The sequence below is a fragment of the Desmodus rotundus genome, chromosome 5, assembly GCF_022682495.2.
Source record: "Desmodus rotundus isolate HL8 chromosome 5, HLdesRot8A.1, whole genome shotgun sequence".
Taxonomy (NCBI): domain Eukaryota; kingdom Metazoa; phylum Chordata; class Mammalia; order Chiroptera; family Phyllostomidae; genus Desmodus; species Desmodus rotundus.
The window spans coordinates 142,047,004-142,186,104 of NC_071391.1; the positions used below are offsets into that span (position 1 = coordinate 142,047,004).

Here is a 139,101-nt window from a genome sequence, read left to right on the forward strand (position 1 = left end):
ACAAGATATTTTTTACATCAACTTTATCGAGGTATAATTAAAATACAATAAAATGCATTCATATAACTGTGCAATTCAATGAGTTCTGGCGAATGTGAGACTGTTCCAATCAAACCATAAAACTTTTCTTGGAAAGTTCACCAATGTCCCTTTCCAGTCAATCTCCCCACTGGTTTCCTAGGCAACCACTACTTTTCTATCACTTGTAGATTGATAGTGGGGAGTCAAAATTTGCACATGGATTTTCTACTGTGGAGACGCCGCACTCCTAACCCACCCTATTGTTCAAGGGTCAACCATAGTCTGAGGACTCTGCTTAAAAATGTTGCGCAATACTCTCTTAGCAGTGATGAGCGTGAATCACAGAAAGAAACACGTTCTACCTTATGACCCATAATTTATGCTTGACCAAGGCCATAGTTTGATAAAATAATCCTTACTATTTGCAAGGAACTCATTTATTCATTTGCTCCTTTATTTGTTCAGTCTGTATGTATACAATTATATAAAAAGGTGGAGTAACATCTACTTAGAGGACAGGAATATAGAAAAAAAGAGCAAATACCCCATTTGTCTCATCTGATCTTTCTGGCAATCTAAGTAAAATTCTCTAGAGGTCATAGTTTCTTTTCTGCCACAGAACAGTAGGTAGCCCACAAACCTAATATTCATGTAGATAGTTTATTACAGAAAAACCTTTAAGCATTTACATCACCAGTTTGTGAATAGGGAATCTTAGACACATATAATTTAGATCCTATGACCGGTCCTTGGTAAAAATGCATAATCCTAAAGGGGCCACAGGACTTCTGCCCCAGGGCCCAGGTCTTTCCACTCAGGACTCTACACTGCCCTCTCCTGGTGAGCGAAAGTGCTCATCCAGGCAGCTTAGAGTCCCAAATCCTAGACAATTAAATGCATCCTTTACTCAAGCAGTAGACAGACATACATGAACTTCTGTTCATCTCTGGCCAAGAAGAAAAAAGAAAATTAATAAGGAAAAAAAGAGAAGAAAACATTTGGATATGGCCAGCTTTGGTAACTCAAATCAGAATTATTCTTCATCTACCACTTAGTTTTTTAGTTCCTTTTTCTTTTCTCTCTTTTTTAAAGAAATAAACACAAAATAGTTCATTAAAATAGCAATTGACTAAGTGATTGGAAGAAAGAGCCCAAGTCTGATGCCGCCTTGTTTCTAAAAGAATGAAAAAAAATCCTAAACCCAAACCCTATAATTCAATCCAACTTGTCGCTACCCTCTGATTAAAGCATGTTTTAAAATAACAGATAGAAAGCTGAGATCTGCATTGAGATAAAGATGATTAGCATAGATCAAAAGGAAGTGTACAGATGTCAGATTAAGTGACAGGATGTGGGGAAGCGGTGGTCCCATATCCAGTTACTTTATGCACGAGTACATTAGCTGAGCGCAGGTTCTCTAACGGGCAAGGCGCGCCTAGACGGAAACCGGGGAAATTAATGGAAGGCGGTCTCTAATGGCTAGAGTGTTTGTTCTGACATGGATCCAAGACCACATTTCTCCTAATTAGTAATATTACTGTAATTTTTTATAACTGCCTATTTTGCCCTGCCCAGGACAGTAAATTATCTTTGAAACTTTCATCTGACATTTCTGAGGGGCATCAGCACTATGCTGGAAGGACGCTACGTCCCACATACATAAATCTCGTAATTACATATAGACAGACTATTTCCCCAACCCTAGGAGAAGAAAAAAATATAAAATACCCCCCAAGAAATTCCACTTAAGACATTTGGGGAGGGAAAAGGGGCAAATAATGTAGAGTAATGTCAATATCTATGGAGCCCAGAAAAGACTAGAAAGTTACTTTGGAGGTAAAGAGGGAATAAGTTGACTTGCTACATAAAGTGGAGAAGTCACACAGTGGTTCTTTTTCCGGGAGCGTGAGTTACAGGAGAAGACTGCTGGAAAGACTGCAGTTAAAGCCACATGTGCCTTTGGGATTTCATTCATACGTTACCCTTCACAGGGAAGGTGATGTTGGCTAATCAAGGCCAGGCTGTAAATCAGAGGATTTAAAAATCCATGTTAGGGAAATTCTATACAGTTAACATGGGGGTTAACTGCACAGAGGGGTTACCTCCTTAGTTAACATAGTCACAAAAATCTAAAGCTCTAGAGCTGAAAAAGACTTTCTCATTTGCTTTCACTAGGCTTAATTACCCCCAGTTTAGTAATAATCACATGAAATAACCTTTTAGCTAAAACGATTCCATAGTTGATAATCCAACAAGCCAGGACTAGGATGAGGAGACTGAATTTAGGGGGTGAGAAAGATGCCCAAAACCTTAATAATCAAGATAAATAATATTTTAACTCACCCTACCCAAATCCCATCTCTGCTGGATGCTATCCTTATTTAAAATTTTGATATATGGCTCATCAGGGATGTTTTGCATTGATTTTGATTTTTTTTAATATTATTTCTCTTGAATACTGATGTTTTGGCACTCTTAAATTTTGCATCTGAGGCAAGTGCTCCACTCCCCTCACAATAGTCTTGGACCTGCAAACCCTTTCAATATTTATATAAGTTCAGGTTCAGAAATTTCTCACATCTAACCTGAGGTTTCTCAGCCTTGGCACTGTTGACATTTTGGATGTCAGATAATGTTTTGTTGTGGGGGGTCTGTCCACTGCAGCACCCCTCACCCCCGCCCACAAGAGGTCAGCAGCACCCTCGCCCCTCCTCCCCCTGCCATGATTGCCACATCACCCCTGATTAAGAGCCATTGATCTAACCCAAATTTCCTATGCTGCAAACACCCCGTTCCTTCTCACTGTGCCCTCAGTAGAGACAGAAAGTAGCATTTCATCAGTTTCTAAATAACAACCTTGTGAGAGTCTTTGCTCTGTAGGGTGTGTGTTTACATCATAATCTGATCAGAGTGATGATAATCAAGTTAACTTGTCTAGACTTACCAAGGTCAAGTCGCTGGCCTCTGTAAGGGCCATTCCTGTCTAATATCTGACATCCCAGTAGACCACGCGGCTGGCTGAGTCGGGAGCTTCTTCCAGAAGTTCTGAGATGCCTTGTAATGATACCCCTTTTGTCAAACTGCAAACTGAAGTCCCTTGTCCCATCAGGTCGCAGAGACTCATTACCCCCACCCCCCAACCACATTGCATTCCCTTCAAAGTGAATTTCATCTTGGACTTTATCAATAACCTTTACTTAAGCTGTTGTATCTTTTTTCCATCTCAGAAGCTACGGCTCTAATGAGTCGGATTAGATTAGATAATTTAGAAATTCAACATTCTCTCTGATCTTAGTTTTGAAAAACACTACAATTTTGGGAAGGCATTTTGCCTATAATGGCCAGAGAAGATTTAGTAAAGTAAAGGCCAAATTCTTTACAAAAATGTTAAAGCCCAGAGTTAGACTTGGAAATCAAATTCCACTTGGAAGGTAAAAATCCATTTCTGGATAGTATTAGTAGTTTTGCAACATACTGAAAAGTCTCATAATCACCCATGCAGCAGCAATAGGAGTCATAAATAGGTAGTCTGACAGATGAGCTAGAAAGTGTCCCCAGCGATACACAATCTGCCACCTTCGTCCTCCACTCCGCTGAACTTTTATAAAATTCTGGGTACAAATGTGCTTTCTCTTCTACATAGGCATGTGGTATGGGGCGGGGGGGGAGCGCCAATTTATATTCAATATTATAGCAGTCAGGGCTGTTACCTGCAAGCAACAGAAACTAACTCCCGCTGATTAAGCAGGGAAAAAAGTGTTTGCTGTTGAGCTGTTGAAGCGTTCGGCATGACTGGCACCAAGCTAGGAGAGGGACCAGAGAAGGAAAGCTGGGCCCCAGGTGAAAGCCAGCCAGAAACAGCCCCCCAACCTCGCTAGTGAGGAAGCCACCACCACTGCCTCTGCCACTGAACAGTGGACGCTGCAGGTTGCCCAGCAGACACTGACACTGAACTTCGGGCGACGCCGCTCCTGCTGCCATCACCTTGGTGCGTCTGGACTCCCCACTGTCTCTGCCTGTTCATGTCATCAGCTCCCAAGTCAAAGTCACTTAGCAGGTACATCTGTTTAGTCAACCCTGAGTCACGTGCCTGCTCCCTGGCAGCAAGGGAGGCTGTGACTACGTCTGGACTTTCCAGCTTCTAAGGCGGGAAGCAGGTAGCTAAGAAAACAACAGTTGTCCATTGCAGGTGTGATAGCGGGAGGTAATTAATAATAACAGATGAAGTCTTGGGCTCCAAGTCAGACTATATGAATGGGAATTTACGCTCTATTACTGTCAGTGTAACCTTGGTCAAATTACTTCAGTCCTTAATGGTTCCCATTTCCTCACCTCTAAAATAGAGGCATTACTGTTACCCGCCTTGGAGGCTCTTGTGAGGATTAAATAAAAATACCCTGGTAAAATTGCTTAGCACGTGCATGGTACACAGGGTCTCTATATATCTGTATACGTGTGTGCACACACCTAAATATTTTTAAGTGAGTCTGTGTGTGCGCCAGCATGCAACCTGGGGAGCAGGGGCAGAGTTTCTCTACCCCGCGTCTCTTCCCTCCTACCAAATGCTGAGAGAGCCCTTGTGTATCTCAGACTGTTTATTTAGTTTAACGAAGGATAAAGCAACTCAGCTTAACTCTGGCCTCCCTGCGTAGAGCATATGTGATCTAGCAGAGTGAGAGCAATGAAGAAATCATTATAATTCTGAATAAGCTAAAGTAGCATAAAAAGGAACGTTCAGAGAAGGAGAGGATTAGTCTTCTCTGGGGAGTTGGAAAAATTGTGATTGAAGGAACTGAGCAGGGAACATGAAGAAGAGATAATAAGATATTTTCAGAGAGTGGAGAGAGGGGGCGTGCCCCAGGCAGCATAAGTGCAGGCGTGCCTGGGAACGGGGAAGAGCTGGGAAGGGCAAGAGCAAGGGGTTGATGGGAAGGTGGAAAAGGATGAGCTGCGAAAGGTAGACTGGGGCCAGATTGTCAAACCCTTTGGGTCACTCCACAGTGGTATGTTTGCGTCTGCGAACACATGTGCCACTGAGACCGCTGAGAACTGACCGATGGCCCTAGCAATGCACCACATCTTCGGGATCAAGAGCTGAGGTCATTTATTTCTGGTAAGAGTTTTAATTCATGATTCAGCAGTTAAATCCCAGGGATTAAGGTTGGCTTAAGCAAAACAGTGGCACAGGCAAAGCTTGCCCCAGTCCTCCCTTTTGCTCAGTCTCCCTTTTCCTCTTAACCTCTATCTCAGGTACAAAGGCCGCCTGGATGCCTCTGCCTGTCAATCACCCCAGTGCAACGCTAGCAGAGGCTGTTGGCCCTCACTAGTGCTCCCAGCTCCACACCCTGCCATTCTTCTTCCTCCACTCATCAGAGCCCCAGTTGCTGTTTAATTGATGAGACTGAGAATGGGCTAAACAGATACGCCTGCCTCGCCTGCTGTCCTACTCCACAGCCCTTCTTAGTGACACATCGCCCTAATAGTTGCAGTGGACTCCCCAGAAACAACGTAAACACTTCCCCCACCTCAATTTCTGTTAGCTCCAGACCTACATCTTTCCCAACCTCCCCACCCAACCCCCGCCACAGTTAGAACACATGCTCTAAGAAGGACAGAGGAACCTTCACTGACAACAAAATGAGAGCGCTTGACACAGAATTGCTCCAGAAAGTCTGAGAGCAATTGGTCCCATGAGCAGCTGGTCACTATGAAGTCGGTCATGTTGAGCTGACTCAGTTTTTCTCAAGCCTTCAAGCGCGAACCATCGCAAACCTTCCTATGCACACTGGGGAAAGAAAGGAAGGGGGAAAGGAACTCCGTGGCGAGGCCTCAGAAGAACACGGCAAGATAAAGCAACATGATTTCACATCCTAATCTCCTGAAACGGTGCCTTTAAAGCGGCACTTGCCCCGTTTCTGACCGGGGCCCTTCAAGACTCCGCGTGGAACCACGTGAGAACCCGCTCCTTCTCTGCCAGGGACAGCTTGCACGGGCCAGCAGTTCCCCCGCTGCGGCGGGCAAGTCCACGGTGGAGACTGCGCACCTGACCAAGCTTCCCGCACTGCTCGTTGTGGACAGCTGGCGAAGGGGCAAGTTCGTTCTTCCAGAAGTAAATCCCACAACTGCCAAGGACGCAGTCTGGAAGCAGACCGGAATCCCTCACTGGGTCAGATAACCTAGAGGACGACGACTTACATTATACTCTTCACTTCTGTCCAATAAAACACACGGCCGAGTAGAAAGTCCTTGCATTTTTTTTTTTTTAAGTAAAAATGGACAGACAAGATGTCATCCGCGAGGGAGAGCTTTTGGGTACCGTCTCCTCTTTGGCACCCTTACCCTGTCACCAGAGGTAGCCCGGAGCTCTGGGCACTGGCTGGCTGGGGGGTGACCACAGTGACACGAGTCTAGAGAAAGAAGAGACACTGAAACAGCCATAGCTGTGGAGAGAGGGTGTCATCTGCCATGGGAGGGTGGGAGGCGACTCGCTTTGTCTCCTCTTCCAGCCGCCTGGAGGCACTCTGATGGGCCTGAGGCTTCAACAGGAAGAGGCAGGCGTGATAAGCTCTGAGCGGCATCCTCGGGCCCATGGGTCACAAACCCAAGTGTCAGCTGGGGCCAGGCAGCTAATGTCAGCGAGTGAGCAGGCAGGCGTAAGGCTAAACAGGGCTGGGGGCTAAGGAAAGGAAAAAAAAGACATCTATATATGATTTATTTCTTTTTAAAATAAAGATAGCTTTCTTTACTAAAATGAAGACAGTGGTCTGAAACAAAAAGAAAATTAGATCCTTCTGGCAAAGTAACATAGTTTCTTGTATTAGGCATGAGATCTATGGTTCCCTTTTCCCCTTGACTGTCAAGAGACTCAAAACTGTATTTTGTGATCCCTTTTGATTTTTTGGCACAGCTCCCTTTCCTTCCCATCCTATCCTGTCCCAACTCACACACACACACACACACACTCGCCTGGTAGTCTGTAAAAATGTGACCTGGGTAACATAAGTGTAATACTGGTTAATATTTTAGAGTTCTTAATTTATTATTATTAAATATTGACATGCGTAAGGTCCCATTTTTTATTTTCTTCTGATTTATGTCTTTTCACATAAAACCCTCTACTAAATGTCCACACTCAGTGGAAAGGACGGTTAGATTAATTCTAAATTCTGGCTGCATCAGTGAAATCCTAGGTATCCTAATTTTAAAAGTACCTTGTTATTCTCATTTAAGGACTTTATTTATTTTGTTTTGTCTACACTCTTATTTTTATTTTCTTTCTTTTTTTTACTCACTATCTTCTCTGTCTGCAAGCCAAGATTATGAATTGAGATAATAAATTTTAGGAAGGTGCCATAGATCTAAAATTAATCTCTACCAAAATTAATTCCTGCATAAATTAAGCTGAATGTGTTTCAACACCACAAATCACGTGTAACGGGTATAAATAAAACACGAATCTGGGGTTCCTCATTTATAACTTCATATCCATGACACATCAGTGTGGGAAGGGCACAGTTGTTTTTTGTTTCTTCCTTCTTTTTTAGAGCCGTTGGGCTAGCCATCTCAAAGATTGTAGGAGGTATTCTAAAATCAAACAGATTTCCTCTCTATGGCTGACACTGCTAATAATCGGAAGTCTACAGAAAAATTCCCTATTGTACTCATGCAAAAGATCACGACCCTCCTCTTGAGCCCACAAACCAGGAGAATTGCCAGTGAAGGATTGAGAGTGGTGTGGGAGAGGAGCCAACAGCTTGGGTGGTAGGAAGATGATCCTGCTGCACGAGGCTCACAGCCAGTTGTTGGCGCCGGTTTATTTTATGGCTAAAATTTAGTTCTTGGAGAAGTCTATGAGGTGGGATGAAAGTAGGATGACAAGATGACCCAGGTGAGAAATAACCTGTAGTGGGCGCTGTAGGGCACCCCACCCCCTTTACTTGACCGGTACACACACCCTTCAATGTACGAAAGTCCTGCCAGCCTTGCCTGGGAAATCGTGCCCTGCCAAGGCCAGGGAGGCCCGTAGCCAATTACAGTACGAGAGGCCAGCCCCCTCACCTCAACTCCGTTTTGAAGTTTGTACTCTTAGAACTACATTGTCTGATATGGTAGCCATTAATCATATGTAGCTATTTAGATTTAAAATTCAGTTCTTCAGCTTGCCGTATTTCAAATGCTCAATGACCATAAATAGCTGGTGGAAACTGTACTGCACAGTGCTAGTTATCTGGAACATTCCCATCGCTGCAGTAACTTTTATTAGACAGCACCACCTCAGGGCCCACCCCCAGCAGATGAGGCCACGGCTAGGTTTCGCCTCATGCAAAGTCCTTGCTCGCTCTTTCCCCTTCCCTATCCTGCTTCCCTGCCTCTTTTATTTGTTTGTTTGTTTGTTTGTTTTGTTTGCTTGCTTGCTTGCTTGTTTCTGAAAAGCACTCCCTCAATAAACTACATGCACATGAATACCTGTCTCAGGTTCTGCTTCTAGGAGTTCAGTCCACACCCTTTCCCCATACCTTGCTTTATGCATCTCTCCCATCTGGCTGTTCCTTAGTTATATTCTTTTATAATAAACCAGTAATCTAGTGATTATGCGGATTTCGTGAGTTGTGTGAGCTGCTCTAGCAAATCAACTGAACCCACGGATAGGGTTGTGCGAACCTCTACAGCAAGTCAGTCATCAGAAGTGCAGGTAACAACCTCGTGGGCCCACAGACAACCTTTGGGAGTTTCAAGAGGGGCCATGGGGTGTGGGGGCAGTTTTGTAGGACTGAGCCCTTAACCTATGGGATCTGAAGCTATCTCTGGGTAGTGTCAGAATTGAGCTAAATTGTTAGGAGACTCAGCTGAGGTCCAGAGCATTGCTTGGTGGTGTGGGAGACATCCCTTCCTCACATTGGAATTGGTAGCAAAACTCCCTTAGTAACTAACATACTATTTAGAAGTAAGTGTATCCTGTAATTCCTGATGTTGCAGATATCCCACTGCCACTGGGTTAAAAACGCAGACTCCCGAGCCCCACTCCAGACCTCCTGGAAGGGACATTCTGGGAGGGTGGAAATTTGCCCCAGGCGAGTCTTGCTGCAGACGGGCTGCCCAGGCTAAGGCACAGCTGTCAGCTGGGACAGGTTCTGAGGGTGCCCACAGTCCAGCATCTGTGATGGTCCCCACAGCAAAGGGGGCCGGGAGCAAAGCTCTGAAGTCAGATTTGCTGGCTTGAATCTTGGCTCTCCCACTTTATGTGGGTGACCATGGACAACTGACTTAAACTCTTAGCCTTTGTTTCCTCATCTACAAAATAAGGCTAATGATTGCACCTAACTTGTAAAGTTGTAAAGATGTGTGATGGTTAATTCTGTGTGTCAACTCGACTGTGCCACAGGATGTCCAGATAGCTGGTAAAACACTACTTCTGGGAATGCCTGTGAGGCTGTTTCCAGGAGAGATTAGCATTTCAACAGATAGAGGGCATAATGAAGACACACCCTCACCAGTGGGGGTGGGCCTCAACCTCAATCTGCTGAGGGCCTGAATAAAACAAAAAGGGGGAAGGAGGGGAAAGTTGCTTTCAGCCTGAGCTGGGACGGGCATCTTCTCCTGTCCTCACGTATCAGCGCTTCTGGTTCTTGAGCCCTCAGACTCTGTCAGGGACTTACACCAGCAGCTCCTCTAGCTCGTAGGCCTTTGGGGTGGGACTGGAACTACACCACGGGCTTTGCTGGGCCTGCCCGCTTCAGACTGTGGGACTTCTCAGCCTCCATACTCACGTGAGCCAATCTCTCATAATTAATCTCCTTCTGTACGTTTCTGTTTCTCTGTTTCTCCATCTAGTAAGGACTTCAACATATCTTTTCAGGGGGACACAAATCAACCAATTACATAATACAGTGGCCGCAGCCAGGGAGGACAAAAGCCTGAGAAAGAGTTGGGAGCTGGCCGCCGTGGACAGACGAACCACACACGGCGTCACCCCGTGGACTGTATTCGCTGGGAGTCAGGGATCTGGTGGAGCATGACGGGAGCGAGATATGAGCTTCTCTTCCCATCTCTGTTTCCAGCCAAGGACACCAACTGCAGTTCCGGAGAACGCAAGGGGAAACACTCCAAAACATGCTGCGAAACGCCTCGTTCCTGAGCCAGACTCAGTCAGTCTGTGCTGTACTGACGCTAAAAAAAGCAGAAAGTGGGGGAAGAGGGTGACTTTATACTTATTTCTCTCCAGTCCCGAGGGCACAATGAAAACAGACACTTTCAGCTTGAGACTTTTGCTGCCAGGATTCTAGCAGGGCTTGTTAAAATGTCCTAACCAGCTATGAATTCATTATTCCTTGGGAAGCCCCGTTCTTTCCATGAGCCAGTCGGACCCCATCAGCATTCAAATCTTCCCAGAGGGCTGTTTCTTGATAATTTTCCATCAGAGTTATCCTTGCTGGAGCCCTCAGGATGCCTCACTTACACTTTGCACATTCAGAATTTTATAAAAGGCCAAAGACAACCATCCAAGCGCATTTGGAAGCAATAGCCACACCCACTGGGCCTCACACAAAGAAGATTCTGGCCCTTCATGTTTAGGGTCCCCTTTCTGGCATCCACACAGGTGCTTTGAAGTGACCTGTTGGGCAAACCTGGACATGGCTCCTGTTTACATATATGAGGTGGGAGCAGAGAGAAGAAGGTAAGGATTCGGGCATAAAAGGTGAGAGCACTGGGCAGGTGGGGGGGACCGTGAGAGGGCTACACCCTCCGCAGGATGCTCAATAAACCTGACCTCACACAGGGACCAGAGGGAAGTAAAACCATAATAGCAAGTGCTCCTGAGCACCTGCTTGACCAAATTTATTATCCACGATCACTTTAAGTATTGTCTGTCCTCTGTTTGCTCATTCGTCTTCCAGACTGTTTAACTGATTGGTCAGTGTTTTTGTCTCCCTCTCTCGGTTCAGTGCTGTGGATCATTTCTTTAGCTCTTTTCCATAGTTTACCAAGTCTCCCTTCAGCTGTTTCTAATCTGCCGTTGAGCCCACCCATTGTCTGATGAATATCAAGGTTATACTATTTTATTTCTGAAAATGGAGTCTGTTTCTGATTTTCAGGTCATTTTTGATAGTCTCTTCCATGCACACTTTTAAAGTGAATATTTTTCATCTTTAAATTTTCTTCTAAATCTTCGGTATCTGATCATGACAATATCTGAATTTGGGTGGGGGGGCTATATTTCTTTTTGTCTCTGTCGACTCTCACTCTTCATTAGTTGCTATGACTGCTATAACAAATTACCACAAAGTGGGTGACTTAAAACCGCAAATTCATTCTCTGACTGTTCTGGAAGCCAGGAGCCCAAAAGCACTGGGTTAGAGCCAAGGTCTTGGCTGAGCTGGTCGTTCTGGAGGCCACAGGGCAGAATTCGTTGTCTCCCCTTCTCTAGCGTCTGGAGCCTGCCCTCATTCCTTGGCTCATGGCCCCTTCCTTGCATAACTCCAACCTCTTGTTTCCATCCTCACATCTCCCACTTCTATAACCAAATCTCCCTTTTCTTCCCTCTTATAAGGGTACTTGCGATTACATTTACACTCCACCTGGCTCATCCAGGATAATTTCTCCATCTCAAGACCCTAATCACACCTGCAAAGCCCCTTCTGCTATGTGGGGGCCCTTTATCCAGCACGCCATACACTGGCCGTGTCAGAGACTGCTGGTTGCCAACAGTGTCCATCCTCCGGTTCTTTCCTAGTAAGGAAAATGCTACTTTTCATTACTAATTACTTCTGCCTTTATTCCAGGCTCATTGCCTGCCAGTTAAAACTCCCTAGTGGGGTTTTGGTTTTGTTTTGTTTTTTTGATATCTAGGTGTGGCATGGGATTACAATTTTGCCAATGCCTTGTAAGTAGAGGTGCTGTGTGCAACTTTCAGAATATGTTTTTAAAGAGAGTAGGCAGCTCTTCGTGCCCTTCCTGCCACAGGGAGCAGGAATGTGGATAATGGGAGCTCCAGCAGCCCCCTTGCATCACAACAAGGGCCGCACCTGAGATCTTGGAGGACTGAAGGACTGTAAGGAAACAGGTCCCTGATAAATTTGTGCTGGACCTGCCCTGGACACCTACTTCCTGACTCCTTTTACATGAAAACAAATAAAACTGTAAGTTTAAGCCACTGTTGTTTTGTCTTTCTGCCAAGCGAGGCTAAATTTAGTCCTCAGTGATATGACCAAGGTGTCTTGTTTCCTTGTGTGTTTGGTTATTCTTTATTGGGATCTTTCATTTGGTTTTGCATAATCTGTAAGAATCCTAAAATCCTGAATTAATGACACCTTCCTCCAAAAGAGATTTGTGTTTATTTATCCCTGGAGTCACGTGTGCTACCAACAGGGAAGGTGTGACCCTTCTGAATGAGGACGGCCGGACAGGCAGCGGGCCCAGAGCTTAGCTCCCATCCTGCATTTGGGGCCGGCTCTGGCCTTTGTCCTCCAGGCCTCGCAGTGCGTTTTCTTCTCTCAGCTCTGGGTTAGCTCACTATGTACGTTTGTATGTTGTTGTTATGTTTGTTTTGTTACTATTGGGAAGTTCCCCTCGTTTCTGCTGAGAGGTCACTGTACTAAGACCGTTCTCATCTGGTCATTCTGGAGGCCATCATAGCAGACCATTACGTCCGTCAGGGCATCTGCTCACGGTTCTGCCAGTCGCACCCCAGTTTCACCATTAACATATGCTACAAAGGCTTTACATCTATCTGACTGGCCCATCCTAGATTTGGGTGCAAATTTGGTACAAGCAGACCTTTCCTGGAAACCAGGTTGGTACCACTTTCTCTGACCATGGACTTGACTTCTGTTATTAGTATCAGGGGTTCAGCCCACAGTCATTAATTCTGATTTTGTCTTTTAGAGGTTCTGGTGGCTCTTTCAAATCACACAGGCTCATTCCTCACGGTCCACAAAGATTTTGATGTATTACATCTCTAAGGAACATGTGTCATAAAATTCTACTCATCGTATTGTACTTCTTATAGTATGTAACATAATCTGCAATTTGAGTTTTTGTTTCATAATACCTTAGTGTTAATAAACATCTTAATACTAATAGTCATAGTCACCTCCCCTTCTTTTCTCATAGCTGCATAACATTCATATGAATTGTGAACTTAGGGACTTTCTGGCTATTGATGGACACTTAGACTGCTTACAAGTTTTTGGTATTAAAAATAGCACTCTGCTGCAATTATTTGTGTAGGTGAGAGTAAATATATTGAAAGGATTAAAAAAAATTTTTTTTGTTCAAATAATATCAATAGTTAACATTTTGATGGGTGTGGCCAATTTGTCCCCCCCAAAATCATGCTAATATAACGGTGCTTGTGACAGAAACTACTAATGCCAACTCAAGATCCACCTTCCCTAACTCCTGAAGGGGAGGTTCCCTGTTTTGTTTTAGAGTGGTGCTGTGCCTTGCTAAAGACTGTACTTCAGAGCCTCCCTTTCAGCTACGGGTGACCACATGACCACGTTCTGGCCACTGACCTACGAGTGGAAGTGTTGGGGGGACGTCCTGGAAGACTTCCTGCTGGAAGATATGCCACTTTCTGCCTTTATTCCTCCTTCAAACCCACATCGTGCTTTGGTGGCCAGCGTTCCAGCAGCCATCTGGGCCCATGAAGTGATCTTGAGGATGCAAACCATGTACTAGGCACTGCGGAGAACGGAAACAGGAGGCTGAATCATGGAGAGTCTCCACATAGCCTTAGACTGCCTACCCCTTGACTTCCATTACAGGAGAGAATAAACCCACCGTTTTCTGGGCCTTTCTTCAATGCAGCTGAATGCAATTCCTAAACACATGGTGCTCTTTTCAATCATTTAAGCAATAAACCAGTCTTTGCTGAGTACCTGCTGTGAGCCCGGTCACGTGCTCTGGATTACCGCCCGGCGCCCTTGCTCATGCCTAAGTCGGGCTGTCCTTCTTTTGGAGGCTCAGTGCAACCAGTATGTGACCTTGTATGTTGACTCCCCATCTCTCCTTCCCCGAATGGTGGTCTCAGTTCACGGGACTAGCGGGGCGAACGGTAAATTCCCAGTCTTGGTCAGATCACCGAAGGGAATCAGTCCACGTGCACACACACCGGTGCACACGAAAGCCGTCTGCTTCTCACAGCACCCACAAAACCTCCTTACTTCAGGCTCAGGAGTTTTTTGAAATAAGAGAAGGCCTATCTGATAAAAAAAATGTAGTATGTCTATGGAAAAAACTCCCAGCAGAATTAATAATTCAAAACTGCTATTAAATCAATGTGCTTCCTGCCGGTTTATCAGTATGGACCTTTTCAGTCACAATTTTATGATAGCGACAAAGACCAACAGCACAGTTTAGACACTGCTGTCCTAAGTCACAGCGAGTTTGGCTGAGAATCCCTATTTGCTGTTGAATAAATGTGAAGCCGTGGTCTTCCAAACATCAACAGGCTGTTTATTGGCAGCCGAGCCTGTTCCTGACCCTGGTGAGGAGTGACTCTCCTCACCTTCCCCCGCAGGATCCCTCCTGACTATTGCCGTGGCCCATCACTCCGTGCACTCTGTGTCGGGAACCCCCACACTGCTGTTGGGGGGTTCCAGGTGCCACCGACAATGCCGAACAAGTGAGTTCTGACCCCAAACCAAATCCCACTTTTCCTACTTTTCTTGGTAAATAAGGAGAGCAAATAAAATTCCTTTGTAATCTGTAGGAGGTCCTGTAGAACTTGTCAAATGGCAATTGGCTGTGGCAAAAGTTCAGTCCCCTTGGGGAGGCCCAGGGGATGTCTGTTACGAGTAATCTGTCACTGGTGCCCGGGCCATTGAGGCTGCACAGCCACTCACTGCATCCTAGCAGGTCACTGTAAGCGATTCGCTTAAGGGCCTGAGCCTGGTTATCTCTTCAGTGTAATGGGGACGATAATCTCTACTCTCTAGAGTTGGAATAATTACAGAGAAACGTGCATCTTAATTCCGTTCGGAGAAGTCAGTTGGCTCTGAATCTACTGAGTACGTTGGCAGGACAAGCCCTGTGCCCCGAGGAAGGTTTGCCCCAGCAATCCCTCTTTGCTATCTGTCTTTGCCAGCCCCACCTCGCCTCCCATGACAGCATTTCGTTACTTCTTCTCCTCCTTCTCACGTTGGAAGCCCCTGCTTTTTGGCTCATGAATGATTGGCAGGCAGCACTTTTGCTTCCCTTCTGAATCTGCTTATTGTAGGACACCTCTCTTAGCTGGCAAGTTCTCCATATTTCAGGGCAAAGATGGTGTCACCTGCCTTGAAGCTCGTGACAAGCCACCAGAGGGCAGACGACTTGGTTTCTCTCCCTGTTTTAAGGCCACCCAAGCAGCAGCAGGCACCATCTGAAATGGCCTTGTTTGTCTTCCCCTCCTCACACATGCAGGGACCCATTCTGGAAGGCTCCTCAGAGGTCAGAGGACAACTCAGGCCTAAGGAGGTGGGGTAGGGTGAGAACACCTCCTGGTCTCCCTGGGACTTCTCCGGTTTTCCCATGAAAAGTCCAGCAGTGGGACAAGTGGTCCCTCCAGTGGGGCAGCGCTGGCACAAAGGTTGAATGGCTCCTCTTGGAGGCCTTTGCCTGAGCTGGGTACCTGGCTCCCTGGATTTCCACTGCCCTCCACCTTGACTTCAGCGATGGCTCTTCCCTGGTGACCAGCTCCTGCCTCAGGCCTCACGGGGCCTGGTAAATAACAGCCCTGCTCGAGGGACCAGCTTGTCTCAGGGACCCGTCTCCCCATGGCTGGCACGCAGTTAGACATGAGCCACACCAACTGGCAGGCCTCCCTTGGTCCTTGCTCTCCCAGGCAGGCACCGAGAGAACTGAGGGGAGAGGGAGGCCCCAGGGCCCAGAACTGCAGCCCTGTATGTCCCGCCGGTTACTAATGAGAGTCCCTGAGGGCTGAGGCCTGCACCTGGGACTCTGTTGACTCTTCTGCAACTTATTTATCCTTTGGTGATACTTGGCCCATGTCCAACATGACACCAGCACTCCGCACCGTGGGACACGCTCTGCCCTCGGGAGCTGCGTCTCGTTTCTCTGTGGTCCTCTTCACAGCCCCGCCCAGTCCTACCCTGGTGTCCCTGTTTCCCGTGTTCTCGCCCTCAATATCGCCTCTCTTGTCTGACCAGGCTGGTTTCTTCTCACCAACAGTCGTTTAGGTTTGAGGGGGCATCTCAGTTCCAGAAAGTCTATGCATGCCGTATCCCATTTGATGCGTCCATTTCATAGGTTACAGTTGCCGACCCCGAGCTAGACCCAGAGCCCCGGGGAAGCAGGACTGTGTGTGACCGAGCCTTCTAAAAGCACCTGCTGTTCTGGCCTGCCGCCCTGCCGTCGCCCTGCTTCTCGTGGCAATGGTGGTCTGACTCCACTGTGGGAACCACCCCAGCCTTCTGGTGGTGCTTGGAGTTTGTGGGCCTGAATAATGAGACACCCTTTCTCCCGAACCACCACGATTAGCTCGGGGAAGGGACGGGCCCAGCCACGCTGGAACTGTCCGGGGAACATGCCCGTTGGGTCTCTCACCCGGGATGACACATACTCGGTCCCTTTGGCCATCGCATGGGGATAGTCCGCCTGAGAACGCAGTCAACCAGAGGGAAGAGAGCGAGGACTCAGAGACACTGCCTGGCAGCCGAGTGTGCGTTTGGGCGTCTGTGGTTCAGCCACTCCCGGAGATAATTTACCCCCAGACTTCACAGTCACACGCCTCCCCTTGTTATTAATTAACCGAGTGTGAGTTGAGTTCTTGCGTCTTGAACCCCAAAACGCATAACTGACCTGCTGCAGCTTTCGGTCCGGGGCTCAGTGTTCCACTCTCCTGTGCCATCTCTCTTTCTCCCCATCTGCCACACACATCCCAGCATCAGCATCCTCCCCTGGCCTGTCCCACATCCTTCGGGGCCAGGGCAAGACTTCCCTCCCTTCTGTCAAGCAGCGTTGTGGTTTCTCTGCTGGCTCACCTTATTAACATGAGGCAGTGGCAACAACCCCACCTTTCCCAGTAGCCTCATTCGGCATCTCCAACTTCCGGGCCAGGTATATGTCCTCAGCTCCAGGCTGAAGGGTCCTGATTTAAGCAGGATGTTTATGCCACCAAGGTCAGAAGCACCGGGTTCAGCCGATTCTCACGGTTCCCTGCTGGTGTGTATTGGTCCCAGCTGGTTCTTGCCTTCCCCCACTTTATATCCATCTCCCCTTCCCAGCTGTCTTCCCTGTGGACTCCAAGCTCCAGCATCGGGCCTGAGGACAGCAGCCTTACAGAGCTGCATAACCAGCTCCCACGATCTTCTAAAATCAAATCCCTGTAATAGATCCCTTGTGACTTGGCTTTTCTGATTGATACAACGCCCTGCATTCTCCTAAAAGAGTCTCCTTTAGTATAAATCATCTAGAGTCTATTTCTGATGCTTACAGCCCCCAAATCCCATACCATACACAGTGCACAGTATTCACATAGGAGAGTGTTTTCAGATTACAAAGCACTACCTGTAATTGTGGCCCTATTACTTTTACTAGTACAGACAGTCCTGGAAAGACAAAGAACTCTGGGGTCAAATAGAAGAATTCAAATTTGAATTCTGCCAGATGATACTTGTGTGACTTTGGATCAAGTTACTTACTCTTTTTTGAGCCTGTTTTCTCCTCTGTAAAAAGAAAGGGAATAAAAAGCAGTTAGGGCCAGAGACCCATGGCTACAAGAGGAAATCCCAAGCTATCATTGCCTTAATTAAACAAGAAACCAGCTTGTCTGTCTGCCACATACAGGCAGTGCAGCTCAACCGCCTTGGGCAGGCCTGGAGGCCCACAAATCTGCAGGCACCAGGCACCTCACGTCCTAGGGTCTGCCATCCCCAGAATACAGGCTCATCCTCACGGTCCATGTGGCCGCACTCAGCCAAAAGGGAGGCTGGCGAATGCAGTCTTGATTATGTGCTGCGGTAAATGCTGGGCTCTGGTTATGAGGACGGGGGAGAGTGGGCATGGGGAGGCCCCTGCTGCCCGCCATAATGGAAGACAGCAACGAGGCTGTCAGTGCCAGCCCGGGCCGGGCCACCACTGAGGGTCAGTCTTCCTCTCCTTTCCTCCCTTCTCAGTGCTCCCTTGCTCTCTCCTGACTTCATCAGAGTCCCTCCCAAATCAATAGGATTCATATCCTTAAAGTAGTGAAATTAATGGGGGCAAAGCATCAAACAGCTGCCACCTGTATATTAAAAAGGTGAGGTTCAGAGCCTGGCAGGTAGCTCACAGCGCAGTCCTGATGCACCAAGGTTGTCAGGGCACATACATGAAGCAACCAATGAACGCATAAATGGGCGGAACAACGAATCAATCTCTCTCTCTCTCTCTCTCTCTCAAAATCAATCAATAAAAAAAATTTCTTTTACAGAGCTTGAGGACTAGAGATGGACAAACGACGTTTCTACTCCCGCGTGGGTGGTGGGGCTTCCCGCAAGTCTTTCAACCTCTCGAAGGTTGTTTCTCAGTTGCCAATGTCAACAACAATAATACCGATCTCAGAGTTTTGTGGGGAGGATTGAAGAATATAATGCAGCAGACACATTCAAGATAGTGCCTGGCACATAGTAAGTGCTCAGTAAGTATCAGCTGCTATCACTGTCAATGTTATTCTCTTCCGTTATCCTGGTCAAGCCTCTCTGGAGACTCGCTAAGGGCTTCACTGCTTTCAATCTCAGCTTTAACCACTTGAAGAGTGGGAAAGAGGATGAGGCTTCTGGTGTTTCTTTTACCGGAGGAGCTTTGCTAACCAGATCAGGACAATCCATTGCATGCCCCCACGGCCCGCAGTGGATGAGTGGGCTGTGGCCACCAGGACCCTTCCACTAAGATTTCTGGGTCTGTCTTCTTCAGGCTCTTTGATCTCCCAGGAGCTCAGGGCCCCCTAGTGGGTAGTAACAATTTCCCGTGTCCATTGTTGGAGCGCTGGTTCAGTTAGTGTGAGGGCCAGGCCAGCACTCAGATGCCCTGGAGTGTGACTGTTATCTCTCACCAGATAAGGGTTGTGCTCAGCCCAGATCAAACACTTGTTTATCTGCCGGGTGCTAAGAGCCAAACCTCTGCTTCTATTCCTCCTGGGTTGTTTATTTGCTTACCCTTATCGCTTCTGAGCTGTGGTGTTGTTTGCGCACCTGATCTCTTTCTGGCTCTGTTAGACCGAGAGGCGCCGCGCTCCTCGGGGGAGAATGGAGTGTGGAGTGGCCCCCTCGGGTGGTGGTGCGGCGGTGGTGCGGGGAGGAGAGTGCTGGACCAGGGGTCAGGAGATGCAGCACCAGAGTCTGTCTCACCCGAGTCTGTCGCCAAGGGAGATTGGCCTCAGCAAACTCCAAGGTCTCTTCCAGAGCTGACATTCCGATTTGCTACAAAAGGCCTAGTGTGAGCATTCTTAAGGATAAGAAAAGTTGAAGACTTAAAATGAGGAGCAGAAAGCGTGCGTGTCTTCAGCCCCCTGTGTGAGCAGAGTTGTGAGTCTCTGATCACACTGTTTGTTTTGTGTTGCTTATTTTAGCTGTGTTGTCCGCTGTGCCAAAAGTGGCCAGATGGGAGGCCTTCTGCTCGCTGACCTGCTTGTGCAGAAATAGCTTGTAAAAAACAATGGCCATATCCCGTGCAAGTTCGGAGCAAGGTGTGAAGTGAAGCAATGGTATGAAAAAGTTCTTACTTTGAGAACTATTACTTCATATTACAATCAGAACGTATAGAATAAATTGTTGGTGGAAGGTGAAGGCATACACTATTTTAGTTTACAAGATAATTGCTCACTTTATAAGAAGCTGAATGTTTCCTCCTGGAAGTCAGCTCTCATGGTACATTAAAAATAAGGTTGAATCTATAATAAAGTGCATCACACAACTTTTAAAGTGTTATTGTATATGAAGTGTTACTTTTCATAAACACTCGTATTTTGGGAAGTAATTTCTCTAAGATAATGTCTGTTTTTTCCCATCCATCACCTCTTGCACACCCCTAACCAGGGACCTGGCCTGTGACCCAGGCATGTGTCCTGACTGGGAATCGAACCGGTGACCTCTCGGTGCATAGGGCAGCGCTCAATCCACTGAGCCACACCATCCAAGGCGTCCTTCCTGAGGTTCAGATGGATGCGGCTGCCTACTGTAAACTGAACAGGGAAGATTTTACCAGTTGCATTTTAAAGGCAAAATCCATTTTCTTCTGTGATGAAAGGTCGGCAATGCCCACATTTCCCCACAAGGGGTCAGTGCATCACAGGGGCTTTCGCCTTCGGGGAGCATGCCTCCTTCCTGAGCTAGGAGGCAGATCTGACAGCGGGTTCTCAGCATAACTGAAACTTATTTGCCAGAGACAATATGGCTATTCTCATGGAGTAAAAGGATGAAATCATTTCGTGTGATGGGCAATCCTTGGACATTAACAGAGACAAATTATTTTTCCTATACAAAGTTTATCCACTTAATCACCAATAGAAGTGACTTTTGTTTTCCCTTCACGTTTCTTGTGTGAGTTTATAGAAATGCGTGAGGAAATGTGTTCCTCTCGTGTTCTACGCACAGGTCTCTGGGCTGCTCCTGGCTGGACATAGTGCTGAGGATGTGAAACATATTATTAAGTAAAAACAAATTTCTCCCCGCTCCCCACCCCCCGCCCCCGCAAGTAGACTTAGGATAGAGCAGCTTGCGTACTTAGGGGGAATTTCCCTCTCCTATTTCTGCACTGGGCTGGGCTTTCATTGAGTACACGTGATGGCTAACAAAAGTGACTCAACAGGCCAGGAGAGCTAGTGATGCCACTGCGCCTTGCCTATAGCTGCTGAAGGAGAAGCCATAAGTGCCTACTGGGTGCCAAGACCCAGATTCAGCCAAAGCAGCGCGGATTGACCCCCTCCTAGTTTTCACCTCAGAGGAGAACTCAGCCAGGGAGACTTTATGCGATTCTATCGCACTGAGGCAGAATCCACTAACGTCTCCTGATGTCCATTTCCTGTCTTCCTCAATATCAGGACTGCGGATGCACATTGAGTGTATCACCGCACAGAGCAGTGAGTTTTCCAGACTTACTATGGCAAGTGTAGTCACATGGCCAAACCTCGGCTAATAGGACAAAAGCAGAAGTGGTATTCTTTAAAGTGGTAGGTGATCCTGTTGCTTTTCCTGCTTTCCAGATGGCTGAAGTGTGGACGTGATGGTTGGAGCTGGAGCAGCCACGGTAGGTGATGAGGTGAACGATACATGAGGAGGACAGTAGAGAAACAAAACTGAGAGAGCCAGGTCTCCATCATCACGGAACCACCACGGCAGCCTGGACTGCTTACCTTAGATTTTTACGAGAGAGAAATAAAAGTATTTGCAGGTTTTCAGTTGGCTGTGCTGGAAGGAGTCCTAATCAATAGAGATCTCTTGAGAAAACAGGTGAGAGGTAAGGTGGGATTTTTTTCTAATTACTCGTTTTGTTAATCATTTCATCATTTTAATCACCGGTCAACACTTACTAAATGTGTTTATACTATACTGCTGAGTGATCTGACTTTGCACTGGCTTAAGGAGAGAGCTGGATTATGACAGCATGAGCAAAGCCCAGGCGTTAAAAAGTCCTGATGGAAACTGCTCCAGCGCTGCTGCACAAACGCAGCTCTTTGGGTCACAGCTATTTCTGACATCTGTGTTTTCTCTGGGCGCAGAGGTGGTGTTTGTCCTGCATTTCCCTTTATGATTTAAGAAGACAAAGTAAAAATCCTGTGCCTTCATTCAAGCTCGATTTTGACAGAAAACACACAGAACCTTTGGATACGCGCGGTAATGGCATAGCACGGCCCGTCTGCGTCCACTCCGCGGTGCTCTGATTGGGAACGGCCTTTCTGGCGCGAGCTTCGGGAGAGGGAGGTTCTCTTCCCTCTAGATCCCGACACAGACACGCGGATTCGGAGTCGAGATGTAAGAGTGTTCGTGCTGCCATTTGTCTACCCTAGCCCCACAGGGAAACACGGAGGGGAGAGCCCACTGGCCAAAGAACCCCTCACCACTCCAGGCAGCACTCCGGGGCATGGGGTGGAGTGGGGTAGGGGCATGTCCTGGCAGCCCGGAGTCTCCAGCTGGCTGGGTGAGGGATAGGGCTCTGGCTGCAGGTCCCCACAGGTCTGAGAGCAGCTGGGCCCAGTGCCCCAGGCTCGACGGGAGCCTGGCAGCCGAATTCCATCCAGAGTGAGGAGGTGGGGCCATACAGCACCATGGGGGTGGCCAACATTCAGGGGTGCGGGCTTCCTGAATACCAACCAGTTTTTAGAAACACAGCTAAAAGCCAACTGCCCCCTTACTTTCCAAACCAGCCATAGCACCCAAATACAGACTGCCGCGTCCTACCCAGATTGTACAAGCCAGCTTTCTATCCAAACCGACCTCCTTCACCTTCTGCAGGGGACAGTCTGGTGTCCAAAGGAAAAGTATTTCTCTGCAAAGTGACGCTTGCCAGGAAGGGCCTAGGCCCCATCAGGGATCCCTTACCAAAGCACTCTGTAATTTACCACCACACCCAGCAAAGTACTCTGCTAATGAAAACTAGCAGTAAAAAACGTGCGAAGTACCAGCCTCACTGCTCTGAGATGGTTGTCCTAGGGCTCACCGAGGCCTGCGTGAGTGATTTCGGAATGCTGCCAACCTGCCTCTCATTCTACCCTCACAGGAAGCCTCCGGAACCACACAGCACCTCAGACAAGTTGACAGGAAGAGGAAGGTGCACCAGTTGGCAAACCTAAGCATTATGGTGCCTAAGAGACTCATCCTTCACTGTGTATGAATAAAGTGCCATTTTGGTGTTTGTATTTTTTATTGAAATGGTCTAATGCAGGAAGTTCATCATTTTTTGGAATATTGAAAAACAAAACCAAAGATGTGGGGGTCCACATTAAGGTAATGACACGGGGCCCAGGAGGCCAGCTAGCCCCCACAGGGCATTGCTCCCTAGACTCAGGATAGTAAGTTTGCACTCCCTGCCAACCGCTGGCAGTGGCTCCTAGAAGAGTGTGGAGGCTCAGAGAAAATGAGTACCATGATTGATTAGTAATGTCTGCAATGGATTGGAGGCAGGGAAGGGTGCAGGCAGTGAGGGGGATAGGTGCACCTGCACTCAAATAATGTATTTCACCAATTCTACCAGGCACGTAACCCCTCCACTCCCAATTTTTACGTCTTCGAAATTGGGATGCCTCATAATCCTGTGCTAGATTGTATTCCCCAAAAATCAATATTGCAAGTCCCAGATGTTCTTCTAGAACCTAGCCAAGAAGTGGGGGAGCTTGATGACTGCCTCAACTAAGAGTGGGGCCGCCCTGGCCAGGCAGCTCAGTTGGTGAGAACATCGCTCCAATACACCAAGGTTGCAGGTTCAGTCTCTGCTCAGGGCACTTACAGGAATCAACCAATGATTGCACAAGTAAGTGGAGCAACAAATCAATGTTTCTCTCTCTCCTTCTGAGAACTCAATTTTTAAAAATTAAAAGAGGACTGTGGTAGAAGGGATGCTAAGTGAATTATGAAACTAGGCCATTAAAAACTGATATTGCATCTGTATGTCTTCCCTTTTGGGACGCTCACCCTGGGAACCCAGTCGCCACATTCTCAGGAAGCCCATACCCTGGGGAAAGACCCCGGGTCCCCAGCTGACAGCCAGCATCAACTTCCAGGCCATGTTGGTGGAAGCAGAGGCTCCAGCCCAGCTGACTGTGTAGAGCACGGATGAACCTCCCCTGCAGAGCCCTGCCCAAACCGCAGATTCCTAGGCCCCGTAAATGCCTGCTACTGCTTTAAGACACTGAGTTTTGCGACAGTCTGTTATACAGCAACAGCTGTCATGGCCTGCATGAGGGTACAAAACTTGTAGAGTAAGTGTGTGTTCACTGAAAGAAAACCCTGAAGACAGCAGAGAAGCGTGTTTTCAACAATGGCTGTATCATCAACACTTTCAGTGGCACGAAGGAAATACACCACTAAGGAAAACCATGAGCAGTGATGAGTCAATTCAAAATGTGACTTAGAAGGACCAGACTCTGACAGGAAGACATGTGATGACTGCCACACCAAGTTTATTTTGTGTGTGTTTTCCTTTTTAAGGATGCACAAGAGTAATGAATAATGAAAAAAAAGTGCATATAAATAAGGTTAATAGGACATACAATGAACATTAAAGAAATGCTAACTGATAAGAAAGCATTGTAACGGTTTCGCTGGCAACATTTTTCCTTCTCAGTGGTGTAATTCTGCAATCGATGACATCTTAGATCTAGTGAAATACAAGTATTTACTGTTCTTAACTCCAACCTCTCTAATTATACCACCAAATACAAGTGGTGTAAGAAAGAATTTCACAAATTTTTCATGTTTCCTTCGAAAATTACAAAGAAAAAGTCAGCAGGGATAGGCATTCTGAAAATTCAATCTTATTTTCACTTTCATAATTACGTCCATAGTATTGTTCTATCCAAGATTTGGGGATTTTTTTAAAAAATTAATTTTCTGAATTTAACATTCCAAACAAATGATTTTCCAAGAACCCCACATGAATTTCACACATTACGAATGTTTCAGGTGGCTCTGTGTCTCCAGTGGAAGAGGGAGGGCAGGCTTAATGGAAGTGTGAAATAACTAATACCCCTCTGAGCTTAGCCACAAATTTGGTGAGCATCGAAGAAACGGTGATTAAGGGTTACTTGTAAGCATATATATAGAAGTCAAAGTAAGTGGTGGTGGTAGTTTTATTACTACTAAGTTAAAAGAATCAAATCTACCATAGATTTCAAACACAAAAATTTATTTATAAAATGTATTTCACAAGCTTGACAGAAAGTAAGGCTACAAACCCCCCACAATCTTGCACATCTCAACATCACTTACCATGGTCAACAAACAAGTCTCATTAACTTAACTCCCGCTTTTAGTAAAAAAGAGGTCTGTAGATCATGGTATCATTTTAGGAGTTATACTGCTAAAAAGAGTTACCCAGATCCAGTCTCACCATGCTACTTTGGTGTTTTTATGAAGTAATATTTTGTACTGAAACTCAGTGACTGTGAAATCTCTCAAAGTGTGAAGGTTAATTCACAGCAGTTTCCCCACAGCAAACCATTTTAAAACAGATGAAGTGACCCTCCACGACTATGGAAACGCTGAAATGCAACACAAGCGTTTATTGTAAGATACGGAACTTTGGGGATGCAGAACAAATTGAAATGTCTTTAAATACTGACAAGTATCAACTTTCCATCTGAAGTGGAGGGAAGGAACAGAGCTGCTCTGGAGACAGCGTGCTCCCATGGGGGGCCGCGAGCCCGCCACCAGCCAGGCGGCTGGAGCACACTGGGCGCTGCACGCCCACACAGAGGCTGGCCTGGGGGCTGTGTCGGGGCCTTTTCCATCAGTCAAATCCAGCTCTGTTCAACGAGGGTCAGAGGATACGGAACACATTCTAAATTCTATGAGTGTTCTGCTGGGTGGTTTCAAAGTCCAAAGGCTTCAGATCAGATTTTATGGAGTTTTGTAATAATCAGCACTCTTACCATTTGATCAAATGAACTACAAATGCAAAGGCCCCTCTTATCTGGACTCCAGTCCACACTGGAGATGGGCTGAGTGGACAATGTAACATTCTGCAGAAGGCTGACCGAACCCGCAACTCCCATCTCCACTCCCTCGGAGTCTGTCTTTGACCGCTGAACGGGGTATTCGCTGCGAACAAGAACAAAGAGGTAAAAAGAGGCAGAGCGTGCGCACAGGCAAAAGCTGTAAGTGACATGGGCAGAGCCCCATCTACACGCTTCCAGAACAGATGACAGGCACCGGTTTCCACCCCAGCCCCGTTATGCAGACCCAGCCAAGGGCCTTTTGTGTCCTGCTCCTACGGGAAGACACTGCCGGGAGGAGATTTTAGACCTAAACATCATGCTTCAAGAGAGAAAAAAGCCATTCTGAAATGTGATTTTCTTTCAGCTGAAAATATAAATTTATAAGAAGACCAGAAGGTGAACTACTATAAATACTGTTTGGTGTAGATTCAAGAAAAGGGGAGAGAGACCCCCGAGGCACAGAGATGGCCCCTAGTGAAACACTGCTAGCGGAGTGAGCACTGCTCCTCGTTAGAAGGCCTTTTAAAGCCTGTGAGGTATCAACTGTGATACTGCCTGTATTTTATAAATGCTAACAAAGGCCCAGAGTTTCAGGATGAAAAGCAACTAGAGGCAGAGCTGAAACAGAAGTGATGGGCAGATAACCTACTATTCTTTCCTCCTCTCAGACCCTACAACTCCTCTTGATTAAAAGGAGTAAAACAGTCAGATGAATAAACAGCCTACAGATTTTTCCCATGTCTCCTGGTAAAGGCTGCAATAATTTAGTATTTACAAAATAGCAAAGATTTTTTTAACCCCTCCATACTGTTTATTAAAGTTTTGATATTTTATATGTTTCAGATACACAAAAAAATCAGCATGTTGGAGCCCATTCATTCACAAAACAATTCCGGAATAACTAGATGAGTTTCCTTAGAAATTCCTGGCTAGGGCTCAAGAAATATTTGGAACTTAATTGCATTACTACCAAGAGAAACTAGCAAATGGAAATACAGCTAAATATCATTTTACTTAAACCAGTTCTCCTTTGCTGGTGTATTACCTCACACAAAGCTCCAAACCAATTTGAAGATTAGACTAGATATCTGTTATATTAAGGATTATAGGTAATTTTGAGATAAACTACAAATTTCTAATTGCATACAGACCCAACTTCATGATATTAACTAAATCCACAACAGTCAAAAATTCTAGGTGCAAAAGTGTTCGCACATCGCATGGGAAGCATCCACGTGTGGATTACAAAGTGGCACTCAGTGCTTCCAGCAAGCAGCAGAACAGTGCCGCACCGCTGTGGGGCTCAGGGCTCTGCAGTCTCTCCCAGAGTCAGGCCGGGGCTGGGGCCAGGGCCAGGGCTGGAAGGCGCAGGGCAAAGGCACTAGCGGAGGAGAAATTACCCAATGAACCATCTACCAATCAGTCTCCCAGGTCTCTTAACATTTTTCCTCTGATTTTTATTCACAGAAGCTATATGGTTTCGATCTAGAGCTTTCACTCCCAGTTTTTGGTCAGCTATATCCTGAAACACTTTTGTAGCCCTATTTTTCAGAACCCCTTCTAGCTTCTAGAAGGAGCTAATAAATAGAAAAGTATTTTGTAAAGGTGAAAATCTCAAAAATAATAAAGATGGTGTTTTTCTTGTATTTCTTTTTTTCAAACTGTATTACTGAAATATCTTTCATTTATGGCTTGTTTTTTCTTTTTTCTTGGGTGATGTTTACAGAAAGAGATAACCGCTAACACACTTTTTATCAGGCCTTGTAAATGAGCAGCCAGTCTAGTACCCGCCACCTTCTGGCCCTAGGCCCCGAGTGTGGGCGCAGTGAGCTAGCTAGCTCCCCCTTCACTCACCCTGCAGAGGCACGCAGAAAGCAAGCTCACTGACAAGGCTTTTGCTGGAGACCAATCACGGTCCTTGGGCTCTGCTCTGGTTCTGTCATAAGGATGGTATCTGAACTTGCACTAGCGAATTATTACCATCTAAAACTAACAATTCCAACCCTTTTCCTATCTCCGCGAGGTATGTTCTAATGACCTGATTATAATATTTCACAAAAGCCTTGGTGAAAAAGCCTTCCTATTTAAAAAAAAAAAACAGCAAAAACCCATGATTTCAAATCTATGAAAAGGACTGTTCCTGACCCACTATAATATATGGAAGACAACTAAATAACAAACGTCAAAAGGTTAGTATCTAAGCCTAAAATAAGCAGATTTGTAAAAAATGCTCAGAAAATACTTATGTAATACCATAAAGTTTAAAATCACATCAAAATGAACTAAGTCAAAGGACAAAAAAAGACCAAAAAGTTCAATCTAATTCTACTTCACGCCCACAAGTAACTTAAAAAAAAAGCCAGGTGCGCCGGCAGACTTACTACTTCCAGAGGTGAAGGCCGCCGGCGCCTCCCGCCGTGAGAAACAGCTCTCGGTTCTGCGGCAGGTGTCGGACCTGCCACACCGTGGACTTGTGCGCCTGAACGGGGGGAGAGGATCACGCCAGGTTTGTAAGTTTATATGGGAAAGACTGCCCTAGGAGAGGAACCCTGTAAATAAAGAAATCTTACTTCTATGATTTCAACAACTGTTATAAAAGTAAATTATTTTCTGGTAATTCTCTTTATAATGGCTACAGAGATTTATAGGAACCCATCAGATATCAGGAAAAGCATCATTTTTCCTTATTGCTTCATTGAAAACAAAGTTCTAATGGATTTTTAAAAAGTTGTCATCAGATTAAAAGTCTAAGTTTATGCTACCATATACATTATGCAAATAGATTTTATACATTTATAGCTCTAGCTCACTTTGAAGAGGAAAAAAAGATACCTCAAAATACAAAAACACGTACTTCTTACTGAGGAAAAAATAAAGATGGAATTAATTTTTAAAAAATAAACTTGGGCCCTGACTGGTGTGGCTCAGTGGGCCGGGCGTCGTCCTGCAACACGAAAGTTCGCAGGTTTGACTCCAGTCGGGACACGTGCTTGGGCTGCAGTTTTCTCTCACACACTGACGTTCTCTCTCCCTGTCTTTCTCCCTCTCTCCCCCTTTCTCTAAAAATAAATAAATAAAATCGTTTAAGACAATAAATAGACTTTATTTTTGAGTGAAGTTTTGGGCTCACAGCAACACTGAACGGAGAGTAGAGAGAGTCCCCACGTACAGAGTGAACTGGAACTTAAAGCTCCGAGAGCTGTATTTTCAGTCTGCACTACTGGACTTGTCCGGCCTTCACGGGAAGGGCCACAAGGACTTACAGACCGTGTTTATGGTCATAATAAGCCAAGGCCTTAGCACTCATATTAAACTGAAAGATCGAAATGGCAACTGGGGAAAAGTTAACAGCGTGTCGGCACATCAGCAGCCAGTGAATCAACCCTAATAGTGCTCTATTCACTGTGGGGAGGAGGGGGACCAGGGCAGGGAGGAGGGATGAAAGACTCCGCTCCCTAGAAGCAGGAGACCGGCTAACTCCATCTAAGCCACACCTAGGACACTTCACGTTTTAGTGAGTGCTTAGTCTTGACATTTGATTTTAATAGTCTCTTTTAAGAGAATTACCATTAGCAGATAAAAACACATCTCAAATATACACTTTAATGTGTGAGTCCTCTAGTGGCTGGATTCAAGGTCTTAACACTTAATTTGTTTTGTGCCTTAAACTTCTCTTTTTCTTCTGGAAGTTTATAAAAACACAAAAGGCAAGAGGGGATATGGCCTCTTAAAATACAACAGCCATTTATGTGTCAGACTTAGCAATTAACTAGATTAACTAAATGAAAACATTAATTTTTTTTATCATTTATTGATTTTTAGAGAGGAAGGGAGAGACGGAGAGGGGCAGGGAGGAGAGAGAGGAAGAGAGCGAGAGAAACATCTGCTGTTCCACTTATCTACGCATTCACTGGTGGACTCCTGTATGTGCCCTGACCGGGGACCAAACCCGCAACCACGGCACATCAGGACAACGCTGTGATAACTGAGCTACCCCGCCAGAGCCTGGAAAAAGTCTTTTTGATGATAACACTATAATTTACTGATAATAAGAAACATGTTGCAAATGTATATAAAACAATCTAGTAAAGTGCTTTACGTTGGTAGATACTTAACATATTCTGAAACAACAAAGGCAAAACAGTACCAACGTCGTTAAGAGTTGGTACTCTTTTTAAGAGTTTAGTTCATCAGGCAGTGAATGCAATTTACATGCAATAATAATTACTGTAATAATAAAATAAGACAAATAGGAACATTTGAGAAGTACTACTGAATCCATGGTAGAGTGAGAAAAGAAGAATTTTTACTTCCTGAACAATGCATATATTTTAATCTTATGGAAACTGCAAATCCGTAACCGATCTTTATTTTTATACTGGAGGAAGCTCACATTTCTAACCCATTTCTTGCAAATGACAGGATGTTTCAGCATGAATTTTATGCAATCCCCTTACTGCAGATATCATCTTATTTTCTTAACAAGTATTTTCCCTTTGCCCTGCTTTCTTCACCCATTTTTCTCATGCTGTAATACCATGTTTTCTTCAAAGCTACATCGAACACTATCTGAAACAAGGCAAGGTATGGATGTGTGTGAGTATGAAGACCTACTATGTACCAATCACAGTAATTAACATTTTAAATAATTTTATTTAACGTAGCCAACTGGAATATAAAATAAAATGTGGTTAAATGACGTAATGCATGTTGGTACATTTTGAAAAGTGTAAGTAGTATACTAAGGTATACATTGGTATACAGCTAGAAGTACCTAACTAGGTATTAACACTAATATTATACATTCATTAGGAAACACAAATTCCTATCATCAGCTAGTTTCCCTAAGATTGCTCCTTAACTACAAAATAAGATTCCTGGCCAAGTGAAGCCTTTATTATAATTAAGAAGTCTAAAACTGATAAACTTTGGGAAAAGTACTCTTTGCACAGAAAAACTTGTCAAGATCCCACAAGAATATGACAAAAATAGCTCCCCTCACATAAAGATCTGGAAGGCTCCTTGGTGACTAAGTCTATTTATTAGTCTGAAACAGCTACGAACACTCCTCTTCACAGAAAGACATCTCCCTCAGATTTACCTTTTCTGAAACAGAAGCAAAACCTTTGGTTGGATGCTGTGTCCTCATGTCGAAAACGTGAAACTTTCCTTCCAGAGATGTAGCTACTAACTTGTTCATGCTTATATCTTTTCTGTCGAACTCCAAGCTACATACCTGAAAATAGAGAATATTTATTATGATGGTCTCATAATTATTATTCAGAAGGTTCTTTCAAACAAAGGGAAACAACTTTAAAATTATTAGTGCATGTGAAAGCATTTAAACAATCATTTTGTGTTTTGAATCAATGTATCAAATACTTTTACACCATAGAAAAATTTCTTCTTGCTTAATAAGAGCAAAACATCTTGAGTCCCCAATTATCATATGTACACAGACAAGTGAAGGCTGACTCTAGGAAACAGGAGGGAGCCACATTCTTCACAAGAGGCACACAACTCAGGATCCAAAACCGTGACAGCACTGGGGAAGCTGTGACTATTTTCAGGCTTTCTAACAGCAGAAAAAGGCCTCTTACTCGCTTGTTTTGGCATCACAACGCCCGGCCCGCAGGTGTGCACAGTCAGGCTGCGGGAGTCGCCACTCACCCGGCACTGCTCTACCACCTCGGGGTGGTTCACTTTCCAAGGGAGGGTCTGTGGTTTTCATCAGATTCCCAGAGGGCTCCACAGCCCCCAAAGGTTAAGACCACTGGCACAGGGGGTTGTACCGAGAGGAGTTACAGAGTCACTTTCCTTTCACAGCAGCGCAGAGGGGGATGAAACCACGCTCAGAGGGACTGACAAGAACCCACATGCACACTACCCCGTTCTTTATGTTCGTCTCCCACCGCAGGGACATGCTTCTGAGGTCGAACAGTTTGATGTCCCCGTTGTCGTAGCCAGCACAGACAACTCGCTCCTCCTGATTGTAAGCATTGCCTGCAGATCAAGACACGCCATTTCAGATCTTTCTAAATGCTAATCTGAAGACTGCTAAAATAATTTTATGAAGCTATGCATATAATTCATAATGAACCAAATTTTTAAAAATCACATTGGGTAGAACCTCGTATTACCAATCCTGACAGGACATCAGAATTATTAATTTGGTATTTGATATATTGAGGTTTTTTAAAGATTTTATTTATTTATTTTTAGAGAGGGGAAGGGAAGGAGAAAGAGAGGGAGAGAAACATCAATGTGTGGTTGCCTCTTGTGTGCCCCCAGCTTGGGACCTGGCCCACAACCTGGGCATGTGCCCTAACTGGGAATTGAACCAGCAAGCCTTTGGCTCGTAGGCCCGTGCTCAATCCACTGAGCTATACCAGCCAGGGCTGATATATTGTTTTTTAAAGCTCATTCTAAACGGATGGGATGTGTGAAGATGTTCATTGGATTCTACGTTGAAAGCAAATGTTCTCTCTATACTAGATCTGCAGAGACAAAAAGGCCAACTACCGTCCAGACATACAGGGTTTGGTAGAATAAATCCAGCTACGCTTCTATTGCCTTCTTCGGTAGTAACTATATATGAAAGCAAGTAGAAACTACTTTAAAACTTATTTATTCTGCAAAAGTTTGCTCTGATGTTGCTTCCCCCTTATAAGGAAACCAGAAATAAGTTGTAGCACCCTGTGATACAGTTTTAGTTACATGACCCCACCTGTAAATTCATAATCTGCAGTTAAATTCATCCTGTTTGGTTCCAGGGGTTTCTTTTGTAGTACCTTTGGCCAAGGAAATGTTAAGCGAGAGGAAAGCCCTTGTTAGGAGTGGTGCTAGGCTATCTGGGCACCTTATCCCAATGCCTTTGTTCTCTACTCCCTCCACCTCCTTAGAGTTTTGCATAAACTCTAGCCCTGCATTTCCACTGTGGGCTCCACCTAGATGATACAATAGCATCTTAAACTCAGGATGTCCAAAACTGACCTCACCATCTTCCTTTATAAACCACCACACCCTTTGTGGGACTTCTTCAATTAACGATATCCTTCACTCCACAATCAGCCTCCAAATCTAGTCACCTTGGACACAATCCTTTCCCTTGCTCACCTCCAAAAACTTCCCAGATTCTCTTTATTTTGCCATAATATTATGTTTTGAATCAATCCCCTCTGCCTCATTCTCATTGCTTCTAACTTATGTCTTTCCTGGAATAATGCAAAACTTCAGAACTCATATTCCCTCTGCCACTCACCTCTGTCCCACTACGTAACACCAAGTTAATTCTCCTAAAATTGTGATCATATCTCATCCTTGAAAAATCCTCCAAAGGTTGACAACTACCTCCAGATTCTCCCCAAGTGTGTATGTCTTAACTTTATATATTATGGCTCGTAATATACATACACAACGTAATTCCCATACAATAATTCAATTTTTAAATTGGAAGTCTAAAACTTTCCTCTAATTAAATAACAGTCCAATTTAAAAATGACATAAAAAGTTGAAAAGTTCACACATATTGTTAAAAATCCCAGTTTTAATGTCTGTTATCTCCACAGGGTTATACTAAGAAAAAGGGGAAAGAAAATAGAGGCTTAAAACGAACTATGGCCCTGGCTGATGTGGCTCAGTGGAATGAGCCCCAGCTTGCGAACTGAAAGGTCGCTGGTTCAATTCCCAGTCAGAGCACATGCCTGGGGCTTTAGGCCTGGTCCCCAGTTGGGGGCGTGAGAGGCAACCAATAAATGTATCTCTTACACATTGATGCTTCTCTCTCTCTCTCCTTCCCTTCCCCTTTCTCTAAAAGTAAATAAATAATATAAAATAAGAAGATTTATTTAAAAAATTAGTATGACCCGTCTCTCTTACTAACAAATACTATTTTCATTTTAATGCTTAGCAAGAAATACAAGGTAAACATCAATTAGTCCTACAAAATCAACATTTACCTTAAAGATATTAATAGAGGAACACAGTTATCCAATTTAGAAGAAATAATTGTGTAATGGTATAACCATTTCCTACAAAATAAACATACTTCATGCAGAGTATAATTAACGTAAGATTTGTTAGGTTCCATTCCCCCTTCAGGCTCTACTTAGCTCCCTCACTGGCATTTGGTTCCAACTAAGTCCGTATGACCTGGTTAAACACAAGTACATAGTAATAGCAAATTATTTGTGAGCACTTAATCTAAACACAATTCTAAGTACCTTACATGTATTAACTCATTGAATCCTCATAACACTGTTAAGTAAACTCCACTATAACTTCCATCCAGCACCCAAGGAAGAGAGGAGCTTAAGAACCTGCCCCAGGTCTAGGAGCCAATAAGCAGCACAGTGAGAATTCAAACCCAGGCCGCAGAGGGTGACGTTAACTACCGAGTCTCTTTGACCCAATAAGCTGTCAGAATAATCCTCAAAACAGACTACAAAGAGACTACCAGGACTTCCTTGAAGCACTGTGCTTCTAACCACTGGTATTTCAAGTCCGAGAGTCCTTCAATAACTTACCAAACGCCACGGTCCAACAGTCTCTCTTGTTTTCTCCTTGTACAGGCTCCATGTTAGCAACAGGGTCATCTTTTTGCCGTGGGTCCCACACCTTCACAGTTCCTGTCATAAATAAAAGGGAGCTGGCAAAATGCAATAGTGGACAACGACATTTCTTTTCTGCATTCTCTTCCTATGGCTTCCTGTGTACATGGTACTATTACAGATGTTGTAACGTCTGAAAAATATCCACGTTTTCCTGACTTCTCATTGGGCAAGTTGCACTTAATATAACTTAATATAGAGATATTACTCATATATCACTGCCTGACTTGTATTTCCAAACAGATAAACAGAAAACGCAACACCTGTTTCTAGGTTATCAACAAAGTATATGATTGACAAGGCAAATATAAACGTTATGTAATTCAAATCATGCTTTATTTTCTTTGCTTAAGCTTAAAGCTAATGTATTACATATTTAGAATAATACCAGTGCCATTTTAATTATTTCCTTGGTGCCTACATAATCACTGACATTATTCTTATACAGATGAATAAACTAATTTTTACATCTGTGATCTCTTATATTGGCTTTTACAATACTATTTCATATATAATTAAGTTTAATTTCCCTGTGGCAATAGAGAACAGGGAAACATTAAATAAAATTAACAAATAATTCTTCTCAATTCGATTTCTACTTCCTCATTTTAATGCAAATTCTAGGACTAGTAACCGAATGGTGTCACTGTCTATGAGTACAGATGCACGTAACAGAACGGCTAAAAGCCAAGTGCCCGAGAGAGGCTAGGAAAAGGGTTAAAAAAAATCCTTAAAATGGACAATAAACACAGAAAAGGGCGGCGCTCTTCCACGAGATTTATCTCCAAGAATAAAATATAAAATTGCTCATTGAAAAGGTTGCTTGAAGCAGAAAAAATTTCCTGCACATGTGACAGAGGTTTGTATTACTCTATAGGGCACTTACAAATAGATAAAATTCCTATTAAGTTTGCAACAGTTAAATGAACAAAGAACAGAGACAATTCACAGAGCAAAATTAACTAGCAAACAAACAGAGAAAGAACCCAAGGTGGAATGAAGTACCATTTTTATCTGTGAAATTAGGGAAAAGGAAATCACCGCTGGTTTTTTCAGAGATAGGAGGGGCGGGAGATCTGCCCACCTACGGCGGACAGTACGGTCGAAGATACTCTGGGAAGTGTGACAATGAATTTTAAAAACCACAAGATACATTTATCCCAAAAGAATTATACACGTGATCATATTTATTCCTTCATTATTTTTAAGTCACTCTCCCCAAACAATAAACAAAAACTTAAGGTGAACTGAAGGCTTCTAACAGAGGCGTGGTTAAGGACGCTGTGACACACCCACGGGAGGGAACGTGACAGCCGAGGAAATGGCAATTACGGGAACCACGTGGAAACGGCAACACTTACTTACGACAAAACATTAAACGGGAAAAGCAAGACACAAAAGCACACCACACCGATAACTACAGACTGTCGTACAAGACACACTAACAGTGACGCTAGCGTGGTCGACTGGACGTCGTTTTTCTTTCTATATTCCATACTGGTTTTAGGACTGGAAAGAATATTTGATTTCTGAAACACAGCCACCCTTGAGTAACCATCAGAAAATTCCACTTCACTCTTCTCTGAAGACCTGTCCCTCTGTAGAGACTGCAGACTGGGAAAGCAGAGCCGGGGCGCTTGGGGCGTGCTGCAGTGCTCCCTGGGGGGGTCCCCAAGCCTCGGCGCTCACCCAGCTGTCACTGTGACAATTTTCACCAGTACTGATCCTGATTCTTACAGAAAGAAAGTGAGAAGCTGCCACCCACATTATACTGTCAGCTGCCTTGAACACCTATAAGGAAATTTTAAATCCTTCAAGGCTCATGGGAAACTATGGTTAGTAGTTGAACTGGCTCAAAAGTAAAATAGGAAGTGTCATGCCTCGAGGTCAAAATACTGGAGAATGAAACAATTTAGGGACATGCAGCCAAACTTGCCTATTAAGAAACTTGGTTGTTACGTTTAGTCAGTCAAGGTTACGAGGATTCCCGCATAGAGAGCACGTACTGTTGTAGAGCGATCTATCACTTAAAAAATTAAAATACACTGACTTACCATCTCGGCTGCCAGTCACGATTTCGGGTGCTCCTTCGCCAATTCCTAGCCCACCTACACCATCGACAGTGTTTATAATTTCCTTATGGCCCTTCACCGAGTACACTGGGCTCTCTGGAGCTTCCAGATTCCTAAACGACAGAGGACAGTTTCTTATTCACACGGCGAGTCCTAGACTTAGGTCCGCCACTGAAATGCAAGAATGCATACCATTCTTAGATTTTCGTTTAAAAATAAGGGCTTGGCTATGAATTTGTACAATGACTCCCAATTACTTCTCTCCACTTTAGCACCTTTTGAGCCCTCAATGCAAACAGTCATTTATGCAACTTAGAATTCAAACTCGCAAGTCTACTTGACTTAGGGTTCTTCAAAGGCGGTCTGCCTAGGACCTCTGGACATGAATTGCCAGGTCTGCTTATAATACATGCAGATTCGCAGGCTTCTGCCCAGACACAGTTAACAAGGATCTCCGGGGTGCAGGCCCAAACCTGCTGGCTCTTCGCCAACCGAAGTCTGATAATCACTTCTTTAAACACAGAGTAAATTCAAAGGATTCAGAATGCTTCCGAAGTAGTTTCACCTTCTGAGGTTTATTATGTGAGCAGAGTGTACTCTATACACACTCTCCCTTTAAAGTTGTTATTACGTTTTCTCACTGAATTCCGTATTGATTTTCATCTAGGTTTGTATTTTTCAGTTTATCACCATGCTGGTCACAAACACGTCAGTCAAACTGGCTGCAGTCTGCCCAGGTTACGGGAGAGAAAGGAACGCAGGGAAGCACCTGCTACAATACTGCGTGTGCTGGAGTCCACAGCAGACGGCTGGAGGGTGGGCGGCTCAAGCAGGTTATGTTAACACACCCCTCTCCTTGCTTCTCCCCTTTTGCTTTCCTATTTGAGCTTCTATCCACATTCAACAAGTCAGTTTTCAAAAACTTACACTTAAAAAAAGAGTGTAGCTTTTCATGATGTAATCCCAACTTATTAATGAGCCAAGATTAGTAAAATCTCACTTAGCAGATTCGAGATAGTTTAATCTAGTTTAGAAGTGATGTTTATCTTTGTGGCATTACTGTGAAAGAATCAAGATACTAAACAGGATTGAGGTTCTACTTAAAAAACTATTTTACTGCCCCAACCAGCGTGGCTCAGTTGGTTGGGCATCATTCCACAAAGCAAAAGGTCGCTGGTTCAATTCCGGGTCAGGGCACTTGCCTGAGTTGTGGGCCCAGTCCCTAGTCCAGGCGCTTACAAGAGGCATCCTATCTTCTCTCTCACATCGACGTTTCTCTCCCGCTCTTTCTCCCTCCCACCCCCCTCTCTAAAGATACATGAACTTTTTTTTAAACTATTTTACAATTTTTACAGATTTCTAAAAAACACTACTTTTTTAAGTGTAAAATTATAAGACTCATCAATGAAAATAAGTCAGTAATACTGGTTCTATATATATATTTACTTTAAAACATAACATTCAGACTGGTCTCTCTCCCAATTTCTTTCAAAATATACAGCTGTACATGTAAGAACTAACACATTGTAATAAATACTAACTTAATTACTAAGCAGTTAAAGCAAGGGTCAGTTAAAATAGCTTCATTATATTTTATTTTAGGAGTCTAAAACAGATAAATAGGTCAAAGTAACTGAATTACAAAGTAGCAGATTCCAAGTGAGAAATCCGGGAAGGTTTCATCAGAAAACATGAAGTAAGGAAGACAGTTTCTCCCAAAACATTACTGTGTACTTCGGAAGATTAAGAGATATTCCTGAAAAGTAATTACAGAGAAATCTGAATTCACTCAGCTTCAATTTAAATATGAGGAAATAACTCTTGGTAAAACATGAAAATTAAAAGCAGCTGGCACAATTGTGATTTTGCTCATTCAAAACAGGCTTATCTTGATTTGCTCAACAGATGTGTTCCAAATAAGTTGTGCTCAGATGTTAGCTAACACATTAAACAGGTTTTTTTTTTAAAGAACTGGGAGTTCTACATCAAAAAATTAAAACAAACGGCAACTTAATGTATCATTTTGTAATGCCAGAAGTATTGCTGAAATGCAAACAACATCTAATTTCCCCCACGTTCTACATGTGCATTTTCATATACTGTACCCTTCAAGGGGGAGGGGGGCAGACCTTATTTACAAATACAAGGCATTAAACACAAGCACCAAACAGTGTATGTCGAAATAAAAATTGACAGCATTATATGAAATACCTAAAGAAAAATTAGAATTATCTCTTTCAGAGGAAGAGTAACATGACTATCAGAGAAATTGCTTGTCTCATATCTTAATACTAATGAAGTAATCTTACCATATATGAAGGTTTCCAGCAAAATCTCCAGTAGCTAAATATCTCTGCTGTAAAGATGTTGCACCAAATGTTCCACATTTAATGGGTTTGGCCTTTTCAATCTTGATAAAAGGGAGGGAGGATACGTTATTTCTGTAAGCAGCTAGGTATTTATAATCCATGATATTTACGCCTTTATTATGGGATTTAAATATGGCACATAATATAAAGAGCAATTAAAATGTTTTCTGATAAAAATTATCACACTTTTCCTTCAGTCATTCTTCTATAGTTTAACAGTATATAGCTGTCTAAAAAATGAGTTTTAATTTTGCCTTTCCTCTCATCTCACTAATAAGACATTCAAACGCCGACAACCATCTCTACCGGTTTGTAAATATGAAAATTTTCAGCATTGACTGTGGTATTCCTCTCTAAGATCCTCTGCAGAACTGAGAACGTAATGAAGATATCGTACTTTCCAGATGGCTGCGGGAACAAAAATGTTTATGAGTCTCTTCCGGTTTTCCCTGCAGAACCTCTAAACTGAGAATGTTTACGACCCATTCTCTGTGGGACCCTTGCAGTGCACAGATTTGTGTACCAGTGTGCACCAAAGGCACTGCTGTTGGTGTGGGTCAGCCAGTCTTCTCAGGTTGCTTTCATTTAAAAGTCTACTGCTCCAAGAATTATCTAATCACAAGTCTAAAATAACCATATACCAATGCATGTGGCTTATGGAAGTCACCTGAAGAAGACTGTATCATTGAAAGGTTCCTTGGAAATTATCTAATATAATATCCCCGTCATAGATAAAGATATACAAGCCTAGAGCTTTACAGATTCACCCAGCTCAAGCGTTCAACATGCAATGATTTTCTACTACATGCAAGTCAATGACCTGGGCAGAAGATACAGAGGGAGTAAGGTTGGCCATGCCCTCAAGGGGTTTGCAACCCCAATACAGTGGGGGACACATTCCCAGACCCCCGGTGGATGCCTAAACAGAAGAGAGTACTGAACACTACATACGCTATGTTTTCTCCTGCACACACCTATGATAAAGTTCAATTTATAAATCAGGCACAGTAAGAGATTAACAATAACTACTAATAAAACAGAACAATTATAACAATGTACTTACTACCAGTTACGTGAATGGTTTGGGGCTGTTATGAAGTAAAACAAGGATGACCTGAACACAACACTGTGGTACTGAGATCCTGGGACCATGGATCTGATACCAAAGCGGCTTCTAAGTGACAACAAGCAGGGAGCTTCTACAGTGCGGATGCCAGGGTGGGACAGGGTAGGATGGTGGGACATTTCATCACGCTGCTCAGAATGGCACGCAATTTAAAACTTAGGAATTGCTTATTTCTGGAATTTTCCATGTAGTATTCTCAGACTGTGGGAAGTGAAACCGCGGATAAGGGGGGATACTGTATCAGTGCCTATCGAACTCCTATACACATGCAACATGCTACTCTCCCTACTCCCACACCTCTGTGGGTCTTTCATTCACCTTTTACTTTCTGATGCTTCTAATTTCTCCAAAGTCCTCGCTGACCCCCACTTCACCTGCCCAGGTCACTGACCTCCCGCCTGGAGTCTGCTTTTCCTCTGGCTCGGCCCCTGGAAACCCTGGACAATCTGGAATTGGCTGAGGCCAGGATTTGATGCCTGTCCCACACCACTCTCTAGCCTTATACTACCACCCTCCGTTTACTGTCAGCCTCAATAGGGCAATAATTCCTCTTAATTGGTCTCTATAATCTTTACAATTTTTTATTCTTAACATTTACATAAGTAACACATTTCCCTCTAAAAACTGAAACAAAACTAAAGACCACAGGGAGAAAAGTGAGTCTCCCTTTGACACTCCCCAGCAGTAACCCCAACCCTCTAACCCTCCTTCTATACATTTACAAGCGCACCTAGGTTTGTTTTCATATACAGAGGGGCATCATGCATTGTCCTTTGACTCAGTTTTTTCCAATGAACAACACATCCGGGTACACTGTGTCCCGACACAGAGCTCTCCAGGTGCTGGGGCATCTCCCTTCGTAGCCCTTCAGGTCCTATGCCAACTCTTCACCCTGCCCTTTGGGGTTGGCCTGTTGCCTATCATTTAAAAAACATTTTCCCTGCCATTCTCAATGTTTGGCTGGACATTTCCATATAGAATATACACAACAACTTTCAAAGAAAAAGAAAATAAAGTTCACTTCACACAAACTACAACTGAAGTTTTCCCTCATGATTCAAAAGATATGGTTATATGGTACAAAGCTTTGGAAACCCTCAGCTTATTGAGCTTTTTCATGGCTTGGGGTCTGTATACATTAGCAGTTACTATGTAGCCGAGTATAAAGTAACGCATTCACAACCCCCTTGGAATTGACCGGTAAACAACATTAGTCATCCACAAAAATATGGCTGTAAAAGACAATGAGAAGCACAGAACCACAGAAGGTTTACTGTATCAGGCTGGTATTATTTCAGTTGCTTTTCCAACTTTATGAAGAAGAGAAATCTTATAATGGGGCAATACAGAGGATCAAAAGTTTTTGTCCATTTAACAAAGCAGACAGTTTTCAAATCACTGAGGTCCTCCCCACCTTCCCCTCCCCTCAAATGAAAGTGCCTGGAATAACACTGCGTTACTACTGAGCAGCACATTACCACTGTTAGGACACAGTGCCCATGGTTAAGCTAATTCAAAGTTCCAGCTCAGGCTACCGAGGGAAGCTACCTGCACCCTCCTCCCCTGGGTTTCACAGGGGCCTGGGCCCGCCCCAGCTCTGGGTCTTGGTAACAGCTCCCACCACCTGAGGCAGAGGGTGAAGCCAGCCCTCCCTTTAAAAAGCCAGGTGGGCCCTAATGGGCAAGAGTATGGCTCCAGGGACTCAGAGGATTAGGCCATGGGGAGCTCTATCACATACTGAGATCTCAACTCTGGAAATTCTCTTCACCAGCTAAAGTGTTCTGCTACCGCCCGCAGGCTCTGATGGAGTTTCCAGTCTTCCTCCCAGGCCACGGGAGAGAGAAACGCTCAACCTCTACTTTTCAGTGCCTACAGTGAGCACACAGTTCTAAGATTTTAGTGCTGGGCAATAAAAACTTGGGAAGCACGAAGTTTGCTCCCGTGTTATTCCTATACCTTTCCCCTGCAGACCCTTTGGAATAGAGAATCTCAAACCATGCTCCTGGAATATACTAATCTTCTGGTGCCGACGTAAGTTTTTCTCTTTAAAAAAAAGATGGAATGCTGCATGAATTTGCACGTCGTCGTGCTCAGGGGCCACGGTAATCCTCTCTATATTGTTCCAATGTTAGTATACGTGCTGCCAACGCAAGCACAGGTAATAATGTAATTTTTTAAAAGCTGTTATTGTTCCAGAAATTGAGATAGTACTAGCAAATGAACACCAACAAGAAAACCTGGAACCGAGGAAAAGAAATCTCCTGTGATGTGAAGATCACAGTATTTATAATATGGTCAGATTTTCCTACTGGAAAAAACCCTTCCCTGTGAGAGGTGGAACTGACTATTCCAGTGTTCCATGATATTTCACAAACGGCAGCACAATGTCTGGCTGTTCTGACGCCCGAACACAGAGATTTGCTGCCTAAGAAGAAACCGCACTGAGAACTACGTGTGCCACGTACCCCCATCTCATGTTGGCCAGCGCACTGCTTTCGCTTTGTCACTTCACAGATTCTCAAAGTGGATGCTTATTGCAAATATGATTGATGGAATGAGATAAAATGTATCTACCCTTAGAGGGACAGACTCATAGGGCTGCCACCTAATCTGTGGTATATACAAAGTACACAAAACCCTTTTGGAATCTGGCCTTTGGCTCTCAGGCTTCTCCCCTTCCCCAGCTCTTTGTCCTTCAGACACACCCAAGTCACTTCCTCCTCAGGGCACCTTCCTTCACTCTTCCCACTGCGGGGCTGCTCTTCCTTTGGATGACGTCTTCCTTCTCCCAATTCGATTTCATTTTAAATGTCACCCTCTCCAAGAGGCCTTCCCTGCCTCTCCAACTGATGAAAAATTCTTAAGATTTTTCTTGCTAGAAAACCTGGCCGGGTGGCTCAGTTGGTTAAGCATTGTCCCTTACACCAAACGGTTGTGGGTTCGACCTCCAGTAGGGGTGGGTTTGATCCCCAGTAGGGGCATGTGTGGGAGGCAACCGATTGATGTTTCTCTCTCTCTTTCCTTCCCTTCCTCTCTCTCTAAAATCAATAAACACATTCTCCGGTAAGAACTTAAGAAAAAAATGAAGCTCTCCTTTGTGAAATTGATATACAATGATAATTAGTATGTATTAACTTCTGCTACACCATAGTGAAAATGACTGTCCCTCCTGGTCATACTGCACCCAGATGTTTGTTCCCTTTGCTACACTAAGTCAACATGATTAAAAAGAAGCCCTTGACGGGTAAGGCTAGTGAGAGCTATTTTTGTTCTGTCTGTGAGTGAGTCTAATACAGCTTGTCAGTATTTCCTCCTCCACATCCTGGCACTGCTTAATTAACATTAAAAGGTCTAGTCAACCAAATGCTAACGAGCAGTGAATGCAGTGCCACAGGGGCTAAAAAAGCAGTACTGTATTAGCTTATTACTAAATTTTAAAGTATAAATATCCCCAACTACAGTTCCATTTTTCAGCACTGCCCCTAGTCCATTGTGCCAATTAGAAAAAAAAGGTGCCTCTAGCTGGTAAGGTCTCACACGGGAAGGCCTGAAGAAGAGATGGATTTCAGCTCTCGCTGAACTCTTGGCCAGACGCCCTCGGGTGACGCAACAAACCGCTCCACTGCACAGGGAGGCCTGCCCTCATCCCCTGTCTATCTTTAGGAACAAAAAGGGAAGGCACCGACGACAAGGACCTGTTTTCTTCCCTCCTTTTTATCTTGGATGCATAAGCTTTGGAGTACAGGACTTGAGGAGGCCCCCCAATGATACAATCAGGTATGCTTCCTAATATTTTAATAAAATAATTCACCTAGCCCCATTGTAGTCAACCCCGGTACTCATTAGAATCACCCGGCAGAAGCTGAAAAATACTGATTTTCAGATTTCAGTCTTGTCTAGATGCAAGAGTGCCCGTGCATCAGAACTTTTAGAGACGGGACCAAGGCACGAGTATTTTAAAACATACACACACACACAAAACCGACAGCAACAACACGCATTCAGGTGTTCAGGATGCACGGTAAGAGTTGAGGACCGCTGAGCTGGTACTTAGCCTGTATTCTTTTCCACTGCATCACCGCAGCCACTTCCAATGTAAATTCTTACATGCTTTTGCGTTTGGTTTATCTGCTCTTTACACAGCAGGCCCATTAGGAGAAAGAACACATCTTTCAAATACCTTTGGTCCTCAACAGAGTTTACAGTAGAAAAAAGAAGACCCAAAAGATACAGATGAAATATAAAAAGTGGTTACTCCTAGGGCTGAGATCATGGGTGATATTTTTCCTATCTATATTTCTAAAATATTTTACAATTAACACGTTACTTTTGCTAAAAAGCAAAATTATCTCAAAAACTTGTTAGGATCCTCCCGAATCTCTAAGAGAGACAAAGAGCACTACTTCACTTTATGGAACAAGTGAATCATGCAGTCTCATAAAAAAGTAGTCACAAGTCTGTAGATGCTCCCTGGCTGAGCTTTGATTAGTACTTGTTCCTAATACTTCCCCCTTAAATTTCTTTCTGCTATTCTGTTTCCCATTTGTTTAAATTCCTGACCCCAATCAAATGATCAATAAGTTGATATTTAAATTACTCAAGTTATACTATGTAGAGTATGATTGTCTAACCATTGAGCTGTACACCTAAAACCAATACAAATAAAATTGAAAGAAAAAAAATTACCCTTTTTAGATACACATTTACTCATTCTTTTAACAAGTAACTTATTTTCTGCTTCTTAGATGCCATATAAATAAATACACTGTCCTTACTCTCCAGGAGCTTACAATCTAATTAGAGAGTAATGAGACAGAATGGCATATTTCAGGCACAGATAGTAAGCACCAGAGGAGTGCAATGTAAGAAAAGTTACTTTGTGTGGGGATCAGGAAGGGACTTCATACCAGGGGGTACCCAACCAGAACATGAATTTTCTTCTGGAGGGCAGGCCCCTTGTGGTACAAGCTTCCCCCACTGGGTGAGTATTCTAGGAACCCATCTGTATCAGTGTACCAGCTGACTTTGTTGTGAGAGGGTGCGTTCAGCTTCACGTAATTCTTTTTTTGAAGACTCAACGTATTTGCCCGTTTCATGATAGGTGATTTATCAGCGCACCTGCCCACACCATGTTGAGTGCTCACCAGTTTTTGACCAAAAAAAAAACCAAACAAAAAAAAACCCAGCATCACCCTCCCACCGTGTACCATCCTCCCTATTCACCTGATCTCACCCCCAGCGACCTTTTTTTGTTTCCCCGCATGAAAAAAGTCCTAAAAAGGAAACATTTTGCCAAGGTAGAAGCAGTGAAACAAAAAATGGCAGACACACTAAAGGGCATCAAAATTGAAGAGTTCAAAAACTGTTTCGAGCAGTGGAAAAACATCTCACTAGGTGTGTTGCATCAAATGGGAGGGTGCATTGAAGGTGACTGAAGTTTAAACATGTGAGGAATAAATACACATTTTTTTAATAAATAAATTCCGGGAGTGTTTTTGGTTCCCCCCTGTATATCAAACAATCTGACTGGACCTTAGAATTGCGACAGGAGACTTGGCATTAAGTGGTGAACAATTTAAGGAAAGAGAGAAAAGAACAGGCCACGTTTACTCTGCGTCCCTGACTACAGAAGACATCAGACCGAACAAGAACACTGGCACTCACAGAAGCTGAAAGCAGGATGGGGCCCAACCTACCTTTTAATCTAAGCTTTTCTATCTCATATTCATCCTTTACCTACCAGTTCAACCTCCGATTCCTCCAAACAGATTCTCTCCGTAGCTTTTGACCCCTGGACTTGCCAACCTTCCCTGCAGGACTGCGACCCTGTCACACACCCGAGTACGAGCTTTATTTTCTCAGGCAACCCAAGTCAAGGCATTTTTAAAACTGTAAGTAGGTATAAAAATGTTAGTTAACAACAGTATTCTTAAATTCTTTCACTAGCGACCTTTACAAAACTTGTAAAGCTTATCATGCCACACACGGCTTAAAGCCCTTCAATGATGTCTTGTATTTCTTAGGGAAAAAAAAAAAGGCATTGATTTTAAATGACTTATCGATCTTGCAACGTTTGGTCCTTGCTTCCACTCCTGTTTCTTAAGAAGGTAATCTCTCCCCCACCGCTGAGCTTTCCAGACCATTTCCTCTGGAAACCTCCTCCGCTACTCCTCATTTGGCCAGGACAGTTTCTTCCATCCCCAACCTGTTTCTACTCTGAGAGAGCCGTGCTCTTATGTTTGAGGATTCATCCCGGTTTATATTCATGCATCGTTGGTTTATTTAACTGATTCTCTCCCACTAGAAAAACTCCATGAGATCGGGGATTGTCATCACAGGCCTGGGAATCCCAGGCAATCAATTGATACTTGCTGAAAGAATAAATGGCAGGTGGCCTCCTCCAATCACACTGTAGGATACCGGTGCCTGCTTTGGCTCTGCTTGTATGAAAACGCATTTTACTAACAGGGTCCTATTAACAGACTTTCCACAAACTGCGCACCGCCCCGAAGGACCTCGAATTTACTGCCAGGGTGGCTGGAGGAGGGGACCAGGAGGGCGCGGGTGAACTAGCCCGCTGAGAATTCAGGACTCGACCGTAAGTATTTCACGTCCGAAGTATTACTCAACCTGCGATCAACTTGGCTACTCCCGCGCAGCTCGAGCTGTGCTTTTGAGGGACACGGTACGAAGGTTTTGGCAAAAAGGAATGCAAACCGCCAGGATCCACACGCGCTCCCCAGCGGCAGTCCCAGATCCCGGAACCGGGCAGTTTCAGCCTAGCACCCACCTCCCGAAGCAGCTTCAGGTCCCCGTGCTGGATCTCGTACAGCTGAATGACGCCGGTGCCCCGTGCGAAGTTGCCCATGGTCACAAATTTGGCGCTGCAGGGCACCCACTTACAGTCAAACACTGTGTAGTTGAGGCCCTTCTGGATATGGGCAATGATCTGAGGCTTTTCGAAGGCCGACATGGTCCACCCGGTTTCTGCTCCGCTAACTGGTACTTCCCAACCCGGACAAAACCCTAACCTAGAAACCAGACTCCAAACATTAAAGACAATTTGTCCTTCCCGCTTGCCGTATCCGCCCCCCCTGCGCCCAAGTAAGTTGGATTTAGTTGTCTCAGATAATGCCAGATGCACTACTGAAATCACACAAGACATTTTTCCACAGGTGGCACAAACTTGATTTTCGCCTTTACAGACTGCCTTTAGCATATATACAGATTAGAGATCACGAAATGCTTTGGCTGTGGCAGGGCCAGAGGGAGACCATAAGAATACGGCATATTTTAGGACAGCCCGTTATCCTACACAGCGAACAGACACAAAAATCCGGCTTCAAGTCCCCCGCGTGGGGACTTCTTAGAAAGGGGGCGGATCCCTGGGACTGGTTGGCGGACGCTGGAACCGACGAGAGGTACGCCTGCGCACTGCAACCGCGCACGTGTTCCAGCCGGAAGCGCCTGCTGTGGCTGGAGATTCCTGAGGGTGGCCACCGAGATGGAGTTGCAGGACGCCGCGGCCGAGGACGGTTTCACCCAGGTCACTCGCAAGGGTGGCGGACGGGCGAAGAAGCGTCAGGCTAAAGAGCTGTCTGCGGCCGGGGAAGGCGGGGATGCGGTTCCAATGGACACGGTGGAGGCCCGGCCCGCCAAGAGGCCCGTCTTTCCGCCCCTCTCCGGGGACGGGATCCTGGTACTGGGGGGACCCTGGGACGGGAACAGGGTAGGGGCCAGAGGGAGGTCAAGTTGGAGGTTTCTGGGTGATGTGGATACTGCAGGGGGTCTTCTGGCGTGCAGTTCTTAAGTGACTCCGGTGAAGTTTGATTCGTTTAGGTGTAGGTTTTTCTTGTGGTTCGGTGGTTATTTTACAGCTCCACTTCCCATTTCTCTATAGACAGTTCAGTTGTGTGTGTTTTACTGCAGGACGGGAAAGAAGAAACCAGGAGAATTCCAGTCCCAGCTAACAGATACACACCATTAAAAGAGAACTGGTTGAAGATATTTACGCCTATTGTAGAACATTTGGGACTTCAGATACGCTTTAACTTGAAATCGAGGAATGTAGAAATCAGGGTAAGGAGAATGCCGACCATTTCCAAGTGTACTAGGGTTCCTCGTTCGGGGATGAAAATGGATGCATAGACTTTCCTCAGTGGGACTTACTTTGTTAAATGGTTTTCTTCCAGCTTTCTAGTTTAGTGAATTTGAACTTTTCAAATGCCTTGTATTTGCCTTCAGTGTCAGTATTTAACACAAATAAGAGTTGAATTCCTAAGTTGAGTTTAGGATGATACCAAAATACGGGCTATGCCTTTGCATATTTTTTATAGTGTTTAGTGTTGAACTGAGAAAAGGCCAAGGAAACGGAAGTTTGTAAGGAATGAACTGAGTGAAGTTCTTGCTGCGATACATGCACTATATGTTTAGTGGTATTATTTGGGGGGAAAGTGTATTGTTTTAGGAGTAAGTTTTACATGTACATACCCATGTTATACCTTTACTTATATTTTCTTACCTATATCTCTCTGCATATATATTCATTCTATGGCGTCAGCCCAGGAGTTAGACAGTCAAAATTAGTTGACTTTGGCCTTCTTCTTCTGAATGCTGATTTTGTATCAGAATCAAAGACCAGCATTAATTATAATCTTCCTTTTTGAGGATTGTTATGCTGCCATTGGATTGGTGTATAGACTCATCTCTGCCAAGGGGCTAGAGTAATGGGATAAAGTTGAGAGGTGCTACTCCAAATAGTTGGTGAGATTTAAAATGTAGAACTAGACAGTGGACTTCCTTGCCACTTTCGTTCAGGTTTTCATGTTTCGTGCCAAAACTTGTTTCCTTACAGGTTTCCCCTGTTTCGTTGCATTACATCAGCTTTCACCACTTGCCCTCAGTGCCAGAGCCAGATACACTTTCCCAGACCAGCTGCTTTTATTCCGGTATCCTGGTACCGTCAGTGTCACCGGAGGGTAGGAGTTAAGATTGACTGAACTTTTCGAGTAGGAGTCCCAGTCCCAAGTTTACCGTACCGCCTCTCTGAACATTTTTCTGTCCATACACATGGGCAGCTTTCCTCTCTGACGAACGCCCTCTCCTCCCTGCACCCTTTGTCCTACCTCTGTTCCGTTCATCTTTCAAGGTCTAGCTCAAGTTCTTTGTGATCAGTCCATTTTTCAGTCATGCCTTCAGTGTCTAAACTCTTAGTGTGCTTAGCTGTCGTAGGTATTGCAGCATCGTCAGTTTGGGTTCCACTAACATCTGTTGATACTGTCGTACACCAAACACAGAGTGGTGCTTTCGCACTCACGCGCTACCTCATTTTGGTCTAAGGACAGCCCTGTGAGGTAGATGGCAGAGCCCCATCTTATGGATGTGGGGAAACTGAGGGTCAGAGGAGTTTCTTGGCCAAAGTCATCAAGCTGATGAGTGACTCTTGATGCTAGTAGGGATCTCTCAGGGTCTCCTGTGCTGACCTCTTTATTGTACAGATGAAGACCTATAGTATCTATGGGACTTGCCCAAGGTCGCATACAGGATTAAGACTGGAATCTAGTTTTAAATGTCCCATTACACAACCCTGTATGGTTTCAAATTTGTCACATGTATGGTTTCCTCAGTTAGATTGTAGGTCTGTGTGGGATAGAGGAAATGACAGTTTTGACATTAGACCTGTGTTCGAATCTTACCATTTTCACCTTTTATTACTTTAAGTACCTCAAATATAAAAGCCTTTGTATCACTCAATATTCAGGGTTGCCGTGAAACTTAGAGCTGCAGTACGTAAAGCACCTTTGTAGTACCTGTTACTTACGGTGCTATGCAGCGCATGAATAGCTGCTGATCCCGTGACTATCAAATAGATGGCCGAAATTGTGCTTGGTAGTTAGCACTGGAGTTACTGCTGTGGGAAGCATCAGCGCAAATGATGCTTGGAGCCAGGAGATCACGACTTGCAGGGAAGACTACGAACGAGAAGAGAAGACGGCTGACTAGCTTGGGTATCGGTGCATCTACAGGACGGCCGAGGACAGTGAAGTCCAGTGTGTGCGCAGTTGGGCTGTGCTGGAGGAGTCTTGTGTCAGCCCCCGTGTCAGATCAGTCTTGGAGTACAGTCGGTCACTTGACAGTCTTTTGGTGGAACTGTCTACCTCTGGATCTGGGAAAGTGTTGCTTTGCAGATTAACCACAGTACTTCAGCAAAAACTGGGTCATAGAGAATACTTTGGGGCAGGGTGGTGGTGAAGGAAATTACGGTAAAGGAAAAGATCGTTCCTGGTATTCTGTTAGAGTATTTTTCATCCCCGCCTGTAATCTGTGCCTTTCTTTAAAACAGACTTGTAAAGAAACCAAGGATGTTAGCGCTCTGACAAAAGCAGCTGATTTTGTGAAAGCCTTTATTCTCGGGTTTCAGGTGGAGGTGAGTGATTTAATGACATTTGAAATGGAGGCTTGAAAAATATTTAGTATGAATGTTTCAGTGGATTGGGGCTTTTTTCAAATTTGAGTTTTCTAGTTCTACGGTTTGTGAATTTCACCTTGACACTCATTCTCAGGTATCTAAATGGAAGGGCCTCACAGTATTTGTTTTTATATTGTAGGATGCACTTGCTCTAATTAGGTTGGATGACCTCTTCTTAGAGTCTTTTGAAATTACAGATGGTGAGTATATAGCAGTCTTTTATTATGAAATACTGTACTTTTGAATTGCTGACTTTGTTGTTTGTGGCACAACTTTCTAAAAGCATCAGTTGAGCTGTGTTATAGCAGCTTTTTAAAAATATTTGTGTTTTATGTTTGTTAGTGGGGAAACTTTGTTAATGATTGAACTTCACATGGAAGTGGGTGGTGTACTGGAGTGGCTTGCCTTGAGGTCTTCCTTGTCTCATTTAGTGAAGCCCTTAAAGGGAGACCACCTGTCAAGGGCAATAGGAAGAATCGCTGGCAAAGGAGGAAAAACCAAGTTCACCATAGAGAATGTGACACGGACGCGGATAGTTTTAGCTGATGTGTAAGTATGTGATCTTGAGAAAATCATTGTCATAATTTATATTTGCTGTTTTGCTGGTTTTAAAAGGTCATAAGGATTTTTTTTTTAAGATTTTATTTATTTTATTTTTAGAGAGGGGAATGGAGGGAGAAAGAGAGGGAGAGAAACATCAATGTGTGGTTGCGCCCCCTACTGGGAACCTGGCCCGCAACCCAGGCATGTGCCCTGACTTGGAATCGAACCAGCAACCTTCTGATTCACAGGATGGCAGTCAATCCCCTGAGCCACACCAGCCAGGGCAGGATTGTATTTTTTTATAACTCTCCCACTAAATCTTTGTCAGTATTTGGTTCTGGATGAATAGGTAGTTACCTACTTTGAAAGCAGATTAAGTTAGGAAAATCTTAGATATTGTATCTTTTTTCTCAATTGGCAAGGAAGGAAATGTTTAGAAACATCATTAAAAGAAATCACATGACAGGTGAAAATCTAAATAGTATCTCATGGGAATCTATTAAGTCAGGGGAGAACAAAGAGCGGGCGTTTCTTTTTAATTGGTTTTTAGAGAGAAGGGAGACAGTAACAGCCACTTGCTCCACTTACTTGTGCATTCATTGATTGCTTCCAGTATATGCTCTGACAGATGGAACCCACAACCCTGGCATATTGGGATGACACTAACCACCTGAGCTACGTGGCCAGGGCACAGAGTGGGTGTTTTAAATGCCACTGGGAGGCTTTCCTTTAACATATGTATTTAAAGGCCTTTCTTAAAAGGAAGGTGAGTAGCGCACATTGGGTGAAAACGAGACAACGGTCAATGTAAACATAAAAGAGGATACTGACTTAAGGGTGCGGGACGTCAGGCTGGGATGAGGGTCTGCGAGGTCGAGCTGCACCGCGGCCAGGTTGGGAGTACGTTGGCTCGGAGATGGTGTAATGCCATGAAGCTGGGAAGCAGAGCAGGTGACCGAGAGGAGGGCGGGAGGGGTCTGCCTGCTTCTGAATCCAGAATTTTATTTGAAGTCATCTCATCTTTGCTCTAAACTGAGGGGCTCTAATATTTTTTATAGCCTAGGAATAACTACTACATTGGTAGCCCTCTTCACCTGAGGAGAGGTGTGTTACAATTTTGATCTTTTATGAATTGAGTCTAGAGTTGGGAGTAAGGAGCGGGGGCAAAGTTTTTTAAATACTAGACATAGCCCTAGCCGGTGGGCTCAGTTGGTTAGTTGAAGCATTGCCCTGTGTACCAAAAGGTCATGGGTTCCACCCCTGGTCAGGGCGTGTATGGGAGGCAACCATCAATGTTTCTCACATTGGTGTCCTATCCTCTCTCTCTCAAATCAGTCAATGGACCCTCAGTCAAGGATTTAAAAAAATAATGAAACATATTTAGCTTTTTAATTTGGAAATCTAAAAATGTAACTGATTTGCCAGTCAAATTACGGGTAGTGTATCATTAAATTTATAAGTGTATTTGTAAGTTAAAATTTACTCGTTAATTTTTTAAACAGCCTTATTGCGGTGTGACTTATGTAGAATTAAAGTTACCTGTTGTTAAGTACCTAGTTCAGTGAGTCTGGGGCGGGGGTTCTAGCCCTGCAGCCCCGCTCCACTCACGCAGCTCTGCCACCCCAAAGGTCCCTCGCGCATCTTCGCAGCCCCGCCCCTGCCCAGGCGCTACCTTGTACCAGTGTTTCGTGTCGCTGTGGTTTTGCCTTTTCGAGAAATTCACAGTATATAGTCTTCAGTGTTCGGCTTCTTTTAGTTAACATATGTGAGTCTCTCCCTTTTTTTTTGGGATGCATCAGCAATCCCTTTTTATTGCCAAGTACCAGTCCATCGTGTGGATGTATGCATTTTGTTTATCCATTCATAGTTGGTGGGCATTGGGGTTGTTTTCAGTTCGGTACTATTACTAATAATGTTACTTTTGAATTACTTCTTATATCTTGTGTGGCTATGTGGTTTTTTTTTGTTTTTGTTTTTGTTTTACGAATTGAATTACACTACTCAAAATGAATGTACTGTTTTGTAGTTTTTGCTATAAATAGGCTAATTGGAAATCCATAAATTGAACAATTTATATTAATTATAATAAAGCCATAAAGTGGACTATTATGTACCTATAAGTGTTATTTTTTATAAGCTGCTAATCTGGAAAAATACAGTACGATGTGAGCAGGACATAAAACTAAAAACTCTGTGTTCCCGATACATTCGGTGTAGCGGAAGGGAAATCACGCTGCCTGTGTGTCCCGAGACTCCCTCCCTTCCCACCGCTGCCTCACTGCTTTGGTGGGTCCAGTAAGAAAACTGACACATGCTCATGCTGCTCGAGAAGTGATTTGTTTGAAAACCAAATCATACAGGCGACTGATCATACAGATATCAGCGTGGAAGGGTTGTCAGGTCAAAAACCTAAGTTTTGTTCAACAGCCGAGACTTTTTCTCTGAACAGCTTGGTCAAGAACTGAATTGTTTGACATGTGAGACATTAAAGAACCAAGGTTTGACTATTTTTTGATACAATAAACACACCATCAAATTCTCCTTTCAAAGTGTGGGTTTCAAATTCTCCTTTAGCATATTTGCAGAGTTTTGCTCCCATCATCACAACCTATATTGAGGAGGCTGTATCCTGATTTTTCAGTTTGTGGATTACAGGGCTTAGTTTAAGAAAATGTTTTTTGTTGCTGACTTGCCTCACTTTTTTTCTTGCAGGAAAGTTCACATTCTTGGCTCTTTCCAAAACATCAAGATGGCAAGAACTGCCATTTGCAACCTCATCCTGGGTAGTAGCAGTTTATTTCTTTGGTATTTTCTCTGGAAAGTAAAGGATGGGGGGAGATAGATTCAACCCGATTTGCAAGTCAGTTTAGGGAACTGTGAGAGAGCGCAAGTGGAAACTCTGGCGGGTCGGCCACTTTGTGGGACTAAGAGAAGGTGGTAGGAATCCTTTTACTTGGATTTCACGTCTGTCAGAGAAGAGAAAGGGTTTATTAGCTTGTATAACTTAAATCTTTGCTGCCTTCCCCCGACGAGGTGCACAGAAGAGCCATTCCGGAACGTCAGGCAACACCATGTTTTAGGTGCAGCAAAGAGGGAACTGCTGATCAGCATCAGTCAGTTTAATCCACTTGGTCCCGTTCCACATGGGGCAGTAGAGTCAGTAATTTGTGACAAGAGTTACAGGGGTAGCCATTTGCTCCTTGGTGACCAGGTCTTTTTGAAATATTTTGGCTCTTAAGATTTAAAATGATTTTTTTTTTTTTAAGAATATTTGTGTGTGGTTTCCTTGTAGGCCTTCTGTTGATTTAAGGTAGATCCAAAAGAAAATGTTCTGTTCTTTCAGAGTTTTGAAGACTATTTTCCATGTAGCTTCTATATACGTATTTTTCTGTAGATAAATAAGCTGTCTTTCCTTCACAGGAAATCCTCCGTCAAAGGTTTATGGCAATATTCGAGCTGTGGCCAGCAGAGCAGCAGATCGATTCTGATTTCAGATCAGACTTTTGTCTTTGCACTCTAGAGAAGACCTTCCCCGTCACCAGTGGTCACTAGAAGCCACGTGAAGGGTTTTTCAGGCACTTCAAGTCTCCTTCCCTTCTTCAGTTCTCAGCGGGAAGAATAAACAAAAAGGAAAAGTTTGACAGTGTTCACTCAGCAAGTTTGAGTGTAACTTAAGTATCCAACTTCAGTACCATGATTATATTTAAACATTAACTATAACTTACCTTTTTAATTTTAAATTACATGTAGCAGATTTGCAGTTTCTAACTCATTTGGAGGGAAAACTCTTGCTTTGCTGTATGAATTTATAAGTTTTTTACTTTTAAATTGAAGAATATTTCTTCTCCGAGTTGTAATTAAAGTATTGTCTCAGAAAACCTCTCTGAATCATGGCCCCGAGTACTGGGTGATGTGTCACTATTTTACAGTCGGGTCACTCGTAAGCAGCAGTTTGGCCAGAGCGAACCAAAAAGGCTACTCTTGTACCTGTTTTGTGACTTGTGAAATTAAAATTAAAGACCTGTATCAACAGGTCGACATGAGGAAAACAATGTTATTCTTTATGTAAGTGTGTATGTAGGGTTTCTTCTAAGTAGTAAGATGATAAAAGAATGTTCTTACTCCTAAGAAAATATATTCTTCAAATGGAATAGAATGTTTTAACTGGTGTCTGGCTATTTAAATATGTTTGATTCGGTTTATGCATTTTTTAAATGAAAGAACTCACTTCATTAAACTTGTGACGCGTGTGCTTGTACATCTCTAAAACCCGACCAAAACTTGGTAACTTTAAAGATGGCAGTACTTGAAAGTTCATGTTAGCACTAGAAAAAGTATTCTTCCTCAGCTTGTTTCCCTTACATCAGTTACGTGTGCCGCGGTCCCAAACAGCCTTGTACATTGCATGGGATTGGATGTATTTATAGATTATGGTTGGAATCCAATGGGAAATTGCTGGGAAAATTTCCAAACCAAAATAATTTTTATGCTTTGGCAGCACAGCAGCATGAAGAGAGTATGTGGATGACGGTAGTGAATCGCTTTACTCATAAATTTAGGAGACTGAACTTTCATTTAGCACCTTGAGTCTCGGGCACCTCCCTGGTTTCGCATTTATTTCTCCCCCAAGGGGAGCAGTACTCTTTCCGTTTTGAAAGGGAGACAAAATGTTGGAGGAAAGCCAATGGATTTTTGGAATGGGAATGATGATGAGGTAATCAGACAAAAATATGTCACAATGATAGTTGATCTTAACCTGGACCACAGCATTTTGAAAGCATTCTGTACCGCCCAGACACTGTACCACCTCACCCTCAGCCGTGCATAGTCATGTTTCTATGCCATCCATCACACTACACTGTAGTTATGTCTGCCTCTCACCGTGAAGCCTCTTGCCTTCGGATACTCAGGATCTTGCAGTTTCTGACACAACGATTTACATGTTGGCTGGAGAATGGGCCTGAGGATCTGCTTAAATATTCAGTGGCTGATAAGGGAAAAAGACCTAGATGTTTCTTAGTTATTCCAGATTTGGGCTTCAACTCATGCTACCCAGAACTGGGATGGTAGAGAAGAGAGATGTTCACCAAGCATCCGGGAAAGAGACCCAACTTTCCTCACCTCAGCCACGATAAGGTTGGGCCAGCATGCTTAATGTTAGATTACTGAGTACATGCAACAACGTATTGTACACAGTCACCCTGCAACTTGTAAAGTACGCATTCTGTGCAAAAGTTAATTACTTGGTCAAAGAAACCTAGTAAATCTTTAGGTTTGAGAGAGCAAGGACTTGCTAATTTGATCTGGTTAGCTGATAGATTCATATGCCCAAGGGAAGTGAAAGGTTGAAGTGGCAGAAGACTTCAGCTATAATGTTAGCTAATGCAATGTGCTTTTGAGCATGTGGGAATTTTTTAAGACTAATGTTTCAAGACACACGAGCTTGAACAATACTGAAGTCCTGGAAACTATCCAGAGAGATGGATTCTTTTTCACTCTTAAGTTGTAGTAAGTACATAAAATTTACCATTTTAACCATTTTTTAAGTGTACAGTTCACAGTATTGTGCAACCATGACCACCATGCACCTGCAGATCCTCACCTTCCCAACTGAAACTACCCGTGCAACACTAACTCCCCATCTCCCCCTCCTGGCCCCTGACACCGCCATCTCCTTTGCCTCTTCAGCAGCTGGAAGCAGAGGAAGGGTGAGGAGGAGTAAAACAATTAGGTAGGGCTTTGTAAGTTGTAATGACTTCTGTTTTTACCCAGTGATAAAGCAGATGTATTTTTACCTATGGATTACAAAGATCAAACATCAATTTACCAGGTTTTTAAAAACTATCCCCCCAAAAGACCCCTAATAGCTGTGGAAGCCCACCAAAAACCACTGAATGTGTTCAAGTTCCAAATATTTTATTTTCTTATTCATACAGTAGGAAGTTTTCTAAAGATTCCCACAACATGATGTTTCATGCAGAAGAAAAAACTAAACATTCAACATAAACCACCCCTCCCCCCCACCCATACACACTAAAAAAAAAAAAAAAAAAAGGAAAAACCCCATTCCCCAGTAAGGAAATATTGTTTGCACTATTTTTCTGTAACGCCAGCCAAGATATGCACAAGCAAGAGAAATAGAAAGCATTTGCTAAAATATTTGTAACAAATACTTATGTACAAAAAATTCACAAAAGACTAGTTCCCCCTTGAAGCAGAGCACATGGCAGTTGACACTGGAACAGATCAAACCACTGGCTGGGATTATAAGCCACGTACTGATCCAGAGGAAGAAAGTTACATGTAGTGGAGATTTTTCAGTTTGAACATGAACATTTCCAAAGTTTGGCAATATTTTCTTTTAAAATTATGCAAATTATGTAAACAAGAGGTACATTTTTAAATCGATCTACATGCAAAACTCCATGTCATGCAAGGACACCAAGCACCGAGATTTCTCTCTCACAGACAGAGCCCATGGTGTGCAGCACTCAGTTGAAGGAACAGCAACGGCAAGCAGGTGTGCCCGATTTAAGGTTCATTCACCTTGACTCAACCTGCCCCTTTCCACTCCTGACTACAAAACCAGTTTTTGCTGAAAATCTATATAGGGAAATACTGTCCTAGAAAGCTAACCAAAATGTTTTCTTCCAGCCAACAGTACCTTTGCAGAAAAGGGAAGGGACAATTACAAGTGGTAGAACATGATACACTACTTTTATATCACACAAATTTATTGTTATCCATTACAAACATGGGCAAATCAAGAAAGAACACCTCATGTTCTCTTTATGGTTTATGGTAAATTCAAGAGGTGTAAATTTGGATAAAATTTCGCTCTTCTGTGACATACAGATGAGTAGGATTTCTTCCATTTAAGTCACAAATACATGTAAGTGTTTAGATATATACATGCACATTAAATATCACCCGTTTTTTATATTAGCTGCAAATCTTCTGAAACACAGAAGGGAATTTTTATGGTTCAAACATAGGTTTAATGACAAATTATTTACCCAAGTCATAAATGGATACCCTATGCAGTTACATGTTTACTTCAGGTACTCTTTGTTAAGTAATGTCTAAGTTAAATTATGATTGCCTCACACAGCTTCAGGCCTTTATGAAATCACAACTGAAACTTACAAGTACTAGGGACATTTAATAAACGTAATGGCTCCTAGTTACCAAGTAACTGTAACAGAATGAAGCAGCCTTAAGCTTTGTGCAGGTACTATATGAACACAAGAACAAGCTCTTGGCAGTAGCACTGAACTATACTTTCTCCTCAAGCAGAGATGTAGTAAAAGCTGCTCAGCAATGAGACTTAGTCCCTGGAAATATATTCATAGGTATAAATAAAGTTACAAACTCCCTTGTTACAAAAATGTAATTAGGTAAATAATAGGACGTTAACAAATGCTTTGTCAATCTCTCAAAGGAGAAAGCACAGGAAAAGGAAAGTAGCTGGCCTAACACCCGGCTCAAATTGTACAATCTTCTACCTATATATAAAACTGTGTGAAATAAAAGTAAGGATGCTTTATGTTCTGCTTGGCACTTTTGTACTCATCATTTTGTTTCTGAATCAAGTATATTAAATTAAAGCCAACCTACTACACATATAGAAAGCTACATATATCTATATATAAATATTTACATATGTATATATAGATACTTTCTTGTTATAAAAGATGAAGAAAAATAAATTAAAAAGCCAACCCCCTCCCTTTCTTCACCACATTGATATGCTCTTTCGTGTTGCTGTCCTTCAGACTTTAAAGTGCTACACTGAGTTATTGAGAGAATAGAGTTCAATAACACTTAGTTGGCTTCATGAGGCTCATGTTGGAAAATGTGGCTTCACAGAGAAAAATACTTCCATTTAAATACACAGAGAGCATTGCTGGACGTCTTGAGCAGATCTTCAGAGATGGAGAAGAAAGCAAAAGTGTTGGGCGGGACTCTTTAAGGAGAGTCACACATCTACCACCATCTTTTTGTGGATATCTAGGCCACCTACAACCTGTAACACAACACATCAAGCTCAGCCATGCTGGAGACATTCCTTTTTATTAGTTTAAACATCTTACCAAAACTATAATATAAAAACATACTATTTTAACCATTTTCAGAAGCTGTGTTGCTTTAAAAAAAAAAAAGTTAGAATTTTCATGGCTTCTTTCTTCCAGGAACAGGCAGCTTCTTGTGTTCTAGATAAGGGTTGGCAAATTTATTCCATAAAGGGCCTGATCATAAATATTTTAGGCATTGTAGGCCATGTATAATTTTGCTTGCATTCTTCTTTTTCCACTTAAAAATGCAAAAAACCATTCTTAGCTCAAAGATGTGCATAGTAGGCTTTGGGCAGGACCCCTAGCGTAGTCCTTTCAGTGCAAGTAATTACCAGGTTACCGTAGAAGTTGTCCTCAAAAACCAAACATGGCTTCAGTCAGTCTATTTTGGAAAATATTAAAGTACCACCAGGTGAATAAGATTTTCTGGACATTACTTAGCCACACTCGTGACTTTAACACTATGGATTAGTTAGGTCTTTTATACTTACTTTTTTAAAAAGTGTTTATACTTCTTAAAAAAGGATAGCATTTACAATAAGTATTTATACTTTTACATACTTTATAAATCAAATCTCTGCCTGGCTTGTTTTAGTCAACATTATGTTTGTTAGATCAATCCATGTTGTCATTTATAGTATTATTTTTTTTTAAGATTTTGTTTGTTTATTTTTTAGAGAAGGGATGGGAGAGAAAGAGAGGGAGAGAAACATCAATGTGTGGTTGCCTCTCACATGCCCCCCCAACTAGGGACCTGGCCCAAAACCCAGGCATGTGCCCTAGACCACAAATTGAACCAGCAACCCCTTGATTAACAGGCTGGGGCTCAATCCCCTGAGCCACATCCGCCAGGGCTCTGTATCATTTTTTAATTCAAACTTACTGCTTAAAATTTTATTTGAAAAATACAGGTTAAACAGCCAATTACTTGTACAACTTCTGCTATGAAGGTCCGCTACCCTGCCCTCATTCTCTATTATTTTTACCAGGGAATCATTTTCAGCTGATTTTCAGTATTTACCTACAAATAACAATCCTACATCTTCTTTTGTTGTATTCAAGGTTAAAAGCACTATATTTTGACTTCCCATTACAGAAGATTTAGCTCTTTCTCACACATCTATCCCATCTATCTCCCTACCCCATATACTTCCCCCCTTTTCAATAGTTGTATCTTTATTTTTTATTAGACAGAAACTCAGCATTTTAATTATGACTATGTAATACTATTTACAGCAGAAGAGAAGCACGTACGGTAATTTTTCTTCCTGAACATGTCTGGCTACAGTTAGTAATTACCTGATCTTTCCCTTTGCTGGGTGTTCTATGCATTTATCAAGTCAACCTCAAGCTTCTGTTCTAAACACATTCATATATAATTCTATCCATTTTATTGTCTTTAGATCACTCCCAGAGCTTTCCAACCTGCTCCCACCTAGGCCTGTCATCTCTGATCTCCCTTCACCATCTTCCTGGAGATTTCCTTCTCTCTCATGTTAGACCCTCTGCTTCCTGGATCCCACATTTTCTCCTTTTTTGACTTACAACCGCACTGCTAGTGGGAGCACATGCTCCAGTAGTTTCCCAAAAAGAGAGACCTTGCAAGGTCTCTTTTCCCAAAAAGAGAATACCTGAAAAGGTCTTTATTCTTCCATTAGATTGAGTTTGTAGAGAATTCCAGTGTGAAAATAACTGTCTCTCAGAATTGTAAAAGCCGTGCTCCACTGCCGTCCTCTTTCCAACTGACTTCCGGGGACTTGCCACAATGAAGCTTGAGTCTCTGTATGAAGCCCCTCCCCCTCCGCTGTACCCTAGCTCTTTGGAAATTTATAGAACCACTTACGATTCCACTAAAACTTCATGACAATGTGCCTTAGGTCCAGATTATTTTTATATACCATGCTGGGTACTTAGTAAGTCTTTTCAAGTCAATAAGCTCACTACTTTTGGTTCATTAGTTTTTATTCATTTTTGATGATTTCCTTTCCTCCCCTCCATTTTCTTTCTGGAAAACTGAGCATTTAGGTATTAGATCTCCTACAGTGATTCTCTAAATTTAAATTTCCTACAGCTCTTATATATATTACTCAATTTTTGTTTCAAAAATTCAACATATTATATTCCTGAGAATAATGACAGATTTCCTTTTATTTCTCAAGTTTTTACTGCGCTTGCAAAAAATTTTTCCAAGCTTTGTTTCTGGGCTTGGCTTCACATTTCTATTCCATATTACAAGTTCTCCTCTAATGTTTGGTGATCCTTGGCTCTCTGCTTCTGTGGTGAGGCCACTGCAATCTTCATGTATATGGTGGGGCTGTTGATTGTGGGCTACACTGTGAGTTGACTTGGTGGGACCTTTGCTTTGGGAAGATCAGAGTTCCCAAAGAGGGCTTTTCCTATCTTTTGACTGGAGGGAGTAAGTACAGTTGCCAGGGAGTCTGATCAGGAAGAAGGCTGGAGTTGTCAAAATGCAAACATGCTTATCTTCACTGAATTTGCACTCGCGTGCTTGCGCGCGCGCGCTCGCTCTCTCTCTCTCACACACACACATGCCCACACACACCCACACCTATGCCTCATTTCCCTGCCTAGAAACTCTATTTCACCCTTTCTAATCTCCCACTAAAAGGCAAGAGAGTCTGAACACAGTAGGAAGGAGACCTAGTGTTCTCATCTCTTAAACAGACTGTAAGCTGTTTCCTTGTTTAAAGCCCCACCTTCACCCCCACTTTCAGTTATCTTGTGCCACTAATTTTTGGGCCTCTCTGCATTATAAACCAGGTTGCTTCTACGCTTTCCAAGCTGACAGCTTAGAATTCCTCTTTTCTCCTGTCTGCTTAGTCGGTTTAGTGACTTATAAATTGCCAAATTAAGTTGCTATCCTCTCTGCTGTTCACTTTGTCCTTATGGGTTCTTAATCTTTTCTTCTTAATCCATTTAATATAATTAGCATTTTGAGAGGAAGTAAAAATGAATACCTATGTTCAGTCCACCAACTTCAATTTTGTCACTATTTATAAATTTATTTGTATATGTTAAGTAATCTGAAAATTTTAAAGTAGATACATACTATACTATATGTGATCTTTTAAAAGCTTTTCCATCTCTTTCACTGTTATTGCTTGAGAAATCAGAATAAAAAGGACTCAATAAAGCCAAAATTACAGGCCTGATCAATCAATGTTCAGAAAGGTTGATTTAAAACACAAAGAAAAACATTTCTCCCTTCCTGACCTATGACCCTCAAAAATACAAATTTAAAGCAATTTAACAAAAATACTGGAAAATGAACTCAAAGCTTAGCTCATGTCTTCAGTGTGAATAGCATCATTTCTATGACCAAAGACCTAATTCAATTTCCATCCCCTACAGATGATTTATATGTAATTTTAGGTTACATTTCATATTTAATTTAAGTACTCTTCACTTATCCCTTCCTTATCACTCCAAGAGGTTTCCATTTCTGTTCTGCTCCCTCAAGGCTTGGTATTTCTTCTTTTCTTTCCTTCTTTTGAAAACTGGCTGCTCTCTATGATGCCACTACCAGCCTGGTTTCACGCCCCACACCATCAAGAGGCCAATCCATGGGAGTCCTTCAGTGATCTCTGACAATGGTAAAGGACCTGGCAACACCTGTAGCAGCACCACCTTTCAACACTTCAAAATCTCAAGTCTCAAGCCTAACACTCTTCTGAAAAGACCCAGCCCATTCTTTAACTAGAGCAACCACCCTACTTTTTTGAAATGAAATGGCAAAGACCATATTCCCCTGAGATGAAGGAAGATACTTTAAAAAGGATAGTGTGATCTTCTACTTAAGAGCCAAAGTAGCTACCTCAGTCCTTACATAACATACAATCAAAGTAATTCCTTCTTCCTTGCATAATCTAAATTTAAACAATGGGAAAGAGAGAAAATCTACCTCCTGCGGCAGGCAAAAGTAGGTTTACAGTTGTGCATATAGAAAATAATGCAGTAATTAGTAACAATACAATAACAACTTGTTTCGCCTACTCACAATTGTAGACATACTTTTGTCCACCCACCCCTATATTAACTGTTGAGACTAATCATTGTTATTCACTAACAATTACAACAAAAACACTTCAAAAGTTTAAATGGGGGCAATTAGGAAAAATGAGATACATAAATTTCTATGGCAAAATAACTGTAAGGAATTCTCTATTAAGTGGTTTTTAAAATGCTTTTTAAATGAAAACTAATTAAGAATCAGGTATTTTGTACGTACAGCACAGAATTCTTCAAAGGATATTCTTCCATCTCCATCCTTATCTGCATTTATTATGGTTTTGTCTACAATTTGCTGTAACTGTGTATCTTTCAGATTGTTCCCCACCATCATCTTCAGCACCTGGAAGAGTTCCCCATTGGAAATATAGCCATCTTTATCCATGTCATAGATCCGGAAGGCAACTAAAAAAACAGTAAGAAAAGAAATCAATGGCAAGTATAAGGCAATCACAAGTGAATACTTTCACTGAGAAAGAAAACAGTTCAGTTGCCAAACACCTAGATTTGTAACTATGAGGATGGCTCCTTTCTACACACAGATGTTGCTTTTCAGCGTACTTTAACATACCGTAACTGGCTAAGAGCACGGGCAATGGAATCCAGGGAGTTTGGGTCCCTAAGTGTAGTCTAAGGTAAATTATTTAAACTTGCTAAGCTTTAGTTTCTGCACATATAAAACTGAGGCTAATAACAGCTCCTAGTTTCCAGGTTCTTCAGAGCACTGAATGAAATTATACATGTAAATTGCTGAGAACAATGTCTGACACGTGGTAAAAGCTCAACAGATGGTAGCACTTGCTGTTATTATTATTCTCATTTATATCAAAAGTTCATTTGCAAAGGATATTTGCATATATCCCATGCTTCAGAGAATGTTACTGAATAAACTGTCTCCCTAGTTAAGAAATGAATAATCTAAAAAGATATCAGATATTCACTATAATAGAGACTACCTACATAAACCAAAATAGTAGGCTTCTGGCTAAATATTTCTGAAACAGTATATATAAAACTAAGTTAACCTAGTCACATTACAATATTTTCCCCCCTTTCATTAAAAAAAACCTCTTATCCAAGATATGTAGTTTATATGATTATTTTCAATAGACGAAAATTCTATTCCTTCTATCCAACTGAAAAGCAACTATGACACATTGTTAAAAATAACTAATTACAAATGTCCTAAAAGGGTTTTCTCCAGAATATAAAATTTCTATTATGTCTACTAAGGATGAGGAATAAAAGATATCTTTTAGAATATTTTAAAAAGAGGTTATAATGCAGTATGGGGTAGTTGTGGTATAAGAGAGAAAAACTCAGTGAAGAAAAGTACTTACACCTCAACTTCTGCTCCTTATCACCTTTGACACTGAACTGAGAGACTCCCTCAATAAATTCTGAATAAGAATAAAACATGTTCATAGGTCAGAAGTTTCAATTTTTTAAATAGAAAAATAACACATACCCAATACACACACAAAAAAAAAACATGCCCACAAGAGTGTATTTTCTTGTTGCGAAAGAAATACTTAGCAATGTTTAAGATGGAAAGTGCCAAATTTGAAACCTCAACAAAAAAGGTTCTACATTTTTTTGAAAACTTGAAGTTCTCTAAAGTCAACTTAACAAATATTTATTATGTATCCCATAGCATAACACTCAAAACCATGTTCTTTAAGCTATTTAACTTTATTCTTTAAAAATATGACTCCTAAAAGAAGGTTTTATAAAAAAATTATACCTGGTTTTCCCAACAAAAGTAATTTTGGATTTCTGGTTCCAAAATTCACAATTACTTAGACAAACTGTTGGAAGTTTTATGAAAATGGTGATTTTCTTCACTGCCCACTAAAAGTTTATTGTAATCTTTTTTAGATCACTTCACTTACATAGCTCAGTTCCTGAAACTGAAATATCAAAATCTATTGATTCCCCACTGGAAGGAAATGTTAATTTACTTTAAAACAGGGATCCCCAACCTTCAGGCTGCAGACCGGTACAAATCCAGACCTGTTAGGAACCAGGCCGCACAGCAGGAGGTGAGATTGAAAGTAATACACTTGAATCATCCTGAAACCATCCCCAACCACCTGGTTGGTGGAAACATTGTCTTCCACGAAACCTGTCCCTGGTGCCAAAAAGGCTGGGGACCACTGCTTTAAAGTACAGAATCAAGTATAAGATTATGCATGGTGTTAACATCAGCAAAAGCACCGCCATGTGTCTTTGTGAAATCTAGATGAACTAAATTGATCCTTTTTATGGTAATGCCCATACCCTTATTATTAGTTTATTTTTTATTGATGACTTAGTGTATGCCTTGTTCTGTATAAAAGGCCTAAAAAAAATGCAGCTTCTAATGTGTTGTCTCCCTAAAGCGAGACCAATTTTCTCAAAACAAAGGAAATACTAAATCTCATTTTTTTAAATTACCTTATAAGGACAATTTGATCATTTATTAACCAAAAACTAAAACATCTTACTTCATTAAGGTTCATATCCCACAGATTTTGAGATTTTAACTTATCTATGATTATAAGATTACCAATAATATAAAGGCATTGAAACACTAAAATTTTTCAAACATTCATGTACATACAGCTGTAAGACTGTAATTTATGATGTCAAACTATTTCCTTACCTTTAAAGTCTACCTCTCCATTCCCATCCGTGTCAAATATATCTATTACTCGCTGTACTAAAGGGTTCTGTTGTAACTCTGGCAGAGACATGAACTCTTCCACACTCAAAGAACCAGAATTGTCCAAATCAAGCTTCTTAAATCTCTTTCCTAGCCTTTTAATTTCATCAGCATCAACTAAAAGCAAACAAAAAGAGTACAGTTTACAAAATGATTTTATAATTAGAAGGAAAAAACATCCAGCAGTTAACCATTTAATTTCCAATTAAAGCATTAAATACACTGTTGACTAGTTCCATATAACAGAGAAAGTACATCATACATATTTTTATTTAATTACCCTTTTGTCTGTCTGCACCTGCCATAACATACAGCCAACAATATGCTGAGTACACCAAAGTATCAAATAGGATTGACAATGCTAAGCTGATCGTGGTAGTCAGGTGGCTCCTACCAGGCAGGCTAAACCAATCTCCGTCCTGTGCCCAGGCTAAGCACCTTGACTTTCACTTACCTGTTTACATTTTAATTTTACCTTATTTCTAATAGTTCATGTTTCAAATTTTGAGCATGGTTCAAAATTCAGCGCCTACCTTTCATCCCACCTTTTAGATATACAATTCCCCTCCTTGGAGGCAATTTTGCCAGTTTTTAAAATATTCTTTCAGAGATATTCTTTTCTAAAGCACAAGCAAATTAAACATAGCTTTGGATTAAAAAAAAAAAAAGGAAAGAAAAAAGCAGCCCACAACCCACAAAACTAAACTTAAAAACGTCTGCATTAGTTTATAATTAATCTGTCAAAATTATCAGGTCTCTTATCATAATGCATTCTTGAAAAAGGTTTCTTTACTTTCTTCTAAATTACATTATTATTTTCATTCCTTTAAAAAAAATCAGACTAATTCACATAAATAACTTTGATCATGGCTTAATAGAAATAATATATAGAAAATTAAATTTATTTCTTACAGTTCTGGAGGCCACAGGCCCAAGACCAGGGCGCTACCATGATGGTGTAAGGGCCCTCTTCTAGAGCATGTATTATGTACTAAGTATCCATGAATTACGGTCCACGATATTAGAGACTGAGATTGAAACTGTTTTGAAACTTCAAATATATACGGCACCCTCATTATAAGAACTTAAAAAAGGTAAAGTATGTTTTTAAAACCTAAAATTGTTTAAGTGGAGTAGGAACTTAATTTTATCTGCACTACTGAAGCACATACTGTACAACTACAAGATGCTGCTCCAACATGAATTTGTATCATAGCAGTTGGTAGAGAAGAGAAGTGGTACCAGCAGAGCACAGAAATATCATTGATTCACAAAGTTTTTTTTAATCCTCACGTGAGGACATTTTTTTCATTGCTTTTACGGAGACAGGAAGGGAGAGAAAGAGGGAGAGAGACACAGAGACATCGACCTGAGAGAGAAACATCGACTGGCTGTCTTCTCAGCATGTGACCCAACCAGTGATCAAACCCACAACCCGGTTATGTGCCCAAACCAGGAATTGAACCCATGACCTTTGGGTCCACAGGACAACGCTCCAACCAACTGAGCCACACTGGCCAGGGCTATTCTCAGATGGTTTTTCCTGCAATGTTATAAAGGAATCAGGTACAAGTATTCTCAAGCTAATGAGAAAGTCTTAATAAAATATGAAAACCTTAAAAAAAAGAAAAATAACAAGTATCTCTCTTTAGAGAAATAACAGCATGTTTAGTGGCTTTAAGAACCCTGAGGCTTTTCAACATTGTTATCTGGTGAAAACTAAAGGTGCAAATGAACAAGCTGCAAAGACAACTTCTCATCTTCCACTTCTGCTGGTCAAATGTCCCCCGCCCCATCCTGAAAAAGCAATTAACAAAGGTGACTATATCCTGGTTCATTATTTAATTTTTACAAGATTAGTTTCTGCTGAAGCAAATGCCCTCAAGAACCTGTATCTCAAAATAGGAAGCACAAGCCCCAGTTTAAGGCTAATAAGTGAACGGCTATGGGCTTCATACAAATACCAGAGGTAATTTGTCTTAGTATTTAAAGATCAAGTTGGTTTTTGTTAGTACTCTGTTACAAAGCTACGTAAGGAGTGGTCTGCCCTATCCACATTTTTCCCAGACATGATTTTGCAGCATGTCAGGTTTTCAGGAATTTATATACTGTATCCTAGCAGAAATGCCTTTATGTTCTTTAACGGTTCATCTAAATCCTGCTTCAAACAGCAAAATACAGATATAATAACCCAATCAAAACTTCAAATATACACTTCATGAACACATTAACTTCATAGAGCATTTTATCCTTTTACTAAAGAATATTCCTTCTTTAATGGAATAAATAAATGGATAATAGCAGAACTGTTCAAATAAACCTTATTTTCCATGATACTATTACATACTCTTACTCCTGGAGGAAACAAACTTAATAAATTAAATCCTACACATGCTTTGGACTTACATACGTGTCTCGCCCACCTCAAGGCAGAGTCCATGACTTTTTCAACGGTGTTCTGTACACTGTATAAAAGTGTAACAGGTGCCCAAAAGATATTTTAATTTTTTTAAAGATGTTATTTATTTTTAGAGAGAGGGGAAGGGAGAAAGAGAGGGAGAGAAACACAAATGTGTGGTTATCTCTCAAATGCCCCCTACTGGGGACCTGGCCCACAACCCAGCCATGTGCCCTAGACCAGGAATTGAACTGGAAACCCTTTGGTTCACAGGCCCTCACTCAATTCACTGAGCCATACCAGCCAGAGTGCTCAATAAAGGTTTTAAATGAGTATTATTTCTGAGTGTTTTGGATTTTAAACTTACTGATCAAAATGACATCAGTATGTAAAGCAAAACTAATTATCTAACCAGACACCAATCGGCAAACCTTTCAGAACGGTTTCTCAAAGTTCACAGGTGTATCTGAAAGCTACCTCCTCTTCAGGCTTGCCTTAATTTTAGGTACATACCAAGGAAGGGTTTACTATTTTCTTCTAGCAATCTTTAGTTTGCCTTAGTTTAAAACTACAGACTACAAAAGGTGATGAGGAAATTGAACATAACAAAAGACTAAAGTAGATTGCAAGTGGAAAGGGCAAGATGACAGTGTCACAACAAACAGCATGTGGACAAACCAGTCATTTCATTTAACAGTAGCTGGAGTATATCATGAATGGAAAAGAGGAAAGGCAGAAATGCAGTGCCGCAATATTTATGCAGACTATCTGTGAGATTCCATTTGCTGAGGAGGGGACATGAGTAAGTTTAGAAACTTACATTACAAAACTGAAACCGAAGTGCTTAAAGCATTATCTTTCAATTACCTGAAAAACCCCACTAATTCAGAAGACAGCATTCCACAGTCTTGATGAGTAAGGAATATTAAAAATACCAATAATAATAAAAATGAATCATAAATCATCAAATATACTTGGCTCAATCCACCCTTCCTGCACTGTCGAATAGTAATCTTTCTAAAAGTTATATTTACACTCTGGTTTCTCTTCAGATCGTATAAATCTTTCACCTGTTACTAAAAGTTATATTCATCCAAATTGCTAGCTTACAGGATAAAAAGTCTTAGGCCCTTGATAATATTTAGCCTCAATTTAAATTTCCACCCCCCCCCCACTACCTTTACCTTAGTTGCAATGCTCTTGGCACAATTCTTCGACAGTATAAATTTTATGCATGCATTTCCTTATAAATCCTCTGCTGGAATGTCCTTACCTTAACACTCCATTTATGAAACCCCTATTAATTCTCCTCATTAAATAAAAGGAGATATTAACTATATCCTGCTGTTATGAGTATCATGAACGCAATCTCTAGCAAAAGCCCTTAAAAAGCAGCATTTCAAATCTATTCACTTTCTTCTGCTTTAAATATCGTGTGAAATAAACTTGTTGACACCTGTTCTGGATGAGTTGTTTAAACCTTCCTCAAGGCAAAGCAAGGTGCCAGTGATGATACTTAACTTGACGATAAACTGGCTTTTTTTTTTTTTTTAAATGAGGGTTTTTTTTCCTCTTTTTAAAATTTTTGTTATTCAATTACAGCTGTCTGCATTTCCTCCCCATCCCTCCACCCCACCCCAGCCAATCCCACCTCCCTCCCTCACCTTTACCCTCCCCCTTGATTTGGTCCATGTGTCCTTTATAGTAGTAGCTCCTGCACAGGAGCTACAATAACTGGCTTTTTAAAAAGCCCCTGAAGTATGACTTGGAGGGAACAAGCGCCATCTAATCTTCTATTCACCACCATTCTCACATATCCCATGTAGTCACAACTCACCTTGAGCTTCCTTAAGAAGTCAGCATAGTTTGAAAAATGGCAGTTATCTATTCTCCAACCCCTCATTTATTTCTCCTTTTTGTCCCTTCCTTCCTGCTTGGACTACAATGGTGATGAGTGAAACACACTAGATTACTCAGTACTTACTATCTTGTTGCGGCTAGCTGAGCAATGAAGGAATCTGCACCTAAATAAAATGAGTATTTTAAAAAGCCAAGATCTGCCCTGGCTGGTGTGGCTCAGTAGATTGAGCACCAGCCTGAGAAACAAAGAGTCGCCAGTTAGATTCCCAGTCAGGGTACATGCCTGGGGTGCAGGCCAGGTCCCCAGTTGGGGGCATGTGGGAGGCAACCACACATGATGTTTCTCTCCCTCTCTTTCTCCCTTCCCCTCTCTCTAAAAATAAATAAATACAATCTTAAAAAAAAAAAAAAAGCCAAGATCTAAGAAAGCTAGCTTTCTAAAACGAAAGGTAAACACTCCTTTTTTAGGAATGGAACAGTGACTTATTTGGTTGTTACTGTCGGGACAGAAGCAGTTATTCAGCACTCCCACTTGCCAGCACCGCAGACTAGACATGTTACAGAAGTAAAAGCACCCTGAAGTACAAAACAGTCTCAGCATTTCCAATCGCCTACAAATTAAACGCAGATCTATCTCTACGACAGATCTAACCCATCGTGGCAGCACCATTAAATGTTTCAGATCTTCACGTAGTACAAGTTAAATAGGAAAGAACAAATTCCAACTTTTGGCATCAAATTTCATCAGATTTTTCCTACTGCTTAGGACCATACTCCATTAAAACAGATGGACCAACCCCCGCCCCCCAACCTCACCCTCCTGACTCATCTTATGACTCAGACACTGTTTTTCATAGGTTTTGCCAAGTTGGAACACATGTTATTATTCTAGTTTTTGTAAAGATACCTTTGGAGGACCCTTTTGTAAGGATACCTTTATTTTGCTACTTTAAATATTCAATTTAAATTAAACAAAGTAGTGAAATAAAGAATCTCATAAAATAACATATGGGGGAGGCAGGTTTACAGTTGTTCATATGGAAAATGATACCAAGAATAAACTGTGTTCCATGTACTCACAACTGTAAACCTACTTTTGCCCCACCTGTGTGTGTGTATACATATATATATATAATCTAAAAGTTAAGCAAGAGATTAAAAACTTAGATCTTTTAGCATGAGTTCATGAAGTAGTTATTAAGAAACTGATGAATTGCTTCCACAGAAAACACCAAATTAAATTGCTGACACCTTACCCACCATGACATATTGTATTTTGCTAAGTATAATGCACTCCTGTGTATAATGAACACCCATGTTTTCTGGCCCCAACTTTCAGGGAAAAAATCTTTTAATTTTTTAATTCAATTTGTTATTTATTTATATTTAGATATTTAGTTTTGGTATTATAAAGGAACTTTAGCATTTACTTTTGAACATATTATGGTACAAGAAATTTTATGTAACAAATAATTACAAAACACAAGAACAGATACAAGGTATTTCATGTACTACCCATGTGTAATGTGCATCCTTAGTTTTCCTTCAAAATTTTGGGCAATAAAGTGTGCATATATACAGCAAAATATGGTACTCAGAGATAAATGTGGTATCTAGATGGTTACTCATTTTGACAAGTGATTTCAAAAATCTTATTAAGAATTTACTTTTAGAGAGCTCATGTTGCCACAGTAAATTTTAATAAATACTTTAAACTGGGACATATTAATACTAGAGCAATATAATATTAAGAAATAAAAGGTTGCATATTCATTCATTACCCTCTCAGCTTAAGAAACAATTATCTCTGTTTATTATATGTACATTTTTCTCATTTAGAAAAAGGAATTTAAGAGATTCCAAAATAGCAGAGATCTAGTCTCTGGCTCTTAAGGTGCTGTTATTACTAAATTCACAACAAGATGCTTTTCTACCCTTAATAGTTAAAAGTAAAAATAACTGCCCTGGCCGGTGGCTCAGTTGGTTAAAGTGTTGTCCCAGAAACCAAAAGGTTGTCAGTTTGATCCCTGGTCAGGGTACATACCTAGGTTGCAGGTCCCATCCCTGGTTATAAGGGAATCTCTCTTATGGGAGGCAACCGATCAATGTTTCTCTCAAATCAGTAAACATATCCTCAGGTGAGGATTAAAAAAAGAAAAAACCATGGTAAAAGCAATTTGTAAGTTTTTTTAGGTGATTTCTAAGGTTTCTCAAATCAAAAGGAAAATAATAAGCTGAATAGTAGAAAAATAAACTTTCCTCAAATTTTAGGCAGTCCCAGTAATTGTGTCGTAGCAAACAGCACCAAGACTATTATTGCTCCTTCAGGAAACTCTTTTAATAGCCACTTCATAAATAATGTATTACCTATTAGTCTATTAATATTTAACAGGAAAAACAAAATATAGCAAGTCTTTTTAAATCCTTCTGTCAATTATAACATCTAGAAAAGATAAACAACTAAATGTAATGGGGAATCCTATTTAGAATCCTGGAAAAGAAAAATAAAACTTTTAAATGTTACCAGGTTTTTTTTCCATGATTTTGATAATTGCATTATGATTCTGTAAGATGTTAACATTATGTTAACATCAGAGGAAATTGTGTAAAGAATTATTTGAGAACTCCATTATTTTTCTAACTTTTCTGTAATTTCTCCTTAGTGAACTCCAATTTATGACGGCTCTTAATTATTCCCTTGTCTTTTATGACCCTGAAACTTCTGACCCAGTGTCATGTACAACATTCCTCAGTTTGAGCTTGCTTATGTTTTCTCATAATGAGAATCGATTTGGGCATTTGGGGAAAGACTACTACAGAAATGGTATGTCCTTAATGCATCGTATTAAGGGGTTCATGATGTCAACGTCTTTTTATTAGAGATGTTAATTTTGATCACCCAGTCAATGAGGGATCTGGCGGATTCTCTACTATAAAATCTACTATCTTTCCCTTTGTATTAAAAAAAAAAAATCAGGTGGGGGGGATACTTTTAAAACTATGCAAATATCTTATTTCTCCTAAAACTCTGGCCTAATTTTAGCATCCACTGGTAGATCTTATCTGCAAGATTTTATTATTATGGAATTTGCCTAATAATGACTTTCTTTTTCCTTCTACATTAATTGGAATGCTCCTTTAAAAAAAAACTGTTCCTTTTCCTATTTATGTATGTAGTCAAATTGTTCCACCTTGGTCTTTAAGTTGGTTCCCATGTGACCTTTCAACAATTGCCATTTTGAGCACTTCCTTCATTTCTGGCACCACAAAATGTTCCAGCCTTATTCTGACTATTTGTATTATTTCTAAAAAGAGATTCCCCAATCTTTTTGGTATGACAGGATACTTAGAACTATGCAATAGAATGAACTATTAGGAAAGGTTACTCTAATAAAGGATTTCAAATATGTATCTTAAAGGTATCTTGGAAAGAGCCACTAGACATAACAAAATTATCTATGCAGAAACATGTATTAAGCGACTCTTGTAACGACTACCACAAGCACAAAGGTTTAGTGTTGTTAACAGAAGTTACTGGGTAGTTTTTTCTTTTTTAAATGAAGATTCATTTACAAGTTTTAAAGTCTTTTGTAAAATTTAACTTACAAAAGTGAAGACTGTATTTACATGTTACCCCAAATAAGAAATAAAAACCACCAGGGGGTGCAGTAGAGACAGGTCACAAATAAAACCTTCCTAAGCAGATCCAAAACCTCCCACAGTAACAACGTTCTGTATACACTAGCAGTTTAATATTTATATTCTGAGCAGCATAGTTTGACAACAGAACAAAGCCAAAAAGCACCTAATATCATAAGATATTATGAGAGAATTAAAAAAGTGTATTACAAAATATGGACACAGGCACATCGGTATGTATATTCAATATTTGGGTCTATAACCTCTACTCTGTTCCTCTTTTCCACTGATTTGTCTATCTTATGCCAATATCACAGTCTTGGGTTTTATAGTAAATGTTTAAATCAGGGAGAATTTTTTCAAAATTGTTCTGGCTCTTCCAAAACCTGTGCATTTCCACATGAAATTAACAGTTTGGTAATTTTTACAAAAAGCCTGAAGATAATAAGATAGGCACTGTCTTGACTAATCTGAGTAGAACTGATACCTTAACAGAATCAAGTCTTCCAATCTATTTGTTAAGATCATAAAAATACATCTTTAAGTTTTCTCAATATTATTAATAAGCTAGCTTAAAAGTCACACTTTATTTTTTAGAAAACCTAAGTAGAGTGTGTTGGTCAATAACACATCCTATTCAAAAGACATGGCTCTTAATGACTTGTTCCATTGTTTGTAACAAGATAAATTCAACCCCAACCTATTATATAAAGTTCTTCAGGTTTTTCTCTTATCTGATCCTGTTACGTTGCATTTAAGACGTTAGTTGAACATTTCTTTTAGCTTTTTATCACTCCCCATCCCCAGCTCTCAAAATATATGGTATTCTCACAAGAGAATGCATATTCAAGAGTCTTCTTTTACTTTGTGCACCAGTTATTCAAGACTCATTTACAGCTGCTCCTGAGTTCAATCTGGTTTACCACCAAGAATATCACACTGTAACCCCCACCAGTCCCTGCCTTTTCTTTCTTACTGATTTGCCTTTCACCTTACTTAACACACCAAGAAATGCCAGCACACAATTTATATAATGGCTTTTACTTTCTTTCTGAAAACATTCTTCATAAACACTTCGACTTCCTGCTCTAACCTGAACCATGTCCATGGCACAGTTATGATCCTGGGATTTTTAGTGGTGTCTTAAGAGATCCAGTTCTCGGATCTCATTTCATCTTTATCTCCTATTTCATTTTTCTAGGTAAAAACTCAAGAAGTTAAAAAAGGTAAATTTCCCAAGTCCTTAAATTTCTGGAATTGTCTTTAATTTGATCTCACACTTCAATAAACATTTGGTTGGTAAAAGTTCTGGATTTAGGAACTTGGAACTCTGAATGAACTGCCTAACTGCTTTCTAATAACTACTGCTGCTGCTAAGAAACCTAATGCCAGTAGACTCCTGTTGTTTTTAGGCAGCTTTCCCCCATTGTTTAAGGGGTTTCTTTTTACTCTTAAGAGTTTTCAAATTACAAAATAGATCAAGACTAAATAAATATAGATCCTTTTCATCTAACCTTCTTCACTATCAGAATGCTCTTTCAATCAGAAGATTAGATTTTTCAGGAGAGGGAAATTCTTACCCATTATTTCACTATTTGTGCTTCCATTTTACCTAATACATTTCCTGAAATTTCTTTTAGAACAGATGCTATTCCCTGTATTTGTTCCCAAGTCCTTCTCTACTTATATATTTGTTCATATCTTTTGCTCTGACACTCTGAGTGAGATCCAAGAATTTATACTTTGGAAAATGGTTAGCTAGGTTTTTACCGGCTAAAAAAAACCTGACTTCTACATCACAAATAATAAAATTTTTCAAATTTGTGACAGACTATCAAATTACTACATCATGGACTTCACTGCTGCAATGACAAATCAGTAAGTGCTGCCATAATGTCAAAAACTGACAGTATGAATAAAAAAAAAGCTACCACTTTTCTTAAGGCTACTTACCTAAAAACCTGAAATATTTAGACTACAATAGACAATCCAGGTACTTAAAAACAGGTACTGTAACAGCAGAACAAGGTAACAACTCAAAGCTTAGGTGTTCAAGTTCATGCATACTTTAGAAAACCTTTCATCCCTCTTCATTACAGCTCTAAAACTTTACTGAAAGGAAGCAGAATAGAAGTACCTCTCAGCGAATGAGGTAAACTGGAATTCAGGATCATTAATTACTAAGTAAATGATAAATCATGGCTGGTAGATTGTTTAAAAAGCATGAACTATGTGATACATTCATGAAGTTTTTAATCTAGAGTAAAAAATGCCTAAGTCAATTTCAAAGTTAATGACAGAGTTTTTTCATGATAAATGGCATTTTAGGAATAAAATGTTTAAGAACATTTTTACCTGTTTACATTCAAACTGAATTTTTAAGGATATTAATAAAAGCTTCCTCCAAAGATTTCAGAAATTCTGAATAAAGGCTTGGGAGTAAAACCAGAAATTACTTTTTAGAACACACATTAAGAAATGGAGTTAATCTAGTCCACTTAAGAAAGGAAACATAAAGAAATGTAGATATAAAGGAAGTCAAATTATTCTCTGAGAAAGTTTTGTTTTCACAACAAAGAAAAACCCTAGTCTAAGAATATAGACATGAAATAAGCTGATTGAGAGCAGAAATTAAGAGCACAAAGTTAATCTCTTTACGCTTTCAAGTCACCTGTAAATATTCAAACCAAAAACAAAATTGCTTGAATGTGAGTAAGTCTATTTATTTAAAAACTAGAGCAGTGTCCTATGGCTAAATATGTCTTCAAGATTTCTACATGTAGTTCACAAGCAAAAGAAAACACTCTAAAAGTCTACCAAGCTCTTCCTGGGTCACCTTCTAATGAAAAAAAAATTGAGAAATCTTTTTAGGGAAAAGACTATTATTAGTCTTTCATCTATGTTCAGTCTACAAAATAGGCCCTGTACTTCATTTTATCAAATCTCTTCAGAATTATACTGGTTTTATCAACAGTAAAAGAAAAAAAAATAGTTGAATCTGATTTCAGACTAATACTTTCAACGGTGCCCCAATCTAGTCCACTGCTTAAACTATCTGAAGTAGTATCTTGCACAGTCACTTTTCCAACTTGCCATGCCAGGTTACAAGTAAGGTCTCAACTTTGAGCAAATCACCCCAACAGAGTATACATTTCCATTACAGCCCAGACAGGTTAGCCAACAGACAGAAACAAAGTCACGATGGCCTAAAATAATTTAAGGCAAGAAAAAGTGAACGCTAAATTGAGAAAACAAAAAACAAAAAACCTTAATGTCTTAGGTCCAGTTTGCCAAAAATCATTCATGTGTAGACAAACATAACATTAATCCTGTCAGATTTATTAGAGAGGCTGCACAGGATTGGGGCTGAAAACAGGAATCTGAACGCATGACTGCCTGAGATCAAATCATGGCTTTGTTACTTCACCTGCTGCTGCGTGACCTTAGGCCAGTTACTGAAAATCTCTGTTTCTCATCTATACAATGGGTGAAGTAGTAATACCTCTCTCATGAAGATTTAAAAGGTTGACTGATGTATGTAAAATACTTAGAAGAGTGCCTGGCACATATGTTGTTATTATTTATAAAAATAAGTGTGGTGATTGTTAACTACTGAGTTTTCCTAAAGGTAGATAGCCTTTAAAGTGATCCAACTAGCTGTCTGTCCAACACAGCTAGCCCAGCTGTGAACTCTTACTAGCTTATTCAGTCAAGACATACTCGGCCCATCTGCTTTATGCCAGGCACTGAACTTATAAATCATTTCCTTGTAACTGTTCAGAATTTATTATCTATCTCTAAAATATACTTTTAAAAAACACAGTAACATTATACCTACTATTATTAATAATTAACTACTTGATATTAAATAACCAATACTCAAATTTCCCCAAATGTCACAAATGATTGTACAGGTTTTTTTAATCCATCAGATTTTAAGCAACTGGCAATTAAGCAATGAAGGTGCTTAAAATGACAGTGACCTTAATAATAACAGCAGTTTCGTTAGAGTAGTAAAGAATGAGTGCCAGACTGCAGAAGGCCATGAAATTAGCAGAAATAAGGAAATGGAGATAACTATATAGGCTCTTCTTTCAAAGAGCTCAAATATGAAAAAGAATGAAAAAAACCTGGAAGGTGTATGAATGATCAGGATGAAGGAGGAGTTCATTATGCCTGCAAAACTGAAGAGAGATGGAGCAGCTGGGAAACAGAGACCCTAACAAAAACTACGGTCCTGGAGAGGAGAGGGGATGAGTTCAAAACCACAGGCAAAGAGGTCAACCCTAGAATAAGGGAGGTAAAACCCAAATTCCGACACTGAAGGGAAGGAGTCAGTAAGCATGAGTACGCCACGGGGAAAGTTTCTGTGTGTGGGAAGGAAAGTGAAAAGTAGGGAGGGGGGCAGTAACGAGGTAATTACGTTAACACTTAAAATGTCCTCAGTTTTCTTAAAAATTAGGAGAGAAATCATTGAGTAAAAGTGGGGTATTAAATGACTGTGCAGGGTGTCTGGACCGAATGCTGAAAATCTAGATGCAATTTAAGGGGAATGAAAGGGACAAATGAGCAGAAAGGTGAAAGAATTCCCCAGTACTGAAATCTAACATAGCTTTCAAAAACCATTTCAAGTCAGTCCTTGAAACTTTTCTTAATTTCCTTATCCAAGGATAGTTCTCCCTCCCTGAGATATTTGTTTTCATTTATCTTAATGGTTTAGTTCCATTATAATAATTCATGCGTTTCTCTTTTTCTTAGTAACTAATCCTTAAGCACTTTGTGGGTGCTTCCCTGTGCATCACAGGACTGAAGACAGTGCCTTACAGCACATGACTTAGAATCTAATTAATTACCTTTTCAGAAAGCAGTACAATTAAATACTGAAAGAACAAAAGAGTTACTACTTGAAGACCTGGGAGGACCACTGCAAGCTGGACAGAAGGCCTCACCGAGAACACAGAATTGAGCTGGGTCTTAAAGGGATGAGAAGACATGATAGGACTTAACCTGAATGGGGAAGTATAAATATTAAAGTGCCTCAAGGACTGGTTTTAACATTCTAACGTACAGAGGGTAGCTGTTTACAGACAGCAGTAAGCTCTTCCAGTAATGGGGGTTTGTAAATGAGGGGAAAAACTTACTAGAATGTATGAGTGGAAGGAAAAAGTGGTGGTTTTAATGTGGACAAGTTCATTTGGGGGAAGTTAATCCAAATCATGTATAAAATATGATAAAAGTACACTGTATTCTAGTGAACCAGGAAGGGAACAGAGAAAAAAAGATATCTACTGGGTAACAGAAGAAGATAGATTCATTGCAGGTTGAACACTCACTGACAAGTACAAACCTTTCCTGACAAGGTTCAAGTTTCACTAAGGCACAGATGTAATCATAAGAAAGACCTAAGTTCTGAGGATAAAGCGGAAAGAAACAGCTGTAACAGTATATGGCATTTATTTCAAATACTACACGTTTTAAAAACTTGGCTTTTGCCATCCGGATGTGCAGATATTAGAGAAGTAATATCCACTTTTGCCTTTTGGCCCTGATATGTCTTCCTTTGCAACAAGGTAAAGGAGGAGAAGCTAAGAACCTGGTAAGTACTGTCCCCCTAGGGCCTCTATTCTTGACCAAGACACAAAAACTACTATCAACACCCTATCTCAATTCCATTTGCGCCTGAAGCCTGGCTAATCAGACTGCCAAATACCTCCTTCTTGCCCACCAGCAACTGGAAGAATACCATATTTCACCATGAGTAATGCACTGCCGTGTAAAACACGCACCCACGTTTTTGTGCACATTACACAGGATTATTAGTCCCATGGTATGGAATCACGTTTTGCTAAAAAAATTTGGGCGAAAAAATGAGCATTATACAGGGCAAAATACGGTAATTATCACCTGCTCAAAATGCATAGTAAGTAGCAAGGTACAATTTTATTAAGAAAACCCTTTCAATTCTAAGGAAACTATAATACTGACAACTTGGCCAGAGACAAGAATTCTAGATCTAGGTAACACCCAGAGCACTAGCCTGTAACAATTCTATCTTGACCATGTTTCAGATAGGTCAGGCATTGGTAGAAGTGATAGTTCTCAAATCCAGAAGACCACTACAATCTACAACAGGGTCCCAACAAACTTGTTCTGTAGGAGGCCACAGAGTATTGTAGGCTTTATAGACCTTTTAGTCTCTGCTGCAACTACTCAACTCTGGCACTGTGGCATAAAAAACAGCCATATGTAAACAAATGGGCGTGGCTGTTCCAATAAAACTTTATTAACAAAATTGCCGAAAGGCAGTAGTTTACCAACCCCTGGTCTACAGAGTCATAATTAGGTTTGGTTTTGGTCAATTTCAACAATATGCCAGATGCAACATTTTATCTTCATGTTAAAACAGAAACACACCTACATATGATCATAATTAGTAAGAAATTCATAAAGGAAAGCCTGAGAAGATACCTTAAATAAAATGAAAACAGTAGTTGGGATGGCAGAATTGTGGGTAATTGATGATAGAGTATCACCATTTAAACAAATTGTAAAAGTTACAAAATAGATAAAATGGATTAATAAACAATATCAGCTTATGGTAGCTGCTACAAGGAAAAAAACCACGATGTACTACCTATGACAGAGAGATTCTAGGAGAGGAGAGAGAGAAAACATCCCCAAAGAGTAACATTTAGGCTGATAGCTGCAAGACAATGAAGTCAGTTAAGAAAAGAACTTGATACAACTCTTCGAGGAAGACAAGGCTGCAGGTGCAGCGGACCTCCATTCCACCCGCTTCTGCTCCTGCCTCACCACTGTTGATTCTCACCGAGGAACAAGTCCCCCAGGAAGCTGTGCCTCAGCCATGGCTTTTAAAGATACCAGAAAGACACCCATGGAACCAAAGGTGGAGATCAAGCAATTTAGAATTACTCTAACCAGCAGCAACATTGCCTTGGGAGAAGGTATGTGGAGACTTGATCAGAGGCGCAAAGGAAATGGATCTTAAAGTAAAAGGACCAGTTCAGATGCCTACCAAGACTAAGGATCAGTATAAGTAAAACACCTGTGAGGAAAATTCTAAGACTTGAGATCGGTTTCAGATAAGGATCCACAAGCAACTCACGGACTTGTACAGTACTTCTGAAGATTGTTAGAGATTGTTAAACAGATTACTTCCATCAGCATTGAGCCAGGAATTAAGGGTGAAGTTACCGTCGCAGATGCTTAAGTCAACCTTTTAAATAAATTATCACTTGTTAAATTTAAAAAAAATCTACTATACAAGATCATCTATCCAGAGATCATAAGCAAGCACAGGTGTTGATAAGAATGAAATTGACAAGTATTTTTGGTAAAAGAAAGCAAACTAATGAAACATAATGAGCAACAAGGAAAGTGGTTTTAATGAGGAAAAAAGAGAGTAAGCACCTTGTTGCAAGGTAAGAGGTTTCCAAAAAAAAAAATGCAGGACCAACTCTATCAAATAGGGATGGAAAGGTCAAGAAAGATTCAGAATGGCTTGGGAGTTCTAGGACCTCCTGATGATACCTAAATTTACCAAATGTCCCCATTCCAATTCTCAGGATCTTCCTCTCCCTGATCACTAGCCTTCCACACAAGAAACCCTATGATTTTTATTAAGCTCCTTGGTCCTCTCACTGATCTTCGAATCAAGCATATCTAAGACTGTCATGTTCTGCTTTTACATTCCCCAATAGTTAGAAATAACCAGCCCACCCACACTTCCTCATTCTCCCCAGGAACATCTTTGCAATAATAGCTACTTGTTCTACTTGCTTTCTATAACTAATTTATTTTATGTAAACACAAGATAACTACTGGTTTAAGAAACTGAGATTTGAGATTTGATTTATAACTACAGCATACTCATACCTAATAATAAAAGTCTATAAAATATTTCTCTATTCTGATTACTTAAGACTATAGGTCAAATTCATTACCCATTTTAGATAATTATGGGCTAACTTTGCTATGCAGACATATAGAAGAATATGATATACACACATAGGGACATGTGAATGTGAAAGAAATTCTTGATAACAAGAATATTTGACTTACAGTGTGAGCACATTTCCAAAGGGTAACTTGCCTCATTTCCCTGCAGGAAAAAAAAAAAGTTGTTAGAAAAATTAGTATAAATTTCTTTACAAAGTTAAACATTTTGAGTCACAAAACAGAGAAATAAGCCAGAAACTAATGTATCTAGATCTAAAAATTGTATTTTTTAATTAAAAAAGCACACAATAGGAAAGCGCTCTTGAATCAAACAGGCCTAAGTTATGTCTGACTCTTAAGACTTATGCAGACATTTGATTAAAATTTATTTTCAATTTTTTAATAGCATAAACATACTGTATACCAAATTATAACACACTAGAGACTACCAATGCTCTAACTTGTCTTGCTGGGGTAGAGCTCAGAATAAGGCTTCTCCTGCCATCTCTATTTAATTGAAGAGTTTCCTCAGGCTGCAAAGTTGTTAAGAAAAAACAGCAAAAGCCTGTTACCATTTATACTTGCACTGAAACATAATTTTCTACATGCTCTGCAACTAAAATAAGAAAAATATTAATAGGGAAGTGGGTCCAGTGTTGGACAGCCAATTCAAATTTTTCTTTTCATGGGACATCCTATCCCATGGATAGATTCTAAGTTAATATAATTTCTCTGAACTCCTAACTTATTAAAAAAATATAAAACCAACTACCTGTTTTTTATACTAGGATTCTACGTGAAATTTATTTATGAAGAAAAATGCTCTAGAAAAACTATAGCCCTAAGTCAATGCTTACAACGAATAAATCTTGATAACTAAGCCCAGGCAGGTTATGTACCTGGTAGAAGATCACACCATTTTGATTAGTAATGGAACCAGGAGTACTTCTAAATCTAAAATGGTCAAAATTCTAAGTATAACAGATCCACATGAAGCAAAAACCATGAAGATCTTTTTTAAAAGTCCACAGACTTTAAAGCAATGGAAATTGAGTTTCTAAAGTTCAGTGATGAAATTGAGTACCATGCATCCTATACTCTTATTAATCTAATACTGACAATAACTGTACAATATGACTAACATTTAAATACATGGGTGGGCAAAGGTATATTTACAGTTGTGAGTACATGGAACAGAATTTAGTCTTGTATTATTTATTATTAACCTATTTTTGTTCTTTCTTGTATTTACTTATATACATTAAGAAGTTACTGAATACTCCAAAAAACCATTTTAGTTTGGCTGGATGGCTTTCAAACTCTGAAAAGTATCTCTTATTCTATGTAAATTTAAGGTCTAAAAAAGTTTATTAGTAAATTAGTATCTTGAAATCTTATCATGTTGCCAATAATTGAAATTTATAGCAGATAACTGCAATTTTCCAGAACTGGTTAACTTACTAAATCACTTTAAATATCAAATATATATTAAAGATAGAAGAAATTCTTACCATGATTCCTATTTTCACTGCCTCATATATTCTTTCATGCCTATGTTTTTAAAATACACTTAAAAATTTTTATTTTATCTAACTAAAAATTATGTTTCTTGCAGGCCTCTAAAAGGAGTATAATGATACTTTGGATCATCACTGTGAGTTTCTAAAATAATTAATGTTATAATTGTTTTGTAAGTGAGGGCAAAACGGTTATATGAATTTCAGGGAGGACTTCGAAACCAGGTTTTTGTTTCTCTACCTCACCCACCTTTTACAGTGTTATCAATTCTTTATAAATGATACCATCCATCATATATCACTCCCTGCTAGCCAGCATCCACTAAGTGCCAAGGAGCACCCTGGCAAGGGCTCCTCAGAACTTTTCCACCAACACTGAATGTCTCATCTCTCTTCTAAGCCTAGAATCCATATATCCAAAAGGTTATTTCAACCTTAACCTAATTTTACACCCAGCGAAAATATCTTTCAAACATAAAAGGAAAATGCTTTTTCCAGGTACATATAAGATATTATTCTCATTTGTAAAGGTCTTTAAAAACACAACTATTTAACACAAACATGGTAACTGCACTGTGTGGCACATAAGGTGTAAAAGTAAAATCTTTGATAGCAGCACAAATGAGAGACGGAAAAATGGATGTATACGGTCAAGCTCTTACACTAGGGGAGAAACATTACATTATTTAAAAATAGAGCACAAGGGGCTGTATGTTGAACCAATCACTAATGCCAATGATTCAATCAATCATACCTATGTATTATAATAAAGCCTCCATAAAAAGCCAAAAGGGCAGGGTTCCGAGAGCTTCCAGGTTGTTGAACACAAACACTTAAGAGATACAGGGAGAGTAGAGCACCTAGGGTAGGGCATGGGAAGCTCCCCGCCCCTTCCCTTGTACCTTGCCCTACGTGTCTCTTCCATCTGCTTGTTCCTGAGCTAGCTCCTTTATTAATAAACCAGTGATCTACAAAGTAAAATATCTCTCTGAGATGTGAGTTGCTCTAGTAAATTAATCATACCCAAAGAAGCTCCTTGAAACCTCCAATCTGTAGCCAGCTGAACATCTAGAACCCCAGGTAACCACCTGAAGTTGCAACTGGCATCTAAAGGGGAGAGAGAGGAGCAGTATTGTAGGACTGAGCCTTAACCTGTGGAATCTGGTGCTATCTCCAGGTAGACTGTGTCAGAATTGAGTAAAATTAAGGATACCCAATTGGCATCCCAGAATTGGGTGGATATGTGGATATATGGGGGAAAACTACACACACGCACACACAGTAATTGGGTCCCAGAAGCCTTTCATACATTTGAGAGAACTGAAAAGAAAATAAAGCAGTCATAATAGATTTTAACATTTCTCTCACAGTAACTGACAGAAAAAAAGGAGACCCGAAAAATCAGTAACACTACAGAAGGTCTGAACACACTATCAATTAATGTGTCCTAAAATAGCAAAATTTTCTTTTCCAGTCCCCACAGAACACTGACAGAGACAGACATTATTCTGGGCCTCAAAAAAACTCTCAATAACCCTGACCAGCATGGCTCGGTTGGCTGTGCATTGTCCCACAAAGCAAAGTCACTGGTTCAATTCCCAGTGAGAGCACATGACTACGTTGCAGGTTCCGTCACCAGTCAGGGTGTATACAAGAGGCAACCATTCAATGTATCTCTCCCTCTCTTTCTCCCTCACCTCCCCCCAAATAAATATATAAAATCCTTAAAAACTCTTGATAAACTTCAAAGGTTTGAAATATACAGAATATATTATCTCATTACAATGGAATTAAACTAGAAAGATATCTGGAAATAGCTAAGTATTTGCAAATGAAACAACACAATTCTAATTACCTGTAGTCACAGAGGAAATGACCAGAAATCGGAAAATATTTTGAATAGAGTGAAAACAGAACCTATCAGAATTTACAGGATACAGGTTAAGCAGCATTTTGAAGAAAATGCTATTTTACAAAAGTCGTCCAAAACACAAATACTGGTTCCCACCTTAAAAAGCTAAAAAAATAAACTAATTAAACCCAAAGCAAGGAGAAAAAAAGAAATTAACAAAACAGAAAGTAGACAAAGATAAATCAATAAAACCAAAAACTTCAAAGAAAAATAAAAGACATTCTAAACAATACATGAAAATCAATTGTACAATTTAAATGAAATGGATGACTCTCTTGAAAGATAGATTCTACTGAAACTGACTCAAGAAAGAGAAGAGCTGAACCCCTCTATAGCTGTTAAAATAAACTGAGTTTGAGTTAAAAACCTTCTCACAAAGAAAACTACAGACCCAGATGGCTTCAATGGTCAATACTATAATGTATTTGAAGTTCAAAAACATACCAACACTACATAAACCCCTTCAGAGAGTAAAAGGGGAGGAAACAGTTCTTAACTCATTTTATGAACATCATTATCCAGACACCAAAAACAGGTAATGACACTACAAAAAAGAAAACTATACTTCAACATTCCTTCATGACCATGAATATAAAAATCCTTACAAATATTTTAGCAAATTTGCCCTGGCCAGTGTGGCTCAGTTGGTTGGAGCATCATCCTGGATCTAAAGGGTTGAGGGTTCAATTCCCAGTCAGGGCATATACCTAGGCTGAAGTTTTGAACCCCAGTCGGGGCACAGATGATCATCCCTGGTCCCGCTATAGAGGAGGCAACCGATCAGTGTTTCTCTCTCACATCCACATCTCTCTCCATTCCTCTCTCTCTAAAAAAGCCAAAGAAAAAAAGGTCCTCGCGTGAGGCTAAAAATAAAATATATATATATATATTTGAGCAAATTAAATCCATAAAAAAAAAATCATGACCAACTAAGAATTATTCCAGCAATGCAAGGTTGGTTTAATATTTAAAATCAACATGATTCACTACACTAACAGATTAAAAAAAGAAAAACACAATATGGCCATCTTAGATACAATAAGACCATCTGACAAATTTCAACACCCACGTGTGATAAAATTAGAAAAACTCAGCAAACTAAGGATTTTGCTTAACCTGTAAAGGATACCTGCAAAGCGCCCATAGCTAACATCGTAATATGGTTTAAGACTAACTGCCTTCTACCTAAGATCAGGAACAAGATAATGACATCTGCATCAGTACAGTAAGACAAGATGCAAGAAATTCTGGAAGCAACTAGAAAAGAAAATTAAGAAAACACATCCATTCAGATAGCCATCAAAAATACAAAAATCTAGTGATAAAGTTAATAAAATGTGTGCAATGATTATACAGTAAAGGTTATGGAATACCACTGAGAGAGATTAAAGATGACCTTAAAAAAAACAAAGTTCTATTATCATCACGTTCACAGATTAGAAAGCTAGTTAGGATGACAACTTTCTCATACCGATCTACTCATAAAAACAATCCCAATCAAAATCCCAGTGAAATATTTTATAGAGATCGATCAATTCTAAAATGTATATGGAAATACAAAGGACTTAAGTAGCCAAAAATTTTGAAATTCAACAATGTTGAAGAACTTGCTCTCTCTGACTTAAAGAATGACCCACACACACACACGCACATACTTATATACACACATAGTCAAGTAATTTTTGACAAAGGTATTCAAGTAATACAATGGGGAAAAAATCTCTGCAAAATAATGATGCTAAAATGAATGGATATTAATATAAAAAAAGACAAAGACCTGAACTTTACAACAATTGTGTAGCACATGAAAAGATGCTTTACATCTTAGAGAAATCCAAATTAAAATCACAATGAAATGCCACTATATGTGCAACTAGTATATGGCTATATATATGGCTAAAAGTTGCCAACATGTGAAGTGTTGCTGAAAATGTGTAACAAATAAATGATTATGTGCTGGGGCAGAATTCAAAGACGGCCTTCTGAAATTCCCAGCCCCTGGTATGTATCTTCTCCCAGTTATTCAAACAATAACCTAGGTTCTGCAGCAAGAGGATTTTGTGTATGTACTTAAAGTTCCAAAATCAGGGCAGACTATTCAGGTGGGTCTGTTGTACTCACAAGAGCCTTTTAAAAAAATAGAGAAGTCAGAGATGAAAAGCATGAGAAGAATTCAACATAAGGGAGATGAAGTGGGCCACATGCCACTGAATGCAGGCAGTCTTTAGGAGCTGCTGAGAGTAGCCTCCAGCTGACAGTGAACAAGGAAACAGAGACCAATCCTACAAGAAACTGAATTCTGCCAACAACCTAAAAGAACTTGGAATAAGAATCTTACCCAGAACCTCCAGACAAGAACTCCGTCTGGCTGACATCTGGATTTCAACCTTGTGATACCCTGAAGAGAATCTGTCCTGAACTCTGACCTACAGACCTAAATATGAAATAATAGGTGCTGTTTTAAGCTGTAAGTTTGTATTTTGTTTCACAGCAATAGAAAACTAACAACCAGACCTACAATATATGTGACTAAAACCAAAAATGTTGACATACCAAGTGTTGGTGAAAATGTGGAGTGCCCCTGAAATTTTTCCACACTGCTGGCGGAAACTCAAAATGGCACAGCCATTTTGGAAACATGTTTGGTGAGTTCTTAACATTAAGTTTAACGTAACATTCAGCAATAAAAATATGTCCACACAAAGATTTGTACATATATGTTTATAAAAGCTTTACTGTTAACAATCCAAACAAGGAACAATCTAAATGGACAAACTGTGGTGTGTATCCTGACATGGAGTACTACTCAGGAATGATTAGGAAACACTACTGACCCACGACAACAAAGCTGATTTTTTAAAGACTCGACAAGAGGGCCCAAGTATAATAGAATTGCTTCTTAACACTTAGAATTGTCTTTAGTTAAGAAAGATAAAAATCTCATCACTTTCTTTAAAATAATAGTAAAGTTCCCTGTCATGCTATTAATTACAATTGAAAAACTATATCGATTTTTATTTTTGTATAATAAATATAAATTTCAAGGCTGTAAATTATGTATTTTTCAGATTAACCTTGCAGTACCATGAGAAAACAGAAACCACTTAGTAATCTTCACCACTATGATCCTTTCATCCCTCATTTAGTCCCCTCCTCAGATTTTAAACTCCATAAAGAGAGTAACTGTTTCATCTTTTGATATCCCTTGACAGATTTAACACTGTCCTAAATTTCTTCAAGGAAGGATTTAATAGGTGCACGTAAAAAGCTAGATAACCTTAAGGAACTTGGTTTAAGGGATATTTTAAACAGCAATGTGTTAAAGAATGCGGTTAGATTAGGGGCATGCTAGCAGACTCAAAAAATTCTTCAAAGGCCTGTTATTAAAGAACTTTAGGACTTCCTGCCTAGATGGAGGCACTGTGCCTCCTTGCACAATCAAAAGACGGACAACTAATTTAAAAATAAAATATAACCAGAACTGCCAGAAAATCAAACTGCATGGAAGTCTGACAACCAAGGAGTTAAAGAAGAAACATTCATCCAGACTGGTAGGGGGGGCAGAGACCTTACAGGCAAGAAGGGGCTGGAAAAAAGTATTCAAAGTCATGAAAGGCAAGGACCTTCACCCAAGATTATTCTATCCAGCAAAACTATCATTTAGAATAGAAGGGCAGATAAAGTGCTTCCCAGATAAGGTCAAGTTAAAGGAGTCCATCATCATCAAGCCCTTATTATATGAAATGTTAAAGGGACTTATCTAAGAAAAAGATTGAAACTATGAACAGTAAAATGACAACAAACTCACAATTACCAACAAGTGAACCTAAAAAAACAAAATCAAACTAAGCAAACAACTAGAATAGGAACAGAATCACAGAAATGGAGATCACATGGAGGGTTATCAGCAGGGAGAGGGAAAAAGTACAGAGAATAAGTAGCATAAATGGTAGGTACAAAATAGACAGGGGGAGGTTAAGAATAGTATAGGCAATGGAGAAGCCAAAGAACTTATGAGAGAAAGGGAGAGAGAACACAGTAACTTAAAGCATCTTGTTGGTCCAAGAAACAGTTTCCCAAATAGCGTATGCTTAATTTTTTATTTTAGTTTGCAACACGACAGTTAGCATAAAAAAGGGGCAGCCAGCAAATCTCAGAAGCAAACGTTGTTGGCAATATAAATCAAACGTGACCCATAGTTACAAGCAACAAATCTGGTACCAGGGATTTTATGGATACTTTACAAAAATTAGTTATGATGCTATCGCATAAGAAGAGTATTAAGACAGTATACCACTGTTAAACAGTGACTAGTTTTCTAATAGAAGTAAAAAGCATATGTGTACTTTTCAAATGATTTTAGGAGGGAAAAAACCCTAAAAATATCTAGCCTGATAAATGCTGCCAAAATCACACTCTTGCTTGGACTTATCTAGTGAATGTTTAAAGATACATAATATGCTATATTAAAGATCCTATTACTGTGTAATCGGGCCAGAAATAATCATACCTAATATTCAATCTTACAGTTTAAAACTTATCTATTAAATCACACCTAAACAAATCGTATTTTCCTCTACTACTCAATATTAATGTAATTTCTGTATGTTTATCTTGTATCCTGAGGTCTTACTGAAGTCATTATTAATTCTAGGGTTGGTTTTTTTTTGGGTGGGGGTAGGTTTCACAGGATTTTCTATGTAGGCAATAATACCATCTGCCTACATCTGCCTAATTGTCAAAAATTAGGACAATTTTTCTTTTTTTTCCAATCTGTATACCTTTTGTATTCTTTTCTTGAATTATTGCACTACCTAGAACTTTTAGCATTAAGCTGAAAGAGTGATGAGAGCCCATTATCTTTGCCTTGTTACTGATCTTAAGGGGAAAGAAAGCATTTAGTCTTTGCCATTAAGACAATGTTAGCTGCATCTTTTTATAGATATTCCTTATCCAACTAAGTTCCTTCTGTATATCTTACATCTAAGTTTTTTTAAATCATAAATGGGTACTAAATTTTATAAAATTATTTTTCTCCATCAACTGATGTGATGTGATTTTTCTTCTTTAGTATGTTAATAATGCAGATTATTTATATTGAGTTTCAAAATAGTGAACCAGCCCTGCATCCCTGCAATGAACCATACTTGGTCATGGTATTTTTTTTTTACACACTGCTTAATTCTATTTGCTTATATTTTGTTAAGGATTTGTATATCTACATTAATACTGGAATATGAATCTACAGCTTCTTTTTTGTCTGACCCCCTTTTTTATTTCTACTATAGAGGCAACGGGGCTATTGAAATCTATTTCATTCTGGGTGAGATGTGGTAGTTTGTATTTTTCAAGGAACTGGTCTATTACATCAAAGTTGTCAAATTAATATAGTTATTCACAGTACTCCCTTATTACTGTGTTTTGTCTGCAAGGTATACGGTGATATCCTCTATTTCACTCCTTCCTGATATTGGTAATTGGATTCTTTTATTCCTCTTGGTCTTGGTCTTGGTCTTTTTCAATTCCCTGATAATTTTGAAGAACCGGCTCTTTTTTCATTGATTTTCTCTACTGTTTTTCTATTTTCAATGTCAATTATTTCTGCTTTCATCTTCATTCCCTTCCTCCTCCTTGCTTTGGTAAATTTTTTGCAGTTTTTTTTTTTTTAAGGTTCTTGAGGTGGGAACTTAAGTAATCGGAGATATTTTTCTCTTTCCTAAAATGTGCGTTTAGTGCTTTATATTTCCCTCTCAGCGTGGCTTTAGCGATGTCCCACCAACTTCAATTGGTTGCATTCTTATTTTTATTCAGTTCAAAATATTTTTACTACCATTGGGACTTCCTCTATGAGCATGGATTATTTAGAGTTGTGCTGTTTAGTTTTCAAGTGTTCAAAGATTTTTCCAGTTATCTTTCTGTCAGTGACTTTAAGTTTGATTCTTCTGTTGTCAGAGAACACATTTAAAATGATTTCAGTTCTTTTATGTTTGTTGAGGTCTGTTTTTATGGCCCAGTATACAACTTAGTGGTATAGTTCTATAGCCACGTGGAAAGGTAGTATACACCGTTATTCAGTGGAGTGTCCTGTAAGTATCAATTACATACTAATGGCTGACTATAGTTGAGTGCTTCTATATTCTTGCTGACTTTCTGCTTAGTTGTTCTATCATTTGCTGAGAAACAGGTGTTGAAGTCTCCAGCTATACTTCTGGACTTGTCTTTTTTCTCCTTTCAGTTCTATCAGTATTTGCATCACAAACTATATTTTGCAGCTTTATTGTTTGATGCAAACACATTTAAGACTACTATATTTTCTTGATGGATTTATCTTTTCATCATTATATAATGGTCATTCACTGTTTTTGGTAATTTTCTTTGCTATGAGGTCCACTTTTTCTGCTATCAATATAGTTATTCCTGCTTCCTTAGGATTAATGTTTGCACGATATACCTTCTTTCTTCCTTTTACTTTAAATATGCCTATATCATTACCTTTGAACTGAGTTTCTTGTAGACATCGTAAAGGTGGGTCATGGTTTTAATCTACGTGGCCAATATATGTATTTTAATTAGTATTATTTAGACCATTTATATTTAATGTCATGATGGGTATGTTAGGGTTTAATGTGCCATTTTTTACTTCTTGTTCTTTGTTTTCTTTATCCTGCTTTCCTGTGGGTTACCTGAACGTTTCTAAAACTCCCATTTTGATTTATCTAGTATTTAAGTATATCTCTTTATACAGCTTTCTTAGTGATTGCTCTATGTATTACATTATATATACCTAACTTACAGCTGTCCTAAATATTCCCTTTACAAACCTTTAGAATCACATCACACAATGTTACAATTTTTGCTTAACTGTCAAACATAATTTAGAAAACTCAAAGGCCTATTGTACTTACCCAATTGTTCTTTCCTCCTTCCTAAAGTTCCAAGTATTCCTTCTACTATCATTCCTCTTCTTTTTTTAAAACTTCCTTTAGCAATTTTTTTTTTAGGGTAAATTCAGGTGGAGACATATTCTCATAATTCTTTCATCTGAGATGCCTTGATTTCCCTTTTATTCCAGAAGGATGTTTTCTCTGGATATAGGGTTTTGGACTAATAGTTCTTTTCTTTCAGCACTTGAAAAATGTGTCATTTCCTTCTGGCTTCCATGGTTTCTGATGACACATCTGTCATTTGAACTGTTTCTCCCATCTATATAAAGTATCATTTCTCTTGAGCTGATTTCAACATTAATTTTTCTTTAGTTTTTAGAAGAATAACTTTATGGTATCTTCTTATAAATTTCAATAGGTTTATCTTGTTTAATGTCCACTCAGCTTCTTTAATCTGTAGGTTAAACATCTTTTGCCAAATTTGGGAACTTTTCAGCCACTATTTCCTTAAGTACTTTTTCTACCTTGCCCTCTTTCTTCCTCTCCTGGGAATGCAGTGATACAGTGTTAATCTTTTTTATAGCCCCACAGTTCCCTGAGGCTCTGTAGATAATTTTTTTCAATCTACCATATTTTGCTATATGGTATAGTATAATGTGCTCCCGTGCATAATGTACACCCATGTTTTTGTGTGCATTATATACAGGATTATAATCCCATTAGTTATACCCATAGTATGTAATCATTATACTTGTGTATAATGCGCATCCTTATTTTCCCTCAAAAATTTGGGCAAAAAAGTGTGCATTAAATATGGCAAAATATGGTATTTTCTTTTTGTTGTTCAGATTTGTTGTTCCTTGTATTCTACCTGCCAGTTTAGTAATTCTTTCCTCTGTCTGCTCTATCTGCTCACTAACTGAGCCACTTTATCCATTATTGTATTTTTCAGTTCCTTCTATTTGGCCTTCTTTATATCTTCTATTTATTTGATAGTTTTCTATTTTTTCATGTTTCCTATGTATCAGTTGTTTTCCTTGAAGTGACAGGCTCACTGCTTTTTTGAGACTATGTCTGCCAAATATTCAAGTGTGAATAACCAGTTTGTCAGTTGTTCTCAAGTAGTTTTGGTGTTCTATGAAAAAGCTCCTTCAGCTTGCAAGCCACATAAATTCTTGGTTTTTTTCCTCAAAACAACCATCTTAATTTCACTATGCAGAAGTGGTGTTTTGCACATATATCATTTCACAATACAGAATATTAAGATATATGCACACAACGATCAGATTTAATAAAATACTTTTTACTGCTTTACCAAGGATATTCTTAAGCAAAGCTGGTATTTTTTCAAACTGCAAATGCATGGCAGTGAAGAATAAAAAAAACTACAAGTACAGTATGTTGTCACTGTTTGGATTCATGTAAGTAAGGCAGGGGTGTCAAACTCATTTTCACCGGGGGCCACATCAGCCTCACGGTTGCCTTCAAGGGCCAAAATAATTTTAGGACTGTATAAATGTAACTACTCTTCAACTGTTAGGGAGCTGAAATTACATTCGGGCCTCTGAAGTCAACTGCGAGGCTGATGTGGCCCCCCCAGTGAAAAGGGGTTTAACACCCCTGATCTAAGGTTTCAGCAGTTACACCAACCACTGGTTTTGTATCACCAATGCAAATGTAAATGCAGTGAATAAAACAAATAATGTTTAGTGTTATTATGAAAACAGTTTTGACCTTGTGGAACCCCTGAAGTGATATGGGGATTTTGAGGTATCCATGGACCACTGTGAAAACTGCTGATACAGTTTAAAGATTTGTTTTAAATTTTGTCAATAGGGAACAACATTTAAGAAAACACCCCAATACAGCAACAGAACCAGTACACTATGGATATACTCTACTAGTTCTAATATTGCCATGGTTCCATAGTAATACTCTACGTTATCCTGTAATATATATATATATTATGTCCTAATAGCATTCTTTATAGCAAAAAAAAAATCTTGGATTATGTTGTATTCAATTGTCATGTCTCTCTTTAGCATGCTTTCAACTGGAACAATTAATTCTTTGGTCTGTTTATATCTTTCATTACTTGGACATTTTTAAAGATTACTGCCCAATTATTTTGTAGACTGTCCCCCTTAATAGATCTGCCTGATGTTTCATCATGAGTAGATTCAGATTATACCCTTCTGGTAAAATAATCACCAAGTTAGTGATACATTCTACCCAGATATCAGGAGGCAGATGAAGATTTTTTTCATTACTAGTAACGTTTACTTAACTAAGGTCTGTCAGGCTTCGCCACTGCAAAATTATTATTTTCCCCTTTATATTTAATAAGCATCTCATGGCAAGTTAGTTTTAGACTACTTAAATATCCAGGTTACTCCTCAAACTTTCACCCATTCGTGTTAACATCCAGTGATGATTTTGTCTGAGTCCATTACATTGTGACCGCTGGGGTCAGCCAGCCTCTAACATGATCCCCATCTCCTGGTATTCACAGCCGTGTATAATCAATCCCCGTCTCTTATGTAACTTGCTTTTTAACCAACCGAATACGACAACATTAAGGGGCTATCACTTCTGTGATTAGGTTTCAAAAGACTGACTTCTGTCTTGCCAAGAGTCATTTCCTATAGCTTTTTCGGTTTACATGCTTTAATGAAGCTAACGTAGCAAGAAACTGAGGGTGGCCTGCAGCCAACAATCAACAAGGAACTGAATACCACCAACAACCAACGATTGAGTGTGGAGGTGAATCTTCCCCAATCAAACCTCCATATGGTACCTCAGATACAGACTGGTAACTTGATTTTGGCCTTCTGATAGAACACGAAGCAGAGAACCCAGCTAAGCCCACAGAAACTGTGAAATAATGTGTGTTATTCTAAGCCACTACATTTTGGGGTACTTTGTTACGGAGCAATAGGTTAACTCATATAATCGCCATATGGTAGTTTTCTAATTCTGTCATTCCTTCAACATTTATTATTTGCCTATCTCCGGTAGGGAAAGGCTTTCTTTTCTCCTCCATTTCTATATGTATTTTGGTGTGAACTCAGGGATTTTATTTTAATGAGTTATAATCTTTTATTATCATTATCAAATTTGATGCTTAAACTGTCTCACATTTGGCCAGTGGGAGTCCTTCCCCTTCAGTCTGGTTCCTGCGTCCTTTTAACATGTCCCTATCATCCTCTGGGCACTTATTATGTCCCGGGCACAAGATGTTCCAAGCAGACACTGTCCTTGCTCTGTCCCAGTCCTGAAATCAGCTATATCTCCAAGGAGCCTGGGTCCTTCGAGTCCAGAATGGTGTCACTTGAAGAAAGGCTCTTAATTTTAATGTAGCCTAATTTAATCGTCTCATTTTAAACTATGATTAATTCCAAGCACACCTGATTATTTTATTGACCTGTCTAAACATAAGTTTTACTATATGATTCTGTATTTTATATTGGTTATTAATACTCTGAATCAATTTTCTGCATGTAAAGGAGCCAAGAGCCTGCTATTTATACCCTTTCACAGAACCATTAGTGAGAGGGAGCGGGGGGAATGCTTTGTGCATTGCAGTATGTTAGGCATAAATCAAGTAATAAATATTACAGATTCTCACATTCTTCAAAAATACAATTTTTAAATTGTAGGGGTCTATGGACATCCAGGTAGACATATCAGCAAGTACAGAACCTGGGCTCAAGGGAAAGATCATACTAAAGATACAACTTGAAATGGTCAGCATACAGATGGGTAGTCTTCACCACTCAAGAAAAAGTTCATAAAAAATGGAAAATGAAATAATAGTAGAAAACTAATACAAGAGAAATTCATCAAAAACAAAATGAATGATTAAATACAGAAAGAGAATCAGTAGAATACGGTTCTAGTCTAATAACAGTATTTTATTATAGCTTTATCATGATCTATATTACGCTATATCTCACAATGGAGCATACATATTACTTTGGTTCTATTATGGTTCATATTCTAATATGGTTTTAAAAATCATGTAAGCAGCCCTGACTGGTGTGGCTCAGTTGGCTGGGAGTCATCCCACAAAGAGAAGGATTACCAGTTCAATTCCCGGTCAAGGGCACATGCCTGGGTAGCAGGTTCCATCCCCAGTCAGGGTGGCATATGCGAGGCAACTGACCCATGTTTCATTCACACACCAATGTTTCTCACCCTCTTTCTCTCCTTCCCTTTCCCTCTCTCTAAAAATAAATAAAATCTTACCAAAAAAATCACCTAAGGAAAACATTTAAGTCAGAAAGAATTAAGAGTCACAAAAGGGACAAAATAATTACTTTCTTTTTTTGATAGGTTCAGACTTTACTAAATCATATTATTAAAGAGTGTAACTTTAACTTGATCAGTAACAACTCTAAGTCATGCAGATTGTTATACTAAGAGTAATTACCAACAGTAGCCCTACAAAAACTCTTTAAAATAACCTTAATGGATGCAATATTTTAAATGATCTGCTGATTTATTGTAACACACAGTCCTAAGTACTTTCTTATTTAATGAACACACAAAAATGAACCACATTATTGTGGGTCTGTCAGAGAAAAATATTTTCTGAGTAGACACACAACTACAGTGGGTGTGTATGGAATAAGATTCTATCTTTTATTTTTTAAGATCTTATTTATTTGGGGGGGGGGGGGAGAAACATCCATGTTCAAAGAAACATTGACCAGTTGCTTCTCATGCATGCCCCAACAGGGAACTGAACCCACAACCCAGGCATGTGCCCTGACTGGGAATCAAATCAGCAACCTTTTGCTTTGCTGAAAATGCCCAACCAACTGAGCCACACTGGTCAGGACCAAGATTCATTTTGAACTAGACCTAAATTAAATGCAAAGGAGCTGTTTGCAGATATGGAATCAGTGATCCACTATGATTACCTTACTACACTGCAAGCTCCACAAGAGCCAAGCACTTGCTTTTGTTTTTGTATTTACTAGTTTTTCTTCCATGTATAATACACAAAAAATACTTTAAAAACATTTTGAAGTATCACTGAAACATGCTTTTGTAAATCTTCATTATCCTTTTTTATCTCTTTGAAAAAATGTATTGCATCATAAACTGGCATGTGAACTTTAAACATAGTCCACTTACCAATTAATCACCTTTATGCCAACTCACAACTTTTCCAGGGATGAGGCTCCCAACATTTAAGAAAACTCTTAAAAGACAAAGTATTTGTCCAAAAGGTTAAGAATGATAACCTACAACGTGTTTAATACACTGTAAGCAATCAATAAAACCAAGGATTTAATAAAACTTCATTCCCAAATTTACAAAGTATCTCTCAAGAAGCAACAGACACACAACAAAAGCTTTATTAATGCAGACATCTTTAAAAAAATATGAAAAACCTGCAGGCCCTTTCATCTGGCTTTATTCTAACAATGAAGTTACTTTTCTTCAAATTAAGACAATTCTTTACATAAAGCCCTAAAGTCCTTCAGACAGTTGAGATATACTAATTCAAATTGCAATAACTACTTTTTAATTCAAACTGAATATGAAATACAATAAAGGTTGCTTTGTCAAGTTCTAATGGATTTTTTTAAAGGCAAAAACTGATGGATCTAGAAAGTAATCTTTAAAAGTTAACATTGTGAATACAAACATGAATGGAACAAAGGAGAGTTTACTCAACACAAGAAAATGAAGTAACACGTATGTGCTGGACACTCTATTAGAGACTACATGCATCTCATTTACCCTCCAAACAATCTTCTGGATAAATGGGTGTTACTGTTAAGCAGCTTGTACAAAGTCGCACAGCTGGTAGTGGTACAGACCAAATTTGAATTCAAACTAATATAATTCCCATAGTATCCTCACCAACAGTAAGTATATCATATAGCTACATCTGTTCTGCATTATACAAGAAAAGCAGTAAGGTACTGAAGCCATTTTCTTTTCATCTTAGAACACAAACTCAAGTGGCTCGTCATGGCCAACTCACACGGGGACAGCAACTTAAAATGCAGCGCTCACATGTCTAATGCAGCCATCACAATCACAGACGCATGGCACTAAGAGGGCACGAGATAGGCGGAGACAGCCGAGAGGAGATGTAGTAAAGGGATGGGAAGTATAAATTATTGTTGCATGGAAACTATCCAACAACTTCCTGTAGGGAGCAATACTAATTTGGTACTATATTTTGATTTTAAAACACATATAATCCCAAAACCAAACAGAAAATTCTCATAGTATTTTAAACCATTATAGTTGAGAAAATAATACCAAAACAGAGAAAACAAAGTCCTAGCAGTGGAACAGTTCTGGATGCTGGTAAGAGACCACCCTGACTACGGCCACAGGAAACAGTGGAAGTAGAGAGGAAGTACAGGGGAGTAAAACGGAGAGGGCCAAGAAACACTAAACAGGATGTACGTAATGACTGAGAGCGACGGGGGAACCTAGTGGGAAAATGTGTGACACGGGAATCTAAATTCCAATGGAAACAGATACAGAAAGACGGTAACAATGAGAAGAATAGAGAGAAATACAGCCCTGATCAGTGTGGCTCAGTTGGTTGGGCGTCATCCCGCAAAGCAAAAAGTCACAGGTTCAATTCCCAGTCAGGGCACATGCTTAGGTTGTGGGTTCTGTTCCCGGTTGAGGCATGTAAGAAAGGCAATGGATCGATGTTCTCCTCTCACACAGATGTTTCTCTCCCTCTTTTTCTCCCTCTCTAAAAATAAATCAACAAAATCTTTAAAAGGAAGGAAGGGAGGAGGGACAGTCAGACAGAAGAAATTGACTGCAGGAGGCTAAATAAGTAATAATCTATTAGGGGGTCAGCAAACTATAGCCCCAGACCAAATCAGACCTACTACCTCTTGGGTTTTATTTTAGTATCTTTTTTTAAATTGAGATATAATTGACATTTACATTAGTTTCAGGTGTACAGCATGATTTAGTATTTGTATATTGCAAAATGATCACAACATTACAGTTAACATCTTACCAGAAAGCTACAAAATTCCTTTTGTGATGAAAACTCTTAAGACCTACTCTTAGCAACTTTCAAATATGCAATACGATGTTATTAGCTATAGTCACCATGCTGTGTGTTACATCCCCAAAGTTATGCAGCCATTACCACAATCAAGTTCAGAGCGTTTTCATCACCCCAAAAAGAAAGCCCTCATCCACTGGCTGTCATTCCCCATCTCCCTGCCTCACCTGAATCCTAGACAACCAGTAATCTGTCTCTGTATATTTGCCTATCCTGGACATTATATATCAAGGGTGTGTTCCTTTGTAACTGGCTTCTTTCACTTAGCACACTATCTTCAAAGTTCATCTACGTAGTAGCAACAGTCAATACTTCCACTGCCAAATATTTCCTTGTATGCATGGAGCACATGTTATTATCCATTCATCAGCTGATGGACATTTGGACAGTTTCCTTTTTTGCTTTTTATTGGCTATTAAGAGTTAATACTGGCCCTGACTGGTGTTGCCCAGTTGGTTGGGCATTGTTCCACAAAGAGAAAGGTCACTGGTTTGATTCCCAGTCAGGGCACATACCTGGGTTGCGGGCCAGTCCCCGGTCAGGGTGTGTGAGAGAGGCAATTCATCGATGTATATCTCTGGCACATCGATGTTTCTTGCCCTCCCCTTTTTACTCCATTCCCCTCTAAGAAAAAATAAAATCTTTAAAAAAAAAAGAAGAAGAATGCTATTATGAGCATTCACATGCAAGTTTTTCATTTCACTTCTTATAGGTATATATCGCTTAGGAATGGAATTACTAGGTAATTATGTTTAACATTTTAAGAACTGTTTTCTCAAGCAACTATAATACAACATTTACATTCTCCCCAGCAATACTATGAGGGTTTCAATTTCTACACACTCTCATCGACACTTATCTGGTCTTTGTATGCCAGTGAGTGTGAAATGGTATCTCATGTGGCTTTGATTTGCATTTCCCTAATAACTAATGATGCTGAGTATCTTTTCATGTGCTTATTGAACGTGAGATTATCCCCTCTGGAGAAATGTCTACTCAGATTCTCTACCTGCTTTTTAGTTGGGTGGGTCTTTGTTACCGAGTCATAAGAATTCTTTACATATTCTAGATAGGAGTCTTTTATCAGATCTATGATTTGCAAAAATTTTCTCCCATTCTGTAGGGGTTGTCTCTTCATTTTCTTGGTGTCCTTTGAAGCACTTAAGATGTTAATTTTGGTGATGTTCAATTTATCTTTTTTCTTTTGTTGTTTATTTTGTTGCTTTTAGAAACAATTTGTCAACTGTGTTTGTAAATTAAGTTTTGCTGAAACACAGCCATGCTTGCTTGTTCATGTATTGCCCTCTATAGCTGCTTCAAGCTACAATGCCAGAGGTCAGAATTTGCAAAAGGCTGTATGGCCCACAAATCTTAAAATATTTTTTATCTGGCCCTTTACAGAAAAGGTTTTTCAACACCTGATCTAACACAACGGCAAACTCCCACCCACCCCTAACTTAAAATGAGCAGCTTTCCTTCACTAGTAGGGACTGCAAGGCAGATGATATCCTTTGAAAGGGAACAGAATTTTGCTTATGGTAAACTAGGTACAGAAAGTACTTCTGTGAATAGTCTAACAATACAGGGTAATATCTATGTGCTGGTGAGGGAAGCAGTACAGTATAATATCAGAAGTCAAATATACTTTTCATTGCCTACAATCCCGTCAGAGCACCAAGTAAGATACTGCTCAGTGTACAAAATAAAAGAGGTTGTTTTTTCTACTGCAAGGCCTTATCTGTGGTAAGCTAGAGCCAGTTTTTAAGAACTTAACTGCCTTGGAGGGAGGTGGTCAAGAGGTACAAACTTCTAGTTATAAGATAAAAAAAAAAGTGCTAGGGATGTAATGCACAACATGATGACTGTAGTTAACACTGCTGTATCATATATAGGAAGTTAAGACAGTAAATCCTAATAGTTCTCATCAGAAGAAAAAATTTTTTTTCTTCTTTCTTCTCTTTCACCGTATCTATATGAGATGATGGATTTTAACTGAACCTATTGTGGTAATCAAACCATCACACTGTATGCCTTAAACTTATACTGATGTATGTCAATTATTCTCAATAAAACTGGAGGAAAAGACCCTGCCAGAATAACAAACTGTATCTTTTTATGGTATGCAAGAAAACATTAAGAACAAAATGGGATCTAAGGAAAAAAACTGCTATGAGACTTGCAAGGAAATTCTTCCTCTCATTCTTCCTCTCTAATAAAAAGAAAAACTTGAGGCCCTCCTTGCTCTCTCTCCTTCAGACAGATGTTGGCACATAAAACTGTGGCAACTCTCTCCTGATATGCCGAGCTTTAAAGTAAACTAAAACCTATGTCCTTGTTGAAATCTGATGAACAACTCTGGCTCTGGGCTTCTCATTTTGTCAGATAATATATTCCTTATTATTAGACCATTTTTAGTTAGATGGGTATTCTATTACTTGTAGCCCAAAACACTCTGACATTTTTTCTACTTTGTTAGCTGCACAGAAATTAAAATGAAGTATATGAAATCTAGATCTGCCAAGAATACTACTCACACATGCAAGTTTTTAGTAGTTTGATTTTCAAAATTTTAAACAGCATTTTGCACTTTATACGCATCTTGGGTAATTACCTTACCCGATACCCACAAGAACTCTAAATCAGGCAGTCTTGCGGCCATTTTGCAGATTCAGGTTACTCTAATATAATCCATCCAACTCTATATTCCATATTTGTCCCATCACATATTATGTCTCATAGTACCAAATGAAATTCATTGAAGGCAACATAATCAACAACAAAAATGACAGCATTCTTTCAGCACTTAAATAACTGATTGACATTATATAACTCTATTTGATGAGTCAAGTAACTAGACTGAATGATAAAATGCCCAAACAGCTGCTACATGTTAACGTCAAACTGGTCAAGCAGAGTGACCAGAAGAAACCTAGCACCTTGTTACAGCTCTACTATAGACTCATGCCTATGGCTGCTTCGATGGAATGAATCCATCTCATATTTGGCCTACCTCTCTTCCTGCTGCCTTCTGTTTTTGCCAGCACTATCATCTTTTCCAAAGAATCCTCCATTCTCACCATGTGCCTGAAGTAGGGCAGCTTCAGTTTTATCATTTTTGCCTCTAGCAATGACTATAAATAAAACTTAACTCAACTGCACCTCTGTTGGCTTCCCAAGCCAGCAGGACAAAAGCCTACTCACCCATCCATCATTTACATTTAAGTTCCACAAGAGAACCTGTAATGGGAACTGGCTTTACAAAGATGAATTAAAATGCATCCCTTGCTCTAGAGGAGCCCACAGTTTAGGAGGAAAGGCAATTAAACACAATGAAATATAGGATGCACTAGAAGTTATTTACAAATGGCCATTAATTGCCTGTGGGACGTGGGAAAGTTTTCACAGAATGCCACTGGGATGGAATCTTGATGTCTGCCAGACAGAAAAAGGGAAAGAACATTGCAGATGAAAGATAAAGTACACACAAAGGCACAAATAAATAAAAAAGGATGAGGCATCTGAGAACCAAGTGACTTGACATAGTGGACATAGCATAAGGATGGCCAGAAATAAGGATGAGAACATGAGTGTCATGAAAGGAGTATAAATTTTTAATTCTAAAAGATGTAGCATTGACTTTTAAATAAGGCGATGACCCTGGATTTCCCCTTCCCATGAAAACCTCTAGTGGCGATACAGAGGACAGAATGAAGGAGGAAGAAACTGGAGGCAAAAAGAGCAAAGCATTAAGTAGGTTACAGAAATAGTCCTCCGGAGAAATACATGGAACTGCAACCATGCCAGTGGCAATGGGGATGAAGCAGCTGATTCAAGTCGCATTTGGGGCACCTAAATGAGGACATGTTGCTATAACTTAATACTTACGTTCCTGAAAATACTTCATGTTCTTAACAATGCGCATTAAAAGTAACATAGCTTAAGGGAGAGTTGGAAGCAATCTCTCAAAACCTGTGCAACTCTGTAACCAGAGTACTAACAAAACCAACAAAAATACTAATAAGCATATTAACATAAAGATGTACTAATTAAGTATAGGACTTTTTAAAGGTACGGATGAAAGTAGTAGAAAAAAAGTACAAGGTCCGTTTCCAGCTAAGTTATAAAAACAAAGGAAAAATGCACAAACATCTGGGGAAATTGTGAAATAAATTCTTCCAACACTGATCCATGGCCAAACTGAGTCAAGAGAAAGAATGTGGATTATACGGATAGTATACAGTACTGCATTCTTCCGTTCACCGCTCTCAACTGTGTTAGTGTATTTTACTTAGCTGTCACTACTTCATGGCACGAGGTACTAATATGCTGGGAACATTATATATCCATTTTCCTCTTTATCAATAGTATGTGAGCCAGACTGGAATGGCTCAGAAGTCCCTCTTCGTACAGACTGCAACTGGTGACTGCTTAAGACATGGATAGTAGTAAAGGGGAGGAAAAGGAATACCAGGTTTCCAGACAGCAGTGAATGGACAGACAGGGTTTCCATTAAGAAAAATTAGGAACCCCCCCCCAAAATTAGGGAATAATGAAGCATGAGTAAGACAACAATAATGTAGTTTTTGTTATGCTGAAGAGTTTGGTGTCTTACAGATATCCTTATTTAAATAAATATCCACCCAGTAAGCAATCTGATCCATGGACTGGAGAAGAGAATGATGTGGACTTAAATATAAATCATTACAGAAAATATGACGAAACTTTGAAAGTAAATGAAGAATTCACTTAACAAATATTTATTGAATTCCTATAGTATGTAGGGGCCTGTGCTGGCATCAAGGGTATACGAGAGTGAAGAACAATACAGCCACAATGCCCACTCTTGAGGGAGCTCACACTGAATCACGGGAAGACAGAAAGCAAGCCAACACCTACAGAACTAATTAATCATGTGCTACCAAGATGACATAAAAATGCACACAGGAATATAGCCTAACATGGTGTAGGGGTGCAAGGTTCCCCTTGAGGGAGCCTTTCCTTAAAGAAACTGTGAGGCGTTCTAACATAGCCTATGCAAAAGGCTCTGATGGTAGAATAAACAGAAAAACAGTGGCTAAAGTACAGAGAGAAAGCAGGAACATGTGGAAGAAGCTGAAGTAAATAATAGGCAGAACCTATGGTGTCTATGGGCTATGTTAAATATTTTAGTTTTATAATATATGGAATTTTAAATGGGAAAGTGATACAATCATATTTAAAAGGGCCCAGAAGACAGAAGAGGAGAGAACTAAGAATTTCCAACAACATCCAGTATTACAAAGAAGTCATGGAAGAATGAAACCAGATAAATTTAATGAGTACCTACTGGATTTCCAGACACTACTGTCACCACAATTTGAGATATTGTTATTCCAATTTGCAATGTACTAAATCATGCCTAGAGAGTTTATGGTATTTATTCAGTAACACAGCTAATAAATGTCAGAATCAGAATCTAAAAATTCAAATCATTCCAACTCCAAATCTCATGCTGGTTTATAAGATTACTGCCAACACACTAAGTTTCAGTGAAATGCAGATACATACTACAATAATGGAAATGGTCTTTACCTACCTTAAGGCAATAACCATTAGCAACAAGTTGCTACTGAGCCTTGTAATATAGCTGTTGTGACTGAAAAACTGAACTTATAATCTTATTTAATTTTAATTCATGTAATTAAATTATAATTTTATTTGAATTCCATTTAATTTATTTTAACTTAAAACAGCCACAGGTAGCTAGTGTCTACTTAACTGGACATCACAGGATCTAGACTGTTGCAGACTGAGAAACAAGAAAAGGAGCAAAAGGAGATGAAAGTCAAGAAATATGATGGTAAAGCTAGAGAGACAGTGACAACCAGACAGGGAAGCAGAGATGAGTTCACCTGTACATAAATTCACTATTTACTTGATAAATATTATGAGTTAGTTTATAATTCACAGAATTCTATTTGCTAGGAAATAGCTGCAACATCAATACATATAAAATCACAGACTTCACTCATTATTTATTAGCACTTGTTTTTCCTAACATTCTAATTTTTATTAAAAATTGCCTTACAAGTAAGTATGACAGGATGCCAACTAATGCATGCCTCTAATAGGACACTGCTTGTGGCATCACACTCAGGAAGATATGAAAGAAAATCATCCCTGAAACTAGGCAGATTAAAAATAAAAATGGGCCTTCACTGGTGTGGCTCAGTGGACAGAGTGGCAGCCTGTGAAGAGGGTCACCTGTTCGATTCCCGGTCAGGGCACATGTTTGGGTTGCAGGCTGGGTCCCCAAGTAGGGGGTGCCAGAGGCAACCACAACTGATGTTCCTCCCCCTCTCTTTCTCCTTCCCTTCCCCCTCTCTAAAAATAAATAACTAAAATCTTTTTTAAAAAAGAATAAAAATGGCAGAGTATTATATTAAGTGAAATAAACCAGAGAAAGACAAATACCTATGATTTCACGTATATGTGGAATATAACGAACAAAATAAACTAACAAAATAGAAACAGACTCATGGATACCGAGAACAGACTGACAGCTGTCAGAGGGGAGAGGAGTTTGGGTGGGGGGCTGGATGGAAAAGGATGGGATTAAGGAAAAAAAAACCCTCATAGGAAAAAAATATTAAGAATAAATAAAAATGCTAATAGCTCTAATACGGCTAATGGTAAAGGTTTGATCCTTTTTGTAGGTTGCTATGCTTCGTTCTCTTGTAGCCAGGTGTTAAAATGCATGCCTAATTCTAACATACAAATAAAAATAAATACTCTGTATTATTTATGAAAGACAAGAGAGACCTGGCTAGAGAATATATGAATTTAATAATGTTACCTGAGAAACAAATCAAACTGCTATTTCATTTACAAATATGTTTTATGGGTAGCAATAGGGCTATTAACATGGCCCTCCTCCTGTGATACTCTTAAGGAAGGTCTGTAACTAACAAAACAAAACTCTAGGGAAGGAACCTATAAAACCTAGGTCCTGATTATCAGTGCTAAATTTCAAAGGATTTCCTATAGAAACTTTCAAATGCTTTAAATATTTTTATAGTACAAGACTATAAAAAACAAAGACAAACCCAGAAACATGTATTAGTCATATTCTACTTCAAAATTTTATTCCTGTGCTACATCTGTGCACTGGCTTTAATTACACTGTCAAACTCATGACCACAAAGAGGAAGTCCAAGGAGAAAATGCAGAAAGGGAGAGAGTGGCTGTAGGCTGTTGAAGAAAAGGCTTATTTGGAAGGGTAAAAGTGAGGAAGAATTTTAATCTGGTAAACCTGAAATAAAATAGATGCTTTATACACTACACTTCTAAGGTTGTTTTCTTTTTAATTTAAGTAGTAGTTGTTATCCATACAGTTAATGTTTAACAAGGTGGTGAGTGGAAAAAGTACAATGTTCCAGTAATATATTATCATCACTATGAGTAATTTCATAATAATACTATCATAGTTCAGACCCTTTATAAAGTACCAACTTCAATCATTATGAAATTGCTACCTGATTAGAAAAATTATGCTCAACTGTTACTGACTCAATGTTTACACTCGAAATACAATTAAAAACCTTTAAATAAACTGATTGCTAAAAGTAAACTACAGCATGAATCATTAAAATTTCCAAGTTTGACCTTGGTAATCTTTTTAATAAAAACTAAATTACAATCAATACAAGGGGAAGGGCTGACCAGGAAAGATTTCCTCTCCACTTTATACCATTCAGTGTCATTTAATTTTTAATCAACTATTAATAGTGCCTTTAGAACTTTAAAAAAAATTAACAATATCAATCTACAACTATGTTTCCCTTACATAAAACCTAAACTCAGAAAACGGTGCATTCCTTTTAGGCCCATGTAATTTGATCAGAAGTTACTAAAGCAAAGACTGACAAAGCAGTAAACACTTTTCTTGTTAAAATTCCTCTTCTCCAGATTCATTTCCTAGGTCAGTGGCCCACTGTTGTCTCTCCTGGGTCTACCTGCTATTTAATAATATTTACTTAATGCACTGTTAACTGCCCACCAAATCCCCCAGAATTGATATTATAATCCTTCTCTATACTCTTCACCCTCTAATTTACCTCATTTGCCTCAATCTCAACTTCAGCAAATAATCTTGCCTCAAAAACTATTCTCAAGTTACTGAGATGATTTTTAGACCCTCTGGTATGAACTTATGTAAACATAGCTGCTGCATCGAGCGAAAAAGAAAACGACTCATGGAATGGACAATAGTGTGGTGACTGCAGGGGGGAGGGGGATGTAAGGGGAGTAAATGGTATTGGAAAAAATACAACTAAAACATTTTTTTAAAAAACCACTAATCTGTTGCTATGGCCTACTCTCCTCACCCTGATTTTTCCTCTCTCCTTTGATGTCCCTCCTGTTGTTTAATCCCTCTTTTTCTACTTTTTCTAGCACTTCCAGGGCTCATTTTATTAACCATCCTCTTTCTGACAGCTCCCTCTCCTGGCTTTTCTTCTTATTCTAAAGAATACCAGCATCTATGTATGCTAAAAAGAATTTATCCCAACTGTAAACTATAACTTTTCTTTGTCCTTTTCTTCATAAATGTCTCAAAAAAGGAACTCACACTCATTGCCTCCACTGTCTCATCAACACTTACTCCTTTCTTCCACTTATTTACATATTCCTTCTTCAAACACTACTTAGTATCTACTATATACCAAATTTGTAATATAACAATGAAAAGACAAAGACAAGGCCTCTGCATTCTCATTTTACATTCCCTTGAAATCTTATTTTCATTACCCAGAAGTTAACTGAGTTACTGTCTTAAAAATTAAGGCCTCTACACTAGCCTTCACTTTTATCCTCTTCCCTTTCAAGTTGACAGATGGGAAAAATCTCTCCTCTTGTCTAAGGAGAGTCATATGCATTCCTACCTCCTTGCTCAAACTATCAATAATTCCATCTTAATCCCTCTAAATCTTCAACTGCACCTTATTTCCTGGCATGTTCCCTTAACCTCAAAATAAATTCCTATCAAACCTATATTCTCTAGCTTTGATTTTCTCTCCCAGTAGGCAAATGTTCAATTAACTGTCTTTACTCAATGTCTAGCCACCACCTATTTATTCCTCAGCTCACTGCATTCTGCCTTTCCTTGCTACCAGTACAAACTGGTGTGTGGTTTTTTTGTACTGTTCCCAAGTCACCTGATCCCTCCTGAAGACACTTTTAAGTTCTCCTCTTTCCTGATCTCTGCAATATCTGGGCACTGCAGACTCCTTCAGATGTGACATCACTCTAACATCCCAACTATCCCTATAGCTACCATACTTTTCGGACTGTATGATGCACTGGACCATAAGACACACCTAGGTTTTAGAGGAAAATAGGGAAAAAAAATTTGAGGCAAAAAATGTGGTCCTACTCCTGCCTCCTGTGACCCTGCTCCACTCCCCCCCCACCCCCCCGGCAGTGAGCCACATAAGCTACATTCAGACCATAAGACGCACCCCCATTTCCTCCCAAATGGGCGGGTGCGTCTTATAGTCAGCAAAATACGATATTTATTCTGAGCCTTCGCATGTTCCTCATCCTCTACTGCAATGTTCTTTAAGGTTTGCATTCTCTTCATTTTATATTCTTTCTCTATAGGATTTCATCCAGTTTCATGGCTTCAAGTACTACCTAACAGAAATACAAAGACAATGCTTAAATTCTTAACCCAACCCCAAATTTCTCTTCTGAGCTCCAGATATAGATAGCTAATTACCTGTTGGCCATATCTACCCAGATGACCCGTGACTACTTTGAATTCAACATGTCCAATATAGAAATCATCATCACTCGTCCAAATTTCATTTCTTCCTCCTGTATCTTCTACGCAGACCATGTGTATTTCTAACATGTCCCAGATGATGCCGATACTACCAGTTCAGGATCAACATTTTGAGAATCAATGCTCAAACATATTGCCTCCTCCTACATCCAAACAAACAAGTTCTTTTCTTTTTAAATTTAATCTTTACTGTATTTTTTTCCACTACCATTTAGTCCCCTTATACCCCTCTCCCCCCAGCAAACTGTTGTCCATGCCCATGAGTCCTTTTTTCCTTTTTGCTTAATCTCTCCACGCCCTCTCCCCACTAGCTGTCACCCTGCTCTCCATCTATGATTCTGTCCCCATTTTCCTTGTTAGTTCAGTTTGTTCATTAGACTCCACGTGTGAGTGAAATCATATGGTATTTGTCTTTCTCTGATTGACTTATTTTACTTAGCATAATGTTCTCCAGGTCCATCCATCCTGTGGCAAAGGGAATTTTTTTCTTTTTTGTGGCCAAATAGTATTCCATTGTATAAATGTCCCATAGTTGTTTTATTTAAGTTCTTTCTGCTATTTCCTTGGCAATTATTTTATCTATGCAACAGGCACTGTTACTATTTCAGAGCACCCTGTCGTACTGAAGTCAGAATCCTGCAACACAGCATTCTAAACATTAACTACCAAAAGACTATAGAAGAATAGAGATGAAACCAGCAAACTAGAAGTTTCTTGAGGGCGGCTAGCATTTCCCATGTAACCCTGGAACCAGATTCTACCCAAGTAGGTGCTCAATGAGTATTCGCTGAATGGATGGCACTATCATCTATCCAGTAGCCCAAGCCAGAAGCCGCACAAGGATTCCCCCCCCACAATCCAGCAGTCAGCAAGTCCTATCTTCTACCTCTTAGATGTGTCTGTCTCACACCTCCACACCACATGCACTGTCACTACATTCTTTCAAGTCCTTATTTCTCTCACATGAATTACCGTAAGTCCTTAATCGGTCCCCACATCTAGATCCATCATCCCATTTTATTATCCACATGGCCATCAATTTATCTCTAAAAAAGTAGTCTCCCCTCATCCACATTTCACTTTCCACAGTTTCAGTTACTTGTAGTGAAACAAAGTCCAAAAATATTAAATGTAAAATTCCAGAAGTAAACATGTTATAAATTGGGTGCCATTCTAAGTAACGTGATGAAGTCTCACACCACCCCGCTCAGTCCCACTCCATCGCGCCTAGGATGTGAATCACCCCTTTGTCCAGAGGATCTACTCTGTGTACATTACCTGCCCATTGGTCATTAGTAGCTGCCTTGGTTGTGTATGAGTGAGAGGGACTACATTCACATAACTTGTATTACAGTATATTGGTACACCTGTCCTACTTTATTATTTGTTATTGTTCGATCTCTTACTGTGCCTAATTCGTAAGTTAAATTTTATGATAGGTATGCACGTATAGGAAAAAACAATATATAGTATATAGGGTTCAGTACTATCCCTGGTTTCAGGCATCTACGGGGGGTCTTAGAAAGTATCTCCTTCAGAAAAGGGAAGAAACTTCTGTAAATGTGACAATGTCATTCTCCTGCTTAAAAATAATAACTTCCCACTGGCTTGAGGGGGAAAAAACGTAAATTCCTTCAGAGGACATGCAAACCTCACTGTGTTCTGACTCAGTCTACCTGACCACTCTCTCTCCCTTCTACCGGCACCCCTCACATGAATATCCATGCCTCCGTGGCTTTAAACAGAAAGTTTTCATCTAGAACAACTTTCCCATTGGCTATATACTCACCCTTTTAAGGCTCAGCTCAGACACCATCTCTTCCGAGAAGCTTTCTTTGAGTGACATTGATCTCCCTGCCCCACCCCACCCCTGACTTGTGCTCTTAACAGCACCCATCTTTAGTTATCCATCCTACTCAAGTTCCTCGGAAATTACAATTGTGTCTTATGTTTTATAGTCACTGCTAGGTATATTAAGAGATACTTAACTAAAATTTAAGTAAATACATTTCTTGCTCTTCTCTAAACAGTGGCTCTCAAAATTTAGCATATATTAGAACTACCTGGAAAATCTGTAAAATCTTGATTGCTGGACACCATTCCAAGTTGGTGATTCAACTGGTCTAGTGAGGAGCCTCACAAGTTCCCAGATAACGCTGATGCTGTTGACCCAGGAACCCCATTTTAAGGATCGGTGCTCCACATATGCTGTCTCTCTCTATCTCAAGGATTTTGAAGTCTTTTCCTAGCTGCCCCCACCTCTGCCCACTACAATCTAATAATCCTTTTAGACTCAGCTCAATTGTTACCTCCTTCACAAAACTTTCCCTAACTCCAGATGAACTGACTTGCTCTTTCCTCAATTTTTATTCAGCTTTGTGTACATTATTCATATAACTCACGCTACCTTTCTTCATACCTACTTCCACTTTATGATGTTCTACAATCAAGCACAATCGTCAGTGAACAATAGAGAAAATCTTTTTAAGTATTTGTTGACATGAATGAATCCCTGTTGCTTGCCCAGACTCTGGGCCTAGTCCGTCTAACTCTTAATCCTTCTGCCCCAAGCTGACTTCCTTATACTGCTCTGTACTTCTGCTTGCCTTGCTGTGTATGACAGATGCCTGATCCTCCCACAGTGGTCTGTCCCTCTCGCTCCGGACCTGCCCTTAAGTCAGCTTCTTTACCTTGTGCTCTGAGCCTTTTTAATTTTCTCATACACCGCGGGACATAACAAGTAAAGAAATTTTCTTCTCCTGACTCATGTGAATTTTAATTCTGCTGGCCATAGGACATGTTGCTGGATTTTGTTTTTAAAGTAGCCTTTGTCAGAGGATCTGAATAAAAAGTTTAAAAACACAAAGTCATATAGTCATTTATTAAATTTAAGGTTGCCCTAAGTAACAAAATTTAAAGTAGCTACCTACACACCAATTACTTACGAACAATATTCCTATATGCGTCCAAATTAAATTCATATATCCATTCCAATGACAGATAGATACAAAAGGCAGTGTCACCTTTCTAAATTATACTAAGCACATAGTAAAAACTATTTTTGTTTAAAGTTAACTTGGTTTCAAAAAATACCCCTATAAAATTTACTCCTTCAAAAATTACTCAGAAACTGTTTTCAATCACAGCAACCTAAACATTCTTCTATTTGATTATTTTATTTTTTTCCATTCCCTTACATGTGACACTGAAATACTCTAAAACTATACATGTCTACCTAGAGAAGAAATTGTGAAGATACGTTTATTTATTCCAGTAACATCTATTTACTTACTTTACCAAAGACAAATGACCATTAGTGAGATTTGGGGAAAATTCCTAGGAGCTCAGTACTCGGGTATATTTTCTAAATATACCTGAAAGATAAATTTAAGAGCCAAAAGAGGATTTCCCAAATCCAGTCTGTTGTTCAAAAAACATACACTACATGAAAGAAAACCTATTTGCAAACGAGATCATTTTGCTATATAATATACAAACAACAAAAGGCTAGATCATTGTTCCTCAAAATTTACTGTTTATAAATACAGGTGAAAACGTTCACTGCAATGCACAAAGATCTTCAAGATCCTGGCCTTCAAGTAAAACACATGTATAATGAAGTTGTGTATGAATGCCTCGGATCTAAGCTGTTTTTTTCTAAGTCTGAAAAAGCCTAAATTTTGTGACTGTGAGCAAAAGTTGTCTCTGAGATGCCTCCCAAATTGTCAGGGGAAAACTTATACATAAAAAATCACTAATCATTTATTAAGTCTACTCCTAATTTGGATTCTAGGTATACTCGTAAGTGCACTTAAAATCACTTGACCTGTATTTTAAATAAAAATTGACTTAAACATTCTAATTTCACTTTCTTCCCGCACATTCACACCAAATTGAGTTTAAGTTGCAATCAACAGAATTTCTTCACTAATCCATCACTCTATTTTGAAATACCCAAATTCTACATACAGGATGCAATGCAATTAAAAAGTGCAAAAAATTACCTAAGGTCAATCTAAAATCTTCTGAGAATTGTTTAAAGACTTTTAGAAAAAGCATTAAGCGACCAAATCACATGTTCGAATCCCTGATACAGATGGAAAAGCACTGCGAACCTTTGCTGCCTTGCACACAATTCTTGATTACAAAAGGAAACTACACCGGCCACCCCGGAGAGAGCGAGCCCGGTAACTGGCTAAAAGGGCGTCGTTGATTTCTTGGCTACAGTGACAGAGGCGGGAGACACACCCCTAGCGTCGGTTTGAAACACTACAGCAGTGAATTCTACCTAGGGATTACTGAGGGTAAGGAAAGACAAATTTAAATCGCCATGATTCAAAAACAACCACAAGAGAGAGACTTACGAAGGTAACAAAGAAAACCCTTGGTAGTGAGAAAGCATTTAAAAAAAGGCATCCCCATTTATCAAAGACCGAGTTCTGCTATGTTTTCATGAATATACACCTTGGCCCTTTCCGGCTCGCCAGTGCAGAGAAAAGCAGCAGGGAGAGAACCCCCGAAAGGTTGCACACAGCAGCGAAATAAACATCAACAGGAGAGGGGGGAACTAAGTGGCAGGATTCCTGCCAAGACTCACTGCTTGAAAATGGAGTGTGAGTGGGAGAAAGAACAGCTCTGGAGAGAAACTGGGTCTTATATAAACAGCCATTTGTCACATATTATTTCCATAGGATTTCGGAATCTCCCCGAACTTTGGAGAGTCTGGGAGGTGAAAGGGAGCTCCACAATCGAGAGGGTCCGAAAGAAGTAATGCGGGGCGGCGAGGGGACCGCACCAGGCCGATGGCCCGGGGGCAGGGGGGTCGAGGCAGAGGCGGAATCCCAGAGGCCGCCAGGGAGGGGGTGCCGCAAAGGCCCGGAGGCGGGCGCGGGGGCCCCACTGTCCTGACAGGCAACCGCGCGACGCCCCCGCGGCCGCCAAGACATCCAGGCCCCTGAGGGCTTTCGGATGCACCACGGCACCAGCCCGGGCCGGATCTCTCGAATTTTCCACCGGGAGCAGCCGACCGAGGGCATCGGGGCTCGCCTCCGCCCCCGCCCCTGGAAGCGGCGGGTGGGGAAGAGCTGGTGCATTCGGGAAGCAAAGGTCTCACCATTTTGCTCGGCGGTCGGCGGCTCGCTCGGACGGAGAAGAGGGTCGGGGTTCAGACGGGCTCCTGCAGGAAGCGGCAACGGCGGCGGCGGCGGCCCAGCTGCGCTCGGCTGGGGCGGCTGCGGCCCTCGGGACGCCCGCAAGGGAGGGGGTGCGGGCTGGGAGGAGAGGCGGCGCCGCGGGGCCCGCGCCGGCCGGGTGACTGGGCACGCGGGAGCGGGCGGGGTAGAAGAAAAATTAAAGTCGAGATTCAGAGACTGAGAGAACAGGAGAGACGGGGAGAAGCAAAGAGGAATGGGAGCGGGAAGAGAAGGGGCCCGGAGGCTTGGGGGCTTGCAGCTTCGCGCTCAAGCTCCCGCCGAAGCCGTGACGGACTCACTGCAGAGGCTCGCGCTGACCCGCAACCTCAAGGCACGAAAAAAGGGGAGGGCGGGAGAGGGAGGGGAAAGCAGAGCGCAGCGGGGCAGAGGGCGGGGGCGCGCGGAGCCGGCGGCGGGGGCGGGGCTTCCGCGAGCGCCGCACATCCGGGAACCCGCGCGCGGCTCGCTGGCGGCGGCTGCAGCGCTCTGGCGAGCTCTGGTTGGGGAGCGCGGAGAGCGCCGACACGTCCACCCCTCCGCCGGCCGCCCACTGCGTGCGGTGCGGTGGGAGGACAGGGGCGGGGTCGCGGACGTCGGTGACGTTGCGTGGCGAAGCCCTTCCTGTCACGTGGCTGGAGGCGGGCGTGGGGGAAGACAGTGCTGTAAGGGGAAGGAGGAAATGCGAGGGTTCCCTGGAGGGAGGAAATGCGAGGGGTGAGCGAGTCCGGGCGGAGGGGTGCCTGGGACCAGGAGTGGGAGATTCGTGGGGGAGGAGCAGCACATGAGCTACCTTAGCGTGTCAGACCCATCCAGACATCACACCAAAAAGAAAAATCCGAGCTGGAGAGAATCAGTTTGCTTCCGAAGACTGGTATCTTTCCATCCAGTGTGCCGACTTGGATGCAGTTTAGCGCATCTACACTGTTGTCGCCCCGCTGCAGCAGTTGCAGGCCTACGCTCAAGTATGAGTTGGTTGGCACAGTCAGGAGCTGGGTTGGAAACATCGGGGGGAAAAAGCAGCTTGAGACGTGGGAGCCACGGGACAACCGAGTAAAGGGTCTGCTTCCCACTCGCGCCAAGGCTCTCCCACCCAGCTCAGCATTTTCGTTAAGCCTTCCAACCTGCCTTTCGTAGGGTGCAGCAGTGTTTGTTTTTGAAAAACGCCCACCTGTTCCTTTAGTAAGGCTGTATCCACTTTGGTGGCTGTTACCAGTCCCAGAAAATTCAGACTAGAATGGGAAATGGTGTCCAGTAAAACAGAAGGAGGAAGGAAAGTTATGTTCAGGGAAAAATACAAGCGAGCTGACAGAAATGTGCTAAGGATAGTGAAGAAAACATTTTGCGGCAATTTTAACCCAGTTATTCCGTTTCAAATTTTGATAATCTCATCTTTGCATAAGTGTGGAAGAGAGGGAAAGAACTTTTTCTGAGTGGTTAGAAACTCCTTATTGACGAATGCTTTGAGAATTTTATTAAAAGCCATGGCACTCTTTTTCTAATAGAGGATCAGGGATGTACCCTAGTCTACCCGGACCCCTGCATTTTTTGTTTGTTTTTGTGTCAGGATGAATAAGAAAAAGTAACTCAGGCTAATAACATAGTGAATGTATCCAGAAAAGGCCCGGAAATGACAATTTCTTCCACCATTTAAGTTTCTTGATTTAGATATGTTGTGTTTAGATACTGATGTATTCCAAAACAGGGAAAGGTTTGTAAGCTAAATGTGTGTCATTTGCATTATTTTAAATTAGTTTTATCGTAAAATTAAGACATGCTAATTTTAATAAAAGTACTACATTTAAAAACTGCTCTTCTTCAAATCCAATTCTCAGATAGTCACTGTAACTGATGTTGTGTGTGTGTGTACCCCTCCAACATGTTCAGTGAAAATCAAATCATTTTGACTGAGGATTAAATACGAAGAAGGAATTTGAGATGTATGGAAAGCAGTGGATTTAGAGTAACTCATAATTTTGTCATAATTTGAGCCAATTTAGACTATAATCATTCAGCAAATGTCTACTGTGACTAAATCACAAATACAGGATGTAGACATTGTGAAAGATGGGTTAACCTCTGTTACTGACCAAAGCAAGAGACACAAGACCAGTCGGTGCACTTGCTCCTTCACACCCTGTAAATCTCCCAGAGTTCGCCACTGACATTCTCTCAGCTTTATCTTACACTGCATAAAGTACAGGCATGTAGCAGGTTGCATCTTTGACATGGAATCTAATTAGTCTATTCTAAATCCATTGAGAGAAGTAAATCTAAAATGCACCTTTAATACCAAGGTTTTCCCCCTAAGGCAAAAAAAAAACCCCAAAACACCACACACAGAGAGAAAGAGAGATGATAAATAGTTGTTCTTCTTTGTCTTTTTCCAGTAAGTTTTGGTGTAAAACTTGATATGAGAGGGAACAGGTACCAAATGTCCTGCCAAAAGTATACATGTTTTAAAATACGTAAGTGAAAAAGAAAAGATTCTAATAAGTGGATTACATTACCCAGAAAACTTAGCAGCCAAAAGATGGTTGTTGGGAAGTATGATGGCAGATAAGTTGGAAGGAAAGATACTGAAGACAGAGATACCAGTTACAAAAAACAGTAACAGCCAGGCATGAGGTCACAAGAAGTGCCAATGGCAGAGAAAAGAAAGGAGTGAATATGAAAGACATGAAGCAAAAATGGACTGACTATGGAACTTCGTGGATCTAGGGAACAGGAGAGGGAGACCTTAAGGATGGAAAGTTTTAGTTTGGATGACAGAAAATAGTGACACCTTTTAGAGAAATAAAGAAGTCGGGAGAAGTTTAGTTGCTGAGTGAAAAGAGATGAGTATGGATTTTAAAATGCTATATTTGAGTTACGGATGAGATATCCCAGTAGAAGCACCCAAGTGGAAACTGGAAGTGCAGGTTAGAAAGAAACAGAGAATTCCTTCGATTACATTATTTCTAAGAAAATACTGCAGTTGAAGAATTAGAAAGGAATCAACTTTAAAAAGGTTGAAAGTGAAACATTCAAATTTTCCCTTATTTGGTGTTAATAAAAAGAAAAAACTCAGAGATGGTAATAAAGCTGCTAAGTATAAAGAAAATTAAAGGAAAAGAAAGTTTTAAGAAAGAGTAATGTTTATAGTTATATCGGACTATAGGCAACCTCAAGCTTCAATGTCTCTGCAATTATCTTTAAATTAGGAATGTCACAGGAAATTTGGTCATGTGTAGACCTTCAAGATCATTGTGATATCTAAAAATCTGCCTTATTCTTAAAGGACTGATCACTGTCATTTATTTACATATAATATTTAAGGATGGCAGAAGAAACAGATTACCATTCCTATAGTTTTTAAGGTATCCCAGTGCAATATTACCTCAAAATATCTGCTCTTATTCATGATTACATTGACTAATGTTGACTGGAAACCATGTTTAATTTTATACTTTTATATATGGGAAGAAAATGCTGATTAAAACAGAGAGTTAATTAAAACCACTTGAAGAGGAAGCCACTATCAATCCTCCTGGATAAATGTATATGTACCAGTACAAGAATCCCGGATTTAGGAGTATTTTGTACCTTTTTTCCACCTAGTTTCACATCATAGAATTCTTTTTCAGGGGGCACTGAGGTTGCATGTGAAATAGATTACCTTCCTTCCCAGAATCCTCTTTCTTTTTTTTTTTTTTTGCACAGTGGGGAAAGCAGGAGTACCAGCTAGCCCCTTGCTCCAGGGAGTGGTTGAGAAAAAGTTCCTTGACACCTGAGATAGTAGAGAAGTGGCCAGTTCCCTTCTTCCTAAGCAGCAGAGGTGTGAGCCACAGATTCTAAATTTTATCTTGGAAGCTCATTCTCCATAGAAACCATTTTACAAAGAGTTCTGTAAACAATGGCCCTCCTACAAAGCCTACATAAATTATCATGTAGCTAAAACTCTATATATTTGCTATTAAAAAGACAGTAGAAAACAATGCTCTTAGAAATATGTAGCCTTATGAATGAATGAGTTTGGGGAAAATGTATACCACATACTGGATGAATTTTTAAAAAATGTTAAGAACAACTACTTTTAAAATTATGGATTGTATGCAAATTTTCTAATTCTGATAAGGGAATTAATAACATTGAATTTGTTGAAAATAAACTATCATTCACTTTTCAGATGAAACACAAATTAGAAATATTTTTTAATTAGGAAAAGTTTTCAAATTTTATGTGATAAATTGGTTATGTAAATTATTGTTATACTACTTACTGGACCAAAAAGAAAGGGGAAAAGGGCTTCCTAAGATTTATTCCTAAACCTCTTGAATCTACATCTAATTCCAAATGTTGGAGGAAAAGTCCAGTGTTTTTTTAAGGCTGTTAACATTTCACATGATGGGCTTTACTCTCTGTGTTGATTATTTTTCCATATACTATGTTCGGTTGGGTCATTATCTACATAAAGATCACAGTTGAAACCATGAGGTAGAGGATAGAAGTCAGAAAACATAGAAGCAATAGGGCCAGACCAAGGCCAAAAACAAAGGTAACATATGCATTTAAGTAATGGAAAAAGAAAGAAGTGACAGAAAATATGATGGACTAGGCCGAAAGGCAGAGGGCCCAGTGGCCAGGATGACCAGGCAGCTGAAGAAGAGGAGGCACTCAGAGGAAAGGCAGTGTGGTCGAGCAGGGCCAGGACAGATGGAGAAGTCCAGGCATTTGGTTCATGTCTACATGTATTCACTGAGATGTCTTAGATTATGTCTCAAATAGTTTTTCTGAATTACAACTATCTTATTTCTTTGGTCTCTTGCACATAAAAGTGAGAACAACAAAAACCGTTTATATGGGCTTTGATAGTATTTCCATCTTACTAGTTTACTAAGAGTATTTACTGTATAGCATTTACCTAAATAGCATTTACTTCACCGTAACAGAAAATATGATTTAAATGTAAAACAGACATACTAATATTATGACACTAGAGAATACCTGTTTGTCATACTTGTTTTACTAACATACTCAATACTTACTTACACACTCAATATATCTACATGTGCTCCACGCAAGACAGTGTGTCAGACTAGGGTGAGACCCTAGTTCTGATTCCACCTCTGGTTGCAGTCCATTTCTGTATGAATTTGGGTAGGAATTTAAGTCTTATGTCTGTGCTGTCTAATATGGGAGCCACTAGCTACGTGTGAATATTTACATTTACGTTCATTAATATTGGCCCTGGTCGATGTGGCTCAGTTGGAGCATCCTCCTGTAAATCAGAAGGTCGCAGGTTCAATTCCCAGTCAGGGCACATGCCTGGGTTGCAGGTTTGGTCCCCAGTCAGGGAGTGTGCGAGAGGCAACCAATCGATGTTTCTCTCTCACATAGATGTTTCTCTCCATTTCTCCCTCCTTTCCCCTCTTTCTGAAAATTAATAAGCATGCCCTTGGGTAAGGATAAGTAATAATAATAAATTAATTAAAATTGAAGAAAATTGAAATTCAGTTCTGTCTCCTGAGGTACATTTTAAGTGCTTGATAGCTGTATACCTTGGTGGCTACTATATTGGACCTCACAAAAAATTCTATTAGACAGCACTCATCTAAGTTCTTTACCTAAAAATATTCATCACCAACCACTAATACAATGTTTGTTTATTATTGGGTATGCAAATTCCAAATGTAACAAGTTAATTGAACCTACCCTAGGTGCCCTTTGCATTTAAACAAACATGTAACAGACACTCAAAAAAATCTCAGAAAAGTGTATTTGAACAAATGAAATGTGCTAATGTCAGAAGAAAAATGTGTTTGTGTATATTAGAGAGAAACAAATATAAAAATATTGTCAGTATCTTTACTGATGAAAATACATATAATCTACATTAAAATGCTTAGTGTTTTCAAAATCAAATAATATAACAAAATTTTTAATTCATAAATATATTTTAGCAACTTCACAGAAATAATCATTGATTTCATTTATTTTCATTAATGATTTTTATTTTTTACTATAATTCGAGTTTTCCACTTTACCCACAGTGTTTACATACTCATAGATTTCAAGCAGCAATCAAGACACTACGGAGAACTTTCAGAATGTAAGGAGAATATGTAAAGGATAAAGTATTAACCCCGTCAGCCCACAAAGATTCTTAAGAGATCTTTAATAAACAGAAGGTCAATGTTTCAGTTTTTTATCCCATCTGAAACTAACATTCCTTAGTATTGAATCAGGGCATGAAGCATTCTGAACCCAGTTCCTTCCATTGTCAGGGTTTTTCTCAGGGAATTTTCTGGTAGACCTTGGCTTCCAAAGGAACAGAAATAAGTAAATTAGCAAACGAAGGATGGTTTGGCATAGACTATCCATTAATTTTAACTCATCTGACATTTGAAAAGGTATATGCACCAGGATCAAACTGATCCCTAGAAAAGGGAACAAGTTTTACCAATCACAGCCCGCAGGTACTAGAGTAACTGACTTTGGGAGGCCAACCTCAGAAACTCCCACGGTCTTCTCTTGGGAGTAGGGAAGCAATGCGTTGTCATCGCAGTGTTATTAACTGTGGTTATAAACCATAACTGGGGCAGAGCTTAGGATGGCATTTTTAGGTGGGGAAACTGAGGCGAAATATTAGACCTTAGTAACCTATCCTTTACTTCCATTGTTTCCACTAGGGGGAGCTACTCAGAACTTTCCACTTTTGAGTAAGCCTGTTTCTCTCTTTTGCCTGACTCTGGACACTGTAATTGTTTGGTGACATAAATGATATAGCTAAATTCTAAAGGACCCTTGGAGGAAAACCATTGAATCAACATGGTTATTATAGAAAATATGTTACATAAAGAAAATTACAAAGAAAGGAAGATCATCTGTAATCATACCAGCAAGAGATAATTATTGTTTATATTTGAATGTACTGTATATCCAATCTTTTTTCCATGTAGATACACAGAAAAAAAATGTATATATAATTGGGACCTACTTTTTTATAGCATACTTTTTTACTTAATAATTGAACATTGTTTCCCATATCTATAAATATTCTTGAGAATATGATTTTTAATTTTTACATATTCAACAAGGTTAATGTATGCCTTAATTTAGTTAACAAATCTCCTGTAACTTAATTCTGATTTTAGTTGGTTTTAGTTTTTCCTATTACAGACAACAGTATACTAAACACCTTTGTAAATCCTTGTGCACATCTCTGATTTTTTTTAAGGATACATTTGTAGTAGAGTAATTACAGAACCAAAGTCTATACAAATTTTAAAGGTTTTAAAAATATATGTAGTCAGATTACCCTCAGAAAAGTTTGTACCACTATGGCCTCCCACTGGCAGTGCACATTTCCCAACCACTACGCAGACTCATGGAGACATTTGGGAACATTCGTAACCACAGACTCACCAACTTTTTCTCTTTTAGAATGTTTTGGACTTTGGTCTAGAAATAGCAGAAATATAATCTTCTCTACCATTTCCTCAACTACTGTTTCTACTCACTAGATAATAATATGTAACAGTGAACTTTAAAAAAATTTAAATTTTGTTTATACAGTAAATAAATGTGATTCCAAAGTACACAGGAAGCTGATACGTGAAATAAGAAAGAGGATTTTTAAACAACCTTTTTGAAAAACCCGATTGTGGTTCCTTTGCAAAGAATATGTAGGTTTCAATAACACTGTCTTATATTTCGTAGTTGGAGTTTGTGATTATATAAAGTACATCTGATAGTATGTTTTACTAAATGGAAGTTGGTGAATTAGATCTGTAACCAAATACAAGTCCGGCTGCCTGCATCTTTGAAAGCCAATATGCAAGAGACAGGTGCTGGTGTAAAGGAAAGTGGTTTATTCAGATGCCAGCCACCTGGAAAATGGGGCATTTATGTATCAAAGCCCATCTTAACATCTCTGGTCGAGCCAGTGATTCTTACAGAGAGTTGGTAGGAATTTGGGAGGGGGGAAATCCCTAGGGTAAGCACCAACATGCTGTTTCTCGTGGGAGTAAGAGGAGGGCAGACTGAAAGGGGAGTTTCACAGTTTCTCCCCAAGCTCACTCAGTCCCTTTGTCTTGGTGTTACTCTCTGTTTGCATTAGCATTCCTCCCCTCCCAGACACCTGTAGTTTTGGGCACCAGCATATCTTGCATTTGCAAGGAGGACCAAACATAGGGTTGACATTACTTTATTACTAGCTGGGAGATACTAAATTATGGTTACAACTTAACATCTTAGTGCAGGCAGAGGTTTTTAAAAGGAAGGAGGCAAGGGAAAGCAGAACAAAGAGATCAGGGGGAGGGCTTGTGGACGTGCAGGCGGTGTTCTTGCAGGTCTTCATGTGGATGTTCATGGGCAGCGTCGTTGAGTTGGTGGGACTCCAAGGTCACACTGTTTCTTGGGTTTACAAAGGAAGTGAACCCATTAATGCTTGTAAAGTACACTTAGAAAAGAAACTTTTCACATGTACACTCTAGTGTTGAGAGGAAAATCAGGTTAGAGTAACAGACTGGGTTTAATATTTGCTAAGATCAATATGGGCAGCTTTATATAAGTAGAGTGAATCCATTCCCCATTACAGATCCAGATCCTTAGGTTTTATCCAATGGTTTGCTCTGTATTTTCTCAGTCCTTTCAGAGGAGCAAAATGGTTTTCCCCTCCAATTCCTCCACCATGTGGACAGAGTCATTCAGGTGTTCTTGTCCATTAGTAGGGTATAAAAATTGTTAAGATGAACTTGAATTAAAAATCCCTTTTTAAAAAGGAATAAAAATAGTAAACGCACTTCTCAAGATCACGATTCCTGTCTGGGATGCATTTTCTCATCTCTAACAGGAGGGACTGAGAAGAGATGAAGGCTAAGGATCATCCCTTCCAGCTCTAAAGGCCAGGGCTTCTATGTTTCTTACAGACTTTCTGAAACCTTCCAGAGCAAACCCCAGCAAGCTCCAACTGCAGCCTCTGAGAGCAACGCAAAGGCTTCTCTTACTTCTTGGGCTCAGCAACTATTTCACTTCAGAATCTCCTAAAGTCTGCTGGTGATAGAACTGGGGCCTGCCACTTTCCTGTCCCCCTGGATCCCGTGGATCAAGGTCAGAGAGCATCGGACATTCTTATGGACAACATACACACAAAAGTTAATTTACAAATAAAGCTAGGAAATGCACTAATATAAAAAAAAGTTCCCATGACAAAATGATTTTTAAGGGGGGAGGGGGGAGGGGCGGATAGATTTCTGCCCTGGGGCAGCTAATAAAGTCCTCTCTGGCGTTTTAAAAGAAGAAAGTCTACTAGTAGATTAGACTTTGATGTCCTAGGAGATACTTTGGCACAAAAATGATTTACAATGCCCCCAGTGGTAGAAGAAAAGGTAATATATGGGAGAGAAAGCTGAAAATATTTAGAAATAAAGGTCTTCTAAAATAGACAACAGGAAAATGAATTAAAATTTCAGGTGATCTTTGAAGGTATTTAAAGGCTCTGTTGTCTCTGTTTACTTAAGACCGCATTATTTTCTAGATTTAAAAAATCCAAAATAATTTATTCTAGATTTATTTTACCTGCATTAAATTATTATGTGATAAAAATGTTTCCTGAAGATTCTGTGGGCAACACAAACTGGCATTAGTGCATGGCACACCACACCACCATGTAGACTGTACTGCAACTACACTATCAAAAACAAATACAGCTCACAACCTAAAAATCAACCTGGACTTCAACTTCTCTAAGGTAAAATTAGGCGTGTTTTAATTCCAGGGAATTGATCAGGTCTAATCACCAAAATAGAATGTTTCTAATTTGTCAGTAGTCAATGTTATAACTGGGGCACGCCAGTGAGAGGTAGCACTGGAATTAAAGCACAGACTGGCATGTTAATTCACCCACATTCTGCCTACTAGCCCCATTCTCCTCCAGAACTACACCCCCGTGTATCTTTTGCAAGCAGAGCTCTCTTTGAAGCTATGAGCATTTCGTGCGTGGGAACAAGGGGAATCAAAGCTGCCTTATAGGAAAGCATACAGTTAAGATTCCAGGGGATGCTGAAAAGTACATGTCAGTAGTCTCCCTGTGAGGACCTCATCTGAGTCTGAGACCCTCATGTTTTGATTTTGTGTGTGTTTAAATGGTATTTACATTAATGGCCTCCATCCTGTAGCACCAGCATTGGTTTTCACACATCGTTTCCTTGGGTTTTTTTAAACCTACTTAGAAAAAAGAAGGGAAGCCAACTAGGAAAAGAAGGCAGGGGCGGAAAAAGAATAAATCATTATGCAGCTCTCAACCTACACAGGGAAACAGCAGAACAAACCCACAGATCCAGAATTGTCAAGCAATAAGGCTGTTTGTTTACAAGTCACAGAAGCAGTTACATAACCAGATAAATTAGGGAAATCAAGTGAGTGTTTGAAGAGGAGGAAAGACGGATACTTTTTGAATTAGTCAAGAGATTTCATCTCTGAAAGCGTCATACAGAATTTGTTTACTTTTTTTAGTTGTTTTATAAATTTAGTTTTTGAGTTTATTTGTTAAAAGTACCATGTTTCTATGCAGATAATGACCCCTCATTCTATATCATTAATTTTATTTATTTCATTATAACATTTTTATTCTACTACATTGTCATTTAAAATTACAATAATTTAAGCAAATATCATCCAATGGCAGAAGAGATTCAGGCCCTGCCAGCGTGGCTCAGTTGGTTGGGCATCCTCCTGCAAAGCAAAAGGTCCAGGGTTGGATTCCTGGTCAGGTCACATGCCTGGGTTGGGGACTGGGTAGGCGGGGAGGGTGTCCTCGGTCCCCACACCTGTGTGTAGGAGAGGCAACCAATCACATTTCTCTCTCACATCTTTCAATGTTTCTCTCCCTCTCTTTCTCTCTCTCTAAAAATAAATAAAATCTTAAAAAGAGGGAGAGAGAGAGATTCAGGGTGATCATTTGAAGTATTTAGTGACAAATTAATGGCAGAGTGGAAATTTTCAATCAATTAAAAAAGTAGGTTTCATTTAAGTAATACTTAAGTTTTATCTCTATATAAACTTCTATTAATATTTGGCTTAGACAACCCCATTTTCTCCGACCGGAAGCTGTGCAGGAACCAGCCCTCCTTTCTTCATTTCTATGGCAATATCAGACAAACAGTGTTAACATTCCCCATGGGTTTAGTCTTCTCCCTCTTTCTCCCCAGAGACTCCCTGACCTCTGACTAGCACTGCACAGGAGTCTGGGTATTCCTTCCTTGTAGGAGCCATTCGTTCTGAATAATGGGTGCCACCAACATATCATCATATCTGTAATATCCTCCCGAGGTAGAGTATCTTATTCCTTTTATCATCTCTTGATGTGTGTTTTTAAACTCTCATCCTGGGAAGAGAAGGGTGGCCAGGATGCCCGCAGCTTCAGAGTGGGGATGAGTCACTGCGCCTGCTCGTCTCGTAGTGTGAGCATTCATAAAAAGAGGAGTACACTGGCTTTTTTTCCTTTTTTTAAAGATTCTTATATGGTGAAGGCCACCTGTGGCCTGTTCATTGATGTCACAAACAAACATGTCTCCAGGCTGAATCAGTTCCTTTTGCACTCCTGAAGGAGCAATGTAGATTTCATTGCCATTCTTCAAGTTAATTCCTCTCCTCCTCCAATCCCACTGACCCAGCCCAAAGGGTAAAACTGTTTGCAAAGCTCTGGGATCAGGTATCTCGGATGTTCCTTGTCCTGCACACTGCATTGCCACCGGCAAGTCTCCCTCCTGAGCAGGACTTGGCCAGTACGAAGGGCATCCAAGCCTTCAATATTTGCAGGCTTTGCTCCCGGAAATCCTTCTTCATCATTGACTTTAGATACCTGAAAACACTTCCTCTCATAGCAATTTTTTTTCATAGAGCAATGATTATCCAACCTTAATTTAGTAAATCTGATAGCAATTAAAGTCAAGTTTGAAAGAGAGGGACTTGATCTTCACTGCTGTCATACACCGTGTTCATGGATAAGAAGAATTGTCATTAAAAATGTCCATACTACCCAAAGCAATAAATTCAATGCAATTCCTATCAAGATTCTAATAACACATTCACAGAACTAGGACAAATATCCTAAAAATTTATGTGGAACCACAAAATACCCTGAATAGCCACAGCAATCTTGAGAAAGAACAAAAGTTGGAGGAATCACCCTATCTGATATCTAACTATACTACAAGGCCATAGTAATCAAAACAGCGTGGCACTGGTATGAAAATACTTCCTCACCATAGGAGTTGTTGCAGCATGGATATGCATTTATGAGGGAAACTGGAATAGCTTTTTATCTGCTGACCTAGAATTCCTGTCTGATTTAGCAGGAGAATGTACTATGTGTCCATGAATCAGTTCTAATGCTCCTACCCATTACCCCATGACATCTATTTTGTTGGTTGTTTGTTTTATTTTCTGTTTGTTTAAGTTTTAGGACCATATAATGTTTATAAAATGAAGACCTTTAAAAATATTTCTATGTAGCCCTGGCTGGTGTGGCTCAGTGGATTGAGCATGGGCCTGTGAAACAAAGGGTTGGCAGTTCAATTCCCAGTCAGGGCACATGCCTGGGTTGCAGGCCAGGTCCCCAGTAGGGGGCATGTGAGAGGCCACACATTGATGTTTCTCTCCCTGTCTTTCTCCTTCTCTTCCCCTCTCTCTAAAAATAAATAAATAAAATCTTTAAAATATATATTTCTGTGTAAATAAATTTTTTTTGACTCTGAGACAGTGTAAAAATTTCACCTCTACAGAAAAGAGTTATAAAATCAAATGATTTTAACAGATCATTGTATTGGACAACAATACATTTCATAAAGAACTTAATCTACTCTCAATGAAGCTCTTAAATTAGAACGTTTTAATGATATTTTAATACATGAATTTATATTTAATACTCCCTAAAATATGATTTTTTCATGAAATCTTATAGCCTATAAGATTTTAGTGCTATAATAGAATCATTAATCAACTTCATATAAGAAGAGTTAAACCCAAATTAGTGAGGTTTCAGCCAGTAAATTTAAGGGACGTTGTTTTCTTTCTCCTATAGCTATCTCGTTCTTCAACATGGGTCCGATTAGTGTCATATGGTACTCCCAGGGGAAATCCTAGGGGAATTGTTAGAGAAGAATTATGTTTTTTGCCAGGCAGACAAAGACTGAATTCAGGTCCACAGAGGAGTCTTCTCAGGGTGTTTTCTGCTAACGGTGCCAGAGCCCCAGTATCCAGAGGGAGCTGCACACCTGAGTCCCCAGAGGGCTGCTGAGACACTGAGAATAGGTCTTAAGTCCATGTCAGTCCCTTAAGGTGTATGGGGAATGACTATTATGTTTTCCTCTAATTTGAGTCTTACCACAGAGAAGGATATCTGGTGGGCTATGTCCTTGTACCTGAATTAAGGCAGGGCTGAGATGACTATTGCTATAGATAAGAGGGGTGCAACCAACTATAATGAAAGACCTATGCTCACTGGTAATGTTTCAATAAATACATGTTCCTAGCCCGGGAACATCATCCAGCCTCCATAATTAGGAGTCTGATATTTACTAGTTTAGAACAGTGATATTTGTCTAATAAGGGCTCTCCATTCCCTTAACTGTCAGTGAGTGTTAACAGGGGGAATGAGTCAAAATGAAAGGACCAAGATGGATATCAATGTAAGACAGATTTTTCTCAATTGCTATTCAAATTCTTAAGTAAAGTACTTCCGGACTTGAAGGCCACACGGTTGCAATAACAGGCCATGAAGACGATTTATGCAATTTATGTGGAGGTAAATTGAATGAACAAAATTTTATCCATGTTCATATGTTGTACAGGTTATTGATCACTATCTAAAGATAGTGTGTAGAGGTGCCTATACTATTTTATCTTTATCTTATCTTGCCTGCTGTCCAAAGCCATATAAAATCTATTATCATTTAAGATAGTAATCACAATTACATTAATACTTTAATAATAATACCTTAATTTAAATAAGGATCTTAACCTTTCAAGGCACCCTTAAGTATATGAGCTAATTTATACATTATTCGAGCTCATTATGACTTATATACATTTCTCTGAGACGTGAAATGGCATCTTGTCCTATTACAAGGTGAAGACAGGATGAGCCTTAGACATTTGAAAAATTAAGCGTACTTCATGTTGGTATGTATATTATACCTTAATACAAAGTTTGAAAGGCTCTGATAACATAATGTGCACTTTAATTTAGCATAAGAAATGACTAAGACTGAGTGAACTAAATCACTTCTCAAGAGAAGATATATGTAGCTTTTGTTTCTTCACCATATTTTACGAAAGTGTCTTTTTAAAGTGATCTTGAACTACCTATCCTTCAAAATAATTTTTAACTGATGATTTTGGGGTGCTCTTGAGCTCTCTGGGGATGGGACTGAAGTTTCATTAGAATATCTTACTTTAATATTTAAGTTCAGAGAGAGGATGGGAACAGAGAGAAGAAATGCCTGGCTGTACAGGGCAAAGCAGCCCTAGGTGTAACTTCGTGAAGGCGGTCATTGGAGGTGGTGGAAAGAGAATGTGGACTGTGCTCGGTGGTGTGGGCTTAAATCTCTGCTCTATTACTTAAGCTCACTGAGGCTCAGTTTTCTCCTCTACAATCCAAGAATGTTGCTTTGCAGAGTAGGTGCTCCTTTCTGTCACTGCAGGCAGGAGACAGCAGACGAACTGATTCCCCTTCAGCAGTGAGCAGTTGAAAACACCACCAAAGATGGCAGAATAAACTATTAAAATGGCTTCTATAAATCCTTTTTTTCTTTTGCTTTTATCAACTATAAATGAAAAGCAACTCTATTTTCATAGTCTAAAGTTGAGGAAATAAGCTTTTGTAACATGCTAATATTTTCACCTCAGGAAAGCCACAGTGCTCCTACACTCAATCCTACTGTTTGAAGTAGAATGATTGGTTGTATTTTTTTTTTTTTTGGCCTGAGGTGAAAAACCAAGGGCTGTTCTAAAAACCATAAGCAATGATCAAGTGCCATATAAATTCTAAGTTATTACCTGAGGACCTTCACGCAGCACATTACAAATGCTAATTAATTTTCACCAACACCCCTGTGCTGAGAGCATTATTATTCCTCCTCCCCTTTACCAGGCAGGGAGATGAAGATTCCAGCAGACCAAGCAACTCACACTGGGGATACATGGAAGACGTAGCCTAGCCAGAAAAGAAAGCCCCCAGAGGTCGGAATGGGAGCCTGATTGTTGACAAGTGAAGAAGAGTATCATTCCTCACTTCCTCACATATAGAAACATTTCTGCTTTTCTTCAGATTGATAGAGTGTGTGTGTGGCGGGAGTGGCTGTGTGTCCTACCGAGACACTCAAAAGCCGTTAGCTGATTGTTTCCAAGACCTGCAATGGCAAATGATTTTTGGTAATGCAAACACTTCAATCTTGGAGACCTAAATTTGTTTAGTGAGCTCCAAATTGTTCCTCTAAATAGACTGAAAATGGAATTCAAGGAGAACCATGAAGACTGAAAGCAACAAGAAAAACAAAAGATCTTCCCCTTTTCAAATAAGTGATGTACTTGTTTATTGTGGTTTTATTTTTAGATTTTTTGCCTCAATAACTGTGATTTGTAAGGCAATCCTGAGATTATTGTGTAATCTCTTCCTCTATGCCAAGCATTTAGTGCATAAGGGGCTCCTATTAGCTACAGCACAGCCCCCTTCTCAGTCATACATGGACCAGTAACTAGCACAGAATATTGTGTAATGGGCAACACAGTGTATAAACAGCGTTACTCTTTCAAACACTCAGCGAATATACCACATTTACTCATTTAAGCAAGTAATTTGTGATTACAAGAATCCCAGGAATAAGCCAAAGATAGCTGTGATGACTTCAACTTAGTTAAATTTGGTAAATAAACACCTAGTGCTATTTCTTCTTCAAAAGCTAAAAATTTGACAACTAGGGTCTGATTTATGATTTTTATAAAACAGAAAAAGATTGAATATCTCAAGAACCAGCATAACATACATTTGTCCAAATTTAATTTTCCAGAAAATCACTTATCCTAGCCAAGAATAAATGCTAGGGGCTGCTTGACTAACAGTGTAAGGTAGTATGAAAAATAGAACTCACCGTCATTGGGTAAGTTTTTTTTTTCCATAATAAACTGCAATATTGGTTTATATAGCACCCACATAACTCTTTTCTGTCATGCTTTTGAAGTTGTAATATTTAAAATAGCAACTTGAAATTGTTGACTGTAATATAGAAAAATAGGATTGAATTTGGTCTTATGAGATAGGTTTCAGCTTCAAGGTACTGCAGTGTATTTCTGAAAATGAGCCTTGCAAATGTTTTCCACTAGAATATTTATGGATATAGTCATTTAGGCAGTCATTCCCTAGATTATAATAGGCCAGTAGCTGAAAGATGAGAATAAAACCTAAAGTGTCAAGTTGCAACTACAGAAAGACATAAAAAAACCCCACACATTTAAAAATCTTTTTCAAAACTCACTTTTTGTGAGATAGGTACTATGTTAAAAAGGTCCACATATTTGGAAAACTGTCTTTATGACTTTTTCTGATAGACCATGTTCCTTCCTGTTTCTGGGTTAAAATAAATAACTCCTGAAATTTTAATTTTGGTCTCTCAAACAAGACCAAACCAGTTGAGCTGCTTTATATCATCTCCTGAGCCAGGAATCGAGGCCAACAGTCATGAAAAGTTAACCGCGTGTTGACTGTTTGTGTTTTGTAGGTCAATACCTGCAATGAGGGGGTGAGTTGTTTGTGGCCTTGACATTGTTTCAGAAGAAATGAAAGAGTCTTAATGTTACTCTTAATCATATTATTTCCGCTCTTTTTTTCTGGCAAAGAATTTGTAAAGGTCAGGAAAGCCCTTCCTATGCAGAAATTACTGAGTTCAAGTGCATGCTCAATGCCACTGCTGCTGTTGATAACTACACATGCTACAAGATTTGAGCCGTGCACGTACATTTTAAGGGTCGTGGCAGATTGGTGTTCTCAAAACCATCACATTTTAGAAACCTTTCTAAATCATGAGTTACGTGAAACCATCACATTTTAGAAAGCTGTCGAAAGCATGAGTTACATGAAAATTAGGAGAGATTGTTTCGCTGAGCTGCCCCTTTTCCCTCTGGGGCCTATTAAGTACTATACAAACAAGAGTGCCTCTTACTTTGGCTTATTTGGCATTGGTACACGCCTCTTAGGTGAGTGGAGCCAGCCCTCTAGAACTGTCTCATCTTGAACAGTTTGTTATTCATATTCCAGTCGCTTTTTTTTATGCCTGTTTTTCACTTGATGATACCGGAGTATCTGATACTGATCAAATCAGCCGAAGGTAGAATAGGATGCGGGCGCATCAGAAAAGGACATTGATGCAGCACTGGGTATATCTCACTCCGTGGCACATGTTGCATGACACCTGGGCAGGGGAAGAGCCTGTTCAGAAATGCCTTCTCGCCTCTCTCGCGGAGTTACAGTGGCTTGCCAGGCCAAGAATGAAACAGAGAAGAAAGGAACTCGTTTTAAAAACCACGTCCTTCAGATGACACATGCAGAAGCTGTGTATGTTGGCGTTTCATCGCCGAGTCTTCTTACTCAGGGATCAACTTCTATCTGCGCGCAGAGGAAAATGGAGCCGAAAGTCAAAAACGTGTTTACTTTAGCCTCATCCAATTCATGCTTGGGAAAATCTGAGGGGTATAGAGAGCCTTCTGCATGTTGACACATAACACCCATTACTGTTAATAAGGGACAACCACATATGTTGAAAAGAAAACATGCCCTTTGGAACTGAATTTAGACCTTGGGGATAGAATCTCCCCAGCTAACAGGTGATGGGAATTGTACAGTCTCGAATTTGCTCCCTGCGGATCTGACATCATTGAATTTGAAAAAGCAAAGCCAGGTTCATCCAGGGGTAGCCGAGAAGAAAACTGTTTTGAAAAAAAGAAAGGTGATTATAACTCAGGCTTTTAAATTAAGCCACCGAAGTCCCTATCTAATTATATCATGAAAACAAGCTCCTGGTCCAAGTTCCTAGGAAAGAGAAGGTTGTGGTGGGTTTATTTTGTTGACTACTTTCAATCAACCATGCTTAATTCATTTTTCTTAAAATAATAGAATTAAACCCATATAAAAATTACATTGCATATTTCAGTAGTGAAACCAGTTTACCTTTAATTTTTAAGGATTTCTGGTAAGGAGAAGAAACAGGTGGTAAAAATAACCATGACCTACAAAACCTCGCAGACTTTGAGTTATATCCTATCACTAACCTTCCTGACCTCAGAGGTGAACAAGGGGCCAGCCAGTCATTGAAGGAACACTGTTCGGAAACCACTATAGGTGAAACCTGATGGAAGGGGCTGAGAAACAGGCAAAAAGTGACCAAAAAGCATAGTTCTTGACTTTAAATATATATATATAACTAAGACTAAATATTTGTACAAAGCACATGGATAAGTTTACCTCCACTTTCTTGCCTTGACCTTTTTTCTTGACTTTGAAAAGTGAAGTGAACTAAGGGATAAGGATGAGGAAAGGTCAAGGTCCTCAGTAAGCAGATCTCCGAAGAACCTTTAATTGTCTTCAGAATAGGACAGGAATTCACAAGACAAACTTGAAGATATATAAACCTGAGCTTGTCTCTTGAACCTTTCCTAGTCTCTCCGTTTTCCTCTATAAAGGGTATGGGAGCAATACTGCTACTTCACAGGGTGGTTGAGGAAATCAAGTAAGACATAATATATAAAGTGCTTAGCACAGGTTTGGGCAAATAGCAAGAGCTCAATAAACAACAGTCTTTGTTATTGTTCATGATAGGCAGTGACTAATATCCATTTAATGTCAAGTATCCTTTGCATGGAATGTTTCTAACTTTCCCCTCTGGTATTTATGGGTGAATCACCTGGCCACTCAGGGAGTGTCAAGTACAGCTCTATCACATCCGTCACCTTCTTCCTGGGTTTGTTCCAAAGGCTTACCCAGCAAACGGCCCCTGCTGCAGTGTGCAGTGGGGGTGGGAAGTAAGAAGGCGATGAGTCATGCCAGGTCCAATGAAGATCAAGACCAGGAGCCAGCGCAGACACCTCTTGGCTTTGACCCTGTGGGACTGAGGAGCTCTGTGTGTGCCAGGCTGGCCTCATGGGCATTCCAAAGAGGGTCCATGAGTATTTTCACTGAGTCCTGTGAGATTTTGATGATTCTAGGATTAGGAATGTTGGCAGCTAGTGTTGGAATAAATATTGTTTTAGAATGAAGGATAGCACATTAGCTAGTTCAGACCACTCCATGATAGAAGAGTAGAGAAACCCCCTAAAAAAGGAAAAAGCCCCTAGAGGTGAAATCACAAATGCTGCATTACCATGGGAGGTAGAGGATACATGGTAACATTTCTGTCTCCTGCTCACATCATTTGTGGTGATGGAAGACGTGACTACTCAGGAAAATTAAGGATGAGTGGATGGAAAGAAAGGCCTGATCATGGAATCAAGGAACCTCGGATAAAGGGTACCATCACAGAGAAATGATAAGTTATTTGTATGTATCTGATTAAGATTTGACTTGGGAATATAATTGTAAAGTGGAGATCTTGAGAGGAATCTGCATATATGTGAAACAAACTATGTACATCTTCGATTGATGCAGAAAGAACATTCCTTATTGTTTAGTTACTTATTTTTATCCTCACCTGAAGACATTTTTCATTGCTTCTAGAGAGAGAGAGAGAGAGAAATACTGATGTGAAAGAGAAATTTTGACGCAAGAGAGAAATTTTGATGCAAGAGAGAAGCATCAATTGGTTGCCTCCCATATGTGCCCAGACTTGAACTGGTGCCCAGACCAGGGATGACACGTGCCTGGACCCCAGGGTCACATGCAGCTGTGCCTGGACCAGGGGTGGAACCCACAGCCTAGGTGTGTGCCCTGACTGGGAATCAAACCCGTAACCTGTTGGTTATGGGGTGACCCTCCAACCAACAGAGCCACACGGGCCAGGGCCAGAAAGAACATTTTTTTGCTTGAAAATGTTTTGATACAAATTAAATAGAAAATCTGGTGTCTCGTATCTGAAGGGGAATAAAAGGGAAGTCTGGGGGCCTTGAGCTGTAAGCTCCGAGAACACATGCTGATAATAAGTGGTGAATTAATTTCTTTCGCTCTTCAGAGTCAGAAGTCAGAACCCTGTGCACATGCTGTGGACGAACACAGGACGCTTAAAGGCCGTCCAATCTCTCCCGTCACTAGTACCACCTAGTGGCAGCCAAGAAGATGTGTAAGCGTCCTTTTAAAAATTGGTTTAAAACGTTACAGAAGCATGCATCAGTAAAGCTCATTGTTAAAACACTTAAAAATACACTTAAGAATTCAGAGCAGAATATTAAGGGTCTTTCACTTCCTCTCCCAATCCCAGTCCTCGTCCTTATGTGTAGTGATCTGCCTCTGCTGTGCGTTTCCTCAAATCCCAATCTCTCTCTCTCTTCTCTCTTTCTGTCTCTGCCTCTACCTCTGTCTCTCTCAATCTGTCTCTATGCTCTTAGTTTTTAAAAGCATACTACATATGATGGGGTGATATATATATATTTTTTGCTTGACATATCTTTAAATCTATTCCCTGTCACAGTAGAAGCTACTACCAATGGGCCCAGACACTACAACCTGCTCACAAGTTCAAATGTCAGGTCAGCTGTCAAAATCTGCCTGGAAGGCCTTCCCTTGGATGAGGTTCTTGCCTCAGGCTAGCCATAGCCATTACCACTTCCCCTGCCTATTTGGTCTCTACCTTGTTCCCTGCCCTGAGCAACAGGCCCTCTACCTCTCTATCCTGTGGCCTAAGCTGGCGATGGGCCATCTGGGTCCAGGCGTCCATCTCTCCTGTCTTCTCACAGTCCATTAACTCCACCTCAGAGAGCTCCCTTGCTTCCATGCAGACCCTCTGCCCCCAGAGGGTCTGGCTTTAGCATCCTCACGCCTCACCTTTGCAGACTGCATCTCTACTCCTCTCCCTGCCTCCAAACTTCCACCAGAGAGATCACTCTATAACACACAGATCCTCCTGCTATATTATGCTTAGAACATCCCTGCAGCTCTCATTTTCTGTAGAGCAAAGCCCACCCACTCAGCAGGTATATGAAGCTCCTCCCTGTGTGGTCTATGGCTCCCCCCTCTCCCACATTCCCTGCACTCCAGCAGCACAGAATCCCTTCTTCCAGAGTGGACCATATGTCCTCCTGTGCCAACACACTGCAACGAACTTCTCTGGGCCCGAAATGTGCTTTGTCTTTTGTTCCCCTGATTACATTGCACTCATTTGTCAAGATGCAGCCCAAGTATCATCTATGAAGCTACCTCCAACTCCAGCAGGCTCCTCCTCTAGCCTCTCATGTATTTTATATATTTTTCTATTATAGCATTTACCACATTTTATTGTACTTACTCGGCAATGAGCAATCTGAGTACTTATGGTAGTACCCTCACCAATTCCTGCCCCACAGAGTAGCTGGCACATGAATGTGTTTGTAATGAGTAAATGAATACTAAAGAGAAGAATTGCAGTGAATAGGCCTGAGGGCAGTAATTTCCAAACTTTACTCTGATAAGTATCATCTAAGGTGCTTATTAAAATGCAGATGCTTTGGATTTACTATGCGCTCATCTAATTTGGCAGGTCTGAAAAGGTGGGGTGCAGAAACCTGCATTTTAACAAGCATCCCAGATAATTCGGATGGCTCGTTAGAAACCCGCCCCTAGAATGAAAAGCAAATAATCTGAAAAAAAGGAAAGGACGCATTTGTTCTTCGAGCTGGCATACATTGAAAAATGAGCTTGTGCCCATAAAAGATCCATGAAGTGGTTGTTCTTGGCACCCTTGAGAATAAATAGATGCCTGCCCACGTTTGAGAAGGCCACCGTGAAGTGGATGCTGCGAAGACTAAAGAAGCATCAAGCTCTACATACAAAGGCTGGATTGTTTCTTTCTCAGAACAATTGTCCTCAACTCCCATATGTTTGTTTTTTAGAATAGTCATTATTTAGCCAGGCCCAGGCTGTTTTCATTAATATGTTGCATTTGTGTCAAGCTTCTCTCTGGATGTTCTCCAAGCATTTTAGCAACTTTAAGCCTGTCTTCCCTCATTCCCCGAGGGAGGAACAAGCACAAGTTCACGCCAACTCAACTCGTTAGAGAGACATTATTCAAGAACAGCTCCGGGGCGCCAGATGCAAGCGGGAGGGGGAGAGTGGGATCATTCCCAGCCCCCTCCCCTCGGCGCTGTCTCATTTTCCCCACCCACCCTGCCAAATGCTCACTGGTGTCTGCAGCAGGTGGCTCCCACCCTGCCTTCAAATCTGCTCACACAATTTTCCTCCCAAGATAGATAAAGTCTGAAAAGATGCGCAGGTTCTAGACGATGCAGGACTGCCAAGGATCACATTGGCAAAGTGAAGACCGCACAACTAACCTACCAGATCTTGCAGAGACGGTGGAAAACACAGGGTGGGCTTTGGTTCAGAAGGCAGAACCTTTAGGCAGCATGTGTCCACCAGGGTCAGAGCACCTGTTCTCCCAAAGGTCCCGGGGCTCCGACCTTCGCCACATGGATTTGCCTGGATGTGCCCTGACTCTTTATTGCTGTTGCTTTCCTTCCGGTGAAGGCCCTGTCAGCTCTACAGACTCTGATTTCCTCAGATCTAAAGAGGTTAACCCAATCGAATTGACCCAGTTTCTGATTTAAGTACTTCTCCGACTCCACACTTTCTAGGTTCTTCTTCCTCAGTCACGGTCCCCTTAGCATGCCCCTCTTCAGCTTCATGACTCTAGGCTTAACGAAGACACCACTTCAGGGCCAAAGCAAGACACACGTGTACTCAAAGCAGATCACAGGAGGAAGGCAGTGAGCTCTCCTCTGATGGTTTATGAGCAACACTTGACTCGTGTCGGTTTCCCAGAGGAGGGGCCTTTGTGAAGGAAGGAGGAGAGAACCACACTGATAGCCGCCCGGGGGAAGGCTGTTCAGTGGTGCAACCCCCTGAAATTAGTCCGTGAGGTTTTGTGCAGATGGGCGGGCCCTGGCAGCCTGATTTCCTGACTCATGGGCCACCTTGCATATGTGTCTTCAGGTCTTTTAAAAAGTACACATACAGTAAAAAAACAAAACCAAACTCTGTGAGTGTGTGCATGTGTGTGGTGTGTACAGTTCTACGACTTTCAATACATATAAAGATTCATGCAACTACTATCGTGATCAGGACACAGAGCAGTTCTATCATCCCAGGAGATCCCTCGTACTGCCCCTTTGAGTGTATCTCAGCTTTATTTTAAAGCCTCACCCTCATAAAAACCAGCAGGGAAAGGTTAACCTCTATAGACAAGCTAAGAAAGATGGTCTGTGTTCAGTATGTGAAGGAAGTTGTCATTTAGGGTCCGATGACATCTACAGGGTGAGAATACATTCCCACGCTCTCAAGTCTTAAATGGGCCCCCGGTTGTCTTCCCAGGCAAGTTGGCTGAGCTGGTCCCGCCTACGCAGGCAAGCAGGAGCTACCTAGCTCAGGGAAAACATCCTTGTCCTGAATGGGAACCTGCTGATTTAAACCTACACCCATGATACCCATTCATCTGAGTTTAGCTAATACAAATTTGAAATCACTGGGCTGTAACCATGGAACTTCTGAAAATAACTCTCAGTGTGGTCACATTCATTAAATCTCACTCTGTAATCATCTAAATTTGGGGAAATAAATACTAAGTGCATGCGCATGTATCTACTCCACAACGAACTACAAGCCTAAACAATAAACTGTAAAAAGATCAAGATTCCAGCTGGGTTTTCACTTGGGAAACATTAGTATTTTAGAATAAATATGTGCGCATATACACACGTGTATATACACATGACATATATACATACGTGTACACAAATGCATGTGCACACACATGTATATACCAAACATTATATGTGCATATATATGTGTGTGTACATATATATACATATATATAAAATGTTTGTGGGGGGGGTTGGTCAGAGAAAGTGACTGATAAAGGCAAAGGAAAAACCAGATGTTTCAGCTTTGAAAAAATTACAGCGCTCCTATGTTTAATGGATTTGTTGAACCTTTCTGAGCATTCAAAAATTTTCTTGTCGAATAATGTCGACTTTTCAAATTCTGCCTCAAACAGTGAGGGAGGGTGCCACCAGCTCCACGGCTACCTCAGGGCCGCGAGGAAGGGTGTTCCCAGCGTGGGGAAGCATCAGCTTTGGGGCCGTCAGAGATCAGGGTTCGTGGGATTCTAGAGGAGGGTGAGTGTGTTGAAGACATTTGGGTTTTCATTCTGCCTTTTCCACTCACACTAACTGTGTGACCTTGGGTAGATTGCCGAACATCTTTGAGCTTAATACGCTCACTTTAACCACGGGAATCACATATAATTTATAAGGAGATTGGAGGGCTTAGTGCTACGGTGTGTGCACCGTGTCTGCCACACAGCAGAGCCCCAGTGAATGGGATGTGTGCCTTTCTGTTTCCCATTTAATCCATCCCTCCGCTTCTAAACAGAGCTCCGCTCAAACTAGTCCAGTCAGAGTTTATGCTACTTTTTAAGTGCATAAGAGAAAGAAAGATGGTTTAATCTGTCTCCTAATTCATCCAATGACTTTAACTTTTCCCTGGTAGGTACTAATGTCTTAGAAATAGCTAGAAACACGTTTTCCTTTCTGGGGTAGTTCCACTTTAGGATCTCAGCAGGACAGGAGAGTAGGTGGTCGGGGCTCCCCAGGTGTCGCAGGTCAGGAAAGCCTAAGTTATGCTGTGATGCAGAACCAGCCCACGGACAAGCCCAAATCTCAGCAGCAGTGTTCTACAATACTTTCTCATTCCTTCAAGAAAAAATGTAAAAGATGGATTGATTCTGCCCAGAAGGACGGATGGATGGGCAGATAGGTGACAAAGCGAATCATCCACATGCTAATCGTGAAATCCTGGTGGTGAGTATGTGAATGTTCTCTGCACAGTTCTTTCAACTTGTCTGTAGCTGTCAACATTTTTCACAACAAAATCCTTCGCAAACTTACGCTACAGGTCTGACAAAGGTCGGCTAGGGCTCTGCTTCATATCCTCTCACTCCAGGACCCACCCCGATGGATCATCTTGCAAGCGGCTAGTTGTCATGGCAAAAGGACAG

General features: G+C 40.3%; 3 protein-coding genes, 1 non-coding gene and 2 pseudogenes across 4 annotated transcripts; 2 read left to right on the top strand and 4 right to left on the bottom strand.

Annotated features, from left to right (window-relative positions):
• Positions 1-24,535: 24,535 nt before the first annotated feature.
• DNAAF10 (dynein axonemal assembly factor 10) lies at positions 24,536-46,905 on the bottom strand. Its single transcript, XM_024552702.3, has 8 exons — positions 46,618-46,905; positions 38,642-38,742; positions 36,315-36,445; positions 34,177-34,278; positions 31,539-31,654; positions 30,753-30,887; positions 28,033-28,130; positions 24,536-25,754 (listed from the first exon to the last, which is right to left on the bottom strand). Exons 1-8 carry the CDS (start codon positions 46,798-46,800, stop codon positions 25,547-25,549), a joined length of 1,074 nt encoding a protein of 357 aa, XP_024408470.1. The 5' UTR covers positions 46,801-46,905; the 3' UTR covers positions 24,536-25,546.
• Positions 41,878-41,983, bottom strand: LOC112298225 (U6 spliceosomal RNA). Its single transcript, XR_002974130.1, has one exon. It is a non-coding gene; the product is annotated as a U6 spliceosomal RNA (small nuclear RNA).
• A 355-nt stretch (positions 46,906-47,260) lies between the features above and the next one.
• Positions 47,261-55,079, top strand: PNO1 (partner of NOB1 homolog). The gene is made up of 7 exons (XM_024552703.3): positions 47,261-47,526; positions 47,757-47,906; positions 50,170-50,253; positions 50,435-50,495; positions 50,727-50,844; positions 53,551-53,621; positions 54,259-55,079. The coding sequence occupies exons 1-7, from the start codon at positions 47,332-47,334 to the stop codon at positions 54,324-54,326; spliced, it is 747 nt and encodes a 248-aa protein (XP_024408471.1). The 5' UTR covers positions 47,261-47,331; the 3' UTR covers positions 54,327-55,079.
• Positions 55,080-56,737: 1,658 nt separating this feature from the next.
• On the bottom strand, positions 56,738-114,411 carry PPP3R1 (protein phosphatase 3 regulatory subunit B, alpha). Its single transcript, XM_053923943.2, has 6 exons — positions 113,815-114,411; positions 81,626-81,665; positions 65,587-65,763; positions 64,283-64,342; positions 63,163-63,347; positions 56,738-58,864 (listed from the first exon to the last, which is right to left on the bottom strand). Exons 1-6 carry the CDS (start codon positions 113,815-113,817, stop codon positions 58,817-58,819), a joined length of 513 nt encoding a protein of 170 aa, XP_053779918.1. The 5' UTR covers positions 113,818-114,411; the 3' UTR covers positions 56,738-58,816.
• On the top strand, positions 79,532-81,388 carry LOC128780853 (small ribosomal subunit protein uS10-like; annotated as a pseudogene).
• A 10,185-nt stretch (positions 114,412-124,596) lies between the features above and the next one.
• On the bottom strand, positions 124,597-125,771 carry LOC112298055 (methylthioribulose-1-phosphate dehydratase pseudogene; annotated as a pseudogene).
• Positions 125,772-139,101: the final 13,330 nt, after the last annotated feature.

Coding starts and splice junctions, on each gene's coding strand:
- DNAAF10 (XM_024552702.3), bottom strand. CDS start 46,800: ATGTCGGCCTTCGAAAAGCCTCAGATCATTGCCCATATCCAGAAGGGC. Junction 31,655..34,176: donor CTGTTGGACCGTGGCGTTTG/GTAAGTTATTGA, acceptor CTTGATCTGCAG/GCAATGCTTACAATCAGGAG. Junction 30,888..31,538: donor AGACGAACATAAAGAACGGG/GTAGTGTGCATG, acceptor CTCTATTTTCAG/GTATGTAGCTTGGAGTTCGA.
- PNO1 (XM_024552703.3), top strand. CDS start 47,332: ATGGAGTTGCAGGACGCCGCGGCCGAGGACGGTTTCACCCAGGTCACT. Junction 47,527..47,756: donor TCTCCGGGGACGGGATCCTG/GTACTGGGGGGA, acceptor GTTTTACTGCAG/GACGGGAAAGAAGAAACCAG. Junction 50,254..50,434: donor TTCTCGGGTTTCAGGTGGAG/GTGAGTGATTTA, acceptor TTTATATTGTAG/GATGCACTTGCTCTAATTAG.
- PPP3R1 (XM_053923943.2), bottom strand. Junction 65,764..81,625: donor TTTGGAAATGTGCTCACACT/GTAAGTCAAATA, acceptor GTTTGCTTTTAG/TTGATGCTGATGAAATTAAA. Junction 64,343..65,586: donor TGGAGAGGTAGACTTTAAAG/GTAAGGAAATAG, acceptor ATTCTTATTCAG/AATTTATTGAGGGAGTCTCT.